Source organism: Petromyzon marinus, chromosome 59 (assembly GCF_048934315.1).
Source record: "Petromyzon marinus isolate PM22_M1 ecotype Great Lakes invasive population chromosome 59, UKy_Petmar_22M1.pri1.0, whole genome shotgun sequence".
NCBI classification, from domain to species: domain Eukaryota; kingdom Metazoa; phylum Chordata; class Hyperoartia; order Petromyzontiformes; family Petromyzontidae; genus Petromyzon; species Petromyzon marinus.
In genome coordinates this window covers 19,544,309-19,688,487 of record NC_133725.1, presented here as the reverse complement: position 1 = coordinate 19,688,487, position 144,179 = coordinate 19,544,309, and the positions used below count along the sequence as shown (strand labels likewise).

Below are 144,179 nucleotides of genomic sequence, written 5' to 3'. Positions count from 1 at the left end.
GCTGGATGCATGAGTGTGAGTTATAGATTGAGAGAGTGGCTTGGTGAGTGTGTGAGTGGCTCGGTGGTTGAGTTTGTGGGTGGTTGAGTAAGTAGCTGGTTGAGTAAGTGGCTGGTTGAGTTAGTGGGTGGTTGAGTTCATGGGTTGTTGAGTTAATGGGTGGGTATTTGAGTGGGTGGGTGTGTGGGTTCATGGATGGGAGAGTCGGAGAATGGAGCGCCATTGTGGTGAGATGCGAGCCACTTCACCTGGAAAACAGGAGGTTGTGGTTTCGATCTCGACCCTTCTGCCTGTATATTTGGAGTTTGCACGTTCTCCCCTTGGTCGCATGGATTTTTCTCCATGTCCTCCGGGTTTTCCCTCTGCATATAAAATCAACATGCATTTATAGGATTTGGCTGCAATAAATGTCTACGTGATAAGCCACTTCGTTGGCCTATCATTTGTAACCAGGTCACTACTGAAAGTGATGTACAGTATATAGCTCTGTGACCCTTACCTGGTAAAATAAAATTAGTTTAGTTTATTGGCTGGGTTGGTGAATGGGTAGGTGGGTTGTTGTGTGCTTGGGTTGGTGGGTTAGAGATTGAGTAGTTGTCAGGGTTGAGTGGGTTTGTTGTGAGTGGGTGGGTGAGTGGGTGGCTACGTCAGATAGTGGAGTGCCATTGTGGCGAGATGTTAACTTCCTCGTATTTTATGCAGGAGGTTGTGAGTTCAATCCCGACCCTGACGCCTGGAAATTTGGAGTGTGCATGTTGTTCCTGTGGTCGCGTGACATTTAATCAGAGTTCTTCGGGTTGTCCTGCTGCATTTAGACACATGCATTTATAGAATTTAGCTTCTACGTGAAAAGCCACTTCATTGAACTGCTATTTGTGGTCACGTGGCTTCTGAAAAATATCTATTTTGCTGTGGGCCTGACCTGGTAAAATAAAAAAAAATATTTAACATTTAGTTTAGTTTGTGGATAATTGGGTGGGTGGGTGAGTGGGCAAGTGCATGGGTGAGTGCCTGGGTGGGTTTATGGGTACTGAGTGGCTGGGTGAGTCAGTGCCTGGATGCATGTGACGGTGGGTATTTAAGTGAGTGGGTGACTGTGTGGGTTAGTGGGTGGGAGAGTCATATAGTGGGGGGCCACAGTGGCGATATGTTAACTACCTCGCCTCGTATACAGAAGGTTGTGGGTTCGATCCTGACCCTAATGCCTGTAGATTTCCCTCCACATTTAGAAACATGTATTTAGAGGAGTTGGTTGCTATAAATGTATACATGATAAGCCACTTTTTTGAGCTATAATTTTTGGCGATGGTGCTTCTGAAAACGATATTTATAGCTCAGTGGGCCTGACCTGGTAAAATAAACCTGGTTGAGTTAGTGGGTGGTTGAGTTAATGGGTGGTTTAATTATTGGGTGGCTTTATTATTGTTTGGTTGAGTGATGGGTGGATGATTAGTTATTTGGGTAGTGGGTGATTTGGTGAGTCGGTGAGTGGCTGAGGGAGTGGGAGGTGGTTGGGTGAGTGTGTGGGTTAGAAATGGAGTGGGTGGCAGGGTGAGTGGATGTGTAAGTGGGTGAGTGAGTAGGTGAGTGGCTGGGTAATTAGGTGAGTGGCTCGGTAAATTATTGAGCAGCTGGGCGAGTAGGTGAGTGTATGGGTGAGTGTGGGTGGGTATGTGGTTGGGTGAATGAGTGTGTGGGAAGGAGGTTAGGTGGGTAGTGGGTGGGTTATACATTGAGTGAGTGCGTTAGTGACTGGGTGAGTGAGTGGGCAGGTGGGTGGGTGAGTGAGTGGGCAGGTGGGTGGGTGAGTGGGTGGGTTAGCAATTGAGTGGCTCGGTGAGTGAGTGCTGGGTCGGTGAGTGGGTGAGTAGGTGAGTGTGTGGGTGTTAGTTAGTGGGTGGGTGATTGATGGGGTGGGTGTGTGAGTGAGGAGATGGGTGGGTGGGTTGGTGAGTGCATGAGGGAGTAAGTGGGTGGTTGGGCGAGTGCATAAGTGAGTGGGTCAGTGAGTGGGTGTGTGGGTGTGTGTAGATTAGTTTGGTATGAGATTGAGTGGGATGCTGGGTGAGTGGTTGAGAAGATAGGTGGGCAAGTTAATGAGTGAGTGGGTGGGTTAGTGGAGGGGTGAGTGACGGGTTGGGTGAGTGAGTGAATGGGTGAGTGACGGCTGGGTGGGTAATTTAACATGGGAAGTTGAGTGGGTAAGTTAGCGTGTAAGTGAGTGGATGGCTGAGTCAGAGAGTGAGGCGCCAAGGTGGTGAGATGTTCACTATTTTGCCTAGTATACAGGAGGTGGTAGATTCGATCCCGACCCTGTCGCCTGTATATTTGGAGTTTGCAAGTTCTCACCCGTGGTCGCCTGGATTTTGTTCTAGATACTCAGGGTTTTCCCTCTGCATTTAGAAGCAACATGTGTTTAGAGGATTTGGCTGCAATAAATGTATCTGTGATAAGCCACTCGTATATCTATCATTTGTAGCCAGGTCTATTCTGAAAAGGATCTATATAGCTTAATGGGCCTTGCCTGGTGAAATAAAAAGTAAATTTCAGTTTAAAGCTTTCATGACTGCAAGGATTCATCTTCTTGGTTCTTTCGGTAAAGTCACGTAGAATGGGAATAAAATAATAAAATAAAATAAGACAATAAAATTCTCACGACGTTTTGGCCACAACACAAGTGGCCTTCTTCAAGTGAAGAGACAGGTCTGTCCGGAAGACAGAGCTTGAATGAACGCTGACATGCAAGGACCGCGTCTATTAAGCTGTGTGGGCGGAGTTAAAATATGAATTTGCATGTTACCTGCATCACCTCCGGAGAGGAGGAGGGAGGGGGCTGGGAACACAGGCAGAGAGGAAACAAGAAAAGGGGCAAGTGCAACAGCCAAGGTGCGCTGTTGTGTCCTGAGTTGCCTTATGACTATGCTGTAAACTGGACTACTATATAATACAATATTATACCTTCCAATCTAAACTACATTGTATAACATCATATCATAGACAAATTCCACTTTTGAATTATACAATGCGTTACTTTACACTACCCTATACTTTAGATTATAAACTATTAGACTTGTGATATTACACTATGTCTTATTCTATGAACCCAACTATATACCACACTGATGTATATTCATTATGCAATTACGATGCTATATATTGCCTTATGAGTTATGTTAAACATTACAATGTTATACTATTAATTATTATACTACATGTTGTAAACCATACCATTGACCGTGGTGTGAGAAGTATTAAGAGGCAGTGCCAGCGAAAGGGCTGCGGTCTGAAAATCACCATAAAATACAATCAATTAAGAACCGAAATGGTTTAAAACATCTTTCCAATGGTTACTAAGCCAGAATCCATCTTCTCGGTTGAAATTGTATCTGTGCTTGTATATGTGGATGGCCTCATGAACGAATCTCTCATGGTAGCCGGTTGGCTTGCAAAGAACCTCTGTCTTGGAGAAGTCAATGTCATGTGAGCCCACTGAATTATAACAGTGATCTGCCACGGCAGAGGAGTTCGTCCTACCGTGTTTCAAGTCTGCTTTATGTTCGCGGATGGGGTCTGATATATGTCGTGTGGTTTCTCCAATGTAGCTGCTACCACAGACGCACTTTAGTTTGTAAACGCCCGGGTACTGTATGTCTGGAACCACATCCTTTACAGATGGAACCAGATCACGGATTTTTTTGTACTGTGTTGAATTGGACCTGGATTTTGTGTTTATTCAGGATTTTGGAGATATTTTTGTGACCCCCGCAATGTACAGTGAGGGAAAAAAGTATTTGATCCTCTGCTGATTTTGTACGTTTGCCCACTGACAAAGAAATGATCAGTCTATAATTTTAATGGTCGGTTTATTTGTGGTGAAGGTTGTTTTGAAAACGAGCTACGTAGCTCATTGGGCCTAACCTGGTAAAATAAACATAATTTAGTGTGTAGGTGAGTGGGCGGTGGGTGAGTGAAATATTGGGTTAGAGATATAGGTGGGTGGCTTGCTGAGTGGGTGAGTGGCTCGGTGGTTAAGTTAGTGGGTGGTTGAGGTAGTGGGTGGTTTAATTAATAGGCGATTTAGTTTGTGAGTGGTTGAATTATTGGGTGGTTGACTGATGGGTGGGTGAATAATTCCGTGGTAATGGGTGAGTAGATGAGTGGGCGGGTGGTTGGGTGAGTGGGGGATTAGAAATTGAGTGGATTGCAGGGTAAGTGGATGTGTAAGTGGGGTGGGTAAGTAGGTGAGTGGCTGAGGGAGTGGGCAGCTGGTTGGGTGAGTGGGTGGGTTAGGAATTGAGTGGGTGGCAGAGTCAGTTGATGTGTAAGTACTGGGTGAGAAGGTGAGTGGCTCATTGAGTAAGTGAGTGGATGGGCGAGTAGGTGAGTGGATGGATGAGGGAGTGAGTGGGTGGGTGAATTAGTGGGTGGGTGAGTGGATGTTTGGGTGGGTGGATGAGTGAGTGAGTGTGTGGGTGAGTGAGTGAGTGTGTGGGTAGGTGGTTAGGTGGTTAGTGTGTGGGTTATAAGTTGAGTGGGTTAGTACCTGAGTGAGTCGGCGGGTGGGTTGGTGAGTTCGTTGTTGGATGAGTGGGTGAGTATTAGTGGGTAGGTATGTAGGTGAGTGATTGACTGTGTGGGTGGGTGAGTGAGTGAAGAGATGGGTAGGTGGGTTGGTTGGTGGGTGCGTGAGTGAGTAAGTGGGTGCGTGAGTGCATAAATGGGTAGGTGAGTGAGTTAGTGGGTATGAGATTGCGTGGGTGGTTGGGTGAGTGGTTGAGAATTAATTTTGATGAGTTAGTGGGTGGGTGAGTCGGTGAGTGAGTGGTTGGGTTAGCGTATGGGTAAGTGAGCAAGTGGTTGGGTGAGTGTGTGGGGTAGTGAGTGATTGAATAAGTGGGTGAGTGAGGGGCTGGGTGGTTGGCTTGGCTAGTGAGATTGTGGGTGGGTAAGTGAATGGGTGAATGGGTGTATTGGTCGGTGAGTGTGTGAGTAAGTTAGTCGGCACGTGATTGAGCGGGTGGCTGGCTGAGTGCGGGAGAAGATGGGTGGGTGAGTTAGTGGGTAGGTGAGTTGGTGCGTGGTTGGGTGAGTGAGGGGGTGGTTGGGTGAATGGGGGAGTGACTGGTGGGTGGGTAAGTTAATGTGGGAGGTTGAGTGGGTGAGTTAGTGTGTAATTGGGTGAGTGGGTCAGAGAGCGGGGTGCCACTATGGTGAGATATTAACTACCTCACTAAGTATACAGGAAATCGTGTATTCGATTCTGACCCTGCTGCCTGTATATTATGAGTTTTAATGTTTTGCCTGTGTCTTCGTAGATCTTTCTCCGGGTCCTCCAGATTCATCCCTCCCCATTTAGAGTCAAGATTTGTTTAGAAGAAATGTCAGCTTGATAAGCCACTTCGTTCACGTATCAGTTGTAACCAGATCACTTCTAAAATGTTTTATATAGCTCTGTGGGGCTTACCTGGTAAAATACAAAATAGTTTAGTTGTAGTTTATTGGATGGGTGATTGGGTAGGTGGGTAGTTCGGTGCGTGGGTGGGTTAGAGGTTGAGTAGGTGGCAGGATGAGTGGGTGGGTGAGTAGATAAGTGGCTGGTGAGCAGGTGGGTGGATGAGTGCATGAGTTATAGATTAAGTGGGTGAATGGGTCAGTGTGTGATTTGGGGCATGAATAGGTGATTGGGTGGGTTAGTGGAGTGTTGAGTGAGTGGGTCGTTGAGTTAGTGAGTGGGGGGTATGCAGGTGGGTTCGTAGGTAAGTGGTTAAGTGAGTGGCTGGGTGTGTTGATGAGTGAGTGGGTTTCGCGATTAAGTGGGTGCCACGGTGATTGGGTTCATGAGTGCTTGGCTGGGTGTTTGAGTGGGTGGGTGGGAGGCTGAGTCAGAGTGGAGCGCCAGGGTAGCGGAATGTTAACTCCCTCGCCATTTGTATAAGACATCGTGGGTTCGATCTCGATCGTGACGCCTGTATATTTGGAGTTTGCATGTTCTCCCTGTGGTTGCATGGATTTTTCTCTGGGACCTCCGAGTTTTTCATGCATATTTAGAAATATACATTTAGAGGCTTTGGCTGCTATAAATGTCCACGTGATAAGCCACTTCTTTGAGCTATCATTTGTTTGCCACGTCGTTTCCGACAAGGATCTATATAGCTCAGTGGGCCTTGCCTGGTGAATTTAAAATAATTCAATTGTAGTTGAACTATTTTAAGTGAATAGGTGGATGAGTGGGTCGGTGGGTTGGTGAGTGGCTGGTTTAGTAAGTGAGAGGTTGGATGAGTGGGTGGGTGGTTGAGTTGTTGGTTTAGAGATTAAGTACGTGGCAGGGTGAGTGAGTGGGTGGTTGAGTTGTTGGTTTAGAGATTCAGTACGTGGCAGGGTGAGTGAGTGGGTGGCTTTACGAGTGGGTGGGTGGGTGGATAAGTCAGAGAATGGGGCGCCATGGTGGCTAGGAGATGTTAACTGCCTCGCCTGGTATATTGGACTTCGTAGGTTCGATCCCGACCTTGACGCCTGCTGTATATTTTAAGTTTGCATGTTCTCCCCGTGGTCGTGCAGATTTTTCTCCGGTTTCTCCAGTTTTTCCCTGCACATTTAGAAACATGAGTATTTTGAGCATTTGGCTGCTATACATTTCCATGTGATAAGCCACTTCGTTAGGCTATCATTTGTGGCCAGGTCGGTTCTGAAAAATAGCTCTGGTAATATAAAAAATGGTTTCATTTATAGTCTACATAGGATTGACTTCCCAGGAAGTAACACTCATTGTATAAACCCCAGAAGAATATTGTTTTGAGTCACCTAAACCAGAATGTGAACTGATATATTCGTATTTTCAAGCGAGGTTCTTGGCCACAGACCACCTGGACAAATATGATGTAGTTTAGTTTGCATATGAATTATTACTTGGGGTTTGTTGACATGATAAAGTTAATGTTTTCTTTGACAGGTCTATTGTGTTGTACACTCTGACAGGGGCTCAGGCTTGTTGGGGCAGCATCTGGCTGAAATGCACCTTCACAACAGGAAGATTGGAGAGAGGCTTCACAAGGAAGAGAAACTATCGGTATTGAATCATGAAAATGTAAAACATGTGGAAAACTAGGCCCACCGATCCAACCCTAGCATCATGTCAACTATGTATTATGTTGACATTCCTTCGCACTGAGAGTAGGCATGCTAATCGGATCTAATGAATATGTGTAAACAGGCGATTTGTGTGTAAACAAACACACATTTCATACAGCTGTTTATTAATCGTAAAAATCAAGCGATTGAGCTAGTGAATGAGATAGACACATGCTGTCATTATTTCATACATGAACACAACTAGCCAGCCAGCGGTCATGCTTTTCCACACCTAATCACATTCATCTCTTTGTTTTAGCCATCTTTGTGATGAAGGGAACTGTATTGTTCATGTGTGTGCAATGTACTTTTCAGAATATGAATTATGTTGGGTAATATATGAATTATGGCTATTAAAAGTATCTGTATTTAAGTCCATCAGGGCAAACTCTTCTGCAAAGGAGACTTAGAGCATTCAACATTGCGTCCCTTTATATTTTTGCTAATCGCAATATTTTTCGATTTAAAGCTTTCGTGACTGCAGGGATTCATATTTTTGTTTCTTTCGGTAAAGTCACGTGGAAGGGAAATAATAAAATAATACAAATAAAACATTATATAATAAAATTTTCACGAAGTTTCGACCACAACGCAAGCAGACGTCCTCAGATGAAGAAACAGAGCTGTCGGAAAGACAGCGTCTTAATGAACGCTGGGTAGTGTTCATTAAGACGCTGTCTTTCCGACAGCTCTGTTTCTTCACCTGAGGACGGCTGTTTGCGTTGTGGCCGAAATGTCGTGAGAATTTTATTATATTATGTTTTATTTGTATTATTTCCCTTCTACGTGACTTTGCCGAAAGAACCAAGAATATAATCGCAATATGTTCAGGAGATAAATGTCAAGGTCTGCTAGCCAAAAGAAGGCTTTAGGAGAGAGTTCATGTAGTTTTGCTATTCATTCATTAAAGGGCAATAGAGTAAATGCTAAAATAAATGTTTTCAGCTAATTATTTATATACGCTAGATTTACAAGTCTATAATGTACAGAAAATACCATGGTTGGCCAGACCATTGCTCGGCATCTGCATGTGGCTCCTGGGCAGTTCAAGTGTGGCTCTGCAGAGGCGCTGCTAATTTGTAACTCTTCAATTTAACTTTATATGAAGTGAGAACAATCTGGTATCGGAGGCAGGCCATGAGTACTCCCAGGGCACTGAGATTTCTAAAGTCAAAATTCCACAGCCAGTCGACACGAGTCAACTTCTGTATGGCTAATCTTTATCTCTTGTGGCTCCCGCGGCCATCTGAAGATTATGGTATGCTGCTGGTAGGGTCAGGAAAGTTGGTCACCCTTGGTATATATCTGTATATGCGTTGATGATTTTGTGCAATGTTCAGCTGCTCCGTCACGACAGGGGTCCCAGTCAGTTTGAGACTGCTAAATTAAGGTTCTCATGTGTTTTACAGATTTTGATAAAAATTTCAGTCTTGAATTTCTCCCAACAGGTATAGACCCTGGGCAGGAGGATGTAGAGTATGTGGGTTTCATACGGCTATATGCTGTGGTTACATCCCACATGTGATCTCCGCTTTAAAGTCATGAAACTGGTTGTAGCCCATTTAAATTTGAATATACCCGTTTAACACGTAGGCTTTCGCGGCCAATATCATCCATAATATCGGTTTTTTTTGGGTTAGATCGTTGAAATATAAATTTGTCGTTAAACCCGCCACCGACAGCCAATTCGTAAGGTTTGTCACATAAACAGAACATTCCAATTCGTGAAGGGCTCACAAGTGACGTCATCACATCTATCCCTCCAAGGAATGAAACAGGAGGATTTCTCTATGATTTTGGCTGTCCACCTAATGATGATAGTTGTAAATACCAGCGAAACGTCATACTCAGATTGTAAATGTTGTGGATTTTCTCTCCAACACTTCGGTTTGCTGTTCAAGTAGCGGATTGGCATGTTCCGTTTACGTGACAACCTTACTAATTGGCTGTTAGGTGGTGGTAGGTTTAACGGCTCATTCATTTTTATGCGATCTAACCCAGAAAAAACTATGTTATAGATTTAATATACCCTTTTGTTGAAGGACAGCCTGGGTGACCAAAGTTTTATAGGAACGGCAATAATGTTTACTTGATTAAATTAGTTTTATCATGGAGCGGTGAAATCAGCTGTTGTTCAGATGTCAGTCTAATTAGTATTACATCGTAGAAATATGAGAGTCCTTTGTGTAATATTCTATTAACCACTGATGATGGTAACATTGGTTTAAGGTTACATTTTAAGAAGAACTAGATTGGCGTACATTTTATCTTGTGCAAGTACACAAATTTATAAAACAATATATTTGATAAAAAAATGCATATATTTTCTTCCATTGCACACAGTTGTACCATTGATAACAGGGCACACAGTTACAACTGACATCACCAGATATCACTGAAGTTCCCTCAGAGATCGATCTTGCATAACCAGTGTTCACGTAATCAGTTATGTTTTCGCTAATTACCAATTACACTCAGCCGGGTTTGAGAGACTTGTATGAATGTATGTTGAACTTCCTTTCCACCGTACATAGCCAACCGTGCAAAACGGAGGTGTGGGAATTAAGCGCAGAACCTATCGTTAGGATCAATGCTGTTGTAATTTTTTTATGAGGATATCAATTGGTGGCTAAAATGAGATGTTCAAAGACTACAGCATGATAATCGGTACATAACATGAGTGTCGAATTATGTCTTAAGAATTACCCAGCCATTTGTACGTAAAATTCAACGTTTCTGGGTGACATCTTAAGTCCGTGTTCTTCATTGCAAGGCCCGTGGGCCGGTGGCAGTCCCTGGTGTCCTTTTTACTGCGACCCCTGACGTGCAGTCCCCGACAATACACACAAGTGAAAACACCCCATCATGCTGTCAAACCCCCCAATGGTTTCAAATGTGAGATGGCTCTTTCACTGATAATGTCTTATTCGCGAAAGTGGCCCCCCTCCGAAAATGAGTGAATATCACTGTTTTAGGTCAAGGATTGGCCAAATAAAGTAGGTATTATTTGCTTATGTTTCTAAATGTCCGTAATAAAACTATATTTATGCCACCAGCTGAATGAGTGGCAGGAGGACTGGGTGACGTTCTTCTCACGGCAGCAACTGCAGCTTCAGCTGGACATGATAGAGAAGGACTACGGTGAACGGGAAACCCGCGAGCTCTGGTCTCGGCTTCAGGTTCGTAAGCTGTTTCACTCTTGCCCTTAACCCTTTCCTGTTCCGAGACGACTGCTCATTTCAGGATGGGTCTCGTTCACCACCGAATCTCGGAACCCGCAAGCGGTTCAGCGGTAATTTTATTTAGAGAGGCATAGCGCCGTTGTTTTTAAAGACATTGTACTCGCCGCAGAGCACCGTAGCAACAGGACAGCACTCTATTATAGCTGGTACCAAACTGTGCTACACACGTTCCCGCACGGCCTTGTGGGATCCTCGGTACTAATAAAGTTAATTAATATTTACTTCCTATTACGTTCCGATGACGTACACGAGATTCAGCGGTGAACGGGATGCACCCCGCAACTTGCGGTCATCTCTGAGCAGGAAAGAGTTAATACATGCAGCAGTGTAGCTCATCATGTGCACAGCCATATGGGAAACCCATTTGATCGCAGTGGGTTTTCGAGGTGACTTTAAAGGTAAAGTGGTGTTTCACACGCAGGCTTTCGCGACCAATATTATTCATGATAAAGTTTTTTTTGGCTTAGATCGCCCATTAGTAATGTTTCTGACATGAACAGAACGTGCCATTTATGTTATTGCTTCGGCACTCTGGTGTGTTAGAGAGGAAACGCGGAACATTTTAAAATGAGTACGACCTTTCGCTGGTGATTACAACCAGCATCATCAAGCAATTGCCAGAAGCGTTCTGACTTCTGGCAATTGCCTCATTGCAATTGGAGGTGGGTGTACGACGCATGTAAATTTATGCGATCTAACTCGAAAAAAACGTTATCATGAATAAAGCGGTGTTGTTTTTTGCGTGGTGTGCAGCTTCGGTTGGGGGATTTTTTCCGGGACGTAGAGGTGGTTCTGGCACTGCTCCACAGTGATATATGGACTGGGAATGCTGCAGAGATTAATGAAGGGCCCGTCATCTTTGACCCAGCCTCCTTCTATGGGCACTCGGAGTACGAGCTTGCCATCGCTGGGTACAAAAAAAAGCTACAAACAACCAAAACAATAGCAGCAACTGCCGTTCACTGCCCTGTCTGTGGCATGCAAGGTTCATTCGTATAACCTCAGTGTGGCAAGGGCTGGCTCATTTAATAAATAACAGAGACCAGGTAGAGTTGTGGTTGAGATGTCTACATGCTGAGGTCTCCACCCTCTCTATTTGCTAACTTACAAAGACTCATCCTTCCTTGCTAAGGCGTTTTGGGCAAATCCTGTTAAAGCTGATACAGTCAACAAAACAATAGTGGAACGATAAAACTCTTACTTATCCACGGCACTTGAGGATGCTTGAATGTTCCAGAAACACAGTTTGTCGAACAAGGAACCCCTGGTTCAGAGACAAGTTGCCACTGATGTGCTTTACCAGAAATCCAAGCTGAAGATAATTCATTACACGTCAAATGGAATTCAAACCCTCAGAGCTGGGATATGCTTCAGTGAACAAAAACACATTTGACATGATGTTTACTGTGCAGCCATTGGTGACCAAGTTGAGACCACAGCATTCCTGCACTTAATTCGCAGGAACGTTTGTTGATAGATGGCTCACTGAATTTTGAATGGAGGACCTCAATGGCATTGGCTCGGTGCTCTGACATTGAAATTAACCTCGAGCCACTCAATTACCTGCATTACGTTGAATTTGTTAAAATGTGTTCATTGTTATGTTGTTCGTGCTGGAACAGCAGCATTGTAAGATTTTGAATGTTTGGTGTTGTTTGGGTACAGGATGTTCCAGGAGCTTTAGCTCTACGCTTCACTCATCCTACCACGCTCTCATCCCAAAGTCACAAGGCTTCGGCAAGAACCAGAAGCTCTAGCAACTCTTCCACTACCTGAACCACTGGAATTACTTTGGGACAGGATACCGAGGGTAATCCATCTCCACCATGCGCAGTCTCCTCAAGTGAATGAACGGTGCAGGAAATCGTGGGCTATGGTGTATAACTATAAAAATTCTTATCGGCCATGATATACATTGTTGAATAAAGGCCTTCCCTAAGCCACCAAATAAATCTCACAAAACTAGTCCATTTAATTGCTGTGCAATGCCCTAGGCATTCCACGTGAGTGTGACCGGGGGTCCCTTTGTTCCGCATCCTGGCCATGATATCTGCGCGAAAACTGGGTCAGTTAATGTTAGAATCAGAATCTTTAATTAGGCTGGACGAATCTGATGAGCTATGAAGCTCTTTTTTTCACAGATGTCCAGTCGGGGCGAGTCAGAAAGTTACAACAACAAACAGCAATACAAACAGATAGGAGGGCAAAGTAAAGGAACGCGAAGCAAATTTTGACTTAAAACTTTCGTGACTGCAGGAAATCATATTCTTGGTTCTTTCGGTAAAGTCACGTAAATAGAAAACAAAAAACAATAAAATAAAGACCACTTGTGTTGCGATTGAAACGTCCTGGGTTTTTTGCTTTTATTATTTTCAATTTATTTTTTATTTGTTATTTTTAATTTATTTTTTTATTTAATTTGAATTTTATTTCTTGTTTTCTATTTACGTGACTTTACCAAGAATATGAACGCTAAGCAAGTCATGAAATGAAAATATATAAGAGTTCAAATTGCATTAGTGCATCAATTCCTGCCAAATTTTTTTATCACCAAATGCCATTTTGGGCAAGGCAGCATAACAAAAACAATCCCAGATGTTTGGCTAGTACCAGTTACAGTGTATGTTTTTGTTGTTGTTTTGCTATGGGAGTAAACCCATGCAGAGAAAGGGACCAGAATTAGGAAAGCGATGCCAGGCACTCCTTCAGAAGATGCCATGCACGGGCGTGACCACTGCACCACCCTGACGCCCAAACAAATGTAATTCAAATAATCTACAATACTGGAAAAATAAACCCTATTAGTATCAACCGAATGTCTGGACAATCTGACCCCCTCTACACAAGTAACAGTTGAGAGTCAACGCTGTGATGTTGTGCGATTGGTGCAAGCGACCCATCGTTGTGTTTTAATGTTGAGCGGTTAAACTTGCACTGTTGTGGGGTGAGGTCAAGTCCGATGGCTGCTTCCAGCGGTGTCAAGGTGAGCGTTTTGAAGAGGCTCGCGAAGGATGATACTTGGCAGTTGGGCGCAGTCTCCCTCCATTAACAACAGAGGACAGAGGAGCGACGCTCACAACAATTGGCTGAGCACTGGGCGTATACAACGCATGAAGTCGGCAGCAAGTTTATCTCAGGGAGTTGACCCGCACACGACAACTGGGTCTGTCCCGCGTGTTCACGCTATAACGCGGTTGCCTTCATTTAGGGAACGCGCACCGCCATAAGGCGACTTGTGAGCAGTCGACGCCGAACTACTTTCTTGAGCTGCGCGGTTGAGCGAGACGAGACGGTAACGCGGCGGCGTCCCCTCAAGTTGTTTGTAACCCAATTCTGACTGCGCTTGGACATTCATTACGGGGGAAATAGTTTTCGCTTAGCGCGGCACTTTTCAGGAACGCATCTACTGCGTTAAACGAGGACCCGTCGTACAGGTGCTGTGCACACTGTACTGGGAATCAAAATCTGTTTTGACCCTGGAGAAATCCGAAGCGCTATCAAGCTCTAACTCACAGGTGTCCAGTAAAAGGCGGTGGGGGGGTCACCAAGTGACACGCAGCTTGACCGTGGAGTAGACCGCGAGGACGCCAACGTCGCCTAGGCAACGCCACCCCCCCCCTCTGGCTCTGCCTGCCTCGCTCTGTGCACGTGAGGTGCCAACCACGTGACGCGGGCCACTGCGCGCGTTGCGTCACCGCTCACCGTGGGGGGCCCCTCCGCTACGTCCACATCGTACAGTCGCACATTCATTACTAGTTACTCTTAATCATGTTTATGGTCATCGTCATTAAAGGTGAGTTTAATAATAATACCACTACTACACAATGTGTGCATTAATATATACGGCATGAATAAAATGCACCTGTAAATATCCTAAGTAAGTTTGACCTGACATTATTGCACAACAATTGCCCAGCCACCGTGGGATGTTTATCCTCCAATGTGTATCTGGCTCTGACCTGACTTATATAAAAGTGCAGCTCTGCAATTGCTTGGTCACACCACCGCTGGTGAAAAGACTTTCATGAGAGCGAACTCTTTACGAGTATTTGGTCTACTTTTCCATATAACAATAGGTTTTACCCTTTCTGGCAATACAACAGGTGTCAAGATGTTAAAACACCAAACAGAATCCTCATTCAAGGAATCCTGTCTGCATTAACCACACGTACTTGTGGTGAACATGCAAACATGCTCTGATAATATATGCATTGTCTTTGAAACTGATTAGTCCACACCAGGAAGGTCCCATATTCTACTTTTCCACGTTGACCAGATGTGTTGGAAGAGCCGGCTGAAAGCCACACTTTGCTGCATCACACGTGACTTGCCGATCAGCTAACTGTGGTGTACCCATTTAGCGACCTATGGTCTGTGAGTTCAGTTTACTAACCATTAACAGCATGGCAGCTTTCTAATTGGCTTGTGTGACAATTAACCCATGTCATTATCTCTTGCACAGCCTGAAATAAGTTTTGGCGTCAGGGATGGAAATTATGACTCACCCACCTGCACCTGCCTTGTGCTCCCAGACACCTAAGGACCTTACTACCGCTGTGAGAAATTGACGGGCGTAGACTGCTGCATGGCGATGATGTATTCACGTCGTTCCTGCTGTTTTCCTCTTTTGCTAGGTGATGCAATTGGTGTGCCAACACCTCCAGATGCAGTTCCTGAAGGACGTGGGCATTCGGGACATGTTCGTTTTGCCTGTGATGAATGAGTTTGTCCAAACACACAGGGAAGTCAGCTTGTTCATCGAGGTGCGTTTCCCATGTTTATTTCACTCGATTGGTCGTCTGTTTGCAAGGTCATGCTCTGCCCAGAGGTCACCCACTGAGATTTTTTTTTACCGTAACATTACCGTCACTTGGGTTTGGTGATCGATTCAACAGGGCAAAAATATTTGTAAGAAGCGTAAACATGGCAACGTGATCATTGTCAGACCACGGAGGACCTTCAGAATGCCGAGTATGATCTTTAAATTGATCCTGGATGTCATTCCTGACTTACAGTACCCCGGGGTTTACAAATTGAGTTGTACCTGTGGTGATTGCTATATCGGGGAGACAAAGCGACATGTCTCTGACCGAATTCGCGAGCACAAATGAGATTTGAAACACGGCAGAACGAATTCTTCTGCTGTGGCTGATCATTGTCACAACGCTATGGGTGATCATGAGATTGTCTTCTCCGATACCAAGGTTCTCTGTAAACCTATAGGTTATCACCAGAGATGTGTTCACCAAGCCATTCAGATATACAAATACAGGCATACCTTCAACCGAGAGGATAGTTTCAAATTAAGCAACCACTGGAAGGACGTTTTAAATCATACCAACCGTCAACTAATTTCTAACAGCAATTTCAAGTAGTGGTATACCAAGCATATTCCTTCCGAACTTTCTATTTCCCTTTTTTCTACTTCCCCCTGACAGCACATTCTTGCCGATCTTTAATTTTTCTATTTTTTTTCCGTTTCTATTGCACATACACAGTGACCCATCCCCCGCACCCTCTACACAACAAAAGACGGATTAACTCAGCCCCGCACCCCACCAAGGTCCCCCTACATGGCTCCTCCCACCCGCCCCCCCTTAACCTGCATTTAAGCTTTTCTATTTCCACGGTTTTCTACTCCGCACCTTACAGCACATTCTTGCCGATCTTTAATTTTTTTCTATTTTTCCGTTTCTATTGCACATACACAGTGACCCTCCCCCCACACCCTCTACACAACAAAAGACGGATTAAGTCAGCCCCTCACCCCACCAAGGTCCCCCTACATGGCTCCTCCCCCCCCCTCCCATAACCTGTATTTAAGCCAGAGGTTTCCAGAGCCTCGCCACTTGGTGCAGCGATTTTTTGCTGTGACTGTTTCCACCTGAAGATGGAAGCTTGTGTTGCCTTCGAAACGTCGTGTTTTAATTTATTCTTTTATTTAATTTTAATTTATTTTTTACCTACGTGACTTAACCGAATAAAACCAAAGATTATAAAATAAAACCCCAATTCAGGACCCTACTGTGACTCAGTGTGGATTTCTTGGAGTAAGTCTTTTATTATAAAGAATTACAGGGGCTGTTTGATGACACGACTAGGGAGCTGGCTTGCACTGCGGGGAACTTAATATTCAATTTGGATTCTGCAACCCTCAATGACCTTTTTAAGTTCCATTTGTGCATGTAAAACTCGCACAAACAACCATACCCAGAAACCCATAGACTCCAACAGAGACCCATGCATTCCTACAGACACTCAGACTCACACAGCAACCCCATAGACTCACACAGAGTCCTTTTGACATGCACAGAGACCAATAGCCTCACACAGAGATCCATACACTCAAGAGACCGAAAAACTCACACAGAAATCCATAGATTCGCACAGAGGTCAATAGAATTTTAATCTGAATATTTATTTATACTGGATGAATCTGATGAGCTATAACGATCTGTTTTCACAGACGTCCAATCGGGCGGGTCAGAACATAACAAAAATACAATACAAAAACACGACAGGGAAGGTAAACAAATTGTTTAAATATATACAAATTAAACTGAACTGTTTTTATCTTACCATAGACTAAAATAAACCTGTTGGACTCGCACAGAGACCTTAACCACTAAACCTCGAACAAATAAAACCCTCTAAAACCTCTAAACCCCGTAACTATCTAAATCCCTAACCATTTAAACCCATAACCATCTAAACCGCTAACCCTCTCAAACCCTTTACCCTTAAAACCCTAACCCACCAAAAACCCCTCACTCTCCAAACCCCTTAGTCTTTTAACCCTAACCTTCGAAGCCATTAAAAATCAAACCCTCAACCCTCTGAATCCCTAACCCTCTAAACCTTGAAACTCTAGGCTTCTAAAACCCTACATCCCTAATATTCTAAATACCAACCAATCTAAACCAAAACCCTGTAATGAACTAACCCTCTAGACCCCTAACCCTCTGAACTCACAACCTTCTAAATCCTCAACTTCTAAAACCCTAACCCTCAAAACCCTAACGTTCTAAAACCCTAAATCCCTAATCTAATCCCAACACATTTAAACCCCAACCCTCTAAAGAACTAACCCTCTAGATGCCTAACCCTTAAAACACCTATACCCCTAAAATGCTAACCCTCTAAACACATAACCCACTAAACCCCTAACCCTCTAAACCCATAAAAAAAATTTTGGGGTTAGATTGTGTAACTATAAATGTGTCGTTAAACCAGCCACCACCTGACACAGCCAATTAGGAAAATTTGTCACATCAACAAAAAGTGCCATTTAGTGTTGGAGACTAACCCAATATTAGTTGTGAAAGTCTAGGTGTTAAACCCTCAACTCTCAAACCACTAAACCCCTAACACTCTAAATCCCTAACCCTCTAAACACCAAATTCTCTAAAGGACTTTACCCTGAAGACTCCAACCGTCTAAACACCTCACCCTTTAGAACCCTAACCCATAAACCCCAAAAACTCTTAGCTGTCTAAACCCTTAACCTTCTAAACCAGACATGGGAAAAGCACGCCCCCCGGGCCGTATACGGCCCGTTGGGCTTTTTAATCCGGCCCGCCGAACTTGTACAAATATTATTACTAAATTAAATTTTACCTTTCTCCTGTAATGCCCCCATTTCCCCATTAGATGGCGGACTTTGACCGGGAGTTACGACATGTTTTTGTATGTTCATGTTCGTACAATTTGTTAAATTGCCTTGCAAATAAATGCTTTGCTACCTGTTAAAGGCCAAATCCTTTCATGTTATTATTTTTACATGCCATTTATATTAGTTCACACAAACACTCCATCCATCTGTTCCTGGCCCGGCCCCTCTGTCAAATTTTAGAACCCATTGTGGCCCGCGAGTCAAAAAATTTGCCCACCCCTGTTCTAAACCCTTAAACCCCAAATTGTCTAAACCCATAAACCTGTAAAACCATAACCCTTTAAACCCCTCACCTTATAAACCTCTAATCCCCGAAACACCGAAACCTCTAAACCCATAACCTTCTCAAACTCGTAACCTTGTAAACCAAAACACCGAGCAATCAAAACCCATAAACCCCCTAAACCTCTAAACACCGACAGTAACTCTAAACCCTTAACCCTCTAAACCCATAACCTAAACTCTACCAAATAAAGACCTCAACCCCTTCACCCTTAAAACCCTCTCCGTCTAAACTCCTCACCGTTTGAAATCCTAACCCAAATACCTTGAAAACCCCAACCCTCTAAACCCCTCACCCTCTAATCCCCTAACCCTCTACACCCTTAACCCACTAAAACCCTAACCCTCAAAACCCCTAATACGCTCAAACCCTAAACATCATAACCCTTAAAACCCCCCAAACCTCTAAACTGCTTACCCCCTAAAAACCCCAAAACCTCTAAACCCCTAAGCCCATAACCTTATAAACTCCTAACCCTCTAAACCACTAACCCTTTAACAATCAAACCCCATAAACCCTCTAAACACCTAATTATCTAAACCGAGAACCCTTTAAAACCATAACCTTCTAAACTGTAACCCTCTAAAACTCAACCCTCAAAACCTCTTTACCCTTAAAACCATAACGGTCTAAACCCATCACGCTCTAAAATCCTAACCCATAAACCCCCAAACCTCTAACCCACTGAACCCCTAACCTAAACCCTTAAACACAAAATCGTTAAATTCAAAACCCTCTAAATCCCTAACCCTCTTAACCCCTAAACCCCTAACTCTTTAAAACCCTATACCCCTAATAGCCTAATCCTCTAAACACCTAACCCTTTAAACCCCTTTACCCTTAAAACCCTAACCCTCTAAACCCCTAACTCTAGAATCCCCTAAACCCCTAACACTCTCAACCCCTAAACCCTATAACCCTCGAAATACCTAAACATATAAACCCCTTATCCCCAAAATACCCCAAAACCTCTAAACCCATAACTTTATAAACCCCTAACCCTCTAAACCCCTAGCCCTTTGTGTAGTGTGTGGTGGGTGTCACGGGGTTGGTGGGTGCAGGGTGTGTGTGGTGGGTGGTGGGTATCACAGGGGGGTGTATGTGTGGAGTGTGCATGTGGTGGGTGTGGTGATAGTGGTCGTGGTTCACAACGATCCATGACCACCACCTCTACTGTGTGGTGGACCGGCCACCACACAGCAGCGCGCGTCGGAGGAGTGAACGGATGGTTCTCCCTATGCGGGCCAGGCCCCCTCGCTTCCTCTTCTCCTCCTGCATCACCATCGCCTGATCCTCTTTCCTTGTCATCTCCTTCTCCTCCACCACCATCTCCTCCTCCTGCTCCTTCTTCATCTCCACCTCCTCTGTCTCCCCCTCCATCTCCTCTTCGTCCTGCACCACCAGCTCCTCCACCAAGGTCTCCTCCTCCTGCACCACCAGCTCCTCCACCAGGGTCTCCTCCTCCACCTGCACCACCAGCTCCTCCACCAGGGTCTCCTCCTGCACCACCAGCTCCTCCACCAGAGTCTCCTCCTGCACCACCAGCTCCTCCACCAGGGTCTCCTCCCCCTCCTGCACCACCAGCTCCTCCACCAGGGTCTCCTCCTGCACCACCAGCTCCTCCACCAGGGTGTCCTCCTCCTGCACCACCAGCTCCTCCACAAGGGTCTCCTCCTCCTGCACCACCAGCTCCTCCACCAGGGTCTCCTCCTGCACCACCAGCTCCTCCACCAGGGTCTCCTCCTGCACCACCAGCTCCTCCACCAGGGTCTCCTCTTCCACCACAAACGTCAGCTTCCATTTAGAGGCCAGGGCAAGCGCGGAGGATGGGGGCAGGGCCGGCTCCGCTCTATAAAGAGATGCGCACGACACCGTTCCAACTTCCTGCTACAGCAGAGATCACAGCCCCCCCCCCCCCACCATCGTCCGCGTACGGACTGTGTGCAGAGATAGATTGACCAGGCTAATAACGATGGTGCAATAATGCAGCATACCTTTGCCCATTGTGGGTCTGGTTACAGAATGGGCATTAGTCTTGCGATATCACAAAGGATGAAGGGCTACATGGTAAAGATATGGCTGCCTCATTATTTGTCCTCACCCAGGAACCAATTATAAAAATACATCCGTATATAACCGAATGTATACGTGGGGTTTGAACTGTACATGTGTTCGTTTGCAGGCAGCAGGGCTGGAACTCAGTCAAAGAGGGACCTGGGTTTGATTCCCATACTTGGGCCACTTTCTCCGTGTGGAATGTGGAGTGTGTTCTACCCCCCCCCCCCCCCCCCCGTTTTGTCCTGCATTGGTTTCCAAAATCAGAATACATTATTTAGACTGGATGAAGAGGAATCCGATAAGCTATGAAGCTCTTCTTTCACAGATATGCAGTCGAGGCACAGGGTCAGCAAGTTACAACAAACAAGAGGAGTGCAACGTGTAAAAATGTAAGCAAGTCACAAAAAATTGAGCACATAAGCACAAAGTACATAAAATCCTGCCAGATTTTCAACACTAAATGTAAACTTGGGCAAGGCAGCAAAACATCAACAAAAACAGCCCCAGACCCCTCCAAGACAACACACAGTCCCTCAATAAAATTGTACATTAAAATGTAACTTTCATTCCTTTGGGTTTGGCATTTTCCTCCACGTAACTGAACCCTGACACACGCCACGCAACCAGTGTTGGATGGACATCCTCGCCAGTGTTAGAAATTGAACCTCCAAATCACTCAATTGGGATCACATAGCAGCAGTAGCAAAAGCAAATTTGTTCTGTACTGCAAACAACTTGGCAGGACTCTACTGAAAAAGAGTCTTGAGACTGAGTGAGGCTCATGCTGGCTAAATAAGGGTAGTAGTAATAAATATAAATACATTAACGGGAGCAGAGCCGTCCCCCGGGTACGGTGTACTGAGGAAACCGCCCCAGGCACCGTGCTTTTGGCGGCCCTGTGCTTCGATGTCACGGTGTCAGACATCAAATGTCTTTTTAACACGTAGGCTTTCGCACCAGATTGGCTCACAAATGATGACATCACATTCACATTTATCATTAAGACCGAAACAGGAGTATTTCTCCACAATTCTGGCCGTCACCTTATGAGGCTGGTTGCAATCCCCGGCAAAATGTCGTACTCGAATAGTAAATGTGGTGGGTTTACTTTCCAACACTGGTGTGCTGATCTAGTAACTAATTGGCACATTTTGTTTACATGATACACCTTACTAATTGGCTGTGTTGGGTAGTGGTGAGTTTAACAACACATGTATATCTATGCGATCTAACCGAAAAAACCCCTGTATTGTTGGTAATACTTCCGATTTAATTGTGACTTGCCCCGGGCCCCACACCTCCCTATGGACTGCCTTGAACATTGGACAAGCAACTCATGGCTTACCGTCACTCAGCAGCTCCAAAACACTGTACACTGCCAGGAGCAGCAATGGTGGTGGCGGTGGCGTTGCTGGTGGTGCTGGTGGCCACGGTCCGGAGCCAGCTGTGACCCAGCGCCTGCGCTGGCGTCATACGACAATCCGGATCCCATCTGTTGAGAGACGCACCGGGGTCACACGTGGCTCACATGCTGAGAGAGGCGTGGTGAGAGGATTGACGTTCCTTCCCTTCTCCCACGAGGTCCAGGATCGCACGGCATCAGCGGTAGTCTTGGTAGCAGCGGCAATCCTTCAATACGCGGTACTCTAATAATGCCCTGAGCCTCGCACTGCCGAGGAGCATCTTTAACGGACCTCCAAAGAGGGCGATCTTAACACCGGTGGTACTGGTTATCGGCAGGTTAACTCAGCTCCACATCTTCCTGGTGATCGGTGGAGGGCGATCGTTGATCACCTTGGTGGGAGAAATCCTCATGGGGAGGGGGGAGGGGGTGGGGGATGATTCTTACCGCAGGCAGGAGCTGACAAAGTCAACAAACTCCGGGTCGTGGCTTTTGAGTGCCCCGTGAAGTGACAAGCTCCCTGGCACCCTTCTCTTGACTGGGGAGAACATCATGCCCAAACGATCTGCAGGAGACATGCACAGCAGGAGAGACACACAGTCACCAACCACCACTTTGCCCACCTACCCACTTGCCCACGCGCCCATTTACACACCCACTCATCCAAGGAATTGAAAATACAAAGAGGCCCCCCCGCATGGCCACCCCCCCAAAATACTACAACAGCTCCAGGCCACACCCTAACACTGAATCCGTCCAGTTGCTCGCCCCACCCTTCAACTAACCAAAGTAGTGCATTCCGTCAGGAGCTGCATACATAATGCATCTTGGAGGTAACCCAAGGATCTGCACATGGTTGAGATAAAGGCAAAAGTCACCCGTGTAGCCGCAGCAGACTGTAGGGGCAAGTGCTTTTAGTAGTGAGTAGAAACAGCAGCAGCAACAGTAGCGGCACCTGTTGAGGGCCAGGACTGTGGTACACACAGAGAGGGGATAGTTGGCCATATTGAAGCAGGTGCACACGGCACCAGGTACTCATTTGAGGCTGATTTGTACTAGGGGATGCCCAGTACCGGTTCAGATAATCCTCACTGATGTTGGCCGTGAATTGGAATCAAACTCGCATTACCGGGTTTGTAGCTGAGCACGCTAACCGCTACACCACTCCTCCCTCCACACGTTCAAGACACACACGTGTACACGCATAAAACATACGATGGCTGCCATTCGCCAGATCACCAAGTAGCCAATCGCCCCCCCTCTCCTGGCTCCCCCCCCCCCCATAGCCTACAACTTCAAGAAAGGAGGGGGGAATCACGAGCGGGTGAACGTCCAGTTGGAAATACCTCCATGCAGCACGGGAGGTGGTCATCGCGGCTGTCCGAATGGAATAATTTCCTGCCGGTCGCCAACTCCGCCACTGTGCAGCCCAGTGCCCACATGTCCACTGCACACGTTAATCTGTAGCCCAGCAATACCTCCGGAGAGAGGTATGGCAGGGTCCCACCCACATGCAGAGCTGCACAACAACAACGAATATATAAGTACGTGTGTGTGTATACTCACTGTGTCATGAACAGCATCGTTATCACACACTGTCACATGTACAGACACTAAGAGACTTGCACACACACACACACACTGGAACACAGACACACCCACACGCAGAAACTCACACCCACACGCAGAAACTCACACCCAGGTGAGGTTACTCACGTTGCCTTTTCACAAAAAAGCTGGTGCCAAAGTCCGTGACCCTGATGGTGCCAGTCACGGTATCCTTGAGTAGAACATTTTCCTAAAGGAAGAAAGGCAGAAGTAATTCACACTCGGAGGTTACGCCGATAGCATTCAGCCAGCAGTGGATCAATCACGTACCACGGTGCAAACTAAACAGGGGAACTAGGTGAGGCGTAGCGCCATCATCAACCTTGAGTCAAGTGCAACATTCGCTGTTTTCTGACAGCTGCCACTGGGGGTGCCCCTTTCAAATGCGTCAAGATGAGCGATGTTAGTCGAGGCTCATCACATTTAAAGCTCTCTGAAGCACCATCTAAGTAAAAGGGTGCGGCTCTATAGACAACTTATCCTAGTTGCTCACAGCTGCCCGATAACGAGTTACGGACCAAAAAACACACTCGAGGGCGCACGGATTTCGTGACGCTTTCCACCGCACGTTTGTCTTGGGAAGTTTTCCATTCACAGCATGGAAGCTGACAACGGGCAGCTGTCAGTTCAAACGCGTGTTTGGCACGTTTTGAAAATCATTCTTTTCGGCTCCGGTTTGTGTTTCCCAAAGTTTGGGGCAACGCTGTCATCTACATTGCTGGTTTTATCTGTGGTGAGTCCCGCAATAGCGACACGACTCTACACAACAGTTTAATTCATACCAGATCATCACCAGAGGTAAGGTGACCCTGCTTCCTTCCAGATAGACGGACAGAGCTAACACATCGACCCTGTGACCAACGTGGTTAGTTTTCTCTATGGACCGAGTCCCCAATAATGACACAACTCCGGAACAAAGTCACGCTGATTGCTGTGTCCACTCACTGGCTTGATGTCTGCATGGATGATGCTCCTGGCCTTGGTGTGGCAAAGGAACTTGAGGATGCCCCTGGTGTAAGTTTTCACCATCCCCATGTGCAATTTCCGGAACCCCGCTTCCGTAATCACATCATAGAGGCTCTCCCTGTGAAAGAGGCAGCAGCAGCAACAACAATGACAACAACGAAGCAGCGTCAGTGTCATACCCTGCAATACTGCGTGGATTCTGATAACGACAATATTAATATGATATTTGCACATTCACGACTAATATGATTCATAGCTCAGTGTGGGTTTAGGTCATCGGTTTGTTGATAAACCAAATCAGTTAGCACATCTGTCCACTTGCTTTCATTGGCTCTGTTTCCGGGTGGTGGAATTATCCATTAGGAGATACAAACTCCACGCAGAAAGGCGTCCGAGTTGAGAATCGAACTCAGGGATTTTCACCGAGGGGCACAAGCGTCACCACTGCGCTGCAGCCAACCTGCTGATCGAGTGGAGGCGTGGCTATATAAAAGTGGGCGGGGCTGATTGAGAAAAGAGGAGTGGCCTCGTGCACCCGGGACACATTACAGCTCCACAGTATCACAATGCGTGGGTGGCACAGGAATCCCAAAAGTAACATCTAGCCCCGGTGGTGTGACGTTATCACCCTCCCCTGGTGTGGAAGAGATCGGGGCTTTGATCCCGACCGTGACGCATGTATATTTTGAGTTTGCATGTTCTACCCCTGGTCACGTGGATTTTTCTCCGGGTTCTCTGGTTTGTCCCTCCACATTTAGAAACATGTGTTTAGAGTATTTGGCTGCTATACATTTCCACATCAGCCATTTTTTTTAGCTATCATTTGTAGCCAGGCCGCTTGTGAAAAATAACTGATAGGGCAGTGGGCTTTACCTGTTAAATAAAAGTTTTAGTTTAGCTAATGTAGTTAACCACGCTATGGGGGGGGGGGGGGCGGTGGGAACACATGGTACGTACTTCAACAGCTCCAGGACAATGCAGTGGTGTCCTCTGAAGTCAAAATGGTTCAGGACTTTGATGACGTTGTACTCCTCATCACTGCCCTCGCCCTGAAGTTCCAGAGCCATCTGGAGCTCCTTTCTCTGAAATTTATCATCCTTGGAGCTGTGCAGAGAAAATCCACAAATGAATCATGACTTAGACTTGCTAAAGGAATGACCAGAAACAAATTCTATTCCGAATTAAATAAATAAATATACGTTCCCCAAGTGTAATGGCATTGTGAGTTCCGGTACCGCGCTCATGGAAGGTTCCAGAAAGGATCGGGAAGAGGATCAAATAAGCAAGGGATAGAAGGGGGTTTGGGGTGTTGCCTGAACGTAGTGATTCCCTAATGTGTGAATTGAGCCGACTCCGAGCATGGCCCCAGCCACACTCAGGATTCCCAGAAGCTGAGCCAAGCCACGGCTGAGCCACTCATGTATCTTTAACAGCAGCTGAGCGGCTCAAGCCTGAGCCAAACCACGGCTGAGCGAGAGCTGAGCCTGAGTTTTAGAGACTGAGCCACAGCTGAGTCGTGACCAAATGTGGCTCTCACAGAGCAAGGCATTATAACGTGGGATATCATGGGACCTCCTTTGCCAGTACCAAAATATCAGAATAGATTTTCCCTTTTTTTCTGGCAACAAAACAGGTGTTAAGATGTTAAAACACCAAACTGAAACCTTTTACAAGGAATCATGTCTGCATTAACCATAATACTTGTGGTCAGAATGCAAACAAAAAACATACTCTGATAATATATGCATTGTCTTTGAAACTGATTGGTCCACACCAGAGACAGCTTTCTTTTGAGCCTCGTCTCAAAAACGATGTTAGACCAGAGTACGCCAAAAGGTGTACAGCACAAAGACAAGCGTTATCAGAGTAATGAGAGCTCAGGGTGAACGGCTACATCATGGACCTTCTTTGGGAGTATATTTTGGTACTGGCAAAGGAGGTCCCATGAAGTAGCTGCTATAACGCAGAACGCACCCGTTATAACATGTAACACGCCCGTTATGACATGGGACAACCCCATTACAGCGTGGAACACGCCTTTTATAGCGTGGAACGTGCCCATGATAATGTGGAAGGCTCCCGTTATAACACGGACCGCACCCATTATAATCCGGAATGCTTCTGTTCTAATGCAGGAAGGCGCCCATTATAACGTGGAATGTGCCCGCTATAAAATTGCAAGGCTGAGCGGTATGACACAGTAGGTGGAATGCGGAATGATCACGTGACGTGACAGCATGCCCTCCGTTATTGATCTCTTTACATCACTGTGTGCGTGTATTATATCTTGCAAAACTTTATCGTTACATTATATATGGGGATATTATGTTTGCTTAATGTGCTTTCCCTTAATGCGGCACTTTTCAGGAATGCATCTACCGGGTTAAATGAAGACTTAATGTAATGTAAGAGTGAACTGATCCAGAACAGGGGGAGAACATACAAACTCCACACAGGAGGACACCCGAGTCAGGAGTCGAACCGGGGACCCTCTACGTGAGGCACGAGTTGTCACCACCTCATCACACGGCCGCCCACAGCACTGGACATAACAACAACGTCGTCCTTGTGACGACACCACTCTGAATTCTTAACTCAATGGTGATCTCAAGATCTTCACTGCCACCAGGGTGTTCATCTTTTGGTCAAGGCACCGGATCACCTGGCTTTGAGCTCCATCCCCAATCTTCTTCAGCACCTCATAGCGGTAGTGGAGGTGCTCATGGTGGACCTGCACAAAATTACACAAATTTAGACTGACTATATTTTGAAAATCACAACATGTGAGCATTATTTTACGAAATAATTGCTTTTATTAAGCGTTTGGTTTTCTTAAATCTGTAATTGTGGAATGCTCTGATGTCTGCTGGCCGAGTCACCCTAAAAAAAGCTCTTTAGCTCAATGGGCTTAACTTGGGAAATACACTTCTGATTGTGAAGTGTGTGGGAGAGTGCACGTGTGCTTTCTCTGGTTGGTTGGTGCTTAAATTGCAATGACAAGAAGCCACGAACCCCGCGACTGCTGCGCCCTGTGACCGCCCCCACGGCGGGGGCTTTGTGGCGAGTCTCACCGGAATGTAATGATGTTCGTGGTCGTCGTATCCATCGTTGTTGTGTCCCCGGGATCTGTTGCGGAGCGCAAAGTACCATACTTCCTGTATGGCGACAAGCTCCAACTTCTCCCGGTGGGTCATTTGTGGGCCAAAGAGAGCCAGGATTGCTGCAGGCAAGAGAATAACAACAGCTGTCGGTGATCTTTCATTTAAGCAGCACAGCCTCAAAAAGTCTCAAGATTCCTTTTCAGGAGGTTCCTGCAGATGCTTTACAGAGAATGGGGGCGACGCTGCTGTCATTACGTCTGCTGTGTGATCCCAATTTGAGGAATTTGCAGGGGATTTGGATGTTTTGGCCAATACCAGTTATGTCCGTATGTTAAACCGTGCTTCGGCAGCCCTGCTAATCAGAAGTGAGGGGGAAAGGCAACAAACTAACAAGTTCGCAAAAATTATTGATTTAAAAGTGCATCGCTCCAGTGGCTGCCTAATGTCGGAAGAGCATTCCAGATGACTGCAGAAGCACATCTGAAAGCGTGCCATGCAGTGACCATCTTTGTTCGATGTCCAGCTATATGCAGCTCTGAGGACATCTTAGGTTGCTTGGGTTTGAAAACGGGGTTAACGAATTAGATAAATATAACACAGATATGCCAAGAAGGATTTTATGAAATAAGAATAGCTTTTACCCTTTCTGGCACAAAAACAGGTGTTAATATGTTCAAACACCAAATAGATACCTTTTGCAAGGCATCAAGTCTGCATTTACCACACGTACTTGTGGAAAAATATGCAAACAAACATGCTCCGATAATATATGGGCATTGTCTTTGAAACTGACTGGCCCGCACCAGAGACAGCCTTCTTTATGACCTTGTCTCGTCGGTGTTAGACCAGAGAACGGCAAAATTCGAACGGTACATCACCCATGCAACATGGCCACCATGAAGTCCCCCATGCATCATGGTCACTGTGACGTCCCCCTTGAAACATGACCGTCGTGATGTCCCACCATTCAGCGTGGCCATCTTGACGTCACTCATTTCTATTCTTACCTTGTGGCGATTTGCTGCGGATGGAGCCGGTGCGCGCTGAGGACAGCGCACTCCACGTGGTGCAAGACTCGCCGTTACTCCGAGCCTCTCCAGCTCGGCTGATCTACACACACAAAGCCAAACGTCCACCACATGGGCTTGATTAAGATGTTGGAGCAAGTGCAGTGGGCGAGCACTGAGCCAGCATCTCTGACATCCTGGGCTCCACATTCAGGAGGGTCCTGCCGAGATGTTGCCAGTTCTCAGCGTTGGGATATTTGGCCAATATCAGTTGCCATGCTTGGATTTACAATGAAAGACGTGTGGATTTCGAGGTCACACGCAGGTCAATGGCATCGTTCAAACTGTTAAGAGGAGTGAGTGGGACTCGGGCCGGACGAGCCATGGCTAGGAGGGACAACAATGGCTCACGGTCAAGAATAATAACGGAGCGACAACCAAGGAACAGAACACATCAGAGAGGAGAGCCGCTAGAGAGATGGTGCGACGAAATCGGCGCTTGGCAGATTATTCCATCACAGGATGTGAGGGGTAGTAGGGTCTCAGGGAGAGAGGCGTTCATCCATCAGTGGATAGATAACAGCGCTGTAGATGCTCACGCGTAGACGGGCACGTACACCAACAGGATCTCGGAGAGACACTCTGATAGACGCGCACACACTTAGGCGGGCAAGGAGAAGCACACCCAGGTATACAGGTGACAGGTAGGCACACGCAGAGGGGAGAACACACGTCCACCCATACTTCACCACACGAGTCGAGGAGCCACATGTACCTCCATGGTAGCAACTTGCAGACGAGGGTGCTCAGAGCTCACGGTGTCTCTCGCGCGGTCCGGGTCTCTGCGTGGAGAGCGGCAGACAGAGGCAAGGGACACGCAGAGTTGAAGGGGCATGACACACCCACGTCTAAACCCACGTCACGTCACAATGCGGACTCTCATCAACACGGACTCACATCCTCACCAGTCACACAATACGAAAAATACAAAAAACAACAACTGCCATTCGCCACTAAGTAGCGGTGATGTGACCACGGCGCCTGTGCCAGGCCAGGTGCACTTTGAGACCACGTGAAGTGCCGAAGGCTCACTGACAGGCGGTCACAGGTCAGACCCAGGTGCCATGAGTTGTCTGACTGAGATGACTGTGCCAACTTGCTGCATTTTAGATGCCCGGCTCAAAGGTTGTTGTCGTGAGCGTTGCTCCTCTGTTCGGACACCACTACTAACACTACTCCTAACACCACCAACACCACCACTACGAACACCACCACTACGAACACCACTACTACGAACACCACTACTACGAACACCACTACTAACACCACAATTAACACCACGAACAAAGACAAAGATCCCCCGTATAGCCTTAACAGACTGTTGGGGCAAGTGCTGTCCGCGAGCACCTATGAAGGCCGGCACGGCACACGAGAGGGTGGGTAGCCAACACCACGCCCGGCCGCCTTTGTCTCCCCAGTGGCAATGTTTGCACCTCCCACCAGGTACTCATTTAAGGCTGAGTCGATCTAGGGTGAGGCCCAGGACCAGTTCAGATAATCGTCACCAATGTTGGCTGTGAGCGGGAATCAAACCCAGGTCGCCAGGTTCTTAGAGCAGCGCGCTAACCGCTACACTACCCCACTAACACCATAACTAACACCACTACTAACACCACCACCAATAATACCACCAACACTAACACCACCACTAAGACCACCACGAACACCACTACCAGCACCAATAATACCACCATCACTAACACCACCACGACTAACACCAGCAACAAAAATTCCACCATCACTAACACCAACAACAACAATCGCCATTCGCCACTAAGTGGCGGTGATGTCACCACGACGCTTGTGCCAGGCCATGTGCACCTTGAGGCCAAGTGAAGTGTCGAACGCCCGCCCGCTGGCAGGAGGTCACGGGGCAGACCCAGGTGCCACAGGTCGACTGACTGAGATGACTGGCTGATGCACCACCTGTGCCCCTTACTGTGCCAACTTGCTGTGCTTTAGCCATCCGGCGCTCTGCTCGTTGTTGGGAGCGTCGTTCCTGCGCTCTCCGTTGTTGTTGGAGGGCGACTGCCTCCAACTGCCCAGTAGCGTCCTTCACGAGCCTCTTCCACAGAGGCCGATCTTGACACAGCTGGTACCAGTTATCGGCAAGTCCACTCAGCTCCACATCCTGCTGTACCACATCATTCCATCTCTTCTCTAGCCCGTGCTGCGTCCGTTCAGCCCCCTCGATCCGGCCAAATAAAATCTGCTTGGGCATGCGGTGATTGGGCATGCAGGCTGCATGGCCCAGCCAACGCAGCCTTGACTGCCGGAGGAGCTCACTGATGGGGCTTTGTCCAGATCTTTCGAGGATTTGTGAGCTCCTCACACAATCCAGCCTTGTTAAACCCAGGATTGATCGGAGGCAGGCCAGCCTCAACGTTTCTAACCGGCAAAGATGTTCCATTAGGGGGGTCCACGTTTCACAAGCGTAGAGAAGGGAGGGAATGACTGTGGCTGAGAAGACCCGAAGCTTCGTGTGGAGCGACAGACCAGGTAGCTTCCACACAGCGTTACCCAACTGCTGAAAAGATAATGTCGCTCGACTGATTCGGAGTGAGACCTCTGCTGTTAAACCGGAGACGGTCATGAGCACACTGCCCAGGTATGGGAAACTTTCCACTCTCTCCACAACTGCCCCATCACCGATTGGGAGTTGTGGGGGTGGAGTGCTCGATGGTACAAAATACCCAGGCAGGTGCTTCGTTTTGGTGGGGCTGATGGTAAGGCCCCACCTCTTAGTGGCACACTCCAGTTTTAGCAGCAGCGCCTCCAACTCCTCCTCTGAGTGAGCCGCAATTATCACGTCATCGGCATACATAACGTGGTTGACCAATAGGGAGCCATCCCTTGACGGCATCCGGGCATTGATCAGCCTCCCACTGTATCTGTACCAGATGGAAATTCCTCCGGTACAGCTACTGAAGGCCTCACGAACTACGTGGTCGAAATAGATGTTAAATAATGTTGGAGCCAGAGGACATCCCTGTCGCACCCCAAGGTGAACAGGGAATGGCTCCGACTCCCGGCAATGTAGTTTTACCCGGGTCCGCTCACCATAATGAAGGTCCTTAAAGATCGTGAGCAGCGGGTCAGGGACTCCGAAAGCACGAAGAAGCCAGAGAGCAGGCCTACTTATGGTGTCATAGGCCTTTACCAGGTCAATAAAGCAGAGATGTAGGTCTTGTTGGAATTCCCTACACCTCTGCTTTAGCAAACGGACAGAAAATATGGCATCTGTGCAGGACCACCCTTTCCTGAAACCACATTGGGGCTCCGCAAGCCTCTCCTCAGCATGCCTGGTAAGGCAGTGTTGAATAATCCTTGCCAGGACCTTTCCCGGCACACTGAGGAGTGAGATGCCCCTGTAGTTGTTACAGTCTGTGCGGTCTCCCTTCTTAAAGATGGGGACCACCATGGCATCTGATCACCTCACTTACACCACCATCACTAATACCACCAACACCACCATCACTAACACCAGTAACACCACCACTATCACCACTACTAACAACCACAATCACTAACACCACCCGCAGACTCACAACGGACACGCACAGACTCGCAACGGACACCCACAGACTCACAACGGACACCCGCAGACTCACAACAGACACCCGCAGACTCAGAACGGACACCCACAGACTCGCAACGGACACCCACAGACTCACAATGAACACCCACAGACTCACAACGGACACCCGCAGACTCACAATGAACACCCACAGGACACCCGCAGACTCACAATGGACACCCACAGACTCACAACAGACACCCACAGACTCGCAACGGACACCAACAGACTCACAAGGAACACCCACAGACTCACAACGGACACCCGCAGACTCACAATGGACATCCACAGACTCACAACGGACACCCGCAGACTCACAACGGACACCCACAGACTCACAATGGACACCCACAGACTCACAACAGACACCCGCAGACTCACAACAGACACCCGCAGACTCAGAACGGACACCCACAGACTCACAACAGACACCCGCAGACTCGCAACGGACACCCACAGACTCGCAACAGACACCCACAGACTCACAACAGACACCCGCAGACTCAGAACAGACACCCACAGACACACAACGGACACAAGCAGACTCACAACGGACGCCGGAAGACTCACAACGGACACCCACAGACTCGCAACAGACACCCGCAGACTCAGAACGGACACCCACAGACTCACAACGGACACAAGCAGACTCACAACGGACGCCGGTAGACTCACAACATACGCCCACAGACTCACAAAGAGACCCATTAACGTGGAAAGGGACCAATCTATTTGGAAAGGGACCAAGGGAAGGCGCCCAACCGCCATCTTGCATAGGGAAGGCACCTAACCGCCATCTTACGTGGGGAAGGCGTCCAATCGCCATCCCACCCTACCTGCCCATTATAAATCCACCCCACCTGTCCATTATGAACCCACTCTACGTGCCCATTATAAACCCACTCTACCTGCCCATTATAAACCCACCCTACCTGTCCATTATAAACCCACTCTACCTGCGCATTATTAACCCACTCTACCTGCCCATTATAAACCCACCCTACCTGTCCATTATAAACCCACCCTACCTGTCCATTATAAACCCATCCTACCTGACCATTAAATACCCACCCTACCTGCCCATTATAAACCCACCCTACCTGCCAATTATAAACCCACCCTACCTGCCCATTGTAAACCCACCCTACCTGTTCATTATAAACCCACCCTACCTGCCCATTATAAACCCACCCTACCTATCCATTATGAACCCACCCTACCTGCCCATTATAAACCCACCCTACCTGCCCATTATAAACCCACCCTACCTGTCCATTATAACCCACCCTACCTGTCCATTATAAACCCACCCTACCTGCCCATTATAAACCCCAGTGACACGGCCAAGATGAACCCACCCTACCTGCCCATTATAAACTCACCCTACCTGTCCATTATAAACCCACCCTACCTGCCCATTATAAACCCACCCTACCTGTCCATTATAAACCCCAGTGACACGGCCAAGATGAACCCACCCTACCTGCCCATTATAAACCCCAGTGACACGGCCAAGATGAACCCAGACCCCACACGTCACTGACAATCGACGGCACCAGACCCCACAAAATCAACGTCCGCAAGGTCATCTCACGTCCCGGTGACTTTATGCACAATAACAACCCTCTTAGAAGAACACAACATTCTTACAATAATTATAATATTTACAATAATAACATTCAAAACTACGATATTATGTACAGAGCTATATATGATTAAATTATAACATTTTTTCTTAAACAAACTTCACGTGGCAGGGCCTAGACAGGCTTCTCGCCCAGTGCCTGCACCAGGCCTCCCTTCCCCCTCCCCATGTCCTGGAAACCGTGTGGCGAGGTCACTCCCTCCCTCATCCTCCTCCTTTGAGGACTGCCACCGGATGAAAACCAGCATGGGCTGGAGTCCCGGGGTAAGCGGGCCCTGGGTAGGCTACTGGGCTGAGTGTGTGGTGAGTGAGTGGTGGGCTGTGTGGTGAGTGCAGTCAGAGTGGCTGTGTCCAGTCCATGTCTGGGTTTCCACTCTTTCGTCTTCTGCCACAGCTGTTTCCCCACGGGAGTGTGTGGGGTGAGTGTGTGTGTGTGGTGAGTGTGTGTGGTGAGTGTGTGTGTGTGTGGTGAGTGTGTGTGTGGGGTGAGTGTGTGTGTGGGGTGAGTGTGTGTGGGGTGAGTGTGTGTGTGTGTGGGGTGAGTGTGTGTGTGTGTGGGGTGAGTGTGTGTGTGTGGGCTGGGTGTGTGTGGCTGGGTGTGTGTGGTGAGTGTGGTGTTACGGGGTGAGTGGGTGGTGCGTGCGGTGGTGGTGCTGCTCGTGGTGGTGGATGGCACCGACTCCACCACCACCACCACGCCGCTACTCTGCCGTGGGCCGTCCACCACACAGCAGCAGGCGGCCGAAGAGCGACCGGAGTGAGCGGAGCGCCCTGCCCAGTTGGGCCAAGCCCCCTCGCTTCCTCTTCTTCTTCTCCTCCTCCTCCTTCTTCTGCTGTTGCCGCATCTCCACCTCCTCCATCTTCTCCATCTTCTCCTTGTTCTCTTCTGTCTCCTCCTCCAACTCCTTCGTCTCGACCTCTTGCACCACGGCCACCACCACCACCACCTCCTTCTCCTCCTCCTTCTCCTCATCCGTCTCCTCCTCCACCTCCTCCACCTCCTTCTCCTCCATCTTCTCGTCCTTCTCCTCCTTCTCCTCCTCCGTCTTCTCCTCCTCCTCCATCTTGTCCTCGTTCACTTCCATCTTCACCACCTTCGTCTCGACCTCTTGCACCACCACGACCACCACCTTCTCCACCTCCTCCTCTGTCTCCTCATCACCCCCCTCCTCCTCACATTTGTTCTCCTGCTCCTCATTCTCATCCTTTTCCTCATCCCCCGTTTCCTCCTCTATCTCCTCATCCATCTCATCCTCATCCAACTCCTCCTCCTCCATCGCCTCCTCCGCCTCCTCGTCCTCCTCCATCTCCTCCTCATCCTCCGTCTCCTCCTCCTCGTCCTCATCCTCCTCCTCATCCTCCTCATCCTCATCCTCCTCATCCTCATCTTCCTCATCCTCCTCCTCATCCTCCTCATCCTCCTCCTCCTCCTCATCCTCCTCATCCTCATCCTCCTCATCCTCATCCTCCTCCTCGTCCTCGTCCTCCTCCATCTCCTCCTCATCCTCCTCCTTCTCCTCCTCCTCCTGCTCCTCCTCCTCCCCCTCCTCATCGGAGGAGGAGGATGATGATGATGATGATGGGAGCCTCTTCTCCGGCTGAGCTCTGTGGAGAGAGAGGCAGCAACACCACAGCACCACCACGTCAGCATCGCGCGACTACGGCCAGAGGTCACAGTCGGTCCCCACCCCCAGGAGTGGACTTGCCCATCACGAGTTTCTACAGACTCATAGACACCCACAGAGATTCACAGAGACCCATACTCATAGAGACCCATACTCATAGAGACCCATGCTCATAGAGACCCATACTCATAAACACCCACAGAGATTCACAGAGACCCATACTCATAGAGACCCACAGAGACTCACAGAGACCCATACTCATAGAGACCCATACTCATAGAGACCCGCAGAGACTCACAGAGACCCATACTCATAGAAACCCACAGAGACTCACAGAGGCCCATACTCATAGAGACCCATACCCATAGAGACCCACAGAGACTCATAGAGACCTATACTCATAGAGATCAGCAGAGACCCATACACACAGAGACCCATACTCATAGAGACCCACAGAGACTCACAGAGACCCATACTCATAGAGACCAGCAGAGACCCATACACACAGAGACCCATACACATAGAGACCCATACTCATAGAGACCCACAGAGACTCACAGAGACCCATACTCATAGAGACCCATACCCATAGAGACCCACAGAGACTCACAGAGACCCATACTCATAGAGACCCACAGAGACTCACAGAGACCCATACTCATAGAGACCCACAGAGACTCACAGAGACCCATACTCATAGAGACCAGCAGAGACCCACAGAGACCCATACTCATAGAGACCCATACTCATAGAGACCCACCGAGACTCACAGAGACCCATACTCATAGAGACCCACCGAGACTCACAGAGACCCATACTCATAGAGACCCACAGAGACTCACAGCGACCCATACTCATAGAGACCCACAGAGACTCACAGAGACCCATACTCATAGAGACCCACAGAGACTCACAGAGACCCATACTCACAGAGACCCATACTCTTAGAGACCCATACACATACAGAGACACACAGAGACCCATACACACAGAGACCCATACACACAGAGACTCATAGAGACTCATAGAGACCCACAGAGACCCATACACACAGAGAGAGCCTCACCGTGGCTTCACAGCTCTGGGGAGGGCCCGGCTGGTGGTGGGGAGGGCCCGGCTGGTGGTAGGGAGGGCCCGGCTGGTGGTGGGGAGGGCATGGCTGGTGGTGGGGAGGGCCCGGCTGGTGGTGGGGAGGGCCCGGCTGGTGGTGGGGAGGTCGTCGCTGGGGCTGGCGGTGTCGTCGCTCTGGAGCCAGCCGTGAGCCAGCGCCTGCTCCGGTGTCATGCGGAGTTCCGGATCCCAGCTAGGGTGAGGGGGGGCACGGAGGGGGGTGAGGGGGGGCACGGAGGGGGTTAGGGGGGGCACGGAGGGGGGGGGGAAGGACAAGAAGGGGGGTGAGGCGGGGTGAGGATATGACGTTCGCTAGACGTACGTCACGTTCCGATCTGATCGTGTCTGTACGTGTGTGTCTGTACGTGTGTGTGTGTACGTGTGTGTGTGTACGTGTGTGTCTGTACGTGTGTGTGTGTGTACGTGTGTGTGTGTACGTGTGTGTCTGTACGTGTGTGTGTACGTGTGTGTGTGTACGTGTGTGTGTACGTGTGTATCTGTACGTGTGTGTGTACGTGTGTGTAGGTCCGTCCGGCAAAACAACCCCCTACCTCCTCGTGGTGCCGGACGGGCAACTCTGCCGTGGACAGTGCTGTGGGGGGAGGTCCAATTTCGATTGGCTCCTCCCCTCATGGCATCTGTGTCCACCACAGGGTCTAAACGGGAGCTCTGGACGGGTGCGAGGGGCTGGTAACCCCTCCACCTTCAATTAATTACCACTAAACCGCGAATTAAGTATATAGCTAATAAGCTTGTGCCGGAGGCCCCGGGGGGCCAGGCGTCTATGACGTCTCCTGGCCAAACCCCAATTGGCGGAGCCAGGAGATTGAATATCTACCCTCGGGGCTCCTCCAGAAACAACGAAAAACCACTACGGGTGGCAACGTGGAATGTTCGAACGCTCACTGCGGAGGAGAGGCTGCCACTCCTCTGTCGGGAGCTGGACCGGTACCGCCTGGATCTCTGTGGCATTCAGGAGGTCCGGTGGACCGGTTCTGGCTCCTGCCACCATGATGGGTGGACAGTCCTCTACTCGGGGCAGCAGACTGCCAAACAACAGGATGTGGCTCTTCTGTTGAACAAAAGAACGAAGGGGGCGTGGGAGCGTGGCGGTGAGGTGTGGGAAGCTGTAAGCCCCAGGCTACTTTGGGCTCGCCTTCCCATCAACCGGAGGCGAGGAATGGTGGTCGTGGTTACTTATGCCCCCACCGAAGATGAACATCCGTGAAAGGATGCAGGCAAAGCCAATGAGTCAGATGCCTTCTATGACCTCCTGTCACAGGTGCTGGCTAAAGTGGCCCCTCGGGATAGAGTCATCATGTTGGGTGACTTCAATGGCCGAGTTGGTCATGATGCTGGCACCTGGTCTGGAGTGATTGAAGGGCATGGGCCAGATCAGCTCAATAACAACGGTAGGAGGCTGCTAGATTTTTGTGCAGCCCATGGGCTTGTAATTACCAACACGCTGTTCTGGCATCGGCGCATCCACACAACATCATGGATGCATGCCGGGTCCAAGCAAGAACATCTGCTGGACTACATAGTTACGGACCAGCGGATGCGAGCCCATGTCCTTGACACCAGGATCTACCGTGGAGCTGATCTGCCCTCTGACCATTGACTAGTCATATGTAAGATGCGCCTGCCATTCTTCCACTCCGGTGGTGGGTGTACACCCAGGACCCCATGCCAACCTAAAGTGGCCTGGTCTCAGTTATCTGATGAAAGTTGCAAGCGAGAATTTAATCATCGCTTGCGGCTGGGATTGGCATCGTCCCCGACTCCTCCTGATGTCGAGGGGAAATGGGCGAGGTTTAGGACTGTGACTCATGCAGCTGCAATGGCTGCTTTGGGTACGCGGTCCAGACCTCCCCAGAGACCCTGGCTGACAGAGAAGGTGTTCAGGATGGTTGAGAAAAAACGACAGGCCCACTGTCATCGGCTACAGAATCCCACGTCAGAGAATGAGGAGGCTTACCGCAGCCTTCGCTCGGAGGTTCGGAGAGCCGTGAGGCGCTGCAAGGATGGGTGGTGGTAGCGGGTTGCTGAGGAGATGGAGTCTGTCTCCGTGGCCCGTGATCACAAATCTCTATTTAACTCCATCAAAAAAGTAACCTGCAGCGCCACACCTATTACCATCATTAGGGGAAAAAACGGTGATCTAATCTCCAACCCCCAGGAATAGGTTTGCAGATTTGCTGGGCATTTCTGTGAGGTCCTGGGGGAGGGAAAATCCCTCAGCCAGGAAAACATCGTGGCACAAAGTGAGGATGACCCTGCTGAGGCTGCGGTGCCTCAAATATTGGAAGAAGTCACCCCCTGTGAGTGGCTGGCTGAGGTGCCATCTGTTGAGGAAGTACTGAAGGCGATCCGGAGTCTGAGACCAGGAAAGGCAGCGGGCAGAGATGATCTCCCATGCGAAATGCTGAGGGAGGGTGGCGTTTGTGCACAGACTGCCCTATATGACATCATAACAACAGTCTGGACCACTGGACGGGTTCCGCAGGATTGGAAGGATGCCCTGGTAGTCCCCCTTTTTAAGAAGGGGGACCGCACAGACTGTAACAACTACAGGGGCATCTCACTCCTCAGTGTGCCGGGAAAGGTCCTGGCAAGGATTATTCAGCATCGCCTTGCCAGGCACGCTGAGGAGAGGCTTGCGGAGCCCCAATGTGGTTTCAGGAAAGGGCGGTCCTGCACAGATGCCATATTTTCTGTCCGTCTGCTACAGCAGAGGTGTAGGGAATTCCAACAAGACCTACATCTCTGCTTTATTGACCTGGTCAAGGCCTATGATACCATCAGTAGGCCTGGGCTCTGGGTTGTTCTTCGTGCTTTTGGAGTACCTGACGCTCTGCTCACGATCATTAAGGACCTTCATGATGGTGAGCGGGCCCGGGTAAAACTACGTGGCCGGGAGTCAGAGCCATTACCTGTACACCTTGGGGTGCGACAGGGATGTCCTCTGGCTCCCACATTATTTAACATCTATTTTGACCACATAGTTCGTGAAGCCTTCAATAGCTGTACCGGGGGAATCTCTATATGGTACAGATATAATGGGAGGCTGATCGATGCCCGGGTGCGGTCAAGGGATGGCTCCGTATTGCTCAACCACGTTATGTATGCTGATGATTGGGTAATAGCTGCTCATTCAGAGGAGGAGTTGGAGACGCTGCTGCTGAGACTGGAGCGTACCACTAAGAGGTGGGGCCTTACCATCAGCCCCACCCAAACTAAGCACCTGCCTGGGTATTGTACCATCGGACACTCCACCCCCACAACTCCCAATCGGTGATGGGGCAGTTGTGGAGCGAGTGGAGAGTTTCCCATACCTGGGCAGTGTGCTTATGACCGGCTCCAGTTTAACAGCAGAGGTCTCACTCCGAATCAGTCGAGCGGCAATATCTTTTAATTGGTTGCGTAACGCTGTGTGGAAGCTACCTGGTCTCTCGCTCCGCACTAAGCTTCAGGTCTTCTCGGCCACCGTCATTCCCTCCCTTCTCTACGCTTGCGAAACGTGGACCCCCCTAATGGAACATCTTTGCCGGTTAGAAACATTTAGGCTGGCCTGCCTACGATCCATCTTGGGTTTAACCAGACTGGATTGTGTGAGGAGCTCACAAATCCTTGAAAGATCTGGGCAAGGTCCCATCGGTGAGCTCCTCCGGCGGGCAAGGCTGCGATGGCTGGGTCATGTAGCCCGCATGCCCAGCCACCGCATGCTGAAACAGCTTTTGTTCAGCCGGACTGAGGGGGCTAAACGGGCACGGCACGGGCTAGAGAAGAGATGGAGTGACGTGGTACAGGAGGACGTGGAGCTGAGTGGACTTGCTGATGACTGGTACCAGCGGTGTCAAGATCGGCCTCTGTGCAGGAGGCTCGTGAAGGACGCTACTGGGCAGTTGGAGGCAGTCGCCCTCCAACAACAACAGAGGGCGGAGGAGCGACGCTCACAACAACGAGCGGAGCGCCGGGTGGCTAAAGCACAGCAGGTTGGCACAGTAGGGGGCACAGGTGGTGCATCAGCCAGTCATCTCAGTCAGTCGACCTGTGGCACCTGGGTCTGCCCCGTGACCTCCTGCCAGCGGGCGGGCGTTCGACACTTCACGTGGCCTCAAGGTGCACATGGCCTGGCACAAGCGTCGTGGTGACATCACTGCCACTTAGTGGCGTGTGAGTGTGTGTACGTGTGTGTACGTGTTCGATTCCCGCTCACAGCCAACACCAGTGACTGCGATTATCTGAACAACCGGTCCTGGTCCTCCCCTCGGTCGACTCAGCCTCAAAAGAGTACCTGGTGCGGTGTGTAAACATCTCCAACCCTGAGACAAAGGCGGCCGGGCGTGGTGCTGGCCACCCACCCCCTCTGTGTGTGCCACAGCACCGGCCTTCATAGATGCTGCTACTCGCTACTACTAACAGCACTTGCCCCTACAGTCTGCTAGAGGCTACACGGGGGATTTTGTCTGTGTGTAGGTGCTGCTACTCGCTACTACTAACAGCACTTGCCCCTACAGCCTGCTAGAGGCTACATGGGGGATCTTTGTCTTTGTTCTTACTGTAGGCAGTTTCTGATAAAGTTCACGAGCTGAGCTCCACATCCCCACAGCACGAAATGCAGGGGAATGCTTCCCGGGTGACGCTTCGTGGCCGGGCAGAGAGGATGGCCGAATCGGTCTGCAGGAGAGCGAGAGAGACAGAGAGAGACACAGATAGACAGAGATAGAGAGATAGAGAGAGATGGATAGAGAGACAGGGAGAGAGACAGAGAGAGACAGAGAGATAGAGAGAGAGGCAGAGAGAGACAGAGACACAGAGAGAGACACATAAAGAGATAAAGAGAGAGACAGGGAGAGAGAGACAGACACACGCACAGTGTCACTAACCACCACGTCAACAACATATCAACTCACCCACCCACACCGACTCCCACCCACCCACTTACTCACCTAACTACCTATCCACTCAACCCACCTACCACCCGACCTATCCACCAACTCACCCACCCACCTACCCACCCACCAACCTATCGACCCACCTATCCATACTTGGGTTGCTTATCAACCCCAACCCAGGTCGTAATTGAGTGGGCCCAAACCCCAACCACCACCTCCTCCCTACCGCTCCCCCCAGGCCCCCCCCACCACCACACCACCACCATCGCCACCACCACATCAACAACACACCACACCACGACACCACCACCACTGAACCACCACCAACACAGCACCACCACCACACCACCACCACACCACCCTTCTACTCACCAAAGAAGTGCTCTTTGTTGCGAGATCTCTCCACCATTTCTTTTGGAGGCATGCCCAGGATCTGCACAACCATTTCAAGACAGCGACAAAGAGAGACACGCTTGTTACACGCATTTTACACGCATGTTACACGCGTGTTACACGCATGTTACACGCGTGTTACACAGAGAGACCCATAGAGATTCAGAGACATATAGAAACATAGGGACTCCTAGAGACCCATACATAGATGCATAGAGACAAACAGAGATTCAGAGACTCACATAGAACCATAGGGACTCACAGAAACCCATACAGAGACCCATAGAGACCCATAGACTTACATAGAACAATAGGGACTCACAGAGACCCATACATAGACCCATAGAGACCCATATACTTATATAGAACAATAAGGACTCACAGAGACCCATACAGAGACCCATAGAGACCCATATACTTACATAGAACAATAGGGACTCACAGAGACCCATACAGAGACCCATAGAGACCCATAGACTTACAAAGAACAAAAGGAACTCACAGAGACCCATACAGAGCACCTTGGAGATCTAGAGACTCATATAGAAGGACAGTGACCTACACAGGGACCCAAGCTACAGCTAAACTATTTTTCTTTAACCAGGTAAGGCGCCCACAGAGCTACGTAGCTATTTCTCATCGGCCGTACGGCAGAAAAAGATCTCTATGTGACATTGTCACATTGAGCATTATGGGTGCGTAGGTGGGTAGATAGGTGGGTAGGTTGGTAGGTGGGTGGGTGAGTGGGTAGGTGGGTAGATAGGTTGGTAGGTGGGTGGGTGTGTCGGTAGGTAGGTGGGTTGGTAGGTGGGTGGGTGAGTGGGTCGGTCGGTGGGTTTGGCGAGTCGGTGGGTCACTGGCTGGGTGACTGGCTGGGTAACTGCGTATTTGTCTGGGTGTCTGGCTGGGTGATTGGCTGGGTGACTTACTGGGTGACTGACTGGGTGACTGGTCAGGTGGCTGGCCGGGTGGCTGTGTATCGGGCTGGGTGACTGGCTGGGTGACTGGCTGGGTGACTGGCTGGGTCACTGGCTGCGTGTCTGGCTGGGTGACTGGCTGGGTAACTGGTCAGGTGACTGGCTGGGTAACTGGCCAGGTGACTGGCTGGGTGTCTGGCTGGGTAACTGGCTGGGTGTCTGACTGGGTGTCTGGCAGCGTGACTGGCTGGGTGTCTGGCAGCGTAACTGGCTGGATGACTGGCTGCGTGACTGGCTGGGTGTCTGACTGGGTAACTGGCCAGGTGACTGGCTGGGTGACTAGCTGGGTGTCTAGCTGGGTGTCTGACTGGGTGACTGGCTGCGTGACTGGCTGGGTGTCTGACTGGGTGACTGGCTGGGTGTCTGACTGGGTGGCTGGCTGGGTGTCTGGCTGTGTGGCTGGCTGGGTGTCTGGCTGGGTGACTGGCTGGGTGGATGTCTGCGGGGCCGGTCTGGGCCAAGTCTCCCGCTTGAGGTGTCCCCCCCCCTTTCCCCCAAGGAGGCTCCCCGGTCACCTCGATGCAGCATGCCAGGTGGTCGTCGCGGCCGAAGGAGAGGAAGAGGTCCCTGCCGGTGGCCATCTTGGCGACGGTGCAGCCCAGGGACCACGTGTCCGCGGCGCAGGTGACCGGGTAGCCCAGCAGCACCTCGGGCGCCACGTAGACGAGGGTGCCTCCCACGTGCGAGGCTGTGCGGACGACGGCAAGCGACAGCGGCGGTGATGGTGAATGTGGACTGGGTACGTGCGCGTGTGTGGGGGGCGGTGGTGGGTGGGTGGGTGGGAGGAGAAACCCGCACACAGACACCCACACACCCACACACACACACCCACTCACACACCCACACACCCATAACCACACACCCACACACCCACACACCCACACCCACACACCCACACACCCACACACACACACAGACACCCACTACACACACCCACACACCCACACACACAGACACCCACACACACACCCACACACACACCCACACACCCACACACACCCACACACACAAGTGCAGGTGTATGAGGGTCACCACTCACGTGGACGGTCCACAAAGAAGCTGAAGCCAAAGTCGGTGACTCTGGCAACGCGGCTCGCGATGTTTTTCACCAGAATGTTGCCCTGGATGGGGAGCGAGCGGCAGGGAGAGAGAGGATTCACACTCAGCGGGGTCAAGGCGTCGAACACTCTCTAGGACTGTACGTCTATGTACGGTAACTACCTCTACTTATGAACGTTCAGCTTGCGAACTATCAGAGATACGAACCAAACCCAGTCCGTACGCTCCAGTTGCTGCTGTTCAGAACCGAGAGTTCATAAGTTCGATAGATGGCGGTCGTGGCATCTACATCTGCAGAACGTGAAGAACCAGTGGTAATCTACATCTGCTGAATGTGAAGAACCAGTGGCATCTACATCTGCAGAACGTGAATAACCAGTGGCATCTACATCTGCAGAACGTGAAGAACCAGTGGCATCTACATCTACAGAACGTGAAGAACCAGTGGAATCTGCATCTACAGAACGTGAAGGACCAGTGGCATCTACATCTACAGAACGTGAAGAACCAGTGGCATCTACATCTGCAGAACGTGAAGAACCAGTGGAATCTACATCTGCAGACTGTGAAGAACCAGTGGCATCTACATCTGTAGAACGTGAAGAACCAGTGGCATCTACATCTGTAGAACGTGAAGAACCAGTGGCATCTACATCTACAGAACGTGAAGAACCAGTGGCATCTGCGTCTACAGAACGTGAAGGACCAGTGGCATCTACATTTACAGAACGTGAAAAACCAATGGCGTCTAAATCTGCAGAACATGAAGAACCAGTGGCATCTATATCTGTAGAACGTGAAGAACCAGTGGCATCTGTGTCTACAGAACGTGAAGAACCAATGGCGTCTACATCTACAGAACGTGAAGAACCAGTGGCATCTTCTTCTACAGAACGTGAAGGACCAGTGGCATCTACATCTGCAGAACGTGAAGAACCAGTGGCATCTACATCTGTAGAACGTGACGAACCAGTGGCATCTACATCTGCAGAACGTGAAGAACCAGTGGCATCTACATCTACATCTACAGAACGTGGAGAACCAGTGGCATCTACATCTACAGAACGTGAAGAACCAGTGACATCTACATCTAAAGAACGTGAAGAACCAGTGGCATCTACGTCTACAGAATGTGAAGGACCAGTGGCATCTACAGAACGCGAAAAACCAGTGACATCTATATCTCCAGAACGTGAAGAACCAGTGGCATCTACATCTGTAGAACTTGACGAACCAGTGACATCAACATCTACAGAACGTGAAGAACCAGTGGCATATTCGTCTAAAGAATGTGAAGGACCAGTGGCATCTACATCTACAGAACGTGAAGAACCAGTGGCATCTACATCTACAGAAAGTGAAGAACCAGTGGCATCTACGTCTACAGAACGTGAAGGACCAGTGGCATCTGCGTCTACAGAATGTGAAGAACCAGTGGCATCTGCGTCTACAGAATGTGACGAACCAGTGGCTTCTACATCTACAGAATGTGAAGAAGCAGTGGCATCTACATCTGTAGAACGTGATGAACCAGTGGCATCTACATCTACAGAACGTGAAGAACCAGTGGCATCTTCATCTACATAACGTGAAGAACCAATGGCATATACATCTGCAGAACGTGAAGAACCAGTGGCATCTACATCTACAGAACGTAAAGAACCAGTGGCATCTTCGTCTACAGAACATGAAGGACCAGTGGCATCTACATCTGCAGAACGTGAAGAACCAGTGGCATCTACATCTTTAGAACGTGACGAACCAGTGGCATCTACATCTAGAGAACGTGAAGAACCAGTGGCATCTACATCTACAGAACGTGAAGAACTAGTGGCATCTACATATGCAGAACGTAAAGAACCAGAGGCATCTACATCTGTATAACGTGACGAACCAGTGGCATCTACATCTGCAAAACGTGAAGAACCAGTGGTATCTACATCTACAGAACGTGAAGGACCAGTGGCATCTACATCTACAGAGCGTGAAGAACCAGTGGCGTCTACATCTACAGAACGTGAAGAACCAGTGACATCTACATTTAAAGAACGTGAAGAACAAGTGGCATCTACGTCTACAGAATGTGAAGGACTAGTAGCATCTACATCTACAGAACGCGAAAAACCAGTGACATCTATATCTCCAGAACGTGAAGAACCAGTGGCATCTACATCTGTAGAACTTGACGAACCAGTGACATCTACATCTAAAGAACGTGAAGAACCAGTGGCATCTACATCTACAGAATGTGAAGGACCAGTGGCATCTACTTCTACAGAACGCAAAAAACCAGTGACATCTATATCTCTAGAAACGTGAAGAACCAGTGGCATCTACATCTGTAGAACTTGACGAACCAGTGACATCTACATCTACAGAACGTGAAGAACCAGTGGCATATTCGTCTACAGAATGTGAAGGATCAGTGGCATCTACGTCTACAGAACGTGAAAAACCAGTTGCATCTGCGTCTACAGAATGTGAAGAACCAGTGGCATCTGAGTCTACAGAATGTGAAGAACCAGTGGAATCTGCGTCTACAGAATGTAACGAACCAGTGGCATCTACATCTACAGAACGTAAAGAACCAGTGGCATCTTCGTCTACAGAACGTGAAGGACCAGTGGCATCTATATCTGCAGAACGTGAAGAACCAGTGGCATCTACATCTTTAGAACGTGATGAACCAGTGGCATCTACATCTACAGAACGTGAAGAACCAGTGGCATCTGCGTCGACAGAACGTGAAGGACCAGTGGCATCTACATTTACAGAACGTGAAAAACCAATGGCGTCTAAATCTGCAGAACATGAAGAACCAGTGGCATCTATATCTGTAGAACGTGAAGAACCAGTGGCATCTTTGTCTACAGAACGTGAAGAACCAATGGCTTCTACATCTACAGAACGTGAAGAACCAGTGGCATCTTCTTCTACAGAACGTGAAGGACCAGTGGCATCTACATCTGCAGAACGTGAAGAACCAGTGGCATCTACATCTGTAGAACGTGACGAACCAGTGGCATCTACATCTGCAGAACGTGAAGAACCAGTGGCATCTACATCTACATCTACAGAACGTGGAGAACCAGTGGCATCTACATCTACAGAACGTGAAGAACCAGTGACATCTACATCTAAAGAACGTGAAGAACCAGTGGCATCTACGTCTACAGAATGTGAAGGACCAGTGGCATCTACAGAACGCGAAAAACCAGTGACATCTATATCTCCAGAACGTGAAGAACCAGTGGCATCTACATCTGTAGAACTTGACGAACCAGTGACATCAACATCTACAGAACGTGAAGAACCAGTGGCATATTCGTCTAAAGAATGTGAAGGACCAGTGGCATCTACATCTACAGAACGTGAAGAACCAGTGGCATCTACATCTACAGAAAGTGAAGAACCAGTGGCATCTACGTCTACAGAACGTGAAGGACCAGTGGCATCTGCGTCTACAGAATGTGAAGAACCAGTGGCATCTGCGTCTACAGAATGTGACGAACCAGTGGCTTCTACATCTACAGAATGTGAAGAAGCAGTGGCATCTACATCTGTAGAACGTGATGAACCAGTGGCATCTACATCTACAGAACGTGAAGAACCAGTGGCATCTTCATCTACATAACGTGAAGAACCAATGGCATACACATCTGCAGAACGTGAAGAACCAGTGGCATCTACATCTACAGAACGTAAAGAACCAGTGGCATCTTCGTCTACAGAACATGAAGGACCAGTGGCATCTACATCTGCAGAACGTGAAGAACCAGTGGCATCTACATCTTTAGAACGTGACGAACCAGTGGCATCTACATCTAGAGAACGTGAAGAACCAGTGGCATCTACATCTACAGAACGTGAAGAACTAGTGGCATCTACATATGCAGAACGTAAAGAACCAGAGGCATCTACATCTGTATAACGTGACGAACCAGTGGCATCTACATCTGCAAAACGTGAAGAACCAGTGGTATCTACATCTACAGAACGTGAAGGACCAGTGGCATCTACATCTACAGAGCGTGAAGAACCAGTGGCGTCTACATCTACAGAACGTGAAGAACCAGTGACATCTACATTTAAAGAACGTGAAGAACAAGTGGCATCTACGTCTACAGAATGTGAAGGACTAGTAGCATCTACATCTAAAGAACGCGAAAAACCAGTGACATCTATATCTCCAGAACGTGAAGAACCAGTGGCATCTACATCTGTAGAACTTGACGAACCAGTGACATCTACATCTAAAGAACGTGAAGAACCAGTGGCATCTACATCTACAGAATGTGAAGGACCAGTGGCATCTACTTCTACAGAACGCAAAAAAACAGTGACATCTATATCTCTAGAAACGTGAAGAACCAGTGGCATCTACATCTGTAGAACTTGACGAACCAGTGACATCTACATCTACAGAACGTGAAGAACCAGTGGCATATTCGTCTACAGAATGTGAAGGATCAGTGGCATCTACGTCTACAGAACGTGAAAAAGCAGTTGCATCTGCGTCTACAGAATGTGAAGAATCAGTGGCATCTGCGTCTACAGAATGTGAAGAACCAGTGGAATCTGCGTCTACAGAATGTAACGAACCAGTGGCATCTACATCTACAGAACGTAAAGAACCAGTGGCATCGTCGTCTACAGAACGTGAAGGACCAGTGGCATCTATATCTGCAGAACGTGAAGAACCAGTGGCATCTACATCTTTAGAACGTGACGAACCAGTGGCATCTACATCTGCAAAACGTGAAGAACCAGTGGTATCTACATCTACAGAACATGAAGGACCAGTGGTATCTACATCTACATAACGTCAAGAACCAGTGGCGTCTACATCTACAAAATGTGAAGAACCAGTGACATCTACATTTAAAGAACGTGAAGAACCAGTGGCATCTACGTCTACAGAATGTGAAGGACCAGTGGCATCTACATCTACAGAACGCGAAAAACCAGTGACATCTAAATCTCCAGAACGTGAAGAACCAGTGGCATCTACATCTGTAGAACTTGACGAACCAGTGACATGTACATCTGCAGAACGTGAAGAACCAATGGCATATTCCTCTACAGAATGTGAAGGACCAGTGGCATCTACATCTACAGAACGTGAAGAACCAGTGGCATCTACATCTACAGAAAGTGAAGAACCAGTGGCATCTACATCTACAGAAAGTGAAGAACCAGTGGCAACTACGTCTACAGAACGTGAAGGACCAGTGGCATCTGCGTCTACAGAATGTGAAGAACCAGTGGCATCTGCGTCTACAGAATGTAACGAACCAGTGGCTTCTACCTCTACAGAATGTGAAGAAGCAGTGGCATCTAAATCTACAGAACGTGAAGAACCAGTGGCATCTACATCTGTAGAACGTGATGAACTAGTGGCATCTACATCTACAGAACGTGAAGAACCAGTGGCATCTTCATCTACATAACGTGAAAAACCAGTGGCATATACATCTGCAGAATGTGAAGAACCAGTGTCATCTACATCTACAGTACGTGAAGAACCAGTGGCATCTTCGTCTACAGAACGTGAAGGACCAGTGGCATCTACATCTGCAGAACGTGAAGAACCAGTGGCATCTACAGAACGTGAAGAACCAGTGGCATCTACTTCTGCAGAACGTGAAGAACCAGTGACATCTCCATCTACAGAACGTGAAGAACCAGTGGAATCTGCATCTACAGAACGTGAAGGACCAGTGGCATCTACATCTACAGAACGTGAAGAACCAGTGGCATCTACATCTGCAGAACGTGAAGAACCAGTGGCATCTACATCTGCAAACCGTGAAGAACCAGTGGCATCTACATCTGTAGAACATAAAGAACCAGTGGCATCTACATCTGTAGAACGTGAAGAACCAGTGGCATCTACATCTACAACACGTGAAGAACTAGTGGCATCTGACTCTACAGAACGTGAAGGACCAGTGGCATCTATATCTGTAGAACGTGAAGAACCAGTGGCATCTGTGTCTACAGAACGTGAAGGACCAGTGGCATCTACATCTGCAGAACGTGAAGAACCAGTGGCATCTACATCTGTAGAACGTGACGAACCGTTGGCATCTACATCTGCAGAACGTGAAGAACCAGTGGCATCTACATCTACATCTACAGAACGTGGAGAACCAGCGGCATCTACATCTGCAGAACGTGAAGAACCAGTGGCATCTACGTCTACAGAATGTGAAGGACCAGTGGCATCTACTTCTACAGAACGCGAAAAACCAGTGACATCTATATCTCCAGAACGTGAAGAACCAGTGGCATTTACATCTGTAGAACTTGACGAACCAGTAACATCTACATCTACAGAACGTGAAGAAGCAGTGGCATATTCGTCTACAGAATGTGAAGGACCAGTGGCATCTACAGCTACAGAACGTGAAGAACCAGTGGCATCTACATCTACAGAAAGTGAAGAACCAGTGTCATCTACATCTGCAGAACGTGAAGAACCAATGGCATATTCGTCTACAGAATGTGAAGGACCAGTGGCATCTACATCTACAGAACGTGAAGAACCAGTGGCATCTACATCTACAGAAAGTGAAGAACCAGTGGCATCTACATCTACAGAAAGTGAAGAACCAGTGGCATCTACGTCTACAGAACGTGAAGGACCAGTGGCATCTGCGTCTACAGAATGTGAAGAAGCAGTGGCATCTAAATCTACAGAAAGTGAAGAACCAGTGGCATCTACATCTGTAGAACGTGATGAACCAGTGGCATCTACATCTACAGAACGTGAAGAACCAGTGGCATCTTCATCTACATAACGTGAAGAACCAGTGGCATATACATCTGCAGAACATGAAGAACCAGTGGCATCTTCGTCTACAGAACGTGAAGGAACAGTGGCATCTACATCTGCAGAACGTGAATAACCAGTGGCATCTACATCTACAGAACGTGAAGAACCAGTGGCATCTACTTCTGCAGAACGTGAAGAACCAGTGACATCTACATCTACAGAACGTGAAAAACCAGTGGAATCTGCATCGACAGAACGTGAAGGACCAGTGGCATCTACATTTACAGAACGTGAAAAACCAATGGCGTCTACATCTGCAGAACATGAAGAACCAGTGGCATATATATCTGTAGAACGTGAAGAACCAGTGGCATCTGTGTCTACAGAACGTGACGGACCAGTGGCATCTACATCTGCAGAACGTTAAGAACCAGTGGCATCTACATCTGTAGAACGTGACGAACCGTTGGCATCTACATCTGCAGAACGTGAAGAACCAGTGGCATCTACATCTACAGAACGTTGAGAACCAGTGGCATCTACATCTGCAGAACGTGAAGAACCAGTGGCATATTCGTCTACAGAATGTGAAGGATCAGTGGCATCTACAGCTACAGAACGTGAAGAACCAGTGGCATCTACATCTACAGAAAGTGAAGAACCAGTGGCATCTACATCTGCAGAACGTGAAGAATCAATGGCATATTCGTCTACAGAATGTGAAGGACCAGTGGCATCTACATCTACAGAACGTGAAGAACCAGTGGCATCTACATCTACAGAAAGTGAAGAACCAGTGGCATCTACATCTAAAGAAAGTGTAGAACCAGTGGCATCTACGTCTATAGAACGTGAATGACCAGTGGCATCTGCGTCTACAGAATGTGAAGAACCAGTGGCATCTGCGTCTACAGAATGTAACGAACCAGTGGCTTCTACATCTACAGAATGTGAAGAACCAGTGGCGTCTACATCTACAGAACGTGAAGAACCAGTGATATCTACATCTGCAGACCGTGAAGAACCAGTGGCATCTACATCTGTAGAACGTGAAGAACCAGTGGCATCTACATCTACAGAACGTGAAGAACCAGTGATATCTACATCTAAAGAACGTGAAGAACCAGTGGCATCTACGTCTACAGAATGTGAAGGACCAGTGGCATCTACTTCTACAGAAGACGAAAAACCAGTGACATCTATATCTCCAGAACGTGAAGAACCAGTGGCATCAACATCTGTAGAACTTGACGAACCAGTGACATCTACATCTACAGAACGTGAAGAACCAGTGGCATATTCGTCTACAGAATGTGAAGGATCAGTGGCATCTACAGCTACAGAACGTGAAGAACCAGTGGCATCTACATCTACAGAAAGTGAAGAACCAGTGGCATCTACATCTGCAGAACGTGATGAACCAATGGCATATTCGTCTACAGAATGTGAAGGACCAGTGGCATCTACATCTACAGAACGTGAAGAACCAGTGGCATCTACATCTACAGAAAGTGAAGAACCAGTGGCATCTACATCTAAAGAAAGTGAAGAACCAGTGGCATCTACGTCTACAGAACGTGAAGGACCAGTGGCATCTGCGTCTACAGAATGTGAAGAAGCAGTGGCATCTAAATCTACAGAAAGTGAAGAACCAGTAGCATCTACATCTGTAGAACGTGATGAACCAGTGGCATCTACATCTACAGAACGTGAAGAACCAGTGGCATCTTCATCTACATAACGTGAAGAACCAGTGGCATATACATCTGCAGAACGTGAAGACCCAGTGGCATTTACATCTACAGAACATGAAGAACCAGTGGCATCTTCGTCTACAGAACGTGAAGGAACAGTGGCATCTACATCTGCACAACGTGAAGAACCAGTGACATCTACATCTACAGAACGTGAAGAACCAGTGGCATCTACTTCTGCAGAACGTGAAGAACCAGTGACATCTACATCTACAGAACGTGAAAAACCAGTGGAATCTGCATCGACAGAACGTGACGGACCAGTGGCATCTACATTTACAGAACGTGAAAAACCAATGGCGTCTACATCTGCAGAACATGAAGAACCAGTGGCATATATATCTGTAGAACGTGAAGAACCAGTGGCATCTGTGTCTACAGAACGTGAAGGACCAGTGGCATCTACATCTGCAGAACGTTAAGAACCAGTGGCATCTACATCTGTAGAACGTGACGAACTGTTGGCATCTACATCTGCAGAACGTGAAGAACCAGTGGCATCTACATCTACAGAACGTGGAGAACCAGTGGCATCTACATCTGCAGAACGTGAAGAACCAGTGGCATCTACATCTACGGAACGTGAGGGACCAGTGGCATCTACATCTACAGAACGTGAAGAACCAGTGGCATCTACGTCTACAGAATGTGAAGGACCAGTGGCATCTACTTCTACAGAACGCGAAAAACCAGTGACATCTATATCTCCAGAACGTGAAGAACCAGTGGCATCTACATCTGTAGAACTTGACGAACCAGTGACATCTACATCTACAGAACGTGAAGAACCAGTGGCATATTCGTCTACAGAATGTGAAGGACCAGTGGCATCTACATCTACAGAACGTGAAGAACCAGTGGCATCTACATCTACAGAAAGTGAACAACCAGTGGCATCTACGTCTACAGAACGTGAAGGACTAGTGGCATCTGCGTCTACAGAATGTGACGAACCAGTGGCTTCTACATCTACAGAATGTGAAGAAGCAGTGGCATTTAAATCTACAGAACGTGAAGAACCATTGGCATCTACATCTGTAGAACGTAATGAACCAGTGGCATCTACATCTACAGAACGTGAAGAACCAGTGGCATCTTCATCTACATAACGTGAAGAACCAGTGGCATATACATCTATAGAAAGTGAAGAACCAGTGGCATCTACATCTGCAGAACGTGAAGAATCAATGGCATATTCGTCTACAGAATGTGAAGGACCAGTGGCATCTACATCTACAGAACGTGAAGAACCAGTGGCATCTACATCTACAGAAAGTGAAGAACCAGTGGCATCTACATCTAAAGAAAGTGAAGAACCAGTGGCATCTACGTCTACAGAACGTGAATGACCAGTGGCATCTGCGTCTACAGAATGTGAAGAACCAGTGGCATCTGCGTCTACAGAATGTAACGAACCAGTGGCTTCTACATCTACAGAATGTGAAGAACCAGTGGCGTCTACATCTACAGAACGGGAAGAACCAGTGACATCTACATCTGCAGACCGTGAAGAACCAGTGGCATCTACATCTGTAGAACGTGAAGAACCAGTGGCATCTACATCTACAGAACGTGAAGAACCAGTGACATCTACATCTAAAGAACGTGAAGAACCAGTGGCATCTACGTCTACAGAATGTGAAGGACCAGTGCCATCTACTTCTACAGAACGCGAAAAACCAGTGACATCTATATCTCCAGAACGTGAAGAACCAGTGGCATCAACATCTGTAGAACTTGACGAACCAGTGACATCTACATCTACAGAACGTGAAGAACCAGTGGCATATTCGTCTACAGAATGTGAAGGACCAGTGGCATCTACATCTACAGAACGTGAAGAACCAGTGGCATCTACATCTACAGAAAGTGAAGAACCAGTGGCATCTACATCTGCAGAACGTGAAGAACCAATGGCATATTCGTCTACAGAATGTGAAGGACCAGTGGCATCTACATCTACAGAACGTGAAGAACCAGTGGCATCTACATCTACAGAAAGTGAAGAACCAGTGGCATCTACATCTAAAGAAAGTGAAGGACTAGTGGCATCTGCGTCTACAGAATGTGACGAACCAGTGGCTTCTACATCTACAGAATGTGAAGAAGCAGTGGCATTTAAATCTACAGAACGTGAAGAACCAGTGGCATCTACATCTGTAGAACGTGATGAGCCAGTGGCATCTACATCTACAGAACGTGAAGAACCAGTGGCATCTTCATCTACATAACGTGAAGAACCAGTGGCATATACATCTGCAGAACGTGAAAAACCAGTGGCATCTACATCTACAGAACGTAAAGAACCAGTGGCATCTTCGTCTACAGAACGTGAATAACCAGTGGCATCTACATCTACAGAACGTGAAGAACCAGTGACATCTACATCTAAAGAACGTGAAGAACCAGTGGCATCTACATCTGTAAAACGTGACGAACCAGTGGCATCTACATCTGCAAAACGTGAATAACCAGTGGCATCTACAGAACGTGAAGAACCAGTGGCATCTACATCTGCAGAACGTGAAGAACCAGTGGCATCTACATCTGTAGAACGTGACGAACCAGTGGCGTCTACATCTACAGAACGTGAATAACCAGTGGCATCTACATCTACAGAACGTGAAGAACCAGTGGCATCTACATCTGCAAAACGTGAAGAACCAGTAGCATCTACATCTGTAAAACGTGACGAACCAGTGGCATCTACATCTGCAAAACGTGAAGAACCAGTGGTATCTACATCTCCAGAACGTGAAGGACCAGTGGAATCTACATCTACAGAACGTGAAGAACCAGTGGCATATTCGTCTACAGAATGTGAAGTACCAGTGGCATCTACATCTACAGAACGTGAAGAACCAGTGGCATCTACATCTACAGAAAGTGAAGAACCAGTGGCATCTACATCTAAAGAAAGTGAAGAACCAGTGGCATCTACGTCTACAGAACGTAAAGGACCAGTGGCATCTGCGTCTACAGAATGTGAAGAAGCAGTGGCATCTAAATCTACAGAAAGTGAAGAACCAGTGGCATCTACATCTGTAGAACGTGATGAACCAGTGGCATCTACATCTACAGAACGTGAAGAACCAGTGGCATCTTCATCTACATAACGTGAAGAACCAGTGGCATATACATCTGCAGAACGTGAAGACCCAGTGGCATTTACATCTCAGAACATGAAGAACCAGTGGCATCTTCGTCTACAGAACGTGAAGGAACAGTGGCATCTACATCTGCAGAACGTGAAGAACCAGTGGCATCTACATCTACAGAACGTGAAGAACCAGTGGCATCTACTTCTGCAGAACGTGAAGAACCAGTGACATCTACATCTACAGAACGTGAAAAACCAGTGGAATCTGCATCGACAGAACGTGACGGACCAGTGGCATCTACATTTACAGAAAGTGAAAAACCAATGGCGTCTACATCTGCAGAACATGAAGAACCAGTGGCATATATATCTGTAGAACGTGAAGAACCAGTGGCATCTGTGTCTACAGAAGGTGAAGGACCAGTGGCATCTACATCTGCAGAACGTGACGAACCGTTGGCATCTACATCTGCAGAACGTGAAGAACCAGTGGCATCTACATCTACAGAACGTGGAGAACCAGTGGCATCTACATCTGCAGAACGTGAAGAACCAGTGGCATCTACATCTACGGAAAGTGAGGGACCAGTGGCATCTACATCTACAGAACGTGAAGAACCAGTGGCGTCTACATCTACAGAACGTGAAGAACCAGTGACATCTATATCTAAAGAACGTGAAGAACCAGTGGCATCTACGTCTACAGAATGTGAAGGACCAGTGGCATCTACTTCTACAGAACGCGAAAAACCAGTGACATCTATATCTCCAGAACGTGAAGAACCAGTGGCATCTACATCTGTAGAACTTGACGAACCAGTGACATCTACATCTACAGAACGTGAAGAACCAGTGGCATATTCGTCTACAGAATGTGAAGGACCAGTGGCATCTACATCTACAGAACGTGAAGAACCAGTGGCATCTACATCTACAGAAAGTGAACAACCAGTGGCATCTACGTCTACAGAACGTGAAGGACTAGTGGCATCTGCGTCTACAGAATGTGACGAACCAGTGGCTTCTACATCTACAGAATGTGAAGAAGCAGTGGCATCTACATCTGTAGAACGTAATGAACCAGTGGCATCTACATCTACAGAACGTGAAGAACCAGTGGCATCTTCATCTACATAACGTGAAGAACCAGTGGCATATACATCTACAGAAAGTGAAGAACCAGTGGCATCTACATCTGCAGAACGTGAAGAATCAATGGCATATTCGTCTACAGAATGTGAAGGACCAGTGGCATCTACATCTACAGAACGTGAAGAACCAGTGGCATCTACATCTACAGAAAGTGAAGAACCAGTGGCATCTACATCTAAAGAAAGTGAAGAACCAGTGGCATCTACGTCTACAGAACGTGAATGACCAGTGGCATCTGCGTCTACAGAATGTGAAGAACCAGTGGCATCTGCGTCTACAGAATGTAACGAACCAGTGGCTTCTACATCTACAGAATGTGAAGAACCAGTGGCGTCTACATCTACAGAACGGGAAGAACCAGTGACATCTACATCTGCAGACCGTGAAGAACCAGTGGCATCTACATCTGTAGAACGTGAAGAACCAGTGGCATCTACATCTACAGAACGTGAAGAACCAGTGACATCTACATCTAAAGAACGTGAAGAACCAGTGGCATCTACGTCTACAGAATGTGAAGGACCAGTGGCATCTACTTCTACAGAACGCGAAAAACCAGTGACATCTATATCTCCAGAACGTGAAGAACCAGTGGCATCAAAATCTGTAGAACTTGACGAACCAGTGACATCTACATCTACAGAACGTGAAGAACCAGTGGCATATTCGTCTACAGAATGTGAAGGATCAGTGGGATTTACAGCTACAGAACGTGAAGAACCAGTGGCATCTACATCTACAGAAAGTGAAGAACCAGTGGCATCTACATCTGCAGAACGTGAAGAACCAATGGCTTATTCGTCTACAGAATGTGAAGGACCAGTGACATCTACAACTACAGAACGTGAAGAACCAGTGGCATCTACATCTACAGAAAGTGAAGAACCAGTGGCATCTACATCTAAAGAAAGTGAAGGACTAGTGGCATCTGCGTCTACAGAATGTGACGAACCAGTGGCTTCTACATCTACAGAATGTGAAGAAGCAGTGGCATTTAAATCTACAGAACGTGAAGAACCAGTGGCATCTACATCTGTAGAACGTGATGAACCAGTGGCATCTACATCTACAGAACGTGAAGAACCAGTGGCATCTTCATCTACATAACGTGAAGAACCAGTGGCATATACATCTGCAGAACGTGAAAAACCAGTGGCATCTACATCTACAGAACGTAAAGAACCAGTGGCATCTTCGTCTACAGAACGTGAATAACCAGTGGCATCTACATCTACAGAACGTGAAGAACCAGTGACATCTACATCTAAAGAACGTGAAGAACCAGTGGCATCTACATCTGTAAAACGTGACGAACCAGTGGCATCTACATCTGCAAAACGTGAAGAACCAGTGGCATCTACATCTACAGAACGTGAAGAACCAGTGGCATCTACATCTGCAGAACGTGAAGAACCAGTGGCATCTACATCTGTAAAACGTGACGAACCAGTGGCATCTACATCTGCAAAACGTGAAGAACCAGTGGTATCTACATCTCCAGAACGTGAAGGACCAGTGGAATCTACATCTACAGAACGTGAAGAACCAGTGGCATATTCGTCTACAGAATGTGAAGTACCAGTGGCATCTACATCTACAGAACGTGAAGAACCAGTGGCATCTACATCTACAGAAAGTGAAGAACCAGTGGCATCTACATCTAAAGAAAGTGAAGAACCAGTGGCATCTACGTCTACAGAACGTAAAGGACCAGTGGCATCTGCGTCTACAGAATGTGAAGAAGCAGTGGCATCTAAATCTACAGAAAGTGAAGAACCAGTGGCATCTACATCTGTAGAACGTGATGAACCAGTGGCATCTACATCTACAGAACGTGAAGAACCAGTGGCATCTTCATCTACATAACGTGAAGAACCAGTGGCATATACATCTGCAGAACGTGAAGACCCAGTGGCATTTACATCTCAGAACATGAAGAACCAGTGGCATCTTCGTCTACAGAACGTGAAGGAACAGTGGCATCTACATCTGCAGAACGTGAAGAACCAGTGGCATCTACATCTACAGAACGTGAAGAACCAGTGGCATCTACTTCTGCAGAACGTGAAGAACCAGTGACATCTACATCTACAGAACGTGAAAAACCAGTGGAATCTGCATCGACAGAACGTGACGGACCAGTGGCATCTACATTTACAGAAAGTGAAAAACCAATGGCGTCTACATCTGCAGAACATGAAGAACCAGTGGCATATATATCTGTAGAACGTGAAGAACCAGTGGCATCTGTGTCTACAGAAGGTGAAGGACCAGTGGCATCTACATCTGCAGAACGTGACGAACCGTTGGCATCTACATCTGCAGAACGTGAAGAACCAGTGGCATCTACATCTACAGAACGTGGAGAACCAGTGGCATCTACATCTGCAGAACGTGAAGAACCAGTGGCATCTACATCTACGGAAAGTGAGGGACCAGTGGCATCTACATCTACAGAACGTGAAGAACCAGTGGCGTCTACATCTACAGAACGTGAAGAACCAGTGACATCTATATCTAAAGAACGTGAAGAACCAGTGGCATCTACGTCTACAGAATGTGAAGGACCAGTGGCATCTACTTCTACAGAACGCGAAAAACCAGTGACATCTATATCTCCAGAACGTGAAGAACCAGTGGCATCTACATCTGTAGAACTTGACGAACCAGTGACATCTACATCTACAGAACGTGAAGAACCAGTGGCATATTCGTCTACAGAATGTGAAGGACCAGTGGCATCTACATCTACAGAACGTGAAGAACCAGTGGCATCTACATCTACAGAAAGTGAACAACCAGTGGCATCTACGTCTACAGAACGTGAAGGACTAGTGGCATCTGCGTCTACAGAATGTGACGAACCAGTGGCTTCTACATCTACAGAATGTGAAGAAGCAGTGGCATCTACATCTGTAGAACGTAATGAACCAGTGGCATCTACATCTACAGAACGTGAAGAACCAGTGGCATCTTCATCTACATAACGTGAAGAACCAGTGGCATATACATCTACAGAAAGTGAAGAACCAGTGGCATCTACATCTGCAGAACGTGAAGAATCAATGGCATATTCGTCTACAGAATGTGAAGGACCAGTGGCATCTACATCTACAGAACGTGAAGAACCAGTGGCATCTACATCTACAGAAAGTGAAGAACCAGTGGCATCTACATCTAAAGAAAGTGAAGAACCAGTGGCATCTACGTCTACAGAACGTGAATGACCAGTGGCATCTGCGTCTACAGAATGTGAAGAACCAGTGGCATCTGCGTCTACAGAATGTAACGAACCAGTGGCTTCTACATCTACAGAATGTGAAGAACCAGTGGCGTCTACATCTACAGAACGGGAAGAACCAGTGACATCTACATCTGCAGACCGTGAAGAACCAGTGGCATCTACATCTGTAGAACGTGAAGAACCAGTGGCATCTACATCTACAGAACGTGAAGAACCAGTGACATCTACATCTAAAGAACGTGAAGAACCAGTGGCATCTACGTCTACAGAATGTGAAGGACCAGTGGCATCTACTTCTACAGAACGCGAAAAACCAGTGACATCTATATCTCCAGAACGTGAAGAACCAGTGGCATCAAAATCTGTAGAACTTGACGAACCAGTGACATCTACATCTACAGAACGTGAAGAACCAGTGGCATATTCGTCTACAGAATGTGAAGGATCAGTGGGATTTACAGCTACAGAACGTGAAGAACCAGTGGCATCTACATCTACAGAAAGTGAAGAACCAGTGGCATCTACATCTGCAGAACGTGAAGAACCAATGGCTTATTCGTCTACAGAATGTGAAGGACCAGTGACATCTACAACTACAGAACGTGAAGAACCAGTGGCATCTACATCTACAGAAAGTGAAGAACCAGTGGCATCTACATCTAAAGAAAGTGAAGGACTAGTGGCATCTGCGTCTACAGAATGTGACGAACCAGTGGCTTCTACATCTACAGAATGTGAAGAAGCAGTGGCATTTAAATCTACAGAACGTGAAGAACCAGTGGCATCTACATCTGTAGAACGTGATGAACCAGTGGCATCTACATCTACAGAACGTGAAGAACCAGTGGCATCTTCATCTACATAACGTGAAGAACCAGTGGCATATACATCTGCAGAACGTGAAAAACCAGTGGCATCTACATCTACAGAACGTAAAGAACCAGTGGCATCTTCGTCTACAGAACGTGAATAACCAGTGGCATCTACATCTACAGAACGTGAAGAACCAGTGACATCTACATCTAAAGAACGTGAAGAACCAGTGGCATCTACATCTGTAAAACGTGACGAACCAGTGGCATCTACATCTGCAAAACGTGAAGAACCAGTGGCATCTACATCTACAGAACGTGAAGAACCAGTGGCATCTACATCTGCAGAACGTGAAGAACCAGTGGCATCTACATCTGTAGAACGTGACGAACCAGTGGCATCTACATCTACAGAACGTGAATAACCAGTGGCATCTACATCTACAGAACGTGAAGAACCAGTGGCATCTACATCTGCAGAACGTGAAGAACCAGTAGCATCTACATCTGTAAAACGTGACGAACCAGTGGCATCTACATCTGCAAAACGTGAAGAACCAGTGGTATCTACATCTCCAGAACGTGAAGGACCAGTGGAATCTACATCTACAGAACGTGAAGAACCAGTGGCATATTCGTCTACAGAATGTGAAGAACCAGTGGCATCAAAATCTGTAGAACTTGACGAACCAGTGACATCTACATCTACAGAACGTGAAGAACCAGTGGCATATTCGTCTACAGAATGTGAAGGATCAGTGGGATTTACAGCTACAGAACGTGAAGAACCAGTGGCATCTACATCTACAGAAAGTGAAGAACCAGTGGCATCTACATCTGCAGAACGTGAAGAACCAATGGCTTATTCGTCTACAGAATGTGAAGGACCAGTGACATCTACAACTACAGAACGTGAAGAACCAGTGGCATCTACATCTACAGAAAGTGAAGAACCAGTGGCATCTACATCTAAAGAAAGTGAAGGACTAGTGGCATCTGCGTCTACAGAATGTGACGAACCAGTGGCTTCTACATCTACAGAATGTGAAGAAGCAGTGGCATTTAAATCTACAGAACGTGAAGAACCAGTGGCATCTACATCTGTAGAACGTGATGAACCAGTGGCATCTACATCTACAGAACGTGAAGAACCAGTGGCATCTTCATCTACATAACGTGAAGAACCAGTGGCATATACATCTGCAGAACGTGAAAAACCAGTGGCATCTACATCTACAGAACGTAAAGAACCAGTGGCATCTTCGTCTACAGAACGTGAATAACCAGTGGCATCTACATCTACAGAACGTGAAGAACCAGTGACATCTACATCTAAAGAACGTGAAGAACCAGTGGCATCTACATCTGTAAAACGTGACGAACCAGTGGCATCTACATCTGCAAAACGTGAAGAACCAGTGGCATCTACATCTACAGAACGTGAAGAACCAGCGGCATCTACATCTGCAGAACGTGAAGAACCAGTGGCATCTACATCTGTAGAACGTGACGAACCAGTGGCATCTACATCTACAGAACGTGAATAACCAGTGGCATCTACATCTACAGAACGTGAAGAACCAGTGGCATCTACATCTGCAGAACGTGAAGAACCAGTAGCATCTACATCTGTAAAACGTGACGAACCAGTGGCATCTACATCTGCAAAACGTGAAGAACCAGTGGTATCTACATCTCCAGAACGTGAAGGACCAGTGGAATCTACATCTACAGAACGTGAAGAACCAGTGGCATATTCGTCTACAGAATGTGAAGTACCAGTGGCATCTACATCTACAGAACGTGAAGAACCAGTGGCATCTATATCTACAGAAAGTGAAGAACCAGTGGCATCTACATCTAAAGAAAGTGAAGAACCAGTGGCATCTACGTCTACAGAACGTGAAGGACCAGTGGCATCTGCGTCTACAGAATGTGAAGAAGCAGTGGCATCTAAATCTACAGAAAGTGAAGAACCAGTGGCATCTACATCTGTAGAACGTGATGAACCAGTGGCATCTACATCTACAGAACGTGAAGAACCAGTGGCATCTTCATCTACATAACGTGAAGAACCAGTGGCATATACATCTGCAGAACGTGAAGACCCAGTGGCATTTACATCTACAGAACATGAAGAACCAGTGGCATCTTCGTCTACAGAACGTGAAGGAACAGTGGCATCTACATCTGCAGAACGTGAAGAACCAGTGGCATCTACATCTACAGAACGTGAAGAACCAGTGGCATCTTCATCTACATAACGTGAAGAACCAGTGGCATATACATCTGCAGAACGTGAAAAACCAGTGGCATCTACATCTACAGAACGTAAAGAACCAGTGGCATCTTCGTCTACAGAACGTGAATAACCAGTGGCATCTACATCTACAGAACGTGAAGAACCAGTGACATCTACATCTAAAGAACGTGAAAAACCAGTGGCATCTACATCTGTAAAACGTGACGAACTAGTGGCATCTACATCTGCAAAACGTGAAGAACCAGTGGCATCTACATCTACAGAACGTGAAGAACCAGCGGCATCTACATCTGCAGAACGTGAAGAACCAGTGGCATCTACATCTGTAGAACGTGACGAACCAGTGGCATCTACATCTACAGAACGTGAATAACCAGTGGCATCTACATCTACAGAACGTGAAGAACCAGTGGCATCTACATCTGCAGAACGTGAAGAACCAGTAGCATCTACATCTGTAAAACGTGACGAACCAGTGGCATCTACATCTGCAAAACGTGAAGAACCAGTGGTATCTACATCTCCAGAACGTGAAGGACCAGTGGAATCTACATCTACAGAACGTGAAGAACCAGTGGCATATTCGTCTACAGAATGTGAAGTACCAGTGGCATCTACATCTACAGAACGTGAAGAACCAGTGGCATCTACATCTACAGAAAGTGAAGAACCAGTGGCATCTACATCTAAAGAAAGTGAAGAACCAGTGGCATCTACGTCTACAGAACGTGAAGGACCAGTGGCATCTGCGTCTACAGAATGTGAAGAAGCAGTGGCATCTAAATCTACAAAAAGTGAAGAACCAGTGGCATCTACATCTGTAGAACGTGATGAACCAGTGGCATCTACATCTACAGAACGTGAAGAACCAGTGGCATCTTCATCTACATAACGTGAAGAACCAGTGGCATATACATCTGCAGAACGTGAAGACCCAGTGGCATTTACATCTACAGAACATGAAGAACCAGTGGCATCTTCGTCTACAGAACGTGAAGGAACAGTGGCATCTACATCTGCAGAACGTGAAGAACCAGTGGCATCTACATCTACAGAACGTGAAGAACCAGTGGCATCTACTTCTGCAGAACGTGAAGAACCAGTGACATCTACATCTACAGAACGTGAAAAACCAGTGGAATCTGCATCGACAGAACGTGAAGGACCAGTGGCATCTACATTTACAGAACGTGAAAAACCAATGGCGTCTACATCTGCAGAACATGAAGAACCAGTGGCATATATATCTGTAGAACGTGAAGAACCAGTGGCATCTGTGTCTACAGAACGTGAAGGACCAGTGGCATCTACATCTGCAGAACGTTAAGAACCAGTGGCATCTACATCTGTAGAACGTGACGAACCGTTGGCATCTACATCTGCAGAACGTGAAGAACCAGTGGCATCTACATCTACAGAACGTGGAGAACCAGTGGCATCTACATCTGCAGAACGTGAAGAACCAGTGGCATCTACATCTACGGAACGTGAGGGACCAGTGGCATCTACATCTACAGAACGTGAAGAACCAGTGGCGTCTACATCTACAGAACGTGAAGAACCAGTGACATCTACATCTAAAGAACGTGAAGAACCAGTGGCATCTACGTCTACAGAATGTGAAGGACCAGTGGCATCTACTTCTACAGAACGCGAAAAACCAGTGACATCTATATCTCCAGAACGTGAAGAACCAGTGGCATCAACATCTGTAGAACTTGACGAACCAGTGACATCTACATCTACAGAACGTGAAGAACCAGTGGCATATTCGTCTACAGAATGTGAAGGATCAGTGGGATCTACAGCTACAGAACATGAAGAACCAGTGGCATCTACATCTACAGAAAGTGAAGAACCAGTGGCATCTACATCTGCAGAACGTGAAGAACCAATGGCATATTCGTCTACAGAATGTGAAGGACCAGTGGCATCTACATCTACAGAACGTGAAGAACCAGTGGCATCTACATCTACAGAAAGTGAAGAACCAGTGGCATCTACATCTAAAGAAAGTAAAGGACTAGTGGCATCTGCGTCTACAAAACGTGATGAACCGTTGGCATCTACATCTGCAGAACGTGAAGAACCAGTGGCATCTACATCTACAGAACGTGGAGAACCAGTGGCATCTACATCTGCAGAACGTGAAAAACCAGTGGCATCTACATCTACGGAACGTGAGGGACCAGTGGCATCTACATCTACAGAACGTGAAAAAACAGTGGCGTCTACATCTACAGAACGTGAAGAACCAGTGACATCTACGTATAAAGAACGTGAAGAACCAGTGGCATCTACGTCTACAGAATGTGAAGGACCAGTGGCATCTACTTCTACAGAACGCGAAAAACCAATGACATCTATATCTCCAGAACGTGAAGAACCAGTGGCATCTACATCTGTAGAACTTGACGAACCAGTGACATCTACATCTACAGAACGTGAAGAACCAGTGGCATATTCGTCTACAGAATGTGAAGGACAAGTGGCATCTACATCTACAGAACGTGAAGAACCAGTGGCATCTACATCTACAGAAAGTGAACAACCAGTGGCATCTACGTCTACAGAACGTGAAGGACTAGTGGCATCTGCGTCTACAGAATGTGACGAACCAGTGGCTTCTACATCTACAGAATGTGAAGAAGCAGTGGCATTTAAATCTACAGAACGTGAAGAACCAGTGGCATCTACATCTGTAGAACGTGATGAACCAGTGGCATCTACATCTACAGAACGTGAAGAACCAGTGGCATCTTCATCTACATAACGTGAAGAACCAGTGGCATATACATCTACAGAAAGTGAAGAACCAGTGGCATCTACATCTGCAGAACGTGAAGAATCAATGGCATATTCGTCTACAGAATGTGAAGGACCAGTGGCATCTACATCTAAAGAAAGTGAAGAACCAGTGGCATCTACGTCTACAGAACGTGAATGACCAGTGGCATCTGCGTCTACAGAATGTGAAGAACCAGTGGCATCTGCGTCTACAGAATGTAACGAACCAGTGGCTTCTACATCTACAGAATGTGAAGAACCAGTGGCGTCTACATCTACAGAACGTGAAGAACCAGTGACATCTACATCTGCAGACCGTGAAGAACCAGTGGCATCTACATCTGTAGAACGTGAAGAACCAGTGGCATCTACATCTACAGAACGTGAAGAACCAGTGACATCTACATCTAAAGAACGTGAAGAACCAGTGGCATCTACGTCTACAGAATGTGAAGGACCAGTGGCATCTACTTCTACAGAACGCGAAAAACCAGTGACATCTATATCTCCAGAACGTGAAGAACCAGTGGCATCAACATCTGTAGAACTTGACGAACCAGTGACATCTACATCTACAGAACGTGAAGAACCAGTGGCATATTCGTCTACAGAATGTGAAGGATCAGTGGGATCTACAGCTACAGAACGTGAAGAACCAGTGGCATCTACATCTACAGAAAGTGAAGAACCAGTGGCATCTACATCTGCAGAACGTGAAGAACCAATGGCATATTCGTCTACAGAATGTGAAGGACCAGTGGCATCTACATCTACAGAACGTGAAGAACCAGTGGCATCTACATCTACAGAAAGTGAAGAACCAGTGGCATCTACATCTAAAGAAAGTGAAGGACTAGTGGCATCTGCGTCTACAGAATGTGACGAACCAGTGGCTTCTACATCTACAGAATGTGAAGAAGCAGTGGCATTTAAATCTACAGAACGTGAAGAACCAGTGGCATCTACATCTGTAGAACGTGATGAACCAGTGGCATCTACATCTACAGAACGTGAAGAACCAGTGGCATCTTCATCTACATAACGTGAAGAACCAGTGGCATATACATCTGCAGAACGTGAAAAACCAGTGGCATCTACATCTACAGAACGTAAAGAACCAGTGGCATCTTCGTCTACAGAACGTGAATAACCAGTGGCATCTACAGAACGTGAAGAACCAGTGACATCTACATCTAAAGAACGTGAAGAACCAGTGGCAACTACATCTGTAAAACGTGACGAACCAGTGGCATCTACATCTGCAAAACGTGAAGAACCAGTGGCATCTACATCTACAGAACGTGAAGAACCAGTGGCATCTACATCTGCAGAACGTGAACAACCAGTGGCATCTACATCTGTAGAACGTGACGAACCAGTGGCATCTACATCTACAGAACGTGAATAACCAGTGGCATCTACATCTACAGAACGTGAAGAACCAGTGGCATCTACATCTGCAGAACGTGAAGAACCAGTAGCATCTACATCTGTAAAACGTGAAGAACCAGTGGTATCTACATCTCCAGAACGTGAAGGACCAGTGGAATCTACATCTACAGAACGTGAAGAACCAGTGGCATCTACATCTTCAGAACGTTAAGAACCAGTGGCATCTACATCAGTAGAACGTGACGAACCGTTGGCATCTACATCTGCAGAACGTGAATAACCAGTGGCATCTACATCTACATCTACAGAACTTGGAGAACCAGTGGCATCCACATCTGAAGAACGTGAAGAACCAGTGGCATCTACATCTACGGAACGTGAGGGACCAGTGGCATCTACATCTACAGAACGTGAAGAACCAGTGGCGTCTACATCTACAGAACGTGAAGAACCAGTGACATATACATCTAAAGAACGTGAAGAACCAGTGGCATCTACGTCTACAGAATGTGAAAGACCAGTGGCATCTACTTCTACAGAACACGAAAAACCAGTGACATCTATATCTCCAGAACGTGAAGAACCAGTGGCATCTACATCTGTAGAACTTGACGAACCAGTGACATCTAAAGAACGTGAAGAACCAGTGGCATATTCGTCTACAGAATGTGAAGGACCAGTGGCATCTACGTCTACAGAAAGTGAAGAACCAGTGGCATCTACGTCTACAGAACGTGAAGGACTAGTGGCATCTGAATCTACAGAATGTGACGAACCAGTGGCTTCTACATCTACAGAATGTGAAGAAGCAGTGGCATTTAAATCTACAGAACGTGAAGAACCAGTGGCATCTACATCTGTAGAACGTGATGAACCAGTGGCATTTACATCTACAGAACGTGAAGAACCAGTGGCATCTTCATCTACATAACGTGAAGAACCAGTGGCATATACATCTGCAGAACGTGAAAAACCAGTGGCATCTACATCTACAGAACGTAAAGAACCAGTGGCATCTTCGTCTACAGAACGTGAATAACCAGTGGCATCTTCGTCTACAGAACGTGAAGAACCAGTGGCATCTACATCTGCAGAACGTGAAGAACCAGTGGCATCTACATCTGTAAAACGTGACGAACCAGTGGCATCTACATCTGCAAAAGGTGAAGAACCAGTGACATCTACATCTACAGAACGTGAAGAACCAGTGACATCTACATCTACACAACGTGAAGAACCAGTGGAATCTGCATCTAACGAACGTGCAGTGGCATCTACATCTACAGAACGTGAAGAACCAGTGGCATCTACATCTACAGAACGTGAAGAACCAGTGACATCTACATCTAAAGAACGTGAAGAACCAGTGGCATATTCGTCTACAGAATGTGAAGGATCAGTGGCATCTACAGCTACAGAACGTGAAGAACCAGTGGCATCTACATCTACAGAAAGTGAAGAACCAGTGGCATCTACATCTGCAGAACGTGAAGAATCAATGGCATATTCGTCTACAGAATGTGAAGGACCAGTGGCATCTACATCTACAGAACGTGAAGAACCAGTGGCATCTACATCTACAGAAAGTGAAGAACCAGTGGCATCTACATCTAAAGAAAGTGAAGAACCAGTGGCATCTACGTCTACAGAACGTGAATGACCAGTGGCATCTGCGTCTACAGAATGTGAAGAACCAGTGGCATCTGCGTCTACAGAATGTAATGAACCAGTGGCTTCTACATCTACAGAATGTGAAGAACCAGTGGCGTCTACATCTACAGAACGTAAAGAACCAGTGACATCTACATCTGCAGACCGTGAAGAACCAGTGGCATCTACATCTGCAGAACGTTAAGAACCAGTGGCATCTACATCTGTAGAACGTGACGAACCGTTGGCATCTACATCTGCAGAACGTGAATAACCAGTGGCATCTACATCTACATCTACAGAACTTGGAGAACCAGTGGCATCCACATCTGAAGAACGTGAAGAACCAGTGGCATCTACATCTACGGAACGTGAGGGACCAGTGGCATCTACATCTACAGAACGTGAAGAACCAGTGGCGTCTACATCTACAGAACGTGAAGAACCAGTGACATCTACATCTAAAGAACGTGAAGAACCAGTGGCATCTACGTCTACAGAATGTGAAGGACCAGTGGCATCTACTTCTACAGAACGCGAAAAACCAGTGACATCTATATCTCCAGAACGTGAAGAACCAGTGGCATCAACATCTGTAGAACTTGACGAACCAGTGACATCTACATCTACAGAACGCGAAAAACCAATGACATCTATATCTCCAGAACGTAAAGAACCAGTGGCATCTACATCTGTAGAACTTGACGAACCAGTGACATCTACATCTACAGAACGTGAAGAACCAGTGGCATATTCGTCTACAGAATGTGAAGGACCAGTGGCATCTACATCTACAGAACGTGAAGAACCAGTGGCATCTACATCTACAGAAAGTGAACAACCAGTGGCATCTACGTCTACAGAACGTGAAGGACTAGTGGCATCTGCGTCTACAGAATGTGACGAACCAGTGGCTTCTACATCTACAGAATGTGAAGAAGCAGTGGCATTTAAATCTACAGAACGTGAAGAACCAGTGGCATCTACATCTGTAGAACGTGATGAACCAGTGGCATCTACATCTACAGAACGTGAAGAACCAGTGGCATCTTCATCTACATAACGTGAAGAACCAGTGGCATATACATCTACAGAAAGTGAAGAACCAGTGGCATCTACATCTGCAGAACGTGAAGAATCAATGGCATATTCGTCTACAGAATGTGAAGGACCAGTGGCATCTACATCTAAAGAAAGTGAAGAACCAGTGGCATCTACGTCTACAGAACGTGAATGACCAGTGGCACCTGCGTCTACAGAATGTGAAGAACCAGTGGCATCTGCGTCTACAGAATGTAACGAACCAGTGGCTTCTACATCTACAGAATGTGAAGAACCAGTGGCGTCTACATCTACAGAACGTGAAGAACCAGTGACATCTACATCTGCAGACCGTGAAGAACCAGTGGCATCTACATCTGTAGAACGTGAAGAACCAGTGGCATCTACATCTACAGAACGTGAAGAACCAGTGACATCTACATCTAAAGAACGTGAAGAACCAGTGGCATCTACGTTTACAGAATGTGAAGGACCAGTGGCATCTACTTCTACAGAACGCGAAAAACCAGTGACATCTATATCTCCAGAACGTGAAGAACCAGTGGCATCAACATCTGTAGAACTTGACGAACCAGTGACATCTACATCTACAGAACGTGAAGAACCAGTGGCATATTCGTCTACAGAATGTGAAGGATCAGTGGGATCTACAGCTACAGAACGTGAAGAACCAGTGGCATCTACATCTACAGAAAGTGAAGAACCAGTGGCATCTACATCTGCAGAACGTGAAGAACCAATGGCATATTCGTCTACAGAATGTGAAGGACCAGTGGCATCTACATCTACAGAACGTGAAGAACCAGTGGCATCTACATCTACAGAAAGTGAAGAACCAGTGGCATCTACATCTAAAGAAAGTGAAGGACTAGTGGCATCTGCGTCTACAGAATGTGACGAACCAGTGGCTTCTACATCTACAGAATGTGAAGAAGCAGTGGCATTTAAATCTACAGAACGTGAAGAACCAGTGGCATCTACATCTGTAGAACGTGATGAACCAGTGGCATCTACATCTACAGAAAGTGAAGAACCAGTGGCATCTACATCTAAAGAAAGTGAAGAACCAGTGGCATCTATATCTACAGAAAGTGAAGAACCAGTGGCATCTACATCTAAAGAAAGTGAAGAACCAGTGGCATCTACGTCTACAGAACGTGAAGGACCAGTGGCATCTGCGTCTACAGAATGTGAAGAAGCAGTGGCATCTAAATCTACAGAAAGTGAAGAACCAGTGGCATCTACATCTGTAGAACGTGATGAACCAGTGGCATCTACATCTACAGAACGTGAAGAACCAGTGGCATCTTCATCTACATAACGTGAAGAACCAGTGGCATATACATCTGCAGAACGTGAAGACCCAGTGGCATTTACATCTACAGAACATGAAGAACCAGTGGCATCTTCGTCTACAGAACGTGAAGGAACAGTGGCATCTACATCTGCAGAACGTGAAGAACCAGTGGCATCTACATCTACAGAACGTGAAGAACCAGTGGCATCTTCATCTACATAACGTGAAGAACCAGTGGCATATACATCTGCAGAACGTGAAAAACCAGTGGCATCTACATCTACAGAACGTAAAGAACCAGTGGCATCTTCGTCTACAGAACGTGAATAACCAGTGGCATCTACATCTACAGAACGTGAAGAACCAGTGACATCTACATCTAAAGAACGTGAAGAACCAGTGGCATCTACATCTGTAAAACGTGACGAACTAGTGGCATCTACATCTGCAAAACGTGAAGAACCAGTGGCATCTACATCTACAGAACGTGAAGAACCAGCGGCATCTACATCTGCAGAACGTGAAGAACCAGTGGCATCTACATTTGTAGAACGTGACGAACCAGTGGCATCTACATCTACAGAACGTGAATAACCAGTGGCATCTACATCTACAGAACGTGAAGAACCAGTGGCATCTACATCTGCAGAACGTGAAGAACCAGTAGCATCTACATCTGTAAAACGTGACGAACCAGTGGCATCTACATCTGCAAAACGTGAAGAACCAGTGGTATCTACATCTCCAGAACGTGAAGGACCAGTGGAATCTACATCTACAGAACGTGAAGAACCAGTGGCATATTCGTCTACAGAATGTGAAGTACCAGTGGCATCTACATCTACAGAACGTGAAGAACCAGTGGCATCTACATCTACAGAAAGTGAAGAACCAGTGGCATCTACATCTAAAGAAAGTGAAGAACCAGTGGCATCTACGTCTACAGAACGTGAAGGACCAGTGGCATCTGCGTCTACAGAATGTGAAGAAGCAGTGGCATCTAAATCTACAGAAAGTGAAGAACCAGTGGCATCTACATCTGTAGAACGTGATGAACCAGTGGCATCTACATCTACAGAACGTGAAGAACCAGTGGCATCTTCATCTACATAACGTGAAGAACCAGTGGCATATACATCTGCAGAACGTGAAGACCCAGTGGCATTTACATCTACAGAACATGAAGAACCAGTGGCATCTTCGTCTACAGAACGTGAAGGAACAGTGGCATCTACATCTGCAGAACGTGAAGAACCAGTGGCATCTACATCTACAGAACGTGAAGAACCAGTGGCATCTACTTCTGCAGAACGTGAAGAACCAGTGACATCTACATCTACAGAACGTGAAAAACCAGTGGAATCTGCATCGACAGAACGTGAAGGACCAGTGGCATCTACATTTACAGAACGTGAAAAACCAATGGCGTCTACATCTGCAGAACATGAAGAACCAGTGGCATATATATCTGTAGAACGTGAAGAACCAGTGGCATCTGTGTCTACAGAACGTGAAGGACCAGTGGCATCTACATCTGCAGAACGTTAAGAACCAGTGGCATCTACATCTGTAGAACGTGACGAACCGTTGGCATCTACATCTGCAGAACGTGAAGAACCAGTGGCATCTACATCTACAGAACGTGGAGAACCAGTGGCATCTACATCTGCAGAACGTGAAGAACCAGTGGCATCTACATCTACGGAACGTGAGGGACCAGTGGCATCTACATCTACAGAACGTGAAGAACCAGTGGCGTCTACATCTACAGAACGTGAAGAACCAGTGACATCTACATCTAAAGAACGTGAAGAACCAGTGGCATCTACGTCTACAGAATGTGAAGGACCAGTGGCATCTACTTCTACAGAACGCGAAAAACCAGTGACATCTATATCTCCAGAACGTGAAGAACCAGTGGCATCAACATCTGTAGAACTTGACGAACCAGTGACATCTACATCTACAGAACGTGAAGAACCAGTGGCATATTCGTCTACAGAATGTGAAGGATCAGTGGGATCTACAGCTACAGAACGTGAAGAACCAGTGGCATCTACATCTACAGAAAGTGAAGAACCAGTGGCATCTACATCTGCAGAACGTGAAGAACCAATGGCATATTCGTCTACAGAATGTGAAGGACCAGTGGCATCTACATCTACAGAACGTGAAGAACCAGTGGCATCTACATCTACAGAAAGTGAAGAACCAGTGGCATCTACATCTAAAGAAAGTGAAGGACTAGTGGCATCTGCGTTTACAAAACGTGATGAACCGTTGGCATCTACATCTGCAGAACGTGAAGAACCAGTGGCATCTACATCTACAGAACGTGGAGAACCAGTGGCATCTACATCTGCAGAACGTGAAAAACCAGTGGCATCTACATCTACGGAACGTGAGGGACCAGTGGCATCTACATCTACAGAACGTGAAGAAACAGTGGCGTCTACATCTACAGAACGTGAAGAACCAGTGACATCTACATATAAAGAACGTGAAGAACCAGTGGCATCTACGTCTACAGAATGTGAAGGACCAGTGGCATCTACATCTACAGAACGTGAAGAACCAGTGGCATCTACATCTACAGAAAGTGAAGAACCAGTGGCATCTACATCTAAAGAAAGTGAAGGACTAGTGGCATCTGCGTCTACAGAATGTGACGAACCAGTGGCTTCTACATCTACAGAATGTGAAGAAGCAGTGGCATTTAAATCTACAGAACGTGAAGAACCAGTGGCATCTACATCTGTAGAACGTGATGAACCAGTGGCATCTACATCTACAGAACGTGAAGAACCAGTGGCATCTTCATCTACATAACGTGAAGAACCAGTGGCATATACATCTGCAGAACGTGAAAAACCAGTGGCATCTACATCTACAGAACGTAAAGAACCAGTGGCATCTTCGTCTACAGAACGTGAATAACCAGTGGCATCTACAGAACGTGAAGAACCAGTGACATCTACATCTAAAGAACGTGAAGAACCAGTGGCAACTACATCTGTAAAACGTGACGAACCAGTGGCATCTACATCTGCAAAACGTGAAGAACCAGTGGCATCTACATCTACAGAACGTGAAGAACCAGTGGCATCTACATCTGCAGAACGTGAAGAACCAGTGGCATCTACATCTGTAGAACGTGACGAACCAGTGGCATCTACATCTACAGAACGTGAATAACCAGTGGCATCTACATCTACAGAACGTGAAGAACCAGTGGCATCTACATCTGCAGAACGTGAAGAACCAGTAGCATCTACATCTGTAAAACGTGAAGAACCAGTGGTATCTACATCTCCAGAACGTGAAGGACCAGTGGAATCTACATCTACAGAACGTGAAGAACCAGTGGCATCTACATCTTCAGAACGTTAAGAACCAGTGGCATCTACATCAGTAGAACGTGACGAACCGTTGGCATCTACATCTGCAGAACGTGAATAACCAGTGGCATCTACATCTACATCTACAGAACTTGGAGAACCAGTGGCATCCACATCTGAAGAACGTGAAGAACCAGTGGCATCTACATCTACGGAACGTGAGGGACCAGTGGCATCTACATCTACAGAACGTGAAGAACCAGTGGCGTCTACATCTACAGAACGTGAAGAACCAGTGACATATACATCTAAAGAACGTGAAGAACCAGTGGCATCTACGTCTACAGAATGTGAAGGACCAGTGGCATCTACTTCTACAGAACACGAAAAACCAGTGACATCTATATCTCCAGAACGTGAAGAACCAGTGGCATCTACATCTGTAGAACTTGACGAACCAGTGACATCTAAAGAACGTGAAGAACCAGTGGCATATTCGTCTACAGAATGTGAAGGACCAGTGGCATCTACGTCTACAGAAAGTGAAGAACCAGTGGCATCTACGTCTACAGAACGTGAAGGACTAGTGGCATCTGAATCTACAGAATGTGACGAACCAGTGGCTTCTACATCTACAGAATGTGAAGAAGCAGTGGCATTTAAATCTACAGAACGTGAAGAACCAGTGGCATCTACATCTGTAGAACGTGATGAACCAGTGGCATTTACATCTACAGAACGTGAAGAACCAGTGGCATCTTCATCTACATAACGTGAAGAACCAGTGGCATATACATCTGCAGAACGTGAAAAACCAGTGGCATCTACATCTACAGAACGTAAAGAACCAGTGGCATCTTCGTCTACAGAACGTGAATAACCAGTGGCATCTTCGTCTACAGAACGTGAAGAACCAGTGGCATCTACATCTGCAGAACGTGAAGAACCAGTGGCATCTACATCTGTAAAACGTGACGAACCAGTGGCATCTACATCTGCAAAACGTGAAGAACCAGTGACATCTACATCTACAGAACGTGAAGAACCAGTGACATCTACATCTACACAACGTGAAGAACCAGTGGAATCTGCATCTAACGAACGTGCAGTGGCATCTACATCTACAGAACGTGAAGAACCAGTGGCATCTACATCTACAGAACGTGAAGAACCAGTGACATCTACATCTAAAGAACGTGAAGAACCAGTGGCATATTCGTCTACAGAATGTGAAGGATCAGTGGCATCTACAGCTACAGAACGTGAAGAACCAGTGGCATCTACATCTACAGAAAGTGAAGAACCAGTGGCATCTACATCTGCAGAACGTGAAGAATCAATGGCATATTCGTCTACAGAATGTGAAGGACCAGTGGCATCTACATCTACAGAACGTGAAGAACCAGTGGCATCTACATCTACAGAAAGTGAAGAACCAGTGGCATCTACGTCTACAGAACGTGAATGACCAGTGGCATCTGCGTCTACAGAATGTGAAGAACCAGTGGCATCTGCGTCTACAGAATGTAATGAACCAGTGGCTTCTACATCTACAGAATGTGAAGAACCAGTGGCGTCTACATCTACAGAACGTAAAGAACCAGTGACATCTACATCTGCAGACCGTGAAGAACCAGTGGCATCTACATCTGCAGAACGTTAAGAACCAGTGGCATCTACATCTGTAGAACGTGACGAACCGTTGGCATCTACATCTGCAGAACGTGAATAACCAGTGGCATCTACATCTACATCTACAGAACTTGGAGAACCAGTGGCATCCACATCTGAAGAACGTGAAGAACCAGTGGCATCTACATCTACGGAACGTGAGGGACCAGTGGCATCTACATCTACAGAACGTGAAGAACCAGTGGCGTCTACATCTACAGAACGTGAAGAACCAGTGACATCTACATCTAAAGAACGTGAAGAACCAGTGGCATCTACGTCTACAGAATGTGAAGGACCAGTGGCATCTACTTCTACAGAACGCGAAAAACCAGTGACATCTATATCTCCAGAACGTGAAGAACCAGTGGCATCAACATCTGTAGAACTTGACGAACCAGTGACATCTACATCTACAGAACGCGAAAAACCAATGACATCTATATCTCCAGAACGTAAAGAACCAGTGGCATCTACATCTGTAGAACTTGACGAACCAGTGACATCTACATCTACAGAACGTGAAGAACCAGTGGCATATTCGTCTACAGAATGTGAAGGACCAGTGGCATCTACATCTACAGAACGTGAAGAACCAGTGGCATCTACATCTACAGAAAGTGAACAACCAGTGGCATCTACGTCTACAGAACGTGAAGGACTAGTGGCATCTGCGTCTACAGAATGTGACGAACCAGTGGCTTCTACATCTACAGAATGTGAAGAAGCAGTGGCATTTAAATCTACAGAACGTGAAGAACCAGTGGCATCTACATCTGTAGAACGTGATGAACCAGTGGCATCTACATCTACAGAACGTGAAGAACCAGTGGCATCTTCATCTACATAACGTGAAGAACCAGTGGCATATACATCTACAGAAAGTGAAGAACCAGTGGCATCTACATCTGCAGAACGTGAAGAATCAATGGCATATTCGTCTACAGAATGTGAAGGACCAGTGGCATCTACATCTAAAGAAAGTGAAGAACCAGTGGCATCTACGTCTACAGAACGTGAATGACCAGTGGCATCTGCGTCTACAGAATGTGAAGAACCAGTGGCATCTGCGTCTACAGAATGTAACGAACCAGTGGCTTCTACATCTACAGAATGTGAAGAACCAGTGGCGTCTACATCTACAGAACGTGAAGAACCAGTGACATCTACATCTGCAGACCGTGAAGAACCAGTGGCATCTACATCTGTAGAACGTGAAGAACCAGTGGCATCTACATCTACAGAACGTGAAGAACCAGTGACATCTACATCTAAAGAACGTGAAGAACCAGTGGCATCTACGTCTACAGAATGTGAAGGACCAGTGGCATCTACTTCTACAGAACGCGAAAAACCAGTGACATCTATATCTCCAGAACGTGAAGAACCAGTGGCATCAACATCTGTAGAACTTGACGAACCAGTGACATCTACATCTACAGAACGTGAAGAACCAGTGGCATATTCGTCTACAGAATGTGAAGGATCAGTGGGATCTACAGCTACAGAACGTGAAGAACCAGTGGCATCTACATCTACAGAAAGTGAAGAACCAGTGGCATCTACATCTGCAGAACGTGAAGAACCAATGGCATATTCGTCTACAGAATGTGAAGGACCAGTGGCATCTACATCTACAGAACGTGAAGAACCAGTGGCATCTACATCTACAGAAAGTGAAGAACCAGTGGCATCTACATCTAAAGAAAGTGAAGGACTAGTGGCATCTGCGTCTACAGAATGTGACGAACCAGTGGCTTCTACATCTACAGAATGTGAAGAAGCAGTGGCATTTAAATCTACAGAACGTGAAGAACCAGTGGCATCTACATCTGTAGAACGTGATGAACCAGTGGCATCTACATCTACAGAACCTGAAGAACCAGTGGCATCTTCATCTACATAACGTGAAGAACCAGTGGCATATACATCTGCAGAACGTGAAAAACCAGTGGCATCTACATCTACAGAACGTAAAGAACCAGTGGCATCTTCGTCTACAGAACGTGAATAACCAGTGGCATCTACAGAACGTGAAGAACCAGTGACATCTACATCTAAAGAACGTGAAGAACCAGTGGCATCTACATCTGTAAAACGTGACGAACCAGTGGCATCTACATCTGCAAAACGTGAAGAACCAGTGGCATCTACATCTACAGAACGTGAAGAACCAGTGGCATCTACATCTGCAGAACGTGAAGAACCAGTGGCATCTACATCTGTAGAACGTGACGAACCAGTGGCATCTACATCTACAGAACGTGAATAACCAGTGGCATCTACATCTACAGAACGTGAAGAACCAGTGGCATCTACATCTGCAGAACGTGAAGAACCAGTAGCATCTACATCTGTAAAACGTGAAGAACCAGTGGTATCTACATCTCCAGAACGTGAAGGACCAGTGGAATCTACATCTACAGAACGTGAAGAACCAGTGGCATCTACATCTGCAGAACGTTAAGAACCAGTGGCATCTACATCTGTAGAACGTGACGAACCGTTGGCATCTACATCTGCAGAACGTGAATAACCAGTGGCATCTACATCTACATCTACAGAACTTAGAGAACCAGTGGCATCCACATCTGAAGAACGTGAAGAACCAGTGGCATCTACATCTACGGAACGTGAGGGACCAGTGGCATCTACATCTACAGAACGTGAAGAACCAGTGGCGTCTACATCTACAGAACGTGAAGAACCAGTGACATATACATCTAAAGAACGTGAAGAACCAGTGGCATCTACGTCTACAGAATGTGAAGGACCAGTGGCATCTACTTCTACAGAACACGAAAAACCAGTGACATCTATATCTCCAGAACGTGAAGAACCAGTGGCATCTACATCTGTAGAACTTGACGAACCAGTGACATCTAAAGAACGTGAAGAACCAGTGGCATATTCGTCTACAGAATGTGAAGGACCAGTGGCATCTACGTCTACAGAAAGTGAAGAACCAGTGGCATCTACGTCTACAGAACGTGAAGGACTAGTGGCATCTGAATCTACAGAATGTGACGAACCAGTGGCTTCTACATCTACAGAATGTGAAGAAGCAGTGGCATTTAAATCTACAGAACGTGAAGAACCAGTGGCATCTACATCTGTAGAACGTGATGAACCAGTGGCATTTACATCTACAGAACGTGAAGAACCAGTGGCATCTTCATCTACATAACGTGAAGAACCAGTGGCATATACATCTGCAGAACGTGAAAAACCAGTGGCATCTACATCTACAGAACGTAAAGAACCAGTGGCATCTACATCTGTAGAACTTGACGAACCAGTGACATCTAAAGAACGTGAAGAACCAGTGGCATATTCGTCTACAGAATGTGAAGGACCAGTGGCATCTACAACTACAGAATGTGAAGGACCAGTGGCATCTACATCTAAAGAAAGTGAAGAACCAGTGGCATCTACGTCTACAGAACGTGAATGACCAGTGGCATCTGCGTCTACAGAATGTGAAGAACCAGTGGCATCTGCGTCTACAGAATGTAACGAACCAGTGGCTTCTACATCTACAGAATGTGAAGAACCAGTGGCGTCTACATCTACAGAACGTGAAGAACCAGTGACATCTACATCTGCAGACCGTGAAGAACCAGTGGCATCTACATCTGTAGAACGTGAAGAACCAGTGGCATCTACATCTACAGAACGTGAAGAACCAGTGACATCTACATCTAAAGAACGTGAAGAACCAGTGGCATCTACGTCTACAGAATGTGAAGGACCAGTGGCATCTACTTCTACAGAACGCGAAAAACCAGTGACATCTATATCTCCAGAACGTGAAGAACCAGTGGCATCAACATCTGTAGAACTTGACGAACCAGTGACATCTACATCTACAGAACGTGAAGAACCAGTGGCATATTCGTCTACAGAATGTGAAGGATCAGTGGGATCTACAGCTACAGAACGTGAAGAACCAGTGGCATCTACATCTACAGAAAGTGAAGAACCAGTGGCATCTACATCTGCAGAACGTGAAGAACCAATGGCATATTCGTCTACAGAATGTGAAGGACCAGTGGCATCTACATCTACAGAACGTGAAGAACCAGTGGCATCTACATCTACAGAAAGTGAAGAACCAGTGGCATCTACATCTAAAGAAAGTGAAGGACTAGTGGCATCTGCGTCTACAGAATGTGACGAACCAGTGGCTTCTACATCTACAGAATGTGAAGAAGCAGTGGCATTTAAATCTACAGAACGTGAAGAACCAGTGGCATCTACATCTGTAGAACGTGATGAACCAGTGGCATCTACATCTACAGAACCTGAAGAACCAGTGGCATCTTCATCTACATAACGTGAAGAACCAGTGGCATATACATCTGCAGAACGTGAAAAACCAGTGGCATCTACATCTACAGAACGTAAAGAACCAGTGGCATCTTCGTCTACAGAACGTGAATAACCAGTGGCATCTACAGAACGTGAAGAACCAGTGACATCTACATCTAAAGAACGTGAAGAACCAGTGGCATCTACATCTGTAAAACGTGACGAACCAGTGGCATCTACATCTGCAAAACGTGAAGAACCAGTGGCATCTACATCTACAGAACGTGAAGAACCAGTGGCATCTACATCTGCAGAACGTGAAGAACCAGTGGCATCTACATCTGTAGAACGTGACGAACCAGTGGCATCTACATCTACAGAACGTGAATAACCAGTGGCATCTACATCTACAGAACGTGAAGAACCAGTGGCATCTACATCTGCAGAACGTGAAGAACCAGTAGCATCTACATCTGTAAAACGTGAAGAACCAGTGGTATCTACATCTCCAGAACGTGAAGGACCAGTGGAATCTACATCTACAGAACGTGAAGAACCAGTGGCATCTACATCTGCAGAACGTTAAGAACCAGTGGCATCTACATCTGTAGAACGTGACGAACCGTTGGCATCTACATCTGCAGAACGTGAATAACCAGTGGCATCTACATCTACATCTACAGAACTTAGAGAACCAGTGGCATCCACATCTGAAGAACGTGAAGAACCAGTGGCATCTACATCTACGGAACGTGAGGGACCAGTGGCATCTACATCTACAGAACGTGAAGAACCAGTGGCGTCTACATCTACAGAACGTGAAGAACCAGTGACATATACATCTAAAGAACGTGAAGAACCAGTGGCATCTACGTCTACAGAATGTGAAGGACCAGTGGCATCTACTTCTACAGAACACGAAAAACCAGTGACATCTATATCTCCAGAACGTGAAGAACCAGTGGCATCTACATCTGTAGAACTTGACGAACCAGTGACATCTAAAGAACGTGAAGAACCAGTGGCATATTCGTCTACAGAATGTGAAGGACCAGTGGCATCTACGTCTACAGAAAGTGAAGAACCAGTGGCATCTACGTCTACAGAACGTGAAGGACTAGTGGCATCTGAATCTACAGAATGTGACGAACCAGTGGCTTCTACATCTACAGAATGTGAAGAAGCAGTGGCATTTAAATCTACAGAACGTGAAGAACCAGTGGCATCTACATCTGTAGAACGTGATGAACCAGTGGCATTTACATCTACAGAACGTGAAGAACCAGTGGCATCTTCATCTACATAACGTGAAGAACCAGTGGCATATACATCTGCAGAACGTGAAAAACCAGTGGCATCTACATCTACAGAACGTAAAGAACCAGTGGCATCTACATCTGTAGAACTTGACGAACCAGTGACATCTAAAGAACGTGAAGAACCAGTGGCATATTCGTCTACAGAATGTGAAGGACCAGTGGCATCTACAACTACAGAATGTGAAGGACCAGTGGCATCTACGTCTACAGAAAGTGAAGAACCAGTGGCATCTACGTCTACAGAACGTGAAGGACTAGTGGCATCTGCGTCTACAGAATGTGACGAACCAGTGGCTTCTACATCTACAGAATGTGAAGAAGCAGTGGCATCTACATCTGTAGAACGTGATGAACCAGTGGCATCTACATCTACAGAAAGTGAAGAACCAGTGGCATCTACATCTGCAGAACGTGAAGAATCAATGGCATATTCGTCTACAGAATGTGACGAACCAGTGGCTTCTACATCTACAGAATGTGAAGAAGCAGTGGCATTTAAATCTACAGAACGTGAAGAACCAGTGGCATCTACATCTGTAGAACGTGATGAACCAGTGGCATCTACATCTACAGAACCTGAAGAACCAGTGGCATCTTCATCTACATAACGTGAAGAACCAGTGGCATATACATCTGCAGAACGTGAAAAACCAGTGGCATCTACATCTACAGAACGTAAAGAACCAGTGGCATCTTCGTCTACAGAACGTGAATAACCAGTGGCATCTACAGAACGTGAAGAACCAGTGACATCTACATCTAAAGAACGTGAAGAACCAGTGGCATCTACATCTGTAAAACGTGACGAACCAGTGGCATCTACATCTGCAAAACGTGAAGAACCAGTGGCATCTACATCTACAGAACGTGAAGAACCAGTGGCATCTACATCTGCAGAACGTGAAGAACCAGTGGCATCTACATCTGTAGAACGTGACGAACCAGTGGCATCTACATCTACAGAACGTGAATAACCAGTGGCATCTACATCTACAGAACGTGAAGAACCAGTGGCATCTACATCTGCAGAACGTGAAGAACCAGTAGCATCTACATCTGTAAAACGTGAAGAACCAGTGGTATCTACATCTCCAGAACGTGAAGGACCAGTGGAATCTACATCTACAGAACGTGAAGAACCAGTGGCATCTACATCTGCAGAACGTTAAGAACCAGTGGCATCTACATCTGTAGAACGTGACGAACCGTTGGCATCTACATCTGCAGAACGTGAATAACCAGTGGCATCTACATCTACATCTACAGAACTTGGAGAACCAGTGGCATCCACATCTGAAGAACGTGAAGAACCAGTGGCATCTACATCTACGGAACGTGAGGGACCAGTGGCATCTACATCTACAGAACGTGAAGAACCAGTGGCGTCTACATCTACAGAACGTGAAGAACCAGTGACATATACATCTAAAGAACGTGAAGAACCAGTGGCATCTACGTCTACAGAATGTGAAGGACCAGTGGCATCTACTTCTACAGAACACGAAAAACCAGTGACATCTATATCTCCAGAACGTGAAGAACCAGTGGCATCTACATCTGTAGAACTTGACGAACCAGTGACATCTAAAGAACGTGAAGAACCAGTGGCATATTCGTCTACAGAATGTGAAGGACCAGTGGCATCTACGTCTACAGAAAGTGAAGAACCAGTGGCATCTACGTCTACAGAACGTGAAGGACCAGTGGCATCTGAATCTACAGAATGTGACGAACCAGTGGCTTCTACATCTACAGAATGTGAAGAAGCAGTGGCATTTAAATCTACAGAACGTGAAGAACCAGTGGCATCTACATCTGTAGAACGTGATGAACCAGTGGCATTTACATCTACAGAACGTGAAGAACCAGTGGCATCTTCATCTACATAACGTGAAGAACCAGTGGCATATACATCTGCAGAACGTGAAAAACCAGTGGCATCTACATCTACAGAACGTAAAGAACCAGTGGCATCTACATCTGTAGAACTTGACGAACCAGTGACATCTAAAGAACGTGAAGAACCAGTGGCATATTCGTCTACAGAATGTGAAGGACCAGTGGCATCTACAACTACAGAATGTGAAGGACCAGTGGCATCTACGTCTACAGAAAGTGAAGAACCAGTGGCATCTACGTCTACAGAACGTGAAGGACTAGTGGCATCTGCGTCTACAGAATGTGACGAACCAGTGGCTTCTACATCTACAGAATGTGAAGAAGCAGTGGCATCTACATCTGTAGAACGTGATGAACCAGTGGCATTTACATCTACAGAACGTGAAGAACCAGTGGCATCTTCATCTACATAACGTGAAGAACCAGTGGCATATACATCTGCAGAACGTGAAAAACCAGTGGCATCTACATCTACAGAACGTAAAGAACCAGTGGCATCTTCGTCTACAGAACGTGAATAACCAGTGGCATCTACATCTACAGAACGTGAAGAACCAGTGGCATCTACATCTGCAGAACGTGAAGAACCAGTGGCATCTACATCTGTAAAACGTGACGAACCAGTGGCATCTACATCTGCAAAACGTGAAGAACCAGTGACATCTACATCTACAGAACGTGAAGAACCAGTGACATCTACATCTACACAACGTGAAGAACCAGTGGAATCTGCATCTAACGAACGTGCAGTGGCATCTACATCTACAGAACGTGAAGAACCAGTGGCATCTACATCTGCAGAACGTGAAGAACCAGTGGCATCTACATCTGCAGACCGTGAAGAACCAGTGGCATCTACATCTGTAGAACGTGAAGAACCAGTGGCATCTACATCTACAGAACGTGAAGAACCAGTGACATCTACATCTAAAGAACGTGAAGAACCAGTGGCATATTCGTCTACAGAATGTGAAGGATCAGTGGCATCTACAGCTACAGAACGTGAAGAACCAGTGGCATCTACATCTACAGAAAGTGAAGAACCAGTGGCATCTACATCTGCAGAACGTGAAGAATCAATGGCATATTCGTCTACAGAATGTGAAGGACCAGTGGCATCTACATCTACAGAACGTGAAGAACCAGTGGCATCTACATCTACAGAAAGTGAAGAACCATTGGCATCTACATCTAAAGAAAGTGAAGAACCAGTGGCATCTACGTCTACAGAACGTGAAGAACCAGTGGCATCTTCATCTACATAACGTGAAGAACCAGTGGCATATACATCTGCAGAACGTGAAAAACCAGTGGCATCTACATCTACAGAACGTAAAGAACCAGTGGCATCTTCGTCTACAGAACGTGAATAACCAGTGGCATCTACAGAACGTGAAGAACCAGTGACATCTACATCTAAAGAACGTGAAGAACCAGTGGCATCTACATCTGTAAAACGTGACGAACCAGTGGCATCTACATCTGCAAAACGTGAAGAACCAGTGGCATCTACATCTACAGAACGTGAAGAACCAGTGGCATCTACATCTGCAGAACGTGAAGAACCAGTGGCATCTACATCTGTAGAACGTGACGAACCAGTGGCATCTACATCTACAGAACGTGAATAACCAGTGGCATCTACATCTACAGAACGTGAAGAACCAGTGGCATCTACATCTGCAGAACGTGAAGAACCAGTAGCATCTACATCTGTAAAACGTGAAGAACCAGTGGTATCTACATCTCCAGAACGTGAAGGACCAGTGGAATCTACATCTACAGAACGTGAAGAACCAGTGGCATCTACATCTGCAGAACGTTAAGAACCAGTGGCATCTACATCTGTAGAACGTGACGAACCGTTGGCATCTACATCTGCAGAACGTGAATAACCAGTGGCATCTACATCTACATCTACAGAACTTGGAGAACCAGTGGCATCCACATCTGAAGAACGTGAAGAACCAGTGGCATCTACATCTACGGAACGTGAGGGACCAGTGGCATCTACATCTGCAGAACGTGAAGAACCAGTGGCGTCTACATCTACAGAACGTGAAGAACCAGTGACATATACATCTAAAGAACGTGAAGAACCAGTGGCATCTACGTCTACAGAATGTGAAGGACCAGTGGCATCTACTTCTACAGAACACGAAAAACCAGTGACATCTATATCTCCAGAACGTGAAGAACCAGTGGCATCTACATCTGTAGAACTTGACGAACCAGTGACATCTAAAGAACGTGAAGAACCAGTGGCATATTCGTCTACAGAATGTGAAGGACCAGTGGCATCTACAACTACAGAATGTGAAGGACCAGTGGCATCTACGTCTACAGAAAGTGAAGAACCAGTGGCATCTACGTCTACAGAACGTGAAGGACTAGTGGCATCTGCGTCTACAGAATGTGACGAACCAGTGGCTTCTACATCTACAGAATGTGAAGAAGCAGTGGCATTTAAATCTACAGAACGTGAAGAACCAGTGGCATCTACATCTGTAGAACGTGATGAACCAGTGGCATTTACATCTACAGAACGTGAAGAACCAGTGGCATCTTCATCTACATAATGTGAAGAACCAGTGGCATATACATCTGCAGAACGTGAAAAACCAGTGGCATCTACATCTACAGAACGTAAAGAACCGGTGGCATCTTCGTCTACAGAACGTGAATAACCAGTGGCATCTACATCTACAGAACGTGAAGAACCAGTGGCATCTACATCTGCAGAACGTGAAGAACCAGTGGCATCTACATCTGTAAAACGTGACGAACCAGTGGCATCTACATCTGCAAAACGTGAAGAACCAGTGACATCTACATCTACAGAACGTGAAGAACCAGTGACATCTACATCTACACAACGTGAAGAACCAGTGGAATCTGCATCTAACGAACGTGCAGTGGCATCTACATCTACAGAACGTGAAGAACCAGTGGCATCTACATCTGCAGAACGTGAAGAACCAGTGGCATCTACATCTGCAGACCGTGAAGAACCAGTGGCATCTACATCTGTAGAACGTGAAGAACCAGTGGCATCTACATCTACAGAACGTGAAGAACCAGTGACATCTACATCTAAAGAACGTGAAGAACCAGTGGCATATTCGTCTACAGAATGTGAAGGATCAGTGGCATCTACAGCTACAGAACGTGAAGAACCAGTGGCATCTACATCTACAGAAAGTGAAGAACCAGTGGCATCTACATCTGCAGAACGTGAAGAATCAATGGCATATTCGTCTACAGAATGTGAAGGACCAGTGGCATCTACATCTACAGAACGTGAAGAACCAGTGGCATCTACATCTACAGAAAGTGAAGAACCAGTGGCATCTACATCTAAAGAAAGTGAAGAACCAGTGGCATCTACGTCTACAGAACGTGAAGAACCAGTGGCACCTTCATCTACATAACGTGAAGAACCAGTGGCATATACATCTGCAGAACGTGAAAAACCAGTGGCATCTACATCTACAGAACGTAAAGAACCAGTGGCATCTTCGTCTACAGAACGTGAATAACCAGTGGCATCTACAGAACGTGAAGAACCAGTGACATCTACATCTAAAGAACGTGAAAAACCAGTGGCATCTACATCTGTAAAACGTGACGAACCAGTGGCATCTACATCTGCAAAACGTGAAGAACCAGTGGCATCTACATCTACAGAACGTGAAGAACCAGTGGCATCTACATCTGCAGAACGTGAAGAACCAGTGGCATCTACATCTGTAGAACGTGACGAACCAGTGGCATCTACATCTACAGAACGTGAATAACCAGTGGCATCTACATCTACAGAACGTGAAGAACCAGTGGCATCTACATCTGCAGAACGTGAAGAACCAGTAGCATCTACATCTGTAAAACGTGAAGAACCAGTGGTATCTACATCTCCAGAACGTGAAGGACCAGTGGAATCTACATCTACAGAACGTGAAGAACCAGTGGCATCTACATCTGCAGAACGTTAAGAACCAGTGGCATCTACATCTGTAGAACGTGACGAACCGTTGGCATCTACATCTGCAGAACGTGAATAACCAGTGGCATCTACATCTACATCTACAGAACTTGGAGAACCAGTGGCATCCACATCTGAAGAACGTGAAGAACCAGTGGCATCTACATCTACGGAACGTGAGGGACCAGTGGCATCTACATCTACAGAACGTGAAGAACCAGTGGCGTCTACATCTACAGAACGTGAAGAACCAGTGACATATACATCTAAAGAACGTGAAGAACCAGTGGCATCTACGTCTACAGAATGTGAAGGACCAGTGGCATCTACTTCTACAGAACACGAAAAACCAGTGACATCTATATCTCCAGAACGTGAAGAACCAGTGGCATCTACATCTGTAGAACTTGACGAACCAGTGACATCTAAAGAACGTGAAGAACCAGTGGCATATTCGTCTACAGAATGTGAAGGACCAGTGGCATCTACAGCTACAGAATGTGAAGGACCAGTGGCATCTACGTCTACAGAAAGTGAAGAACCAGTGGCATCTACGTCTACAGAACGTGAAGGACTAGTGGCATCTGCGTCTACAGAATGTGACGAACCAGTGGCTTCTACATCTACAGAATGTGAAGAAGCAGTGGCATTTAAATCTACAGAACGTGAAGAACCAGTGGCATCTACATCTGTAGAACGTGATGAACCAGTGGCATTTACATCTACAGAACGTGAAGAACCAGTGGCATCTTCATCTACATAACGTGAAGAACCAGTGGCATACACATCTGCAGAACGTGAAAAACCAGTGCCATCTACATCTACAGAACGTAAAGAACCAGTGGCATCTTCGTCTACAGAACGTGAATAACCAGTGGCATCTACATCTACAGAACGTGAAGAACCAGTGGCATCTACATCTGCAGAACGTGAAGAACCAGTGGCATCTACATCTGTAAAACGTGACGAACCAGTGGCATCTACATCTGCAAAACGTGAAGAACCAGTGACATCTACATCTACAGAACGTGAAGAACCAGTGACATCTACATCTACACAACGTGAAGAACCAGTGGAATCTGCATCTAACGAACGTGCAGTGGCATCTACATCTACAGAACGTGAAGAACCAGTGGCATCTACATCTGCAGAACGTGAAGAACCAGTGGCATCTACATCTGCAGACCGTGAAGAACCAGTGGCATCTACATCTGTAGAACGTGAAGAACCAGTGGCATCTACATCTACAGAACGTGAAGAACCAGTGACATCTACATCTAAAGAACGTGAAGAACCAGTGGCATATTCGTCTACAGAATGTGAAGGATCAGTGGCATCTACAGCTACAGAACGTGAAGAACCAGTGGCATCTACATCTACAGAAAGTGAAGAACCAGTGGCATCTACATCTGCAGAACGTGAAGAATCAATGGCATATTCGTCTACAGAATGTGAAGGACCAGTGGCATCTACATCTACAGAACGTGAAGAACCAGTGGCATCTACATCTACAGAAAGTGAAGAACCAGTGGCATCTACGTCTACAGAAAGTGAAGAACCAGTGGCATCTACGTCTACAGAACGTGAAGGACTAGTGGCATCTGCGTCTACAGAATGTGACGAACCAGTGGCTTCTACATCTACAGAATGTGAAGAAGCAGTGGCATTTAAATCTACAGAACGTGAAGAACCAGTGGCATCTACATCTGTAGAACGTGATGAACCAGTGGCATTTACATCTACAGAACGTGAAGAACCAGTGGCATCTTCATCTACATAACGTGAAGAACCAGTGGCATACACATCTGCAGAACGTGAAAAACCAGTGCCATCTACATCTACAGAACGTAAAGAACCAGTGGCATCTTCGTCTACAGAACGTGAATAACCAGTGGCATCTACATCTACAGAACGTGAAGAACCAGTGGCATCTACATCTGCAGAACGTGAAGAACCAGTGGCATCTACATCTGTAAAACGTGACGAACCAGTGGCATCTACATCTGCAAAACGTGAAGAACCAGTGACATCTACATCTACAGAACGTGAAGAACCAGTGACATCTACATCTACACAACGTGAAGAACCAGTGGAATCTGCATCTAACGAACGTGCAGTGGCATCTACATCTACAGAACGTGAAGAACCAGTGGCATCTACATCTGCAGAACGTGAAGAACCAGTGGCATCTACATCTGCAGACCGTGAAGAACCAGTGGCATCTACATCTGTAGAACGTGAAGAACCAGTGGCATCTACATCTACAGAACGTGAAGAACCAGTGACATCTACATCTAAAGAACGTGAAGAACCAGTGGCATATTCGTCTACAGAATGTGAAGGATCAGTGGCATCTACAGCTACAGAACGTGAAGAACCAGTGGCATCTACATCTACAGAAAGTGAAGAACCAGTGGCATCTACATCTGCAGAACGTGAAGAATCAATGGCATATTCGTCTACAGAATGTGAAGGACCAGTGGCATCTACATCTACAGAACGTGAAGAACCAGTGGCATCTACATCTACAGAAAGTGAAGAACCAGTGGCATCTACATCTAAAGAAAGTGAAGAACCAGTGGCATCTACGTCTACAGAACGTGAATGACCAGTGGCATCTGCGTCTACAGAATGTGAAGAACCAGTGGCATCTGCGTCTACAGAATGTAATGAACCAGTGGCTTCTACATCTACAGAATGTGAAGAACCAGTGGCGTCTACATCTACAGAACGTAAAGAACCAGTGACATCTACATCTGCAGACCATGAAGAACCAGTGGCATCTACATCTGCAGAACGTTAAGAACCAGTGGCATCTACATCTGTAGAACGTGACGAACCGTTGGCATCTACATCTGCAGAACGTGAATAACCAGTGGCATCTACATCTACATCTACAGAACTTGGAGAACCAGTGGCATCCACATCTGAAGAACGTGAAGAACCAGTGGCATCTACATCTACGGAACGTGAGGGACCAGTGGCATCTACATCTACAGAACGTGAAGAACCAGTGGCGTCTACATCTACAGAACGTGAAGAACCAGTGACATCTACATCTAAAGAACGTGAAGAACCAGTGGCATCTACGTCTACAGAATGTGAAGGACCAGTGGCATCTACTTCTACAGAACGCGAAAAACCAGTGACATCTATATCTCCAGAACGTGAAGAACCAGTGGCATCAACATCTGTAGAACTTGACGAACCAGTGACATCTACATCTACAGAACGTGAAGAACCAGTGGCATATTCGTCTACAGAATGTGAAGGATCAGTGGGATCTACAGCTACAGAACGTGAAGAACCAGTGGCATCTACATCTACAGAAAGTGAAGAACCAGTGGCATCTACATCTGCAGAACGTGAAGAACCAATGGCATATTCGTCTACAGAATGTGAAGGACCAGTGGCATCTACATCTACAGAACGTGAAGAACCAGTGGAATCTACATCTACAGAAAGTGAAGAACCAGTGGCATCTACATCTAAAGAAAGTGAAGGACTAGTGGCATCTGCGTCTACAGAATGCGACGAACCAGTGGCTTCTACATCTACAGAATGTGAAGAAGCAGTGGCATTTAAATCTACAGAACGTGAAGAACCAGTGGCATCTACATCTGTAGAACGTGATGAACCAGTGGCATCTACATCTACAGAACGTGAAGAACCATTGGCATCTTCATCTACATAACGTGAAGAACCAGTGGCATATACATCTGCAGAACGTGAAAAACCAGTGGCATCTACATCTACAGAACGTAAAGAACCAGTGGCATCTTCGTCTACAGAACGTGAATAACCAGTGGCATCTACATCTACAGAACGTGAAGAACCAGTGACATCTACATATAAAGAACGTGAAGAACCAGTGGCATCTACATCTGTAAAACGTGACGAACCAATGGCATCTACATCTGCAAAACGTGAAGAACCAGTGGCATCTACATCTACAGAACGTGAAGAACCAGTGGCATCTACATCTGCAGAACGTGAAGAACCAGTGGCATCTACATCTGTAGAACGTGACGAACCAGTGGCATCTACATCTACAGAACGTGAATAACCAGTGGCATCTACATCTACAGAACGTGAAGAACCAGTGGCATCTACATCTGCAGAACGTGAAGAACCAGTAGCATCTGCATCTGTAAAACGTGACGAACCAGTGGCATCTACATCTGCAAAACGTGAAGAACCAGTGGTATCTACATCTCCAGAACGTGAAGGACCAGTGGAATCTACATCTACAGAACGTGAAGAACCAGTGGCATCTACATCTGCAGAACGTTAAGAACCAGTGGCATCTACATCTGTAGAACGTGACGAACCGTTGGCATCTACATCTGCAGAACGTGAATAACCAGTGGCATCTACATCTACAGAACTTGGAGAACCAGTGGCATCCACATCTGAAGAACGTGAAGAACCAGTGGCATCTACATCTACGGAACGTGAGGGACCAGTGGCATCTACATCTACAGAACGTGAAGAACCAGTGGCGTCTACATCTACAGAACGTGAAGAACCAGTGACATCTACATCTAAAGAACGTGAAGAACCAGTGGCATCTTCATCTACAGAATGTGAAGGACCAGTGGCATCTACTTCTACAGAACACGAAAAACCAGTGACATCTATATCTCCAGAACGTGAAGAACCAGTGGCATCTACATCTGTAGAACTTGACGAACCAGTGACATCTACAGAACGTAAAGAACCAGTGGTATATTCGTCTACAGAATGTGAAGGACCAGTGGCATCTACAACTACAGAATGTGAAGGACCAGTGGCATCTACGTCTACAGAAAGTGAAGAACCAGTGGCATCTACGTCTACAGAACGTGAAGGACTAGTGGCATCTGCGTCTACAGAATGTGACGAACCAGTGGCTTCTACATCTACAGAATGTGAAGAAGCAGTGGCATTTAAATCTACAGAACGTGAAGAACCAGTGGCATCTACATCTGTAGAACGTGATGAACCAGTGGCATTTACATCTACAGAACGTGAAGAACCAGTGGCATCTTCATCTACATAACGTGAAGAACCAGTGGCATATACATCTGCAGAACGTGAAAAACCAGTGGCATCTACATCTACAGAACGTAAAGAACCAGTGGCATCTTCGTCTACAGAACGTGAATAACCAGTGGCATATACATCTACAGAACGTGAAGAACCAGTGGCATCTACATCTGCAGAAGGTGAAGAACCAGTGGCATCTACATCTGTAAAACGTGACGAACCAGTGGCATCTACATCTGCAAAACGTGAAGAACCAGTGACATCTACATCTACAGAACGTGAAGAACCAGTGACATCTACATCTACACAACGTGAAGAACCAGTGGAATCTGCATCTAACGAACGTGCAGTGGCATCTACATCTACAGAATGTGAAGAACCAGTGGCATCTACATCTGCAGAACGTGAAGAACCAGTGGCATCTACATCTGCAGACCGTGAAGAACCAGTGGCATCTACATCTGTAGAACGTGAAGAACCAGTGGCATCTACATCTACAGAACGTGAAGAACCAGTGACATCTACATCTAAAGAACGTGAAGAACCAGTGGCATATTCGTCTACAGAATGTGAAGGATCAGTGGCATCTACAGCTACAGAACGTGAAGAACCAGTGGCATCTACATCTACAGAAAGTGAAGAACCAGTGGCATCTACATCTACACAAAGTGAAGAACCAGTGGCATCTACATCTAAAGAAAGTGAAGAACCAGTGGCATCTACGTCTACAGAACGTGAATGACCAGTGGCATCTGCGTCTACAGAATGTGAAGAACCAGTGGCATCTGCGTCTACAGAATGTAACGAACCAGTGGCTTCTACATCTACAGAATGTGAAGAACCAGTGGCGTCTACATCTACAGAACGTGCAGAACCAGTGACATCTACATCTGCAGACCGTGAAGAACCAGTGGCATCTACATCTGTAGAACGTGAAGAACCAGTGGCATCTACATCTACAGAACGTGAAGAACCAGTGACATATACATCTAAAAAACGTGAAGCACCAGTGGCATCTACGTCTACAGAATGTGAAGGACCAGTGGCATCTACTTCTACAGAACGCGAAAAACCAGTGACATCTATATCTCCAGAACGTGAAGAACCAGTGGCATCAACATCTGTAGAACTTGACGAACCAGTGACATCTACATCTACAGAACGTGAAGAACCAGTGGCATATTCGTCTACAGAATGTGAAGGATCAGTGGGATCTACAGCTACAGAACGTGAAGAACCAGTGGCATCTACATCTACAGAAAGTGAAGAATCAGTGGCATCTACATCTACAGAACGTGAAGAACCAGTGGCATCTACATCTACAGAAAGTGAAGAACCAGTGGCATCTACATCTAAAGAAAGTGAAGAACCAGTGGCATCTATGTCTACAGAACGTGAAGGACCAGTGGCATCTGCGTCTACAGAATGTAAAGAAGCAGTGGCATCTAAATCTACAGAAAGTGAAGAACCAGTGGCATCTACATCTGTAGAACGTGATGAACCAGTGGCATCTACATCTACAGAACGTGAAGAACCAGTGGCATCTTCATCTACATAACGTGAAGAACCAGTGGCATATACATCTGCAGAACGTGAAGACCCAGTGGCATTTACATCTACAGAACATGAAGAACCAGTGGCATCTTCGTCTACAGAACGTGAAGGAACAGTGGCATCTACATCTGCAGAACGTGAAGAACCAGTGGCATCTACATCTACAGAACGTGAAGAACCAGTGGCATCTACATCTGCAGAACGTGAAGAATCAATGGCATATTCGTCTACAGAATGTGAAGGACCAGTGGCATCTACATCTACAGAACGTGAAGAACCAGTGGCATCTACATCTACAGAAAGTGAAGAACCAGTGGCATCTACGTCTATAGAACGTGAATGACCAGTGGCATCTGCGTCTACAGAATGTGAAGGACCAGTGGCATCTACATCTACAGAACGTGAAGAACCAGTGGCATCTACATCTACAGAAAGTGAAGAACCAGTGGCATCTACATCTAAAGAAAGTGAAGAACCAGTGGCATTTACGTCTACAGAACGTGAATGACCAGTGGCATCTGCGTCTACAGAATGTGAAGAACCAGTGGCATCTGCGTCTACAGAATGTAACGAACCAGTGGCTTATACATCTACAGAATGTGAAGAACCAGTGGCGTCTACATCTACAGAACGTGAAGAACCAGTGACATCTACATCTGCAGACCGTGAAGAACCAGTGGCATCTACATCTGTAGAACGTGAAGAACCAGTGGCATCTACATCTACAGAACGTGAAGAACCAGTGGCATCTACGTCTACAGAATGTGAAGAATCAGTGGCATCTACATCTGCAGACCGTGAAGAACCAGTGGCATCTACATCTGTAGAACGTGAAGAACCAGTGGCATCTACATCTACAGAACGTGAAGAACCAGTGACATCTACATCTAAAGAACGTGAAGAACCAGTGGCATATTCGTCTACAGAATGTGAAGGATCAGTGGCATCTACAGCTACAGAACGTGAAGAACCAGTGGCATCTACATCTACAGAAAGTGAAGAACCAGTGGCATCTACATCTACAGAAAGTGAAGAACCAGTGGCATCTACATCTAAAGAAAGTGAAGAACCAGTGGCATCTACGTCTACAGAACGTGAATGACCAGTGGCATCTGCGTCTACAGAATGTGAAGAACCAGTGGCATCTGCGTATACAGAATGTAACGAACCAGTGGCTTCTACATCTACAGAATGTGAAGAACCAGTGGCGTCTACATCTACAGAACGTGAAGAACCAGTGACATCTACATCTGCAGACCGTGAAGAACCAGTGGCATCTACATCTGTAGAACGTGAAGAACCAGTGGCATCTACATCTACAGAACGTGAAGAACCAGTGACATCTACATCTAAAGAACGTGAAGAACCAGTGGCATCTACGTCTACAGAATGTGAAGGACCAGTGGCATCTACTTCTACAGAACGCGAAAAACCAGTGACATCTATATCTCCAGAACGTGAAGAACCAGTGGCATCAACATATGTAGAACTTGACGAACCAGTGACATCTACATCTACAGAACGTGAAGAACCAGTGGCATATTCGTCTACAGAATGTGAAGGATCAGTGGGATCTACAGCTACAGAACGTGAAGAACCAGTGGCATCTACATCTACAGAAAGTGAAGAACCAGTGGCATCTACATCTACAGAACGTGAAGAACCAGTGGCATCTACATCTGCAGAACGTGAAGAATCAATGGCATATTCGTCTACAGAATGTGAAGGACCAGTGGCATCTACATCTACAGAACGTGAAGAACCAGTGGCATCTACATCTACAGAAAGTGAAGAACCAGTGGCATCTACGTCTATAGAACGTGAATGACCAGTGGCATCTGCGTCTACAGAATGTGAAGGACCAGTGGCATCTACATCTACAGAACGTGAAGAACCAGTGGCATCTACATCTACAGAAAGTGAAGAACCAGTGGCATCTACATCTAAAGAAAGTGAAGAACCAGTGGCATTTACGTCTACAGAACGTGAATGACCAGTGGCATCTGCGTCTACAGAATGTGAAGAACCAGTGGCATCTGCGTCTACAGAATGTAACGAACCAGTGGCTTATACATCTACAGAATGTGAAGAACCAGTGGCGTCTACATCTACAGAACGTGAAGAACCAGTGACATCTACATCTGCAGACCGTGAAGAACCAGTGGCATCTACATCTGTAGAACGTGAAGAACCAGTGGCATCTACATCTACAGAACGTGAAGAACCAGTGGCATCTACGTCTACAGAATGTGAAGAATCAGTGGCATCTACATCTGCAGACCGTGAAGAACCAGTGGCATCTACATCTGTAGAACGTGAAGAACCAGTGGCATCTACATCTACAGAACGTGAAGAACCAGTGACATCTACATCTAAAGAACGTGAAGAACCAGTGGCATATTCGTCTACAGAATGTGAAGGATCAGTGGCATCTACAGCTACAGAACGTGAAGAACCAGTGGCATCTACATCTACAGAAAGTGAAGAACCAGTGGCATCTACATCTACAGAAAGTGAAGAACCAGTGGCATCTACATCTAAAGAAAGTGAAGAACCAGTGGCATCTACGTCTACAGAACGTGAATGACCAGTGGCATCTGCGTCTACAGAATGTGAAGAACCAGTGGCATCTGCGTATACAGAATGTAACGAACCAGTGGCTTCTACATCTACAGAATGTGAAGAACCAGTGGCGTCTACATCTACAGAACGTGAAGAACCAGTGACATCTACATCTGCAGACCGTGAAGAACCAGTGGCATCTACATCTGTAGAACGTGAAGAACCAGTGGCATCTACATCTACAGAACGTGAAGAACCAGTGACATCTACATCTAAAGAACGTGAAGAACCAGTGGCATCTACGTCTACAGAATGTGAAGGACCAGTGGCATCTACTTCTACAGAACGCGAAAAACCAGTGACATCTATATCTCCAGAACGTGAAGAACCAGTGGCATCAACATATGTAGAACTTGACGAACCAGTGACATCTACATCTACAGAACGTGAAGAACCAGTGGCATATTCGTCTACAGAATGTGAAGGATCAGTGGGATCTACAGCTACAGAACGTGAAGAACCAGTGGCATCTACATCTACAGAAAGTGAAGAACCAGTGGCATCTACATCTGCAGAACGTGAAGAACCAATGGCATATTCGTCTACAGAATGTGAAGGACCAGTGGCATCTACATCTACAGAACGTGAAGAACCAGTGGCATCTACATCTACAGAAAGTGAAGAACCAGTGGCATCTACATCTAAAGAAAGTGAAGAACCAGTGGCATCTATGTCTACAGAACGTGAAGGACCAGTGGCATCTGCGTCTACAGAATGTGAAGAAGCAGTGGCATCTAAATCTACAGAAAGTGAAGAACCAGTGGCATCTACATCTGTAGAACGTGATGAACCAGTGGCATCTACATCTACAGAACGTGAAGAACCAGTGGCATCTTCATCTACATAACGTGAAGAACCAGTGGCATATACATCTACAGAACATGAAGAACCAGTGGCATCTTCGTCTACAGAACGTGAAGGAACAGTGGCATCTACATCTGCAGAACGTGAAGAACCAGTGGCATCTACATCTACAGAACGTGAAGAACCAGTGGCATCTACATCTGCAGAACGTGAAGAATCAATGGCATATTCGTCTACAGAATGTGAAGGACCAGTGGCATCTACATCTACAGAACGTGAAGAACCAGTGGCATCTACATCTACAGAAAGTGAAGAACCAGTGGCATCTACGTCTACAGAACGTGAATGACCAGTGGCATCTGCGTCTACAGAATGTGAAGGACCAGTGGCATCTACATCTACAGAACGTGAAGAACCAGTGGCATCTACATCTACAGAAAGTGAAGAACCAGTGGCATCTACATCTAAAGAAAGTGAAGAACCAGTGGCATCTACGTCTACAGAACGTGAATGACCAGTGGCATCTGCGTCTACAGAATGTGAAGAACCAGTGGCATCTGCGTTTACAGAATGTAACGAACCAGTGGCTTATACATCTACAGAATGTGAAGAACCAGTGGCGTCTACATCTACAGAACGTGAAGAACCAGTGACATCTACATCTGCAGACCGTGAAGAACCAGTGGCATCTACATCTGCAGACCGTGAAGAACCAGTGGCATCTACATCTGTAGAACGTGAAGAACCAGTGGCATCTACATCTACAGAACGTGAAGAACCAGTGACATCTACATCTAAAGAACGTGAAGAACCAGTGGCATATTCGTCTACAGAATGTGAAGGATCAGTGGCATCTACAGCTACAGAACGTGAAGAACCAGTGGCATCTACATCTACAGAAAGTGAAGAACCAGTGGCATCTACATCTACAGAAAGTGAAGAACCAGTGGCATCTACATCTAAAGAAAGTGAAGAACCAGTGGCATCTACGTCTACAGAACGTGAATGACCAGTGGCATCTGCGTCTACAGAATGTGAAGAACCAGTGGCATCTGCGTATACAGAATGTAACGAACCAGTGGCTTCTACATCTACAGAATGTGAAGAACCAGTGGCGTCTACATCTACAGAACGTGAAGAACCAGTGGCATCTACATCTGCAGAACGTGAAGAACCAATGGCATATTCGTCTACAGAATGTGAAGGACCAGTGGCATCTACATCTACAGAACGTGAAGAACCAGTGGCATCTACATCTACAGAAAGTGAAGAACCAGTGGCATCTACATCTAAAGAAAGTGAAGAACCAGTGGCATCTATGTCTACAGAACGTGAAGGACCAGTGGCATCTGCGTCTACAGAATGTGAAGAAGCAGTGGCATCTAAATCTACAGAAAGTGAAGAACCAGTGGCATCTACATCTGTAGAACGTGATGAACCAGTGGCATCTACATCTACAGAACGTGAAGAACCAGTGGCATCTTCATCTACATAACGTGAAGAACCAGTGGCATATACATCTGCAGAACGTGAAGACCCAGTGGCATTTACATCTACAGAACATGAAGAACCAGTGGCATCTTCGTCTACAGAACGTGAAGGAACAGTGGCATCTACATCTGCAGAACGTGAAGAACCAGTGGCATCTACATCTACAGAACGTGAAGAACCAGTGGCATCTACATCTGCAGAACGTGAAGAATCAATGGCATATTCGTCTACAGAATGTGAAGGACCAGTGGCATCTACATCTACAGAACGTGAAGAACCAGTGGCATCTACATCTACAGAAAGTGAAGAACCAGTGGCATCTACGTCTACAGAACGTGAATGACCAGTGGCATCTGCGTCTACAGAATGTGAAGGACCAGTGGCATCTACATCTACAGAACGTGAAGAACCAGTGGCATCTACATCTACAGAAAGTGAAGAACCAGTGGCATCTACATCTAAAGAAAGTGAAGAACCAGTGGCATCTACGTCTACAGAACGGGAATGACCAGTGGCATCTGCGTCTACAGAATGTGAAGAACCAGTGGCATCTGCGTTTACAGAATGTAACGAACCAGTGGCTTATACATCTACAGAATGTGAAGAACCAGTGGCGTCTACATCTACAGAACGTGAAGAACCAGTGACATCTACATCTGCAGACCGTGAAGAACCAGTGGCATCTACATCTGTAGAACGTGAAGAACCAGTGGCATCTACATCTACAGAACGTGAAGAACCAGTGGCATCTACGTCTACAGAATGTGAAGAATCAGTGGCATCTACATCTGCAGACCGTGAAGAACCAGTGGCATCTACATCTGTAGAACGTGAAGAACCAGTGGCATCTACATCTACAGAACGTGAAGAACCAGTGACATCTACATCTAAAGAACGTGAAGAACCAGTGGCATATTCGTCTACAGAATGTGAAGGATCAGTGGCATCTACAGCTACAGAACGTGAAGAACCAGTGGCATCTACATCTACAGAAAGTGAAGAACCAGTGGCATCTACATCTACAGAAAGTGAAGAACCAGTGGCATCTACATCTAAAGAAAGTGAAGAACCAGTGGCATCTACGTCTACAGAACGTGAATGACCAGTGGCATCTGCGTCTACAGAATGTGAAGAACCAGTGGCATCTGCGTATACAGAATGTAACGAACCAGTGGCTTCTACATCTACAGAATGTGAAGAACCAGTGGCGTCTACATCTACAGAACGTGAAGAACCAGTGGCATCTACATCTGCAGAACGTGAAGAACCAATGGCATATTCGTCTACAGAATGTGAAGGACCAGTGGCATCTACATCTACAGAACGTGAAGAACCAGTGGCATCTACATCTACAGAAAGTGAAGAACCAGTGGCATCTACATCTAAAGAAAGTGAAGAACCAGTGGCATCTATGTCTACAGAACGTGAAGGACCAGTGGCATCTGCGTCTACAGAATGTGAAGAAGCAGTGGCATCTAAATCTACAGAAAGTGAAGAACCAGTGGCATCTACATCTGTAGAACGTGATGAACCAGTGGCATCTACATCTACAGAACGTGAAGAACCAGTGGCATCTTCATCTACATAACGTGAAGAACCAGTGGCATATACATCTGCAGAACGTGAAGACCCAGTGGCATTTACATCTACAGAACATGAAGAACCAGTGGCATCTTCGTCTACAGAACGTGAAGGAACAGTGGCATCTACATCTGCAGAACGTGAAGAACCAGTGGCATCTACATCTACAGAACGTGAAGAACCAGTGGCATCTACATCTGCAGAACGTGAAGAATCAATGGCATATTCGTCTACAGAATGTGAAGGACCAGTGGCATCTACATCTACAGAACGTGAAGAACCAGTGGCATCTACATCTACAGAAAGTGAAGAACCAGTGGCATCTACGTCTACAGAGCGTGAATGACCAGTGGCATCTGCGTCTACAGAATGTGAAGGACCAGTGGCATCTACATCTACAGAACGTGAAGAACCAGTGGCATCTACATCTACAGAAAGTGAAGAACCAGTGGCATCTACATCTAAAGAAAGTGAAGAACCAGTGGCATCTACGTCTACAGAACGGGAATGACCAGTGGCATCTGCGTCTACAGAATGTGAAGAACCAGTGGCATCTGCGTCTACAGAATGTAACGAACCAGTGGCTTATACATCTACAGAATGTGAAGAACCAGTGGCGTCTACATCTACAGAACGTGAAGAACCAGTGACATCTACATCTGCAGACCGTGAAGAACCAGTGGCATCTACATCTGTAGAACGTGAAGAACCAGTGGCATCTACATCTACAGAACGTGAAGAACCAGTGGCATCTACGTCTACAGAATGTGAAGAATCAGTGGCATCTACATCTGCAGACCGTGAAGAACCAGTGGCATCTACATCTGTAGAACGTGAAGAACCAGTGGCATCTACATCTACAGAACGTGAAGAACCAGTGACATCTACATCTAAAGAACGTGAAGAACCAGTGGCATATTCGTCTACAGAATGTGAAGGATCAGTGGCATCTACAGCTACAGAACGTGAAGAACCAGTGGCATCTACATCTACAGAAAGTGAAGAACCAGTGGCATCTACATCTACAGAAAGTGAAGAACCAGTGGCATCTACATCTAAAGAAAGTGAAGAACCAGTGGCATCTACGTCTACAGAACGTGAATGACCAGTGGCATCTGCGTCTACAGAATGTGAAGAACCAGTGGCATCTGCGTATACAGAATGTAACGAACCAGTGGCTTCTACATCTACAGAATGTGAAGAACCAGTGGCGTCTACATCTACAGAACGTGAAGAACCAGTGACATCTACATCTGCAGACCGTGAAGAACCAGTGGCATCTACATCTGTAGAACGTGAAGAACCAGTGGCATCTACATCTACAGAACGTGAAGAACCAGTGACATCTACATCTAAAGAACGTGAAGAACCAGTGGCATCTACGTCTACAGAATGTGAAGGACCAGTGGCATCTACTTCTACAGAACGCGAAAAACCAGTGACATCTATATCTCCAGAACGTGAAGAACCAGTGGCATCAACATCTGTAGAACTTGACGAACCAGTGACATCTACATCTACAGAACGTGAAGAACCAGTGGCATATTCGTCTACAGAATGTGAAGGATCAGTGGGATCTACAGCTACAGAACGTGAAGAACCAGTGGCATCTACATCTACAGAAAGTGAAGAACCAGTGGCATCTACATCTGCAGAACGTGAAGAACCAATGGCATATTCGTCTACAGAATGTGAAGGACCAGTGGCATCTACATCTACAGAACGTGAAGAACCAGTGGCATCTACATCTACAGAAAGTGAAGAACCAGTGGCATCTACATATAAAGAAAGTGAAGAACCAGTGGCATCTATGTCTACAGAACGTGAAGGACCAGTGGCATCTGCGTCTACAGAATGTGAAGAAGCAGTGGCATCTAAATCTACAGAAAGTGAAGAACCAGTGGCATCTACATCTGTAGAACGTGATGAACCAGTGGCATCTACATCTACAGAACGTGAAGAACCAGTGGCATCTTCATCTACATAACGTGAAGAACCAGTGGCATATACATCTGCAGAACGTGAAGACCCAGTGGCATTTACATCTACAGAACATGAACAACCAGTGGCATCTTCGTCTACAGAACGTGAAGGAACAGTGGCATCTACATCTGCAGAACGTGAAGAACCAGTGGCATCTACATCTACAGAACGTGAAGAACCAGTGGCATCTACATCTGCAGAACGTGAAGAATCAATGGCATATTTGTCTACAGAATGTGAAGGACCAGTGGCATCTACATCTACAGAACGTGAAGAACCAGTGGCATCTACATCTACAGAAAGTGAAGAACCAGTGGCATCTACATCTAAAGAAAGTGAAGAACCAGTGGCATCTACGTCTACAGAACGTGAATGACCAGTGGCATCTGCGTCTACAGAATGTGAAGGACCAGTGGCATCTACATCTACAGAACGTGAAGAACCAGTGGCATCTACATCTACAGAACGTGAAGAACCAGTGACATCTACATCTAAAGAACGTGAAGAACCAGTGGCATATTCGTCTACAGAATGTGAAGGATCAGTGGCATCTACAGCTACAGAACGTGAAGAACCAGTGGCATCTACATCTACAGAAAGTGAAGAACCAGTGGCATCTACATCTACAGAAAGTGAAGAACCAGTGGCATCTACATCTAAAGAAAGTGAAGAACCAGTGGCATCTACGTCTACAGAACGTGAATGACCAGTGGCATCTGCGTCTACAGAATGTGAAGAACCAGTGGCATCTGCGTATACAGAATGTAACGAACCAGTGGCTTCTACATCTACAGAATGTGAAGAACCAGTGGCGTCTACATCTACAGAACGTGAAGAACCAGTGACATCTACATCTGCAGACCGTGAAGAACCAGTGGCATCTACATCTGTAGAACGTGAAGAACCAGTGGCATCTACATCTACAGAACGTGAAGAACCAGTGACATCTACATCTAAAGAACGTGAAGAACCAGTGGCATCTACGTCTACAGAATGTGAAGGACCAGTGGCATCTACTTCTACAGAACGCGAAAAACCAGTGACATCTATATCTCCAGAACGTGAAGAACCAGTGGCATCAACATCTGTAGAACTTGACGAACCAGTGACATCTACATCTACAGAACGTGAAGAACCAGTGGCATATTCGTCTACAGAATGTGAAGGATCAGTGGGATCTACAGCTACAGAACGTGAAGAACCAGTGGCATCTACATCTACAGAAAGTGAAGAACCAGTGGCATCTACATCTGCAGAACGTGAAGAACCAATGGCATATTCGTCTACAGAATGTGAAGGACCAGTGGCATCTACATCTACAGAACGTGAAGAACCAGTGGCATCTACATCTACAGAAAGTGAAGAACCAGTGGCATCTACATATAAAGAAAGTGAAGAACCAGTGGCATCTATGTCTACAGAACGTGAAGGACCAGTGGCATCTGCGTCTACAGAATGTGAAGAAGCAGTGGCATCTAAATCTACAGAAAGTGAAGAACCAGTGGCATCTACATCTGTAGAACGTGATGAACCAGTGGCATCTACATCTACAGAACGTGAAGAACCAGTGGCATCTTCATCTACATAACGTGAAGAACCAGTGGCATATACATCTGCAGAACGTGAAGACCCAGTGGCATTTACATCTACAGAACATGAACAACCAGTGGCATCTTCGTCTACAGAACGTGAAGGAACAGTGGCATCTACATCTGCAGAACGTGAAGAACCAGTGGCATCTACATCTACAGAACGTGAAGAACCAGTGGCATCTACATCTGCAGAACGTGAAGAATCAATGGCATATTTGTCTACAGAATGTGAAGGACCAGTGGCATCTACATCTACAGAACGTGAAGAACCAGTGGCATCTACATCTACAGAAAGTGAAGAACCAGTGGCATCTACATCTAAAGAAAGTGAAGAACCAGTGGCATCTACGTCTACAGAACGTGAATGACCAGTGGCATCTGCGTCTACAGAATGTGAAGGACCAGTGGCATCTACATCTACAGAACGTGAAGAACCAGTGGCATCTACATCTACAGAAAGTGAAGAACCAGTGGCATCTACATCTAAAGAAAGTTAAGAACCAGTGGCATCTACGTCTACAGAACGTGAATGACCAGTGGCATCTGCGTCTACAGAATGTGAAGAACCAGTGGCATCTGCGTCTACAGAATGTAACGAACCAGTGGCTTATACATCTACAGAATGTGAAGAACCAGTGGCGTCTACATCTACAGAACGTGAAGAACCAGTGACATCTACATCTGCAGACCGTGAAGAACCAGTGGCATCTACATCTGTAGAACGTGAAGAACCAGTGGCATCTACATCTACAGAACGTGAAGAACCAGTGGCATCTACGTCTACAGAATGTGAAGGACCAGTGGCATCTACTTCTACAGAACGCGAAAAACCAGTGACAACTATATCTCCAGAACGTGAAGAACCAGTGGCATCAACATCTGTAGAACTTGACGAACCAGTGACATCTACATCTACAGAACGTGAAGAACCAGTGGCATATTCGTCTACAGAATGTGAAGGATCAGTGGCATCTACAGCTACAGAACGTGAAGAACCAGTGGCATCTACATCTACAGAAAGTGAAGAACCAGTGGCATCTACATCTGCAGAACGTGAAGAACCAATGGCATATTCGTCTACAGAATGTGAAGGACCAGTGGCATCTACATCTACAGAACGTGAAGAACCAGTGGCATCTACATCTACAGAAAGTGAAGAACCAGTGGCATCTACATCTAAAGAAAGTGAAGAACCAGTGGCATCTACGTCTACAGAACGTGAAGGACCAGTGGCATCTGCGTCTACAGAATGTGAAGAAGCAGTGGCATCTAAATCTACAGAAAGTGAAGAACCAGTGGCATCTACATCTGTAGAACGTGATGAACCAGTGGCATCTACATCTACAGAACGTGAAGAACCAGTGGTATCTTCATCTACATAACGTGAAGAACCAGTGGCATATACATCTGCAGAACGTGAAGACCCAGTGGCATTTACATCTACAGAACATGAAGAACCAGTGGCATCTTCGTCAACAGAACGTGAAGGAACAGTGGCATCTACATCTGCAGAACATGAAGAACCAGTGGCATCTACATCTACAGAACGTGAAGAACCAGTGGCATCTACTTCTGCAGAACGTGAAGAACCAGTGACATCTACATCTACAGAACGTGAAAAACCAGTGGAATCTGCATCGACAGAACGTGAAGGACCAGTGGCATCTACATTTACAGAACGTGAAAAACCAATGGCGTCTACATCTGAAGAACATGAAGAACCAGTGGCATCTATATCTGTAGAACGTGAAGAACCAGTGGCATCTGTGTCTACAGAACGTGAAGGACCAGTGGCATCTACATCTGCAGAACGTGAAGAACCAGTGGGATCTACATCTGTAGAACGTGACGAACCGTTGGCATCTACATCTGCAGGACGTGAAGAACCAGTGGCATCTACATCTACAGAACGTGGAGAACCAGTGGCATCTACATCTGCAGAACGTGAAGAACCAGTGGCATCTACATCTACGGAACGTGAGGGACCAGTGGCATCTACATCTACAGAACGTGAAGAACCAGTGGCGTCTACATCTACAGAACGTGAAGACCCAGTGACATCTACATCTAAAGAACGTGAAGAACCAGTGGCATCTACGTCTACAGAATGTGAAGGACCAGTGGCATCTACTTCTACAGAACGCGAAAAACCAGTGACATCTATATCTCCAGAACGTGAAGAACCAGTGGCATCTACATCTGTAGAACTTGACGAACCAGTGACATCTACATCTACAGAACGTGAAGAACCAGTGGCATATTCGTCTACAGAATGTGAAGGACCAGTGGCATCTACATCTGTAGAACGTGACGAACCGTTGGCATCTACATCTGCAGGACGTGAAGAACCAGTGGCATCTACATCTACAGAACGTGGAGAACCAGTGGCATCTACATCTGCAGAACGTGAAGAACCAGTGGCATCTACATCTACGGAACGTGAGGGACCAGTGGCATCTACATCTACAGAACGTGAAGAACCAGTGGCGTCTACATCTACAGAACGTGAAGACCCAGTGACATCTACATCTAAAGAACGTGAAGAACCAGTGGCATCTACGTCTACAGAATGTGAAGGACCAGTGGCATCTACTTCTACAGAACGCGAAAAACCAGTGACATCTATATCTCCAGAACGTGAAGAACCAGTGGCATCTACATCTGTAGAACTTGACGAACCAGTGACATCTACATCTACAGAACGTGAAGAACCAGTGGCATATTCGTCTACAGAATGTGAAGGACCAGTGGCATCTACATCTACAGAACGTGAAGAACCAGTGGCATCTACATCTACAGAAAGTGAATAACCAGTGGCATCTACGTCTACCGAACGTGAAGGACTAGTGGCATCTGCGTCTACAGAATGTGACGATCCAGTGGCTTCTACATCTACAGAATGTGAAGAAGCAGTGGCATTTAAATCTACAGAACGTGAAGAACCAGTGGCATCTACATCTGTAGAACGTGATGAACCAGTGGAATCTACATCTACAGAACGTGAAGAACCAGTGGCATCTTCATCTACATAACGTGAAGAACCAGTGGCATATACATCTGCAGAACGTGAAAAACCAGTGGCATCTACATCTACAGAACGTAAAGAACCAGTGGCATCTTCGTCTACAGAACGTGAATAACCAGTGGCATCTACATCTACAGAACGTGAAGAACCAGTGACATCTACATCTAAAGAACGCGAAGAACCAGTGGCATCTACATCTGTAAAACGTGACGAACCAGTGGCATCTACATCTGCAAAACGTGAAGAACCAGTGGCATCTACATCTACAGAACGTGAAGAACCAGTGGCATCTACATCTGGAGAACGTGAAGAACCAGTGGCATCTACATCTGTAGAACGTGACGAACCAGTGGCATCTACATCTACAGAACGTGAATAACCAGTGGCATCTACATCTACAGAACGTGAAGAACCAGTGGCATCTACATCTGCAGAACGTGAAGAACCAGTAGCATCTACATCTGTAAAACGTGACGAACCAGTGGCATCTACATCTGCAAAACGTGAAGAACCAGTGGTATCTACATCTCCAGAACGTGAAGGACCAGTGGAATCTACATCTACAGAACGTGAAGAACCAGTGGCATCTACATCTGCAGAACGTTAAGAATCAGTCGCATCTACATCTGTAGAACGTGACGAACCGTTGGCATCTACATCTGCAGAACGTGAATAACCAGTGGCATCTACATCTACAGAACTTGGAGAACCAGTGGCATCCACATCTGAAGAACGTGAAGAACCAGTGGCATCTACATCTACGGAACGTGAGGGACCAGTGGCATCTACATCTACAGAACGTGAAGAACCAGTGGCGTCTACATCTACAGAACGTGAAGAACCAGTGACATCTACATCTAAAGAACGTGAAGAACCAGTGGCATCTACGTCTACAGAATGTGAAGGACCAGTGGCATCTACTTCTACAGAACACGAAAAACCAGTGACATCTATATCTCCAGAACGTGAAGAACCAGTGGCATCTACATCTGTAGAACTTGACGAACCAGTGATATCTACAGAACGTGAAGAACCAGTGGCATATTCGTCTACAGAATGTGAAGGACCAGTGGCATCTACAACTACAGAATGTGAAGGACCAGTGGCATCTACGTCTACAGAAAGTGAAGAACCAGTGGCATCTACGTCTACAGAACGTGAAGGACTAGTGGCATCTGCGTCTACAGAATGTGACGAACCAGTGGCTTCTACATCTACAGAATGTGAAGAAGCAGTGGCATTTAAATCTACAGAACGTGAATAACCAGTGGCATCTACATCTGTAGAACGTGATGAACCAGTGGCATTTACATCTACAGAACGTGAATAACCAGTGGCATCTTCATCTACATAACGTGAAGAACCAGTGGCATATACATCTGCAGAACGTGAAAAACCAGTGGCATCTACATCTACAGAACGTAAAGAACCAGTGGCATCTTCGTCTACAGAACGTGAATAACCAGTGGCATCTACATCTACAGAACTTGAAGAACCAGTGGCATCTACATCTGCAGAACGTGAAGAACCAGTGGCATCTACATCTGTAAAACGTGACGAACCAGTGGCATCTACATCTGCAAAACGTGAAGAACCAGTGACATCTACATCTACAGAACGTGAAGAACCAGTGGCATCTACATCTGCAGAACGTGAAGAACCAGTGGCATGTACATCTGTATAACGTGACGAACCAGTGGCATCTACATCTACAGAACGTGAATAACCAGTGGCATCTACATCTACAGAACGGGAAGAACCAGTGGCATCTACATCTGCATAACGTGAAGAACCAGTAGCATCTACATCTGTAAAACGTGACGAACCAGTGGCATCTACATCTGCAAAACGTGAAGAACCAGTGGTATCTACATCTCCAGAACGTGAAGAACCAGTGGCGTCTACATCTACAGAACGTGAAGAACCAGTGACATCTACATTTAAAGAACGTGAAGAACCAGTGGCATCGACGTCTACAGAATGTGAAGGACCAGTGGCATCTACATCTACAGAACGCGAAAAACCAGTGACATCTATATCTCCAGAACGTGAAGAACCAGTGGCATCTACATCTGTAGAACTTGATGAACCTGTGACATCTACATCTGCAGAACGTGAAGAATCAATGGCATATTCGTCTACAGAATGTGAAGGACCAGTGGCATCTACATCTAAAGAACGTGAAGAACCAGTGGCATCTACATCTACAGAAAGTGAAGAACCAGTGGCATCTACATCTACAGAAAGTGAAGAACCAGTGGCATCTACGACTACAGAACGTGAAGGACCAGTGGCATCTGCGTCTACAGAATGTGAAGAACCAGTGGCATCTGCGTCTACAGAAAGTGACGAACCAGTGGCTTCTACATCTACAGAATGTGAAGAAGAAGTGGCATCTAAATCTACAGAACATGAAGAACCAGTGGCATCTACATCTGTAGAACGTGATGAACCAGTGGCGTCTACATCTACAGAACGTGAAGAACCAGTGGCATCTTCATCTACATAACGTGAAGAACCAGTGGCATATACATCTGCAGAACGTGAAAAACCAGTGGCATCTAAATCTACAGAACGTGAAGAACCAGTGGCATCTTCGTCTACAGAACGTGAAGGACCAGTGGCATCTACATCTGCAGAATGTGAAGAACCAGTGGCATCTACATCTTTCGAACGTGACGAACCAGTGGCATCTACATCTACAGAATGTGAAGGACCAGTGGCATCTACATCTACAGAACGCGAAAAACCAGTGACATCTATATCTCCAGAACGTGAAGAACCAGTGGCATCTACATCTGTAACCAGTGACATCTACATCTGCAGAACGTGAAGAAGCAATGGCATATTCGTCTCCAGAATGTGAAGGACCAGTGGCATCTACATCTACAGAACGTGAAGAACCAGTGGCATCTCCATCTACAGAAAGTGAAGAACCAGTGGCATCTACATCAACAGAAAGTGAAGAACCAGTGGCATCTACATCTACAGAACGTGAAGAACCAGTGACATCTACAACTACAGAATGTGAAGAACCAGTGACATCTACATTTAAAGAACGTGAAGAACCAGTGGCATCGACGTCTACAGAATGTGAAGGACCAGTGGCATCTACATCTACAGAACGCGAAAAACCAGTGACATCTATATCTCCAGAACGTGAAGAACCAGTGGCATCTACATCTGTAGAACTTGATGAACCTGTGACATCTACATCTGCAGAACGTGAAGAATCAATGGCATATTCGTCTACAGAATGTGAAGGACCAGTGGCATCTACATCTAAAGAACGTGAAGAACCAGTGGCATCTACATCTACAGAAAGTGAAGAACCAGTGGCATCTACATCTACAGAAAGTGAAGAACCAGTGGCATCTACGTCTACAGAACGTGAAGGACCAGTGGCATCTGCGTCTACAGAATGTGAAGAACCAGTGGCATCTGCGTCTACAGAAAGTGACGAACCAGTGGCTTCTACATCTACAGAATGTGAAGAAGCAGTGGCATCTAAATCTACAGAACATGAAGAACCAGTGGCATCTACATCTGTAGAACGTGATGAACCAGTGGCGTCTACATCTACAGAACGTGAAGAACCAGTGGCATCTTCATCTACATAACGTGAAGAACCAGTGGCATATACATCTGCAGAACGTGAAAAACCAGTGGCATCTAAATCTACAGAACGTGAAGAACCAGTGGCATCTTCGTCTACAGAACGTGAAGGACCAGTGGCATCTACATCTGCAGAATGTGAAGAACCAGTGGCATCTACATCTTTCGAACGTGACGAACCAGTGGCATCTACATCTACAGAATGTGAAGGACCAGTGGCATCTACATCTACAGAACGCGAAAAACCAGTGACATCTATATCTCCAGAACGTGAAGAACCAGTGGCATCTACATCTGTAACCAGTGACATCTACATCTGCAGAACGTGAAGAAGCAATGGCATATTCGTCTCCAGAATGTGAAGGACCAGTGGCATCTACATCTACAGAACGTGAAGAACCAGTGGCATCTACATCTACAGAAAGTGAAGAACCAGTGGCATCTACATCAACAGAAAGTGAAGAACCAGTGGCATCTACATCTACAGAACGTGAAGAACCAGTGACATCTACAACTACAGAATGTGAAGAACAGTGGCATCAGCGTCTACAGAACGTGAAGATCCAGTGGCATCTACATCTACAGAACGTGAAGGACCAGTGGCATCTACATCTACAGAACGTGAAGGACCAGTGGCATCTACATCTACAGAACGTGAAGGACCAGTGGCATCTACATCTACAGAGCGTGAAGAACCAGTGGCATCTACATCTGGAGAACGTGAAGGACCAGTGGCATCTACATCTACAGAACGCGAAAAACCAGTGACATCTATATCTCCAGAACGTGAAGAACCAGTGGCATCTACATCTGTAACCAGTGACATCTACATCTGCAGAACGTGAAGAAGCAATGGCATATTCGTCTCCAGAATGTGAAGGACCAGTGGCATCTACATCTACAGAACGTGAAGAACCAGTGGCATCTACATCTACAGAAAGTGAAGAACCAGTGGCATCTACATCAACAGAAAGTGAAGAACCAGTGGCATCTACATCTACAGAACGTGAAGAACCAGTGACATCTACAACTACAGAATGTGAAGAACCAGTGACATCTACATTTAAAGAACGTGAAGAACCAGTGGCATCGACGTCTACAGAATGTGAAGGACCAGTGGCATCTACATCTACAGAACGCGAAAAACCAGTGACATCTATATCTCCAGAACGTGAAGAACCAGTGGCATCTACATCTGTAGAACTTGATGAACCTGTGACATCTACATCTGCAGAACGTGAAGAATCAATGGCATATTCGTCTACAGAATGTGAAGGACCAGTGGCATCTTCATCTAAAGAACGTGAAGAACCAGTGGCATCTACATCTACAGAAAGTGAAGAACCAGTGGCATCTACATCTACAGAAAGTGAAGAACCAGTGGCATCTACGTCTACAGAACGTGAAGGACCAGTGGCATCTGCGTCTACAGAATGTGAAGAACCAGTGGCATCTGCGTCTACAGAAAGTGACGAACCAGTGGCTTCTACATCTACAGAATGTGAAGAAGCAGTGGCATCTAAATCTACAGAACATGAAGAACCAGTGGCATCTACATCTGTAGAACGTGATGAACCAGTGGCGTCTACATCTACAGAACGTGAAGAACCAGTGGCATCTTCATCTACATAACGTGAAGAACCAGTGGCATATACATCTGCAGAACGTGAAAAACCAGTGGCATCTAAATCTACAGAACGTGAAGAACCAGTGGCATCTTCGTCTACAGAACGTGAAGGACCAGTGGCATCTACATCTGCAGAATGTGAAGAACCAGTGGCATCTACATCTTTCGAACGTGACGAACCAGTGGCATCTACATCTACAGAATGTGAAGGACCAGTGGCATCTACATCTACAGAACGCGAAAAACCAGTGACATCTATATCTCCAGAACGTGAAGAACCAGTGGCATCTACATCTGTAACCAGTGACATCTACATCTGCAGAACGTGAAGAAGCAATGGCATATTCGTCTCCAGAATGTGAAGGACCAGTGGCATCTACATCTACAGAACGTGAAGAACCAGTGGCATCTACATCTACAGAAAGTGAAGAACCAGTGGCATCTACATCAACAGAAAGTGAAGAACCAGTGGCATCTACATCTACAGAACGTGAAGAACCAGTGACATCTACAACTACAGAATGTGAAGAACAGTGGCATCTGCGTCTACAGAACGTGAAGAACTAGTGGCATCTACATCTACAGAACGTGAAGGACCAGTGGCATCTACATCTACAGAACGTGAAGGACCAGTGGCATCTACATCTACAGAACGTGAAGGACCAGTGGCATCTACATCTACAGAGCGTGAAGAACCAGTGGCATCTACATCTGGAGAACGTGAAGGACCAGTGGCATCTACATCTACAGAACGTGAAGGACCAGTGGCATCTACATCTACAGAACGTGGAGGACCAGTTTCATCTACATCTGTCAGAGTGCCGAGCGTCGAAGCGAGCGTCCGCGCCCCCAGCCTGCCCTCCGCTCACCAGCTTTATGTCCCCGTGGACGATGCCCCGGGACTTGGCATAGGCGAGGAAGCGGAGGATGCCCCTGGTGTAGGCCCTCGCGATGTCCTCGTCGATGTGCCCCTGCCCCATGTCTCTGAGCAGCCAATGGAGGTTCGTGCTGTGACGGGGAGACAGAGGCGTCAGCGATGCCCCTCTCTGTGGGTCTCTGTGGGTGGTGGTGTGGTGGTGGTGAGTGGGTGGTGATGGTGGTAGTGGTGATGGTGAGTGGTGGTGATGGTGGGTGAGTGAGTGGTGGTGGTAGTGGTGAGTGAGTGAGTGAGTGGTGGTGAGTGAGTAGGTGGTGGTGGTGGTGGTGGTGGTGATGGTGGTGATGGTGGTAGTAGTGATGGTGAGTGAGTGGTGGTGCTGGTGGTAGTGGTGATGGTGAATGAGTGAGTGAGTGGTGGTGGTGTTGGTGGTAGTGGTGATGGTGAGTGAGTGAGTGGTGGTGCTGGTGGTAGTGGTGATGGTGAGTGAGTGAGTCGTGGTGGTAGCGGTGATGATGGTGGTAGTCGTGATGGTAAGTGAGTGGTGGTGATGGCGGTAGTGGTGATGGTGAGTGAGTGAGTGGTGCTGGTGCTGGTGCTGTTCGTACCTCAACAGCTCCATGACAAGGCATTTATGTCCTCGGAAGGAGAAAGTCTCCAGGACTCTGGCAACGTTGAAGTCCACGTCGCTACGGTGGCTCTGCAGCTCCATGGACATCTGCATCTCCCTCAGCTGGTTCTCCTCTTGCATGGAGCTGCGCGCGAGTGAGCGAGTGCACAGAGAGAGACACAGAGACAGAGAGACAGAGAGTTTAGACATAACGTAGAGGAGGGATGGTGGTGATGGTGGGGAAGGGTGGTGGTGGTGTGGGGGTGGTGGTGGTAGTAGTCGTGATGGTGGTGGTAGTGTGGGGGTGGTGGTGGTGGTAGTGTGATGGTGATGGTGGTGGTAGTGTGATGGTGATGATGGTGGTGGTGGTGGTAGTGTGATGGTGGTCCGGCAAAACAACCCCCTACCTCCGTGCGGTGCCGGACGGGCAACTCTGTCGTGGAGAGTGCTGTGGGGAGAGGTCCAATTTTGATTGGCTCCTCCCCTCATGGCATATGTGTCCACCACAGGGGCTAAACGGGGGCTCTGGACGGGTGCGAGGGGCTGGTAACCCCTCCACCTTCAATTAATTACCACTAAACCACGAGTTAAACTGAAATATGTAACTAATAAGCTTGTGCCGGAGGCCCCGGGGGGCCAGGCATCTATGACGTCTCCTGGCCAAACCCCAATTGGCGGAGCCAGGAGATTGAATATCTACCCTCGGGGCTCCTCCAGAAACAACGAAAAGTCATTACGGGTGGCCACGTGGAATGTTCGAACGCTCACTGCGGAGGAGAGGCTGCCACTCCTCTGTCGGGAGCTGGACCGGTACCGCCTGGATCTCTGTGGCATTCAGGAGGTCCGGTGGACCGGCTCTGGCTCCTGCCACCATGAGGGGTGGACAGTCCTCTACTCGGGGCAGCAGACTGCCAAACAACAGGGTGTGGCTCTTCTTTTGAACAAAAGAATGAAGGGGGCGTGGGAGCGTGGCGGTGAGGTGTGGGAAGCTGTAAGTCCCAGGCTACTTTGGGCTCGCCTTCCCATCAACCGGAGGCGAGGAATGGTGGTCGTCGTTACTTATGCCCCCATTGAAGATGAACATCCGTGGAGGGATGCAGGCAAAGCCGATGAGTCAGATGCCTTCTATGACCTCCTGTCGCAGGTGCTGGCTAAAGTGGCCCCTCGGGATAGAGTCATCATGCTGGGTGAATTCAATGCCCGAGTTGGTCATGATACTGGCACCTGGTCTGGAGTGATTGGAGGGCAGGGGCCAGATCAGCTCAATAACAACGGTAGGAGGCTGCTAGATTGTTGTGCAGCCCATGGGCTTGTAATTACCAACACGCTGTTCCGGCATCGGCGCATCCACACAACATCATGGATGCATGCCGGGTCCAAGCAAGAACATCTGCTGGACTACATAGTGACGGACAAGCGGATGCGAGCCCATGTCCTTGACACCAGGACCTACCGTGGAGCTGATCTGCCCCCTGACCATCGACTAGTCATCTGTAAGATGCGCCTGCCATTCTTCCACTCCGATGGTGGGTATTCACCCAGGACCCCATTCCAACCTAAAGTGGCCTGGTCTCAGTTATCTGATGAAAGTTGCAAGCGAGAATTTCATCATCGCTTGCGGCTGGGATTGGCATCGTCCCTGACTCCTCCTGATGTCGAGGATAAATGGGCGAGGTTTAGGACTGTGACTCATGCAGCTGCAATGGCTGCTTTGGGTATGCGGTCCAGACCTCCCCAGAGACCCTGGCTGACAGAGGAGGTGTTCAGGATGGTTGAGAAAAAGCGACAGGCCCACTGTCATCGGCTACAGAATCCCACGTCAGAGAATGAGGAGGCTTACCGCAGCCTTCACTCGGAGGTTCGGAGAGCCGTGAGGCGCTGCAAGGATGGGTGGTGGTCGCGGGTTGCTGAGGAGATGGAGTCTGCCTCAGTGGCCCGTGATCACAAATCTCTATTTAACTCCATCAAAAAAGTAATCTGCAGCGCCACACCTATTACCATCATTAGGGGAAAAAACGGTGACCCAATCTCCAACCCCCAGGAACAGGTTTGCAGATTTGCTGAGCATTTCTGTGAGGTCCTGGGGGAGGGAAAATCCCTCAGCCAGGAAAACATTGTGGCACAAAGTGAGGATGACCCTGCTGAGACTGCGGTGCCTCAAATATTGGAAGAAGTCACCCCCTGTGAATGGCTGGCTGAGGTGCCATCTGTTGAGGAAGTACTGAAGGCAATCCGAAGTCTGAGACGAGGAAAGGCAGCGGGCAGAGATGATCTCCCAAGCGAAATGCTGAGGGAGGGCGGCGTTTGTGCACAGACTGCCCTATATGACATCATAACAACAGTCTGGACCACTGGACGGGTTCCGCAGGATTGGAAGGATGCCCTGGTGGTCCCCCTTTTTAAGAAGGGGGACCGCACAGACTGTAACAACTACAGGGGCATCTCACTCCTCAGTGTGCCGGGAAAGGTCCTGGCAAGGATTATTCAACATCGCCTTGCCAGGCACGCTGAGGAGAGGCTTGCGGAGTCCCAATGTGGTTTCAGGAAAGGGCGGTCCTGCACAGATGCCATATTTTCTGTCCGTCTGCTACAGCAGAGGTGTAGGGAATTCCAACAAGACCTACATCTCTGCTTTATTGACCTGGTCAAGGCCTATGATACCATCAGTAGGCCTGGGCTCTGGGTTGTTCTTCGTGCTTTTGGAGTACCTGACGCTCTGCTCACGATCATTAAGGACCTTCATGATGGTGAGCGGGCCCGGGTAAAACTACGTGGCCGGGAGTCAGAGCCATTCCCTGTTAACCTTGGGGTGCGACAGGGATGTCCTCTGGCTCCCCCATTATTTAACATCTATTTTGACCACGTAGTTCGTGAAGCCTGCAATAGCTGTACCGGGGGAATCTCCATATAGTACAGATATAATGGGAGGCTGATCGACGCCCGGGTGCGGTCAAGGGATGGCTCCCTATAGCTCAACCACGTTATGTATGCTGATGATTTGGTAATAGCTGCTCATTCAGAGGAGGAGTTGGAGACGCTGCTGCTGAGACAGGAGCGTGCCACTAAGAGGTGGGGCCTTACCATCAGCCCCACCAAAACTAGCACCTGCCTGGGTATTTTGTGCCATCGGACACTCCACCCCCACAACTCTCAATCGGTGATGGGGCAGTTGTGGAGAGAGTGGAGAGTTTCCCATACCTGGGCAGTGTGCTTATGACTGGCTCCAGTTTAACAGCAGAGGTCTCTCTCCGAATCAGTCGAGCGGCAATATATTTTCATCGGTTGCGTAACGCTGTGAGGAAGCTACCTGGTCTGTCGCTCCGCACTAAGCTTCAGGTCTTCTCAGCCACGGTCATTCCCTCCCTTCTCTATGCTTGCGAAACGTGGAACCCCTAATGGAACATCTTCGCCGGTTAGAAACATTTAGGCTGACCTGCCTACGATCCATCCTGGGTTTAACCAGACTGGATTGTGTGAGGAGCTCACAAATCCTTGAAAGATCTGGGCAAGGTCCCATCGGTGAGCTCCTCCGGCGGGGAAGGCTGCGATGGCTGGGTCATGCCGAAACAGCTTTTGTTCGGCCGGATTGAGGGGGCTAGGCGGGCGCGGCACGGGCTAGAGAAGAGATGGAGTGATGTGGTACAGGAGGACGTGGAGCTGAGTGGACTTGCCAATGACTGGTACCAGCGGTGTCAAGATCGGCCTCTGTGGAGGAGGCTCGTGAAGGACGCTACTGGGCAGTTGGAGGTAGTCGCCCTCCAACAACAACGGAGGGCGGAGGAGCGACACTCAGAATAACGAGCGGAGTGCCGGGTGGCTAAAGCACAGCAGGTTGGCACAGTAGGGGGCAAAGGTGGTGCATCAGCCAGTCATCTCAGTCAGTCCACCCGTGGCACCTGGGTCTGCCCCGTGACCTCCTGCCAGCGGGCGTTCGACACTTCACGTGGCCTCAGGGTGCACATAGCCTGGCACAAGCGTCGTGGTGACGTCACCGCCACTTAGTGGCGAATGGCGGTTGTTGTTGTTGTGATGGTGGTGGTGGTAGTGTGATGGTGGTAGTGTGGTGGTGGTAGTGAGAGAGGGGTGGTGGCAGTGGTCGTGATGGTGGTGGTAGTGTGATGGTGGTGGTGGTAGTGTGATGGTGGTGGTGATGGTGGTGGCAGTGGTCGTGATGGTGGTGGTAGCGAGAGAGGGGTGGTGGTAGTGTGATGGTGGTGATGGTGGTGGCAGTGGTGGTGGTGATGGGGGTGGCAGTGGTCGTGATGGTGGTGGGTGCTCGAGCGAGTCAAGTAAAGGATGTTTCAGCCATAGTTTGTTATTGTTGTCACTGTGAGTGTTAGCTCACAGTGACAACAGCAGTCCCATAGTTGGCCCATTGTTGTTGTTGACATCGTTGTTGTTGTTGTTGTTGGTGCTGCTGCTGCTGCTGTTGACTGCACCGCTGCACCAGGGCCCACTCACTTGGAGGGCGAGGCGAGGATCTTGAGCGCCACCATTGTCCGAGTCTTGTGGTCCAGACACTGCACCACCACGCCCTGTCCGCCATGCCCAATCGTCTCGTTCAGCTCGAAGCGGTAGTAGAAGTGCTCGTTCTGGACCTTGCAGGGGTCACGAGGGAGGTCACGCGGAGTGGTCAGGGTGAAGGTCAAAGTGGGGTCACGGGGAGGTCACGGAAAGCATCAGGGTGAAGGTCAAATTGGGGGTCTGTGTGTGTCTGTGTGTGTGGGGAGTGGTGGTGCAGCGGTTAGCGTTACACTGCGTTATCAACCTGGCGACCCGGGGTTCGATTCCCACTCACGGCCAACACCAACAGTGACGATTATCTGAACCGGTCCCGGGCCTCCCCTAGGTCGACTCAGCCTCAAATGAGTAGCTGGTGCGGTGTGTAAACATCGCCACTGGGGAGACAAAGGCGGTCGGGCGTGGTGCTGGCCACCCACCCCCTCGTGTAACGTTCTGGCCTTCATAGGTGCTCGCTAACAGCACTTGCCCCTACAGTCTGTGAAGGCTATATAGGGGATCTTTGTCTTTGTCTTGTGTGTGAGTCTCACAGGGATGTAGTTGTGTGTGTGTCTGTGTGTGTCGGTGTGTGTCTGTGTGTGTCTGTGTGTGTCTGTGTGTGTGTGTCTGTGTGTGTGTGTCTGTGTCTGTGTGTGTCTGTGTGTGTCTGTGTCTGTGTGTGTCTGTGTCTGTGTGTGTCTGTGTGTGTCTGTGTTTGTGTGTGTGGCTGTGTGAGTGTCTGTATGTGTCTGTGTGTGTCTGTGTGTATGTGTGTGTCTGTGTGTGTCTGTGTGTGTCTGTGTGTGTGTGTCTGTGTGTGTCTGTGTGTGCGTGTGTGTCTGTGTGTCTGTGTGTGTGAGTCTCACAAGGATGTAGTTGTGTGTGTCTGTGTGTGTGTGTCTGTGTATGTGTGTGTCTGTGTGTGTGACTGTGTGTGTGAGTCTCACAAGGATGTAGTTGTTATCGTCGTCGTCATATCCTCCATTGGCCACGCCCCCTCGGCTTTCCTCCTCCCCCTCGTCCAAAGTAAAAAACCAAACCGCGTCCATGGCGGCGAGCTCCAGCTTCTGGCGCTTCGTCAGGGAAGTCTTGAAGATACGCTGGATCGCTGCACACGTGACAACAACAACAACATCAGCCACAACAACTGAAGCTATCAACTTGTTTTGTATACACAAACCGCGCTATGCCCCCCCCCCCCCCCAAAGTGGCTGGTGTCATCATCATCGTCGTCATCATCACCGTCGTCATCATCGTCATCATCATCATCGTTATCATCACGTGGCAGACAAATGCTCTAAACGCATTTTTCTACAGACTCAAAGAGACCCACAGAGACTCATTGAGACCCACAGAGACCCACAGAGACTCATAGAGACCCACAGAGAGCCACAGAGACCCACTGACACCCACAGAGACTCACAGAGACTCACCAGAGACCTTTACTAATGCAGAGGAGTCAAATGGAAACGTGTCGTCAGGTGTGCCGTCCGGCGCGATGGCGTCACGAAACGTGACGTCATGCGCGCCGGGCGGCTCCATGACGTCACGTCTCCCCTTGGTATAAAAAGGGGAACCCCGTGACGTAGGCGGGGTCGTTGCTGGAGCCAGGGCTCGGAGTAGGGTGGAACGGGGGGAGCCAGGGGCAAGAGGGTAGGAGTAGGGGATAGCACAGCGTACAGGGCTGGAGGTGACCGCGCTCCTCGGTCGGCCGGGTTGGCTGAACCCACGGTCGGACGCAGAGGAGGCAGCACGGGGCAGCCGGCTGTGACGGGGGGGCTAGTGGGACGTAGCCCGGGACCCCTGGGGAAGTTGTTACACCCTCGTGTACTGTAATAAGCTTCGAGTAAACTTACGGCGAAAGCCCCTAAACCTCCGAGTCGTCGGGAACCCTTCAACGCTAATGTAGACCCACGTGGCGGTACAGGTTGCATCTACGAAAGTTAAACTTCTTTTTGGGTCTGGGTGTCTCTGTGGGTCTCTGTGTGTCTACGGGTGTATCTGTGTGTCTCTGTGTGTCTATGAGTGTCTATGGGTGTATGTGGGTGTCTATGAGTGTCTCTGTGTGTCTATGGGTGTCTCTGTCTATGGTTGTCAGTGTATGTCTATGGGTGTCTCTGTGTATCTATGGGTGTCTCTGTGAGTATCTCCCCGCTCAACATTTAGAGGAATCAACATCACCACGCTTGTATCCAAGTGTTATTTGGCTGCTGCTATGCATTTCCACGCGACAGCGACAATGATGATGACGACGATGATGATGATGACGACGATGATGACGGCGATGATGATGACGACGATGATGATGACGATGATATCAGCCCACTTGGTTGAGCTGCTTTGATCTGAGCTGCCATCATTCTTAGACTTTGATGATTCTCCTGCTCCTCTCTCGTTCTTACCTTTGGGTGATTTGGGGCGGATTAACGTGGAGCTGGCGGTCAGCGCACTCCACCTGGTGATAGGCGGAGGCTGCCTCCCGCTCGGTCCAGCTTGCCTCGTCTACACGCACACAAATTCATACATACATACACAACAACAACCGCCATTCGCCACTAAGTGGCGGTGACGTCACCACGACGCTTGTGCCAGGCTATGTGCACCGTGAGGCCACGTGAAGTGTCGAACGCCCGCTGGCAGGAGGTCACGGGGCAGACCCAGGTGCCACGGGTCGACTGACTGAGATGACTGGCTGATGCACCACCTGTGCCCCCTACTGTGCCAACCTGCTGTGCTTTAGCCACCCGGCGCTCCGCTCGTTGTTCTGAGCGTCGCTCCTCCGTCCTCCGTTGTTGTTGGAGGGCGACTGCCTCCAACTGCCCAGTAGCATCCTTCACGAGCCTCCTCCACAGAGGCCGATCTTGACACCGCTGGTACCAGTCATCGGCAAGTCCACTCAGCTCCACGTCCTCCTGTACCACATCACTCCATCTCTTCTCTAGCCCGTGCCGCGCCCGCTTAGCCCCCTCAATCCGGCCAAACAAAAGCTGTTTCGGCATGCGGTGGCTGGGCATGCGGGCTACATGACCCAGCCATCGCAGCCTTGCCTACCGAAGGAGCTCACCGATGGGACCCTGCCCAGATCTTTCAAGGATTTGTGAGCTCCTCACACAATCCAGTCTGGTTAAACCCAGGATGGATCGTAGGCAGGCCAGTCTAAATGTTTCTAACCAGCGAAGATGTTCCATTAGGGGGGTCCACGTTTCGCAAGCGTAGAGAAGGGAGGGAATGACCGTGGCCGAGAAGACCTGAAGCTTAGTGCGGAGCGACAGACCAGGTAGCTTCCACACAGCGTTACGCAACCGATGAAAATATATTGCCGCTCGACTGATTCGGAGTGAGACCTCTGCTGTTAAACTGGAGCCAGTCATAAGCACACTGCCCAGGTATGGGAAACTCTCCACTCTCTCCACAACTGCCCCATCACCGATTGGGAGTTGTGGGGGTGGAGTGTCCGATGGTACAAAATACCCAGGCAGGTGCTTAGTTTTGGTGGGGCTGATGGTAAGGCCCCACCTCTTAGTGGCACGCTCCTGTCTCAGCAGCAGCGTCTCCAACTCCTCCTCTGACTGAGCAGCTATTACCAAATCATCAGCATACATAACGTGGTTGAGTAATAGGGAGCCATCCCTTGACCGCACCCGGGCATCGATTAGCCTCCCATTATATCTGTACCATATGGAGATTCCCCCGGTACAGCTATTGAAGGCTTCACGAACTACGTGGTCAAAATAGATGTTAAATAATGTGGGAGCCAGAGGACATCCCTGTCGCACCCCAAGGTGTACAGGGAATGGCTCTGACTCCCGGCCACGTAGTTTTACCCGGGCCCGCTCACCATCATGAAGGTCCTTAATGATCGTGAGCAGAGGGTCAGGTACTCCAAAAGCACGAAGAACGACCCAGAGCCCAGGCCTACTGATGGTATCATAGGCCTTGACCAGGTCAATAAAGCAGAGATGTAGGTCTTGTTGGAATTCCCTACACCTCTGCTGTAGCAGACGGACAGAAAATATGGCATCTGTGCAGGACCACCCTTTCCTGAAACCGCATTGGGGCTCCGCAAGCCTCTCCTCAGCGTGCCTGGCAAGGCGATGTTGAATAATCCTTGCCAGGACCTTTCCCGGCACACTGAGGAGTGAGATGCCCCTGTAGTTGTTACAGTCTGTGCGGTCCCCCTTCTTGAAAAGGGGGACCACCAGGGCATACACACACACATACACACACACATACACATATACACACATATATACACATACACGCATACACACACATTCATACATACTTACACACACATACACACATACACATTCATACACACACACATATACACAGACATACACACATACATACACACATACATACACATTCCTACACACATACACATTCATAGATACATATATACACACACATACACACATACACACACATACATACACATTCATACACACACATTCATACATACATATATACACACACATACATATATATGTATATATGTATACATATATGGGTGGTGTTTGTAAGTGTGAGTGGTGTTCACAGGTGTGGGTGGTGTTTGTAAGTGTGGGTGGTGTTTGTAAGTGAGGGTGGTGTTTGTAATAGTGGATGGTGTTTGTAAGTGTGAGTGGTGTTTGTAAGTGAGGGTGGTGTTCGTAAGTGAGGGTGGTGTTTGTAAGTGAGGGTGGTGTTCGTAAGTGAGGGTGGTGTTTGTAAGTGAGGGTGGTGTTTGTAATAGTGGATGGTGTTTGTAAGTGAGGGTGGTGTTCGTAAGTGAGGGTGGTGTTCGTAAGTGAGGGTGGTGTTTGTAAGTGTGGATGGTGTTTGTAAGTGAGGGTGGTGTTTGTAAGTGAGGGTGGTGTTCGTAAGTGAGGGTGGTGTTTGTAAGTGAGGGTGGTGTTTGTAAGTGAGGGTGGTGTTGTAAGTGTGGGTGGTGTTCGTAAGTGTGGGTGGTGTTTGTAAGTGAGGGTGGTGTTTGTAAGTGTGGGTGGTGTTTGTAAGTGTGGGTGGTGTTTGTAAGTGTGGGTGGTGTTTGTAAGTGAGGGTGGTGTTTGTAAGTGAGGGTGGTATTTGTAAGTGTGGGTGGTGTTTGTAAGTGAGGGTGGTCTATGTAAGTGAGGGTGGTGTTTGTAAGTGTGGGTGGTGTTTGTAAGTCTGAGTGGTGTTTGTAAGTGTGGGTGGTGTTTGTAAGTGAGGGTGGTGTTTGTAAGTGTGAGTGGTGTTTGTAAGTGTGGATGGTGTTTGTAAGTGTGGGTGGTGTTTGTAAGTGAGGGTGGTGTTCGTAAGTGAGGGTGGTGTTTGTAAGTGAGGGTGGTGTTTGTAAGTGTAGGTGGTGTTTGTAAGTTAGGGTGGTGTTCATATGTTGAGTGGAGGGGGCCACGCCTACCTGCATGGCGTTGCTGTGCTCCGTAAATCTCTCGGCGTCTCTGCGTGGAGAGTGGAGAGTGGGGAGAGTCAGGCAGAGTTCAGTAGAGGGCGATTGCACCGCTACCACGTGGACTCACATTGTTAGCACGGACTCACGCACCACAAACCCACATCCTCACCACGAACCCACCAACCCTCACCAAGAACCCACATCCTCACCACGAACCCTCACAACTCACCACAAACCCACATCTACACCACAAACCCTCACAACTCACCACAAACCCACATCCTCACCACGAACCCTCACAACTCACCACAAACCCAAACCTACACCACGAACCCTCACAACTCGCCACAAACCCACATCCTCACCACGAACCCACACAACTCACCACAAACCCACATCCTCACCACGAACCCACACAACTCACCACAAACCCACATCCTCACCACTAACCCACACATCAAACCAAGAACCCACATCCTCACCACGAACCCACACAACTCACCACGAACCCACATCCTCACCACGAACCCACACAACTCACCACGAACCCACACAACTCACCACAAACCCACATCATCACCACGAATCCACACAACTCACCACGAACCCACATCCTCACCACGGACTCTCACAACTCACCATGAATCCTCACCACGGACACCCACACTCACCAATAAGCCACAATAAGGACCCACACAACTCACCACGAACCAACACTCTCACCAAGAACCCACACAACTCACCACGGATCCACAACACGGACCCACACAACTCACCACAGACCCAGACAACTCACCACAGACCCACAACACTGACCCACACAACTCACCACGTCAATGGCTTCAGCAGAAGGTGCTCAGCGATTAGGATGATGAAGAATCTGAAGATGTCGACGCTAAAGACGAAAAAGCAGCCGCCTCCTTCACGTCCGTCTCGAACTGTGACGAGCCACGTGGCCACGTGACGTCACCGATGACGTTCAGTGCGAGGGAAGTGACCACGCCCACGCCAAGCCACGCCCACGCGGAGCCACGCCCCTGCCGAATGACGTGGATAACGCGGCCACGCCCCCGGCAGCCGGGCGCCCCCAAATCTACAGCTTCTACTTCCGCTTCCGGGTCGGGACGAGTGGAGGCGGTGGCGGGAAAATCTGAACCCTGTCTGGGCCTCCTCAAGGTCGACTCAGCCTGAAGGTGCCCACACGGGGCTCTGTGTGGTGAGTCTGTGGGTCTCTGTGTGGTGAGTCTGTGGGTCTCTGTGTGGTGAGTCTGTGGGTCTCTGTGTGGTGAGTCTGTGGGTCTCTGTGTGGTGAGTCTGTGGGTCTCTGTGTGGTGAGTCTGTGGGTCTCTGTGTGATGAGTCTGTGGGTCTCTGTGTGGTGAGTCTGTGGGTCTCTGTGTGGTGAGTCTGTGGGTCTCTGTGTGGTGAGTCTGTGGGTCTCTGTGTGGTGAGTCTGTGGGTCTCTGTGTGGTGAGTCTGTGGGTCTCTGTGTGGTGAGTCTGTGGGTGTCTGTGTGGTGAGTCTTTGGGTCTCTGTGTGGTGAGTCTGTGGGTCTCTGTGTGGTGAGTCTGTGGGTCTCTGTGTGGTGAGTCTGTGGGTCTCTGTGTGGTGAGTCTGTGGGTCTCTGTGTGGTGAGTCTGTGGGTCTCTGTGTGGTGAATCTGTGGGTCTCTGTGTGGTGAGTCTGTGGGTCTCTGTGTGGTGAGTCTGTGGGTCTCTGTGTGGTGAGTCTGTGGGTCTCTGTGTGATGAGTCTGTGGGTCTCTGTGTGGTGAGTCTGTGGGTCTCTGTGTGGTGAGTCTGTGGGTCTCTGTGTGGTGAGTCTGTGGGTCTCTGTGTGGTGAGTCTGTGGGTCTCTGTGTGGTGAGTCTGTGGGTCTCTGTGTGGTGAGTCTGTGGGTGTCTGTGTGGTGAGTCTTTGGGTCTCTGTGTGGTGAGTCTGTGGGTCTCTGTGTGGTGAGTCTGTGGGTCTCTGTGTGGTGAGTCTGTGGGTCTCTGTGTGGTGAGTCTGTGGGTCTCTGTGTGGTGAGTCTGTGGGTCTCTGTGTGGTGAATCTGTGGGTCTCTGTGTGGTGAATCTGTGGGTCTCTGTGTGGTGAGTCTGTGGGTCTCTGTGTGGTGAATCTATGGGTCTCTGCGTGGTGAGTCTGTGGGTCTCTGCGTGGTGAGTCTGTGGGTCTCTGCGTGGTGAGTCTGTGGGTCTCTGTGTGGTGAGTCTGTGTATCACTGTGTGGTGAGTCTGTGTATCACTGTGTGATGAGTCTGTGGTTATCTGTGTGGTGAGTCTGTGGGTCTCTGTGTGGTGAGTCTATGGGTCTCTGTGTGGTGAGTCTGTGGGTCTCTATGCGGTGAGTCTGTGGGTGTCTGTGTGGTGAGTCTGTGGGTCTCTGTGCGGTGAGTCTGTGGGTCTCTGTGTGGTGAGTCTGTGGGTCTCTGTGTGGTGAGTCTATGTGTCTCTGTGTGATGAGTCTATGTGTCTCTGTGTGATGAGTCTGTGGGTCTCTGTGTGGTGAGTCTGTGTGTCTCTGTGTGATGAGTCTGTGGGTCTCTGTGTGATGAGTCTGTGGGTCTCTGTGTGGTGAGACAGTGGGTCTCCGTGTGGTAAGTCTGTGGGTCTCTGTGTGGTGAGTCTATGGGTCTCTTTGTGATGAGTCTATGTGTTTCTGTGTGATGAGTCTGTGGGTCTCTGTGTGGTGAGTCTATGGGTCTCTGTGTGATGAGTCTATGTGTCTCTGTGTGATGAGTCTGTGGGTCTCTGTGTGGTGAGTCTGTGGGTCTCTGTGTGGTGAGTCTGTGGGTTTCTGTGGTGAGTCAGTGGGTCTCCGTGTGGTGAGTCTGTGGGTCTCTGTGTGGTGAGTCTATGGATCTCTGTGTGGTGAGTCTGTGGGTGTCTGTGTGGTGAGTCTGTAGGTCTCTGTGTGGTGAGTCTGTTGGTGTCTGTGTGTGGTGAGTCTGTGGGTCTCTGTGCGGTGAGTCTCTGGGTGTTTGTGGTGAGTCTATGGGTCTCTGTGTGGTGAGTCTGTGTGTCTCTGTGTGATGAGTCTGTGGGTCTCTGTGTGATGAGTCTGTGGGTCTCTGATGAGTCAGTGGGTCTCTGTGTGGTGAGTCTATGGGTCTCTTTGTGATGAGTCTATGTGTCTCTGTGTGATGAGTCTGTGGGTCTCTGTGTGGTGAGTCCGTGGGTCTCTGTGTGGTGAGTCTGTGGGTCTCTGTGTGGTGAGTCTATGGGTCTCTTTGTGATGAGTCTATGTGTCTCTGTGTGGTGAGTCTGTGGGTCTCTGTGTGGTGAGTCCGTGGGTCTCTGTGTGGTGAGTCTGTGGGTCTCTGTGTGGTGAGTCTGTGGGTCTCTGTGTGATGAGTCTATGGGTCTCTGTGTGGTGAGTCTGTGGGACTCTGTGTGGTGAGTCTGTAGGTCTCTGTGTGGTGAGTCTGTGGGTCTCTGTGTGGTGAGTCTGTGGGTCTCTTTGTGGTGAGACTGTGGGTCTCTGTGTGGTGAGTCTATCGGTCTCTGTGTGGTGAGTCTGTGGGTCTCTGTGTGGTGAGTCTCTGGGTATCTGTGTGGTGAGTCTGTGGGTCTCTGTGTGGTGAGTCTGTGGGTCTCTGTGTGGTGAGTCTGTGGGTCTCTGTGTGGTGAGTCTGTGGGTCTCTGTGTGGTGAGCCTGTGGGTCTCTGTGTGGTGAGTCTGTGGTTCTCTGTGTGGTGAGTCCGTGGGTCTCTGTGTGGTGAGTCTGTGGGTCTCTGTGTGGTGAGTCTGTGGGTCTCTGTGTGGTGAGTCTGTGGGTCTCTGTGTGGTGAGTCTGTGGGTCTCTGTGTGGTGAGTCTGTGGGTCTCTGTGTGGTGAGTCTGTGGGTCTCTGTGTGGTGAGTCTGTGGGTCTCTGTGTGGTGAGTCTGTGGGTCTCTGTGTGGTGAGACTGTGGGTCTCTGTGTGGTGAGTCTGTGGGTCTCTGTGTGGTGAGTCTGTGGGTCTCTGTGTGATGAGTCTGTGGGTTTCTGTGTGGTGAGTCTGTGGGTCTCTGTGGTGAGTCAGTGGGTCTCTGTGTGGTGAGTCTGTGGGTCTCTGTGTGGTGAGTCTGTGGGTGTCTGTGTGTGGTGAGTCTGTGGGTCTCTGTGTGGTGAGTCTGTGGGTCTCTGTGTGGTGAGTCTGTGGGTGTCTGTGTGTGGTGAGTCTGTGGGTTTCTGTGCGGTGAGTCTCTGGGTGTTTGTGGTGAGTCTATGGGTCTCTGTGTGGTGAGTCTGTGGGTATCTGTGTGGTGAGTCTGTGGGTCTCTGTGTGGTGAGTCTGTGTGTCTCTGTGTGATGAGTCTGTGGGTCTCTGTGTGATGAGTCTGTGGGTCTCTGTGTGGTGAGTCTGTGGGTCTCTGTGTGGTGAGTCTATGGGTCTCTGTGTGGTGAGTCTGTGGGTCTCTGTGTGGTGAGTCTGTGGGTCTCTGTGTGGTTAGTCTGTGGGTCTCTGTGTGGTGAGTCTGTGTGTCTCTGTGTGATGAGTCTATGGGTCTATGTGTGGTGAGTCTGTGTGTATCTGTGTGGTGAGTCTGTGGGTCTCTGTGTGGTGAGTCTGTGGGTCTCTGTGTGGTGAGTCTGTGGGTCTCTGTGTGATGAGTCTATGGGTCTCTGTGTGGTGAGTCTGTGGGACTCTGTGTGGTGAGTCTGTAGGTCTCTGTGTGGTGAGTCTGTGGGTCTCTGTGTGGTGAGTCTATCGGTCTCTGTGTGGTGAGTCTGTGGGTCTCTGTGTGGTGAGTCTGTGGGTCTCTGTGTGGTGAGTCTGTGGGTCTCTGTGTGGTGAGTCTGTGTGTCTCTGTTTGATGAGTCTATGGGTCTCTGTGTGGTGAGTCTCTGGGTATCTGTGTGGTGAGTCTGTGGGTCTCTGTGTGGTGAGTCTGTGGGTCTCTGTGTGGTGAGTCTGTGGGTCTCTGTGTGGTGAGTCTGTGGGTCTCTGTGTGGTGAGTCTGTGGGTCTCTGTGTGGTGAGTCTGTGGGTCTCTGTGTGGTGAGTCTGTGGGTACTCTTTGGTTCTATTGGGTAAAGTCAAGTAGGTAAAAAAATAAAATAACAAAAATCACGACGTTTCGGCCACAACACAAGCGGCCTTCATCAGGTGAAGGGACGAGACTGTCTGGAGGACAGCGCTGGAGTGAAAAAAGCCACGCTCAGATCACGACCTTTAAGCTGTGTGAGAAGAAACAAAGCGCCTTGACAAAGGAATTAGCATATAATGTATATGCTCTGACTTTAACATAGCTATTTCTGAGTCCAGTTACAAGCTAATCACTCAGCTATTTCAATGCTAAATTCTATGCTAATTCCTTTGTCAAGGGGTGCCTCTGCGGATGTGTATACTTTAACTTAGCTATTTCAATGCTAAATTCTATGCTAATTCCTTTATCAAGGGGTGCCTTTGCGGATGTGTATGCTTTAACTTTAACATAGCCATTTCTGTGACCAGCCACAAGCTAATCACTCAGCCATTTCATTCCTTTGTCAAGGCGCTTTGTTTCTTCTCACACGGCTTAAAGGTCGTGATCTGAGCGTGGCTTTTTTCACTCCACCAGAACTCACACAGCCAGCCCCAAACACTGACCCAGAACTCATACGGCCTGCACCAAACACTCACCCAGAACTCACACAGCCACCCCCAACACTCATGCAGAACTCACACAGCCAGCCCCAAACACTCACCCAGAACTCACAAGGCCAGCACCAAACACTCACCCAGAACTCACTGTCACCCCCAAACACTCACCCAGAACTCACACAGCCACCCACAAACACTCACCCAGAACTCACACAGCCAGCCCCAAACCCTCACCCAGAACTCACACAGCAAGCACCAAACCATCACCCAGAACTCACACAGCCAGCCCCAAACACTCACCCAGCACTCACACAGCCAGCCCCAAGCCCTCACCCAGCACTCACACAGCCAGCCCCAAACACTCACCCAGAACTCACACAGCCAGCCCCAAACCCTCACCCAGAACTCACACAGCCAGCTCCAAACCCTCACCCAGCACTCACACAGCCAGCCCCAAACACTCACCCAGAACTCACACAGCCAGCCCCAAACACTCACCCAGAACTCACACAGTCAGCCCCAAACACTCACCCAGAACTCAAACAGCCAGCCCCAAACACTCACCCAGAACTCACACAGCCAGCCCCAAACACTCACCCAGAACTCACACAGCCAGCCCCAAACACTCATCCAGAACTCACACAGCCATCCCCAAACACTCACCCAGAACTCACTGCCACCCCCAAACACTCACCCAGAACTCACACAGCCACCCACAAACACTCACCCAGAACTCACACAGCCAGCCCCAAACCCTCACCCAGAACTCACACAGCAAGCACCAAACCATCACCCAGAACTCACACAGCCAGCCCCAAACACTCACCCAGCACTCACACAGCCAGCCCCAAGCCCTCACCCAGCACTCACACAGCCAGCCCCAAACACTCACCCAGAACTCACACAGCCACCCACAAACACTCACCCAGAACTCACACAGCCAGCCCCAAACCCTCACCCAGAACTCACACAGCAAGCACCAAACCATCACCCAGAACTCACACAGCCAGCCCCAAACCCTCACCCAGCACTCACACAGCCAGCCCCAAGCTCTCACCCAGCACTCACACAGCCAGCCCCAAACACTCACCCAGAACTCACACAGCCAGCCCCAAACCCTCACCCAAAACTTACACAGCCAGCTCCAAACCCTCACCCAGCACTCACACAGCCAGCCCCAAACAATCACCCAGAACTCACACAGCCAGCCCCAAACACTCACCCAGAACTCACACAGTCAGCCCCAAACACTCACCCAGAACTCAAACAGCCAGCCCCAAACACTCACCCAGAACTCACTGCCACCCCCAAACACTCACCCAGAACTCACACAGCCACCCACAAACACTCACCCAGAACTCACACAGCCAGCCCCAAACCCTCACCCAGAACTCACACAGCAAGCACCAAACCATCACCCAGAACTCACACAGCCAGCCCCAAACACTCACCCAGCACTCACACAGCCAGCCCCAAGCCCTCACCCAGCACTCACACAGCCAGCCCCAAACACTCACCCAGAACTCACACAGCCACCCACAAACACTCACCCAGAACTCACACAGCCAGCCCCAAAACCCTCACCCAGAACTCACACAGCAAGCACCAAACCATCACCCAGAACTCACACAGCCAGCCCCAAACCCTCACCCAGCACTCACACAGCCAGCCCCAAGCTCTCACCCAGCACTCACACAGCCAGCCCCAAACACTCACCCAGAACTCACACAGCCAGCCCCAAACCCTCACCCAAAACTTACACAGCCAGCTCCAAACCCTCACCCAGCACTCACACAGCCAGCCCCAAACAATCACCCAGAACTCACACAGCCAGCCCCAAACACTCACCCAGAACTCACACAGTCAGCCCCAAACACTCACCCAGAACTCAAACAGCCAGCCCCAAACACTCACCCAGAACTCACACAGCCAGCAGCAAACCCTCACCCAGAACTCACACAGCAAGCACCAAACCATCACCCAGAACTCACACAGCCAGCCCCAAACACTCACCCAGAACTCACACAGCCAGGCCCAAACCCTCACCCAGAACTCACACAGCCAGCTCCAAACCCTCACCCAGCACTCACACAGCCAGCCCCAAACACTCACCCAGAACTCACACAGCCAGCCCCAAACACTCACCCAGAACTCACACAGTCAGCCCCAAACACTCACCCAGAACTCAAACAGCCAGCCCCAAACACTCACCCAGAACTCACACAGCCAGCCCCAAACACTCACCCAGAACTCACACAGCCTGCCCCAAACACTCATCCAGAACTCACACAGCCATCCCCAAACACTCACCCAGAACTCACAAGGCCAGCACCAAACACTCACCCAGAACTCACTGCCACCCCCAAACACTCACCCAGAACTCACACAGCCACCCACAAACACTCACCCAGAACTCACACAGCCAGCCCCAAACCCTCACCCAGAACTCACACAGCAAGCACCAAACCATCACCCAGAACTCACACAGCCAGCCCCAAACACTCACCCAGCACTCACACAGCCAGCCCCAAGCCCTCACCCAGCACTCACACAGCCAGCCCCAAACACTCACCCAGAACTCACACAGCCACCCACAAACACTCACCCAGAACTCACACAGCCAGCCCCAAACCCTCACCCAGAACTCACACAGCAAGCACCAAACCATCACCCAGAACTCACACAGCCAGCCCCAAACCCTCACCCAGCACTCACACAGCCAGCCCCAAGCCCTCACCCAGCACTCACACAGCCAGCCCCAAACACTCACCCAGAACTCACACAGCCAGCCCCAAACCCTCACCCAAAACTTACACAGCCAGCTCCAAACCCTCACCCAGCACTCACACAGCCAGCCCCAAACAATCACCCAGAACTCACACAGCCAGCCCCAAACACTCACCCAGAACTCACACAGTCAGCCCCAAACACTCACCCAGAACTCAAACAGTCAGCCCCAAACACTCACCCAGAACTCACACAGCCAGCAGCAAACCCTCACCCAGAACTCACACAGCAAGCACCAAACCATCACCCAGAACTCACACAGCCAGCCCCAAACACTCACCCAGAACTCACACAGCCAGCCCCAAACCCTCACCCAGAACTCACACAGCCAGCTCCAAACCCTCACCCAGCACTCACACAGCCAGCCCCAAACACTCACCCAGAACTCACACAGCCAGCCCCAAACACTCACCCAGAACTCACACAGTCAGCCCCAAACACTCACCCAGAACTCAAACAGCCAGCCCCAAACACTCACCCAGAACTCACACAGCCAGCCCCAAACACTCACCCAGAACTCACACAGCCTGCCCCAAACACTCATCCAGAACTCACACAACCATCCCCAAACACTCACCCAGAACTCACAAGGCCAGCACCAAACACTCACCCAGAACTCACTGCCACCCCCAAACACTCACCCAGAACTCACACAGCCACCCACAAACACTCACCCAGAACTCACACAGCCAGCCCCAAACCCTCACCCAGAACTCACACAGCAAGCACCAAACCATCACCCAGAACTCACACAGCCAGCCCCAAACACTCACCCAGCACTCACACAGCCAGCCCCAAGCCCTCACCCAGCACTCACACAGCCAGCCCCAAACACTCACCCAGAACTCACACAGCCAGCCCCAAACCCTCACCCAAAACTTACACAGCCAGCTCCAAACCCTCACCCAGCACTCACACAGCCAGCCCCAAACAATCACCCAGAACTCACACAGCCAGCCCCAAACACTCACCCAGAACTCACACAGTCAGCCCCAAACGCTCACCCAGAACTCAAACAGCCAGCCCCAAACACTCACCCAGAACTCACACAGCCAGCCCCAAACCCTCACGCAGAACTCACACAGCCAGCAGCAAACACTCACCCAGAACTCACACGGCCAGCCCCAAACACTCACCCAGAACTCACACAGCCAGCCCCAAACCCTCACGCAGAACTCACACAGCCAGCCCCAAACACTCACCCAGAACTCACACAGCCAGCACCAAACACTCACCCAAAACTCACACAGCCAGCCCCAAGCACTCATCCAGAACTCACACAGCCAGCCCCAAACACTCACCCAGAACTCACACAGCCAGCACCAAACACTCCCCCAGAACTCACACAGCCAGCCCCAAACACTCACCCAGAACTCACACAGCCAGCCCCAAACACTCACCCAGAACTCACACGGCCAGCCCCAATCCCTCACCCAGAACTCACCCAGCCAGCCCCAAACACTAACCTATAACTCACACAGCCAGCCCCAAACACTCACCCAGAACTCACACAGCCAGCCCCAAACCCTCACCCAGAACTCACACAGCCAGCCCCAAACACTCACCCAGAACTCACACAGCCAGCCCCATACCCTCACGCAGAACTCACACAGCCAGCCCCAAACACTCATCCAGAACTCACACAGCCAGCCCCAAACACTCACCCAGAACTCACACAGCCAGCCCCAAACACTCACCCAGACCTCACACAGCCAGCCCTATACCCACCTAGCAATCAAACAGCCAGATAGTCTAATCTACAGCCCATACACCCAACTCGAATACAAACACCCATCCTCGTACACACCTTGCACACCCCCAACTCCTATACCCAGCCTCATACACACCTAGCAACATACGATCAGCCTCTTTGTCCGGTCCACATACCACCGACCACTCGCCCCAACACTCAGCGCACACAGCCTACCCAAACCTCCACATTATCTCAGAGCCAGGATCTCCAATACACAACCTTCTTCCTGCCCACATCCCACATTCCATGTATCTGGCCCCAGACTCTTCTTCCCCCTACATGCACATCACGCCCTACACCTTGTTGGTGGCAGAAGCAAAGTTAGTTTGTGGTGCAAAGCAGGGCCCTTGTGGTGCGGGACACCACGCTGCACAGTCCACAAGCTGCAAGACGGATTTATAGCGCTGATATGGCTCCCCACGTGGGTAATTAACGGTGTGCATATTCATTAATTATTCTTATTTTAGGGAGAATGGTGGGAGGAAGTGCATGGATTGATAATAAATGCTAGATTCCTTTGCCTATGCCCAAATCCATGGCATTCATTATACAGACAAAGATCACCCGTATAGCCTTAACAGACTGTTGGGGCAAGTGCTATAAGCAAGCACCTATGAAGGCCTGAACGGCACACGAGGGATGGGTGGCCAGCACCACGCCCGCCCGTCTTTATCTTGCCAGTGACGATATTTACACATCGCACCAGGTAAGAATTTGAGGTTGAGTCAACCTTAGCCTCATCACATCTCACAACTTCCCTCCTTCCACATGCCCTGCCTTCCACACCGCGTTTGCTTTCCGGGCAACAGGAAACTTCTCATCGCCCCTACCTTGTCTCTCACTCTATACAGGTATCCCTCGATTTACGAACGTTCAGTTTCACGAAATTTCGCGGATTCTTAAGTACTAGTGTTCGTCAGTCGGGTGTTCCTAAGGCGGGTATTCTTAAGTCGGGTGTTCGTAAGTCGAGGGCTGCCTGTAATTTTCATTTTACAGGTCCAGCTGATTTTTACCAGAAACCGATAACCTATGGCACTGGTAATGACCTATAACAACTGCTTATAGCCTCTAAACTAGATTAAAGAAACATCTGTGGTTCATGTGGTGGATGGAGCTGAACAGGGCCCGCTGGTGGAGGAGCGAGGCCAAGGGAAGGAGTGGGGACAGCCTCTGGAGAGAGAGGCAACAAGGAAAACACGTGTGTGAGTTATGGCGCAGATTATGAATCGGCTCACATAAGCCGGTGTGTTTTGGCAGCATTAATTTGAGTAGTTGCCAACGTACAGAGCCGAAAGATAACTCATTTTGACCGTATTAATCCAGCTGGCTATGGTATTAAATGTGAACTTTGTACGACGTATGAATTTTATCTCAGATTTAAAAAAAAAATAGAATCCAGTGCGTGACACAGGTAGGGTGTTTGATGGCAATCTGAAACACCCACCATAATCATCCATGGGGGTCTTTGGAATTGCACATTGCCTATGTTATGACTCTTGACCTCGATACAATAAAAAAGTCACGTGCTGCAGTGCAATGACTACTCAGAGAAAATTCGTAAATAAAAAACTGTGGTCTTAAAAGTATTTATTTTTTAATACGCGACATTTGGTCAATTGTTCTTCTTCATAGCACGTGAAGCCAACACGTGCGTCAACAACATTGCCGCAGCACCCCCTGCTGGACTAAACACGCTACTGTGCCGCGGAGACAATACGCATCAGACGGCCACAAGCGAGTGGTGTCAAGTGTGATCATGATGATTAACACATTCCTGCGGAGGGAGCTGGTAGGAACGTTGGGTTGCTCGGTCAATGGCCAGGGTCAACGGCGGCACCACGTGGTGTATTCCGCAAATATGCCCGACTGTGAGGGCGGGCACAAGCCGGTGTGAGTAGGTTAAACGTTGAGTTTTATAAGGGCACCACAGGGTGACCAGCCCCTCCCCACCCAGCCCCACCCCTCCCACCCCCCACCCAGCCCCACCCTCACCACCCTCCCCACTCAGCCCCTCCCCACCCTCCCCACCCAGCCCCACCCTCCCCATCCAGCCCCTCCCCACCCTCCCCTCCCCACTCAGCCCCTCCCCACTCAGCCCCTCCCCACCCTCCCCTCTCCACCCAGCCCCACCCCTCCTATTTTTTGATGCACGACGGATGGACGGACACAATAATCCCCTGTGGGCTGGTGTAACCAGGAGGTTCCTACCAGTATGAGGCTTGTTTACCCAGGAAAGCCTCACTGCAGGCGCGACACGTCCATGTAGGCTATCTAGGCGGTCGTCTAGGGAGCCAAGTTAAGTGGGGTGCCAAATTCGAGGAAAAAAAATAATTTCTCAACATTTCTGACAATTGATTGATTGGACAGACGGACAAATCGAATAAATATGCCTCTTTAAAAACCATTAAACGGAAAATAGGGGCAAAATGTTTCCCAGTTTACCAAAAAACTCAGCCTCGATCTGCCCCTGGGGTTTGGGGGGCGCCGATTGCTGGCAACAGCGGGTCCAGGGCCACCGCTGCCTCACTGAGTGAGTCTCGTGGCTCTTTTTCAGGAGGGTCCTGCCAGTTTTCACAGTAAGGGGTGGCTATCTATAATCCCAATTGAGTAATGTGTGCTGTATATCAGAATCTATTACAGTACAGTATACCATTTTGCGTGAAAACTCGGACCCATTATCTTGAAGTTATCGGGGGTGGGGCGTCTTTGCTTATTAGCATCTTTAGTATCTTGCGATTCACCAATGTTGGTTGGGGCAAGCCTGACTGCTGATGAGACGCTGAATGTCTAATCGAGCCCATAGCTTGCTTTGTATTGAACTAATACTGCTGATATTATGCACTCCACGAAGACCTTGGGGCCGATGGGATAAAAAAAAACATTGATTTTTTTGTTTTATGCGATGAGACAGATACAGGATTGTGAATGAGACGTGTTTTTTGTCAATGTTATGGACGAATAGGTGAGAATGGTGTGAGTTTGTGTGCGAGTGAATGGCAAATGCCTGGAATGTGTGGTTCGGATCAGGTGAGTGGTGCGTGGTGGTTGATGAGTATATCATGTGTGTGCCAGGTGAATGATATCTGGTGAGTGGTGAGTGCCCGCATGGTGAGCGGTGTCTGGCGATGGGTCAGTTGTCATGCATGTGAGGTCACGCCACCTTATCCGTCCTCTAGTGTGTGTGTCAATAATAACAATGTCAACTTGCAACACGCCGCTACCGCACATCACTCGCTCGCTCTCGCAGAGAGGACAACGACTCGGAGGCGCGAGGAGGAACCACAGATGAGCGGGAAGGCAGCAGCCAGGTGACGAGTCGGCGCCAACGATTGCCCAAGCTCTGCGGTCCTCTACAGTTTGAGGTGGTGTGGGCCAATTAATGTGGGAGGAAACCGGAGCACCTGAAGAATAACCAAATAAAAAAATGTTCACCACGTGAAGCTCACTCAGCTATACAGCTCTTTTTTGCAGAAACGACCTGGCCTCAAATGATAGCTCAACGAAGTGGCTTATCTTGTGGAAATTTACAGCAGTCAAATACTCAAAACGCTCGTTTATTCTGTATCTGCGGAGGTAAAAACCGGAGGACCCGGAAAAAATCCACGCGACCACGGGGAGACAGAGACATGCAAACTCCAAATATACAGCAGGCGTCTGGGTCGGGATCGAATCCATGACCTGTATACCAGGCGAGGTAGTTAACATCTCACCACCGTGGCGCCCATGCGTGCGAAGGGGGCAAACGATCAATCCCATGCAGTCCACATTCTTCCTTTACCGCCTTCTCCTGGCATAGCCAGAGCATGGCACCTCCTCGACGCCCACGGCAAGGGAGTTTCACAACATCGAAGTGCGGTGATCCACCGACCCTCGCTGCTGCCTCCACAGTGCAGCAGCCACGTGCAGCAGCGTAGCCGCCACCGCCCAGCTTTTGTTGTGTGCGTGTGTACACAGGAGACGGTAAAAACGAGGCATGAGCAAGTAATAAATGAAATTGTAAATTCTGAATCGTGACGAATTAAATTACTGGTGGACTACATAACTGCGTCCCTACGAACCATCCGCCAGCAGCAGGTCTAGCGATGTTTTCAATCTCAGATCATTCTAATGTTTTACATTTCCATGCATTCGTTTTCCTTCTTCAGCACGCAGATGCTTATACATTAATCCAGAGATCATATGTCAATGTCTTCCTCGTCCAAGTATTAGCTGCACTCATTTGATATGTCGGTGTGTCTGAGCCATACATCACAGCAGGTGATAGATGCACCGTTTGTTAACGTGATTCCCTGAGCACATAGCTATGTTGATATTCAGAAGCACTCCGATCTAACGTCGTCCCCCTCTCTTATATCCTGTCTATGATCCCGGTCTGCCTTCAATAACTCCCCTAGGTATACATATGAGCATGCATATTCTAGTTCCTCTAACATTGATTCCACAGGGAGCTACAATTACTTTTTAATATTTTCCCACAGAAACTTTCACCACTCTACATGGTCAATAGGCCTGATTAGGTACGTCTTCATGCTAAGTATATGGTACAGTATTTACATGAGGTGGATGTGACTGTGATTCTCGTATTGTAAAATGTTTTAGCACTAAAGTCAGGACTGGACTTAGGAATGGACGATCGGGGCAGCTACTCATGGGCGAAAATTTGTAATGAAAATAATGAGGGCATCGCCATGGGCAAATAGGGGTAGAGAGAAAGACACGGAGAGAAACACACACAGCGAAAGATAGACACAGAAATAGGCAGTGAGAGACGTAGGAGTAAAGTGAGAAACAAACACAACAACAACCGCCATTCGCCACTAAGTGGCAGTGACATCACCATGACGCTTGTGCCAGGCTATGTGCACCTTGAGGTCACGTGAAGTGTCGAAAACCCGCTGGCAGGAGGTCACGGGGCAGACCTAGATGCCACGGGTCTACTGACTGAGACTACTGGCTGATGCACCACCTGTGCCCCCTACTGTATCAACTTGCTGTGCTTTAGCCACCCGGCACTCCGCTCGTTGTTGTGAGCGTCGCTCCTCCGCCGTCTGTTGTTGTTGGAGGGTGACTGCCTCCAACTGCCCAGTAGCAGCGTCCTTCACGAGCCTCCTCCACCGAGGCCGATCTTGACACCGCTGGTACAAGTCATCGGCAAGTCCACATCCTCATGTACCACATCAATCCATCTCTTCTCTAGCCCGTCCGCGCCCGTTTCACCACCTAGATCCGGCTGAACAAAAGCTGTTTAGGCATGCGGTGGCTGGGCATGCGGGCTACATGATCCAGCCAACGAAGCCTTGCCTGCCGGAGGAGCTCACCAATGGGACTTTGTCCACATCTTTCAACGATTTGTGAGCTCACACAATCTAGCCTGGTTAAACCCAGGATGGATCGTAGGCAGGCCAGCATAAATGTTTCTAACCGGCGACGATGTTCCATTAGGGGGGTCCACGTTTTGCAAGCGTAGAGAAGGGAGGGAATGACCGTGGCCGAGAAGACCTGAGGCTTTGTGCGGAGTGAAAGACCAGGTAGCTTCCACACAGCGTTACGCAACCGATGAAAATATAATGCCGCTTGACTGATTTGGAGTGAGACCTCTGCTGTTAAAGCGGAGCCGGTCATGAGCACATTGCCAAGGTATGGGAAGCTCTCCACTCTCTCCACAACTACCCTATCACCAATTTGGAGTTGTGGGGGTGGAGTGTCCGATGGTACAAATACCCAGGCAGGTGCTTAGTTTTGGTGGGGCTGATGGTAACGCCCCACCTCTTGGTGGCAAGCTCCAGGTTCGGCAGCAGAGCCTCCAACTCCTCCTCTGAGTGAGCAGCAATTACCCGGGCATCGATCAGCCTCCCATTGTATCCGTACCAAATGGAGATTCCTCCGGTACAGCTATTGAAGGCTTCACGAACCACGAGGTCAAAATAGATGTTAAATAATGTGGGAGCCAGAGGACATCCCTGTCGCACCCCAAGGTGTGCAGGGAATAGCTCTGACTCCCAGCCACGTAGTTTTACCCAGGCCCGCTCACCATCATGAAGGTCCTTAATGATCGTGAGCAGAGGGACAGGGACTCCGAAAGCATGAAGAACAACCAGAGCCCAGGCCTACAAATACACACACAAAGGGACACAGACACAGAGAAAAACCATCATGCAGACTCCGGTCATCCTCACAGTGGCTTTTGGCTGGCCATAGAACAAAGATGGCCACCGCATCACGTGTTTTCTGATGCAGTTTTACGGCCGTCTGGAACGCTGTCCCGATATTAGGAAGCCACTGGAGCTATGCAATTTTAAATATAGATTGAAAACTAATTTCTTTATAACTTATTTTTGTGTTTAGTAGGCTGTCTTTCCCCCGCACCTCCGATTAGCACGGTTGGCAATGTATGGAACGAAAGAACTTCCACAGATATATAGAGACAGACACAGAAATAGAGAGGGACATTCAAAAAAAGCAGTGCAGAGAGAGACACGAAACATTAATACAGAGACATAGGGAGAGAGAGACAGACACAGAGAGATACACAGACTGAGATAGAAACAGATAGAGAGACAGAGACATAAAGAGAGATGCAGAGAGAGGGACAGTGACATACAAGTTTTGTGGCCCGAACTAACCACACGGAGACATCTGCTGGAGGCAACGCGTTTATTGTAACAACTCTTAACACTCTGTTAAGACTACTCTGTTAAACACTACTGTAACACCCGATAGCCTAAGGGAGAGACAGCCTCCCTTCTAGCGTGTCCTACACACGCCGGGCTTCGCTACACGCCGGTCCCTTGCGACGGCGGCTAGGGGAAGACTGGACCGACCGACCCACCCCGGGGTACGGGACTCGCCCTGGTCCGCTGCAACCCCGGCTCTAGCGAGAGCCTCGGGGAGGGTCCCCGGGTGCTGGTCCAGTCTTCAGGTCTTCAGATGTCTTCAAGCTTGAGTTGGCGAACACTCCCTGGCCCGTCCCGAGGGCCGGCCTTTTATCCCCAGGTCGAGGTCACCCCTCCCCTCATGATCCCCCCTACAGAACCTTCTAGAAGGTCTTAGTAGATCTTAATTCTTAAGGGGTTTTAGGAAGTGGTGGGGGTCCCCATCCCCCTCAGCCCCCAGCCCCTGGGGGGTCTGGGGTGTCAACCTCCGGTCACGGAGGGGCGGGGGTTTGACCTTCGGTCAACCCCTACACACCTCGCTCTCTCTCGGCTGCCCCCTGTCGGTCCATTGGCGTGGTGGCAGCTCAGCTGCCTACAGCGCCTTATTATGGCGCATTAAAGTAATTATTATGGCGCATTAAAGTAATGATCAGCCACAGCAGAAGTATTGGTCCTGCCGTGTTTCAGATCTGCCTTATGTTCACGAACACGGCCCGAGACATGTCGTTTGGTTTCCCCAATGTAACTGCTGCCGCAGATACAGCTTAGTTTGTAGACACCGCGATATTGCATGTCAGGAATTTTGTCCTTCACAGATGGGATCAGATCACGAATTTTATGTACTGTGTTAAATCGGACCTGGATCTTGTATTTCTTCATGATTTTATAAATATTTGTGGTTACCCCTGCTATGTATGGCAGGGTGATGGTTTTGATTGGATCCTCAGATGGCTCCTTCCTCACGCTTGGGGTGAAGGCTTTGCGGATTGTTTAATCAGAATATCCATTCGCCTTGAGAGCTTGGTGTACGTGTTTTACTTCACTGGTTAGGTGTTCATGGTCGGAGATACACTGAGCTCTATGTGTAGCGTTTTGATGAGGGGATTCTTCTGGGATGGATGGTGGTGGGAATCAGGTTTTAGGTAGGCGTCAGTATGGGTTACTTTCCTGTAGACAGAGTGGCTCATTGAGCCATCTGGTCTCTTTTTGATTAAGACATCCAAGAAAGTTAGCATGCCATCCTTTTCTACCTCCATCGTGAATTTGATGGCTGGGTGTATGGAATTGATGTAGTTGAGCCGGTCGGCCATGTGGCCAGATGACAAACGTGTCATCCACGTACCTCTTCCACAAGGACAGGCGTAGAGTGGATGCCTGGATGGCGTCCGTCTCAGATATTTCCATGAAAATATTGGCCACAACCGGAGATAAGGGAGAACCCATTGGGTGCCTTCAATTTTTTTTTGTAAAATGATGGTGAATATGTATGTCTTAGCATTTGCTATTAAAATATGAAATAATTATTCTTTATTAGATTAAGTAATTATTTTTTATTAGATATTAAATAATGTGGGATCTGTAGAACATCCCTGTCGCACATACAGAGGGAAAAAAAGCATTTGATCCCCTGCTGATTTTGTACGTTTGCCCACTGACAAATACATGATCAGTCTATAATTTTAATGGCAGGTTTATTTGAACAGTGAGAGACAGAATAACAACAAAAAAATCCAGAAAAACGCATGTCAAAAATGTTATAAATTGATTTGCATTTTAATAAGGGATATAAGTATTTGAGCCCTCTTCAAAACATGACTTAGTACTTGGTGGCAAAACCCTTGTTGGCAATCACAGAGGTCAGACGTTTCTTGAAGTTGGCCACCAGGTTTGCACACATCTCAAGAGGGATTTTGTCCCACTCCTCTTTGCAGATCTTCTCCAAGTCATTAAGGTTTCAAGGCTGACGTTTGGCAACTCGAACCTTCCCCATCCACGACCCATTTTCAATGCCCTGGCTGAGGGAAGGAGGTTCTCACCCAAGATTTGATGGTACATGGTCCCCACCATTGTCCCTTTGATACGGTGAAGTTGTCCTGTCCCCTTAGCAGAAAAACACCCCCAAAAATAATGTTTTTACCTCCATGTTTGACGGTGGGCATGGTGTTCTTGGGGTCATAGGCAGCATTCCTCCTCCTCCTCCTCCAAACACGGCGAGTTGAGTTGATGCCAAAGAGCTCCATTTTGGTCTCATCTGACCACAACACTTTCACCCAGTTGTCCTCTGAATCATTCAGATGTTCATTGGCAAACTTCAGACGGGCATATATATGTGCTTTCTTGAGCAGGGGGACCTTGCGGGTGCTGTAGGATTTCAGTCCTTCACGGCATAGTGTGTTACCATTTGTTTTCTTGATGACTATGGTCCCAGCTGCCTTGAGATCATTGACAAGATCCTCCTGTGTAGTTCTGGGCTGATTCCTCACCGTTCTCATGATCATTGCAACTCCACGAGGTGAGATCTTGCATGGAACCCCAGGCCGAGGGAGATTGACAGTTCATTTGTGTTTCTTCCATTTGCGAATAATCGCACCAACTGTTGTCACCTTCTCACCAAGCTGCTTGGCAATGGTCTTGTAGCCCATTCCAGCCTTGTGCAGGTCTACAATCTTGTCCCTGACATCCTTGCAGAGCTCTTTGGTCTTGGCCATGGTGGAGAGTTTGGAATTTGATTGATTGCTTGTGGACAGGTGTCTTTTATAGAGGTAACAAGCTGAGATTAGGAGCACTCCCTTTAAGAGTGTGCTCCTAATCTCAGCTCGTTACCTATATAAAAGACACCTGGGAGCCAGAAATCTTTCTGATTGAGACGGGGTCAAATTCTTATTTCCCTCATTAAAATGCAAATCAATTTATAACATTTTTGACATGCGTTTTTCTGGATTTTTGTTGATGTTATTGTCTCTCACTGTTCAAATCAACCTACCATTAACATTATAGACTAATCATTTCTTTGTCAGTGGGCAAACGTACAAAATCAGCAGGGGAACAAATACTTTTTTCCCTCACTTTATACATACGCTCACACGTACACTCAACACACACTCTCAGTGGTGATGTTAGGACTCATCACAGCTGGCTCCGCCAAACCAAAGAGTTTTGGTGGTTCGTTTCGCCAGTGCGAGTCGGCGTTTTCAAGCTGTTACTGTAAGTTTTTTTCTCATGGAATGTGTTATCTCCGTGTTGTCATAAGTGGGGCTTTCGTCCACTGAGTGTCAACTTACAAATGAGTTGGATCAATGAACGGGCCTCAGGAACGCAGCCTGTTCGTGAAGCGGGGACTGGCCGTAAAGTGTTATGACGGCGAGTTGAAAAATAACGTAGCTTTTTTGCAGCACAGGATTATTAATTATTTCATGGATAGGGTCTCACCTTTATTTATCGGAAGTTTGTATCTTCACGTTTACAGGGCATGCATACGTGACGTAACACTCAGCAAGCAGCCACTCAGCCT

The 144,179-nt window shown here is 47.9% G+C and overlaps 1 protein-coding gene and 1 long non-coding RNA gene across 4 annotated transcripts; one reads left to right on the top strand and one right to left on the bottom strand.

Annotated features, from left to right (window-relative positions):
- Positions 1-6,837: 6,837 nt before the first annotated feature.
- On the top strand, positions 6,838-13,181 carry LOC142905931 (uncharacterized). Of its 2 annotated transcripts, none has more exons than XR_012929952.1 (3): positions 6,838-7,066; positions 10,185-10,307; positions 11,124-12,024. It is a non-coding gene; the product is annotated as an uncharacterized LOC142905931 (long non-coding RNA). The 2 variants fall into 2 exon arrangements; XR_012929951.1 differs by lacking the exon at positions 11,124-12,024 and adding an exon at positions 12,036-13,181 and having other exon boundaries at positions 6,909-7,066.
- Positions 13,182-36,282: 23,101 nt separating this feature from the next.
- On the bottom strand, positions 36,283-125,018 carry LOC142905930 (dual specificity tyrosine-phosphorylation-regulated kinase 2-like). 2 transcript variants are annotated; one of them, XM_076053166.1, is made up of 12 exons: positions 124,738-125,018; positions 123,918-123,957; positions 120,934-121,033; positions 119,479-119,639; positions 118,493-118,629; positions 114,030-114,176; positions 113,414-113,552; positions 43,792-43,873; positions 43,268-43,440; positions 41,755-41,815; positions 41,047-41,164; positions 36,283-36,677 (listed from the first exon to the last, which is right to left on the bottom strand). In XM_076053166.1, the coding sequence occupies exons 2-12, from the start codon at positions 123,921-123,923 to the stop codon at positions 36,437-36,439; spliced, it is 1,365 nt and encodes a 454-aa protein (XP_075909281.1). In that variant the 5' UTR covers positions 123,924-123,957; positions 124,738-125,018; the 3' UTR covers positions 36,283-36,436. The 2 variants fall into 2 exon arrangements, with proteins under 2 accessions (XP_075909281.1, XP_075909280.1); XM_076053165.1 differs by lacking the exons at positions 36,283-36,677; positions 41,047-41,164; positions 41,755-41,815 and having other exon boundaries at positions 41,842-43,440.
- Positions 125,019-144,179: the final 19,161 nt, after the last annotated feature.

Coding starts and splice junctions, on each gene's coding strand:
- LOC142905930 (XM_076053165.1), bottom strand. Junction 119,640..120,933: donor CCGCCCCAAATCACCCAAAG/GTAAGAACGAGA, acceptor TCACGTGTGCAG/CGATCCAGCGTATCTTCAAG. Junction 43,874..113,413: donor TCCACGGGGACATAAAGCTG/GTGAGCGGAGGG, acceptor CTCCCCATCCAG/GGCAACATTCTGGTGAAAAA.